At 40.2% G+C, this 144,179-nt stretch overlaps 2 long non-coding RNA genes across 11 annotated transcripts; one reads left to right on the top strand and one right to left on the bottom strand.

Annotated features, from left to right (window-relative positions):
- Positions 1–62,774: 62,774 nt before the first annotated feature.
- On the top strand, positions 62,775–99,890 carry LOC140603888 (uncharacterized). Its single transcript, XR_012006890.1, has 3 exons — positions 62,775–62,945; positions 88,286–88,435; positions 99,341–99,890. It is a non-coding gene; the product is annotated as an uncharacterized lncRNA (long non-coding RNA).
- On the bottom strand, positions 93,947–122,148 carry LOC140603887 (uncharacterized). Of its 10 annotated transcripts, XR_012006883.1 has the most exons (8): positions 122,065–122,148; positions 119,070–119,259; positions 118,808–118,978; positions 113,230–113,433; positions 111,343–111,490; positions 106,759–106,813; positions 105,799–105,894; positions 104,300–104,400 (listed from the first exon to the last, which is right to left on the bottom strand). It is a non-coding gene; the product is annotated as an uncharacterized lncRNA (long non-coding RNA). The 10 variants fall into 10 exon arrangements; XR_012006884.1 differs by lacking the exons at positions 104,300–104,400; positions 105,799–105,894 and adding an exon at positions 93,947–94,315; XR_012006885.1 differs by lacking the exons at positions 111,343–111,490; positions 113,230–113,433.
- Positions 122,149–144,179: the final 22,031 nt, after the last annotated feature.

Raw genomic sequence — 144,179 nt, 5'->3', positions numbered from 1 at the left:
ACAATTTTATTGCAAACTTTTGTTGTTCTATCTAAACTCCTCAGAATATCCAAATTACACTTCCTGCTTTCCTTGGCAAAGTCTACTTATAACTGAGTTGTTCCTAGAGTGTTGAGTATCTCATTCAAGGTCTGTTAAACACTGCAAACTGTAATTCTGATTTTATGGGTAGTTATTATAGGAAATCCCTAGGACTTTTCCTTTTAGAATAAATCAATAATGACCTTATGCTAGTTTGCGGTTTGGTTCTTTCTCTTGCGTGTTTTAAGTATATGAGAAATCCTGTAAACGCATGTCTGAAATGGTCAGTATGGGGTCTACTAGGGAAAATTTAGATAAATGCCTTGGCTCCAGAGATTGGTAGTCACTGGCTCTACTATATTAGCTGAGCTCCCGACAGAGCAAGATGTGTGTTGAGGCCACAGCAAGGCCAGAGGCTGGCTGTGAACAAGTAAGGATAAAGGGAAAAAGAGACGGAGGGCTAATCTTCAAATCCCAGGTGCTTGCAACTTTCTGAGGGGCATGCCAGGCAACACAGGACGTTCATCAGGAGACTGAATTAAGCAGATTCTGCTTTGTCTAGGCTGGGGCACATAGAAGGTAGGAGTCCCCTTGTTGCCTGCATGTGGACAACTGCAAGCAGGCTCAACCTAGCTCCATCTTGACTCCATCCTTGACTCCATCCAAGTGTAAGGGATGTCTGGAAAAGCAAAGAGCAACTCAGGAACATCTTTTTGCATCAGCCTCCTAGAGTTTCTAAAGATAATAATTCCACACCAAAAAATCAAATAGTAAGTTTTTGTTTGTTTTTGTTTTGTTTTTGTTTTGAGAAGACCCACTTTCCCAGACTGGATGCTAAAATCTTCAAACTGTGTGGGGTACCTGAGTGGTGCAGTTGGTTAAGTGATGGACTCCTGGTTTTGGCTCAAGTCCTAATTTCAGAGTCCTGGGACTGACTCCTGCGTCAGACGCTGGGCTCAGCACAGAGTCTGCTTGAGATTCTCTCTCCCTCTGCCCCTCTCACTCATGTGCTCTCTCTCTCTCTAAAATAAATAAATAAATAAATAAATAAATAAATAAATAAATAAATAAATAAATATTTTTTAGAAATGAAATCTTTGAACTCTATCCTTCAACCTGCCGGCGGTGTAGACAGGCTTGTCCTAGCCTTATAATTATTAAAACTCTCATCCTTGGGGGACCAAGTGAAAGGCCTCCTAGCCACTGCTCAATCCTCCATGAAGGCCATGTGTGCCCCAGGAATATACAAATATATGCAATTTTGTGTGTATGTATGTAGAAAAATGTCTGGGCAGATAATTGAGTGTTTATATTTATGGATGGAATGCCTCCATATGCCATGTATCTGGATGAATTTGTGTGTGAGGAATTCTTTTCCCTGAAATAGCATTTTTACAGCCTTCTGATTTCATCCATCTCTAAAAATAACATGGTCAGCACCTAGGTTGAGTAACAACAAGATAGAGGTAATATCATGCAATAATAGATCCATCAGCTCCCAGATGGTATCACCTGTAATCTTAGAGAACTTCCTTCCATGACTCCTCTTATGGTTTTGGGTTGTAAACCCTTTTGTTCTTATTAAATAAAAGATCCAGTCATTAATAGTATAAATGCCAAGAATTAATTAGACCTTGGTTACCAGAAGGTGGAAAGGGGACTAAGAGAGTTGGAGTGAGTAGGTTAGGACCCATTTAATAGAGGAAGAGCTCTCTATTGCCAAGGCCTTGTTATAAGTTCCCATCTTCTTGAGTCTACATGGATTCAGTGACCATCAAGCTGGCCCCATTCTTGCACTAGCTGAATTCCCTCCAGGTCCTTCCCATTGTGTTTTGAAAGTGACCTTCCATGATGCAAATCTGCTTATTGTGCTACTTTGAAAGTCTCTCAATCACTTTTAGGGAGAAAATTCAGCTCCTTATCTTAACACAAAAGCACTTGGATCCAATTCAGAGCACTTCACTTCAGAAAGGGTTTTGACAAAAGTGCGTCCAGAGGACAGTGATAAGGTTGATAGAGGATCTGGAAATCCTGACAGGATACCTGTCATAAGGAACTTAGGGTCTGTATATTGGATGAGAGAACATTACAGTAAAAACCTTTGAACACAGGGAGAGGGAATGTGCTAGAACCAGTTAAGTAGAGGATACAGGATACAGGTGCTTACTCAAACCCAAGAAGAAGCAAGTTCTGTGATTCTGATGGATATGTCATCATCTGCTTTCATTTTAGTTTGCACATCTGTACAGCAAGGTAGTGGCCATCTCTGCCTGGCAGGGCTGTCATGAGGTTCAAGTTGGCACAATTCCTGGGCCAGTAGTTAGCAATTGATAAAAGCTGTTTATATGATTACTACTTCCATTATTTCCAACAAGACCATTTAAAAAATGTAATTAACCACCTTGTAAGGTAGTGAGTTGCCTGTTGTGAAAAAATAAATCCTTTTTGGGTGTCCTGGTATTTTTATAAAAAACCCTCATCTACTGATGCATATGTGATGTAAAGAGAGCATGATTTACTTCCTCTAGAAGAATTTTCCTCCCCCTTACAATGAGGATGAGCTCTGTAGCCAGTTCTCTGGTTTACTGCTGGGGTGGCAGCGGGTTATATAGTTAGGATTCTTATTAGGTATACAGAGTAAGCCCCGAGGTGCCAGAAAGACTGGGATGCTATCTTCCCAGCTTCCGTCTAAGAAACTTGTTTAGGTCTTAAATGACAGAGACCCCCTGGTTTACCTGGTCGTTGGAAAAATAGATTCAAATTCCAAAATGATTGCATAGAGTAAGAGCCCAGGGTTCTTTCCATTTCCTGAATGGGGCAACAGGGTTTTGTTGTTGCTTCTGTCCTTTCTAGAAGACAACTATCTCTCTCCTGTGAAGTAAGGGGGAAATGCATTGTTCTTCACCTCTACCTGAGGAGTATCCAGCCACTATTGTGGAAGACATTTCCACATGGCTTTCATCCCCTTGTCTCAAGTATAAGGTTTGGGAGGAGGGGGCCAATGTGCTTATAATTTATTGTAAAGTGATTAATAAGAAATCTATCTGTGATCCAGAACACCTTGTATGTACATGCAGGATAAAATTAACAAAGAATATTTTAAAAGCTTGCTTATGTGACCATTGAAGAAAAAGATCAACTGTTACTAATCATGGAGATGTAGAAAAGACTCATTAACTTAACAGAAGTATGGACTTAGCAGAGCCATGTGTGGACTTGTGCTATGTTCAGTTTCTACAGACATCATCTTCTGGAGGGAAGGGGAATTTTATTCCCGGTGCAGTGAGGTTATTAGTTAATGTCATAATGTGGCAAAATATATAAGACTGGCAGAGGATTATAAAGAATAATATGTGGCTCTGGCTCTTGGTCTGGACATCGTATTTTTATTAATGTGAGCTGTGATTCTTTATAACATTTTGGAGACCACATCACACCCTCTGGCTATTCTGATTATGTGAAGGTCTCAGTGGAGCAAGCAGAGCAGGAATTTGGGCCAGTGAAAGATTTTGGAAATAATATACTGGTAAAGCTGGCTTTCTGTGTTGTGTATAGTACGTGAAAACTCATTTCCATCTCAAGGACTTTCACATTGCTGGTTTTTCCATTTGGAATATTTTTTTTTCTCTCTGATATTTGTGGTCTTCTTATTACTCACATCTTATCCTCACATTGTTTTCTTTAGGAGGTTTTTCTTTTGGTCCTAACTAAAATATCGCTAGTACTCTAAAATATCCAGAGACCATTTATCAGGACCCAAATTTATATCTATCTGCATCTATACACCACTATCCATCCATCCATCATCATCATCCATCCATCTGTCATTTGCTGTCTTCCTACTAGATGTCAGGCTGTTTGACATCAGAGATTCTGTCTTGTCTTCGAGTTTATGCCCACAACAAGAACAGTGCCTGGGGAAGTGTGGGGACCTAGTAGCTATTTGAGGATGAATGCACAAGTTTTTTATCTTGTGAACAAGCCCTCAACTTTTTTTAAAAGATTTTATTTATTTATTCATGAGAGACACAGAGAGAGAGGCAGAGACACAGGCAGAGGGAGAAGCAGGCTCCATGCAGGGAGCCTGATGTGGGACTTGATCCCAGGACTCCAAGATCACACTCCAGGCTAGAGGCAGGCACTAAATCGCTGAGCCACCCAGGGATCCCCAACAAGCCCTCAACTTAAAAGATTTTGCAAACTTCTGTGTGCCATTATGCTGTAATTGCTTAAATAATGATCTCTCTACTTTCCACTGCAAGGGAGATATTTAATGGAGTCATGAAGAATCTACTATACCCTCTGTTTTCTGATTGTGTCCTGTTTGGAAAGTGACACTTCTGTCTAAATAACTTTAAAAGCCACACTCTATAAATCCCAGTGTAAGAGAATACCATTGAAATTAATATTTACTCTTACCTCTACCAGTATTGGACCATTATCTATCCCTCCCTTCCTCCCATTGAAACTGAACATGTAATCTTGTTTCTACCTATGGATGGCCCCTTGTTTGCTCTGTGGCTTTCAGTTCCTCTTATCTCAGTGGCTTAGCTTCTGGAATTATCTCTTCTTTTTTGAATAATTCATCTTTTTCTTCCCCTTGGGTCAGCTTGCAAACATGCAAACATTATATTCTGTCTGTTAGCATGTGATAGCTGTTGTTCTTTCTCTCCTTCTATTTCCTTTGTGCAAAGACTCCCAGAGAAGTCATCCGCTGTCCTATTTGCGCTTACCTTCTGCACACTCCCTCTTTGACCCTTCCCAGGTAGATTTTAAGCCACCCTTATTAGGAATACCATCATATATGTTTTGCAAAACCTAGTCAAAATTTGAACTTCTCATTTTAATTAAATTCTAGGAAGCATTTTATACAAATAATGGCCAGTTCTCCATAAAATTTTGTCTTCTTTTGTCTGGGATGCTCTCAATATCTTCTTATAACTCCCTGGTGATTTCTTCTCAGTCACATTAACTAATTATCTTCCATAACCCAAGCTATAAATATTTTTTAATTTAGGATTTTAAAGCCAGCCAGATTAAAAATATAGCATAATCATCAAAAAAGATAGAGGCAGGAGACAGAGGACTCAAGGCAATGAGTAGAGAAACAAAACAAATTAATTCTCAGAATGATATTGAAAAAGAAAATCCCTTAATTATAACTGCAAAACAGATTTCAAGATCAACTGGTCTAGACAGGTTAGAAGACTCTGGAAATTATGTTTTGAGGGGGGTAGGAATTAAACCTTAAATTATTAGACAGTTTAGACAGATGAGAAGTAGTTCAGAGGGATGTTTTATGAATTTTCAGAAGCTGTAGAAGGATTTAGATGTCAGATAAATCAAGATAAAAAAGTAATTATTATCTTTACAGATAATGCAAAAGTTGTACAAAAATAGGAATTTAGCAATAGTACCCTACCTGACTCAGCAGAGCATATTTTCATAGTCAGAATACTGAAGTCAGGGGTGCCTGTGTGGCACAGTCTGCTAAGTGTCTGATTCTTGGTTTTGGTTCAGGTCATGATCTCAGGATTGTGAGATGGAGCCCTGTATCGGGCTGCCTGCTTAGTGAGAGAGATTCTCTCTCTCTTTCTCTCTCTCTACCCCTTCACATGCATATACTTTCTCTCTGTCTCTCTCACTGAAATAAATAAAATAATTAATTAATTAGTTATTTAATTATTATTATTATTTTTTTAAAGAATACTGAAGTCAGCAAGCATGCATTTAAGGCTGCTGAAATATGTTTATATTGGAGTCCTGGGAGTGGGCAAGAAGTGGTAGAAATGAACCAGGGTTCTAAAGTGGTAGATAATAGACAAATTGAAGCAGGAATAAGAGGCTAGTGTAGGAAAAGTACTAAGGGCAGAGGGGAGTTAGCTGCTGGGAGGAGGAGGGAGAGCAGAGAAGAGGCACCATTTCTTGAATATGTTGTGTTTTCAGCTCTTAGCACTAATGGCATATTTATTATCACATTTAATAGTTTGGCAATAAATAAAAATTAAATGGTAAATTGAATAAATCCAGCTATTATCTCACCCCAATCAAGCCCATAATTTTCCTTCCTTCTGGGTCCCACATTTGTTTTCTCTTTGTTTCAAGTACTGTGAATACCTCCCAGGCAAAGGGTGCCATCAGCCTATGGAGGGGGGCGAGGGCAGGGGCAGGTCAGAGGGGGCAGTGGCAGAAAGATGTTCCTCATTCAGGTGGATTATTCCATCACTTTCATCACCAGAGTTGCATCCCGAGATCCTAAAAGGCCTACAGAGCAGGGATCTCTTGAGGTTCTTCCACTCTGTTCTTAACACATCTGTATGTCTTACAGAGAAGGCTATGGCCAGGGACCCTTATGGCAGCTATGGTCTTGGCATCCTTTTTTGGAGAAAATTGGGAGTGAAGTCAGCCTTAAAGAATAGGCTACTAGAGCCCACAGATCTCAGTATTCCCCCTTTCTTGGAAATTTCACATTGCATACAGGAGTAGTAATTGACTACATTTTTAAACTCCAGATACTATCATACTAATCATTTATTAAATGATTCAGTGAGTGAATTAGTGAATAGAATAACCAAGTAATGCCTGAATGAAATAATTTCCCCACCACAGGAGTGAAACATGATTTGCTACTTCCTTCAGGTGGACTCCAAACTGGTGAGCCAGCACATCCTTCCCTAACCACATCTTGATGCCAGAGGTCTGACTAAGCAGAAAGCAAATAGTCCATCCAGATGCCAAATTATGCCTGAGGAGGATGGAGGCTTTTGCTTAATTTAGTTTCTAAGTGAAGCTGCCATCCAAAATCTCATCACTATGAAGAAAATCTAATGGGTCAAACACTGAAGTATCCAATTCATAGACACAGTGAGGTAATCCATACCACCCATCACCCTGTGCATTTCTGAGATGTCTGTCCCTGCAGTTCTTGATGAGAAATTATAGATCCTTGTCTTGGAGGGAGGGAGCTTATGAACCCTTGTTTTTTCAAGTTGCAGTGTCCAGTTGGAAGAGAAATTCAGGAAGAGAGAGTTATATATATCTTTTGTTTTATTTAACTAAGCTGTCATGCAATGGGGAGCAACTGGGAGTGATGGACAAAGTACAGGACATGGAGTCGTAAGGGATGATTTCCAATTCGGTGTTTTTGTTACCTCTGTAAGTTTCTGTTTCCAAATCTATAAAAAGATGAGGATAATCCTTGCCTCAAAGACTGATTGTGAAGGTTATTGAGGCATGCAATCTCTGGATGATCAATTCAGTGACTATTTTTATGTACCAGGCACTGGACCACTTATTGCAGTGACCTGGTGCTCATCAGAGGACCTGGGGAGGTCAGGACCTATCACAAGTCTGAGGTACACCATGGAGTTGCCCATCAGCATTAGTTTGGTGGGAGTGTCGGGGAGGGACAAGAAATGAATCTTTCTAGGCACAGAGATGCCTTTTCCAGGAGTATCCTGTTAGAAGAGAATTATTACTTTATTTCTCTACTTTGTGATTCAGAATCCCCATAGATTGAAGGGAAATGTTTCTGATTTATGGGGAGTCAAGTAGAAAGAGGAGGGAGAGACAGAGACAGGGAGAAAGGGAGCTGAGCTGGGATGATGAGGCCAGGGCTCTAAATTTAATCTATCTTCATTTATAAATCAATCTGGGAAGGAAGTCATAGCGATAACAGAAAAGTAAGGGAACACATGAGATGTTGTGAATGAAAATGTTCAGTCCTGTATTTGCCTTGACTAAATATGGCAAAGAATCTGCTGTCTTCCCAGCACTGACTGAATACGTCTGCTCCTTTGACCTACTGTCTCCCACGCTGCTGGATCTTTAGGCAGAAATGCCCTGGAGCTTGCTTGCACTCTAAAATTTCTCCACCCTGGCCTCTGCCTTTTCATCCTTCCCTGTATGCAGAGGAGTGGCCATCAGGTGGCTTCTCTAATAACATATTTGCATTTCAAATTGACCTTCAAAGCTTTATCCACTAAATAACTATTGGAAGGAATCTCAGCCATTAGTGGAAAAAAGCTGAGGCTGAGGGCTACAGGTTTTATCCAGTTGAGCATTCCCCAAAGGTGAAGTTACACAAATTGGTCAGTAGTTTACTGAGCCAGTGTGTAATTAGAGTTAATTTCATGAACCTTAAAGTTTGCCAAATATTGTGTGTATAATTTTGTGTACTCTTCCCAGGGGTCCTATGAGAAGGGTTGTTGTAGCACAGTGGGCAGTCAGTTTTGTTCAAACTTAGGCACTGCAGTCAGAATACCTGGGCCCCAATTCCAGTTCCCTTATGCTCCGTGTTCCAGCCCCCGAGCCTCTCTCATCTGAGCCTGAGTATCCTCTTGTCAAAAATGGGGTTACCCACATGAACCTCACAGGCTTTACTAAAGAATTAAATGCAGTAATGTACAAAAGCACTCAGCATAGTGCGTGGAATATGGTAAGTGCTCAATGATGAAAACTATTTTGTATTTATTGTTACTCAAGTTTTCATGGAATTGCTCTTAGCCCTGAGCCAGAGGGGTCTCTACTCTGTGCCTATGCTTTAGAGCCCCCTCCCACATTACAATCTTCAAAAGTAATAAATATATTACAAGAACACATGGGTACATTTATCGGGGAGCTGGCACTCAGCAGTAACACCTGCTACATAACCCATAGCCTTAAATATCTGTTCTTGTAACTGTCATGATTCAGGTCCCAAAGAAAAATGGCATCAAATCTCTTGCTTCCAAAGACTGCATCCAGGTGCCCTGGAGGTCTGTGGATGGTGTCAGGGAAATAAAGAGAATGGACATTAGGGAGGATTAAGCAGCAGGAACACTTCAGTAAACTATAGTATCAGATGTAAGAGATTCTTCTGTATGAAATCACCACTTCCCGGAAGTGCCGTGGACCCAGTTCCTTCTCCTATTCCTGCTTTGATGTGGTTCTAGAAAACTCATAAGTTGCTACTCGCAGCAGAGGACAATTTTATAACATTCATTTGCTTGCATGTTATAAAATGAATGCAAAATGAATGTTATAAAATTAGACACAGACATGTGTAGACCCGAGACATAGATTGTGGTGTTGATTCTCTTCTTTGCTGGGCATTGAACATTATTAATGGATTAGTTTATTTATTTATTAATTTAATTTATTTTTTTAAGTTTGTATTTATTTATTCATGAGAAACACTCAGAGAGAGGCTAAAACATAGGTAGAGGGTGAAGCAGGCTGCCCATGGAGAGCCTGATTCAGGACTGGATCCCAGGACCCTGGGATCACACCCTGAGCCAAAGGAAGATGCTCAACCAATGGGCCACTCAGGCACCCCTATTACTGGATTTTTTTTTAAAGCAACAAACAAACATTAACTGACCTGTAAGTACTTTTTTGAAAAACTCAACTTTGATTGTTTCTGTATAAAATAGTATGTTTGTTCTTTTTCTCCTTTCCCATTACTTCCCCTAGTCCTAAAGCTATTAGCTGGGGCTAAGCATGGAAAGCATCCCTGGCAGACAGGGTTGGGGAAGTAACCCAAAACAAAGTGTTAGAGCTGGTGCAGTGTGAGAAAGGCATCACACGGGGCATCTTGGAGCTGGGTTTCCAAGTCCAAGTGGGATGAGGAGGACATCCACAAAGCAGGACTTCCCAGTATGGAGTGTTGGAGCTTAATCCAGGAAAGCAGGGCATCTGCATAGCCGAGCTGTTTAATATGGGGTGCTCGAACTCGGTGGGAGTGTGGAGAGTGCTATGGGAGTGTGTGGTCTGGCACAGAGTGTCAGAGAAAGTGGGCTGAGGAGGGCATCTCTGTGAAGGTGGGGGATGCCATGGGATGTAGAGGACAATTAGGGTGGGAAAGTCTTTCACGTGGGAACTCTGCCCAATTAGTGATATAAGAGCACAAGTCAGGTGAGGAGGGCTTTTGTTTGGGGTTATAACCCCAAAGGGACACCACCATCAACATGACGTGTTGGAAGAGAGCAGGGGCCTGAGATAGTTTCCATTGGCCAAACTGGGACAATTAACCATCAAAATAAGTAACAACAATCCTAGATAATAGATACCCTACTGTATAGAATAGGAAGCCATAGGTCCATACCTTTGGAAATAAGTAAATGAATACAATTGCAGTTTGGTGAAGAAGGGGGTTTGAACATAGTAGTAATGCACGTTTCCACAAAATATTTATTAACTAGGAGAAATGTGTAACTGTGCAGTGCGGAAGCCTGCCAGATGCCATGCTAATCAAGTGATCAGTGTGAAAGCCTTCTGTAACGGAAGTGCCCAAAATCAAAAGCCATCTGATGGGCCACACAGAGCACTACCTGGCTTCACTTCATTGTCTCCAGAAAATGATATGTAAACTGAATCTGTGCACAAGAAAACCGCAAACAGCAAAATATTCTTCTTAATAACTGATTTATAATCTTCAAAAACGTCAGCCATAAAAGTCAAAGAAAGACCGAGCAACTGTTTCAGATGGGAGGAAGCTGGAGACATGACAAGTAAATGGAATCTGTGATTCTTAACTAGAAATGTTTACTCTAAAGGGCATTATTGGGAGGCTTGGCAAACATCAACAGGGTCTGAAGATTAGATGTGGCAATGAGATGTATAATGGGCCAGTGTTAATTTTCTGATTTTGACCTTTGTGTTGTAGGTATGCAAGAGAATGTCCTCCTTTGTAGAAAATGCATCCTAAGGAGTTTGGAATGAGGAGACATTAGGTTTAAGAAAATGAACATTATGTGTACTGCACTTGCAACTGTCATGTACACTTGATATTGCTTTGAAACTTAAAAACACATTAAAAGTATAACATTTTATTTTTATCTGGTATAATTTGCATTTTGCTTGTAATATTAGTCGATAATCTTGAAGATTTTTAAAACATATTATGAAAAATTACATTTCAAATTCTTCTATTTAACTTAATTTTAATGCAAATATGTTCAAATCTATACTCTTTCAAGGTAATTACACTTTTCTTGATACATAATTAATGAGGAGCACCAGTTTGGATCCTGATAAAAACAGAAAAAAACAAGTGTTCTGAGAAAAAAAAAAAAGATGCTTATAAAAAAATAAAATCCTCAGAGAAATCTCGTTACATGTTTAAGAAATTCAGAACAATGAAAATGAGCAGACTTACTATTAAGTATGAGCCACATTATACCCACCTACAGGATATTACAGATTCTTAATGAAGATTTAATTACTGATTAAAGCCATGAGACTGTAAAAGAGAATTATTCCTATCGTAAGTCTGGCTTTCCTATTATGAGATGCAGAAAATTATGCTCAGATTGGACAAGAAAAATAAAACAACTTGAAATTTTCTATTTTAATGGATGATGGGTCTGGAAAACAGTTGCCACATGCTTCTAACAGTATAGGGACGCTTCTACAAAAACACAATCTGACTCTGATTTAAATGAGTGATAGAAATTTTCCATTTGATGATCATGCCCAAAAGTCTAGTGTTTACTTTTTATAAAAGAAACATTTTTTTTTTCAAATGTAGAAAGGGAGTGGCTTTCATTCAGTAAGTTTAAAGAAAACATATTTTTGTTAGCACTCTTACATGTTTCACATAAATCTTCAAGGTCAACTTTCATTAATCAGACGTAGTAACTGGAAATTCTTAGGTATTTGTATGGAATAAAGTAATGATGTGATTGTTGGAATAGAAAAACAACTGACAAATAAATAGCAAACAATAGTATTCAACCAAGACAAGTAAACACTGATACAGAACATGGAATAATTCAAAGGATCATAGTCTCTCCTGAAGCACAATGAGGCTTTGGATGGCACTGACAGCCCAGAATCCACAGAAAACAGTGTGAATATCTAGGTTCAGTGGAACTGATTTTGAAATCCACTATCAATGGCCACATCTATGAATGGAGGCCAATGAAAGAAGGAAGGAAGGAAGGAGGGAAAAAGGAGGGAAGGAGGAAGGGAGGGAGGGAAGACAGAAGAAAAACAGGCAAGCCATGAAAGACCTGGCTTCTTTTTTTGTCCTGTAAAAATATATTCCAAATGTCTCTGGTGCTGGAGAGCTTCCCCTGAACTCTGCATCCTCAGATAAGGGGACTTGCTCAGTTCTCTGCTCCTAAGGGTTACATAAGCCCCCCAAACCATTATCCTGCCTCATCTATGCATTGTTTTTAGGCTTTACAGAACTGTACTCCACAGGGTGGCACTGTTTATTGAATGATTGTATGAAGGAATCCTTAGGCTACCAGATTTCCTCCAAATTCATACAACAAAACTTATTTCTTCCTATTCCTTTAACTTTGCATTCTCTTCTGTCTCCCTCCCTACTCCCCTCACCCCTTTTCTTTCTCTTTTCCTTTCTTTCCCCTCCTTCTCTCTCTATATTTCTCTTTCTCCTCCCTTCCTACCCCAAAGGTATAATAATAAAATGAGGCAATGTGTCAAAATGATTTTACGTAATGGGTTCTGATTGCTTTACCCCAAGGGCTGCCTGCCCATTAGGTGTGATTCATCAACAGAGTATGACTGCCAGAAGAATGTAGCTGCTGCCAAAACACTCTTCAGCTGAGCTGAACCACAAGCAAACAACCAGAAGTCTGCAATGCTCATTTGCATCGTAAAGAGCTATGTTGGGGTGAGTGGAAAAATGCATCTATTAGAGAAAGTTACCAGGAGGCCTCCAGTCATGCAGACACTGGCCCAGTTTTGACACAGCAAGGAAATGGGATTAAATACTCTATGGGGCCCTTGTGATAACTGGGAGCTGGATTCCCCTCTGTCAACTCAGTGTACCCCCCCCCCAGTGTCCTGGGGAGCCCTTATCATGGAAGGACATTCAATTCATGAGGGCAGGGAGTAGAGATTGATACCAGAACAGGTATCTTCTACAAAGCCAATCATTGGACTATTTTAAGAAGATGCATTTTCTTTTAACTTTTGAAATTTTCTATTCTTTTTTTGGGGAGGGGATTAAGAAGATGAATTTTTAATATAAAGACCAGCTGTGCAATAGTTTTGCATGGGACAAGGAGCCTGAGATGGGTTCTTCATGCAAGAGAAAACAAAAAAAAAGAAGAAGGAACATCTTTTAAAAGTTATCTTCCATGGCAAAAAGTATCATGGGTGTCATTGGAGCCATTTGAAATAATGTTGTGGATTGAATTGTGTCCCACCCTCCAAAAAACATGTGTTGAAATCCTAACCTCGGGCACCTGTGGATGTGACTTTATTTGGAAGTCAAGTCTTTGCTGACAAGTCAAGAAAAGCCATACTCGGTTGCAGGGGTGGAGCTAATACAATGACTGGTGTTCTTATAAGAGGAAACATGGACACACGGAAACTGAGGCAAAGACCAGACTGAAGAACTCACAGCCCAAGAAACAGCAAAGATCACCAGAAACCATCAGAAAAAAATTCCACCTCAGAGCCTCTAGTAGAAACCAGCCTGGTTGCCACCCTCATGTCTGACTTCTGGCCTCCAGAGCTTTGAAAGAATAAAAGTGTGTCAGTTAAGGTCACCAGATTGTGGTTATTTGTTATGGCAGCCTTAGAAAATGAATACAGATGAGTAGCTTTGGACACTCAGCTTAATTCAATAAATGATTTTTGGAGGGTATATAGTTTCACAAAATTATGAATATATTCAAATAAGCTTGAGAACAGCCTTCTTGTTTGTCTGGTACCAACACCTTTGTTTGATACTACATTTGAATCAGAGTTCTGGAGAGATCATATTCACTTAACATCCATGTTTTGCATGTGTTTGCTGGGCACTTATTCTGTGTCAGACCCTTGCTATGAGCAGGGGAGGCAGCAATGAAAATTTCATCATACGGAGAATGTCATACTCAGGGGAAACAAGTGGTGGTGGTGGTGGGGGATGTGGAAATACATAGCAGTGCTTGTATTCCAGGAGGGCCTACCTGAAAAACTCACTTCTGCAACTCAGTGTGACTTTTAGGATCCAGACCAGAGCTCAGTGATGTCCAGCTGGATGCAGATGCTCATGCTCCAGGGAGGATCACTGAGTAATGGGTCCCCTGAGGCACAGATTTCTGCCCATGTGCCATATTCCCAAGGAGAGCAAGCTACTTTGGTTCTAGTCCCTCTGTCTTGCTGTTTGCAAGTGAATGACTGAATCCCTGGCCCAAGTCTCAGCCTGTTGACTGGGGCCATATTGCTCTTGGGTAGATTTCCTGGTTTTATTTCTGCCTGGACAGCACTGGACTATAGCTCTTAGGTGCCTCCCACTGTGGTCCACCCAGTTGATCAAAAGCCATTGCCTTCAAAGCCATTATCCCCATAGTATGGATATGTGTGTGTGGGGGGGGGGGGGGTGGGTGGGTGGGGCAGGATGGAGTTGAGACTGCTGCCTTTTGAGGCTTTATGCCCCACTGTGCCCAGGTATAGCCCTATCCATTTACCATCTACCTTGGCTTCTGCCTCTGTCCTACATAGGATGGTGTTTTGATTGCTCAACCATCATGCTTCAAATCACAGCATAAAAAATAATAGGTCTAACCCGGAACTCCTGGTTTCCTTAGTCTCCCAATTTGTTTTTACCCTAGTATTCTCCAACTCAGGAAATGGATCTTTCCATTTGATTACTTAAGTAAGAAATATTCAAATTATCCTCGATTTCTCCCACTCTCCCCCACATTTGATGCCTTAAAAAATATTGTTAATTTCATCTCAAAAATACATTTCAAATTCATCCTCTCCTCTCCATCTTACTTACCAAAGTCCTAGTATAAGCTATCCTGTTGTTTTTCATGGATTATTGTCATTAGTCATTCTTCACACTCCCTGCTTGACTGTCTCTGATATTTTACGACATGGAAGTCAGAAATGTTTTTTTATTAAAAAAACAAGTCAAATTAGATTCATCTTATATAAAACACTCTGTTGACTCCTTGCTACCATCCATGTGATCTTGGGCCAATTATTCCATGCCACCATGCCTCATTTTGTGTATTTCTGAAAAGAATGCAATGGTAGTATTCCTCCCATTGGATATTTGTGACAAACAACTTAACAAACACAAATGCCTCAGGCACAAAGTAAATGCTCAATAAATTTTATCTTTAAAATTTATTTTTATCAACATTATTGTCAGTACTACTCATTATTTAGAATAAAATTCAAGCCTAGAATTGTGGCCCTCTATAACCTACCTGTTTCTGTCCTGGTATCTTGTGCACTCTGTCACTAAATCCAACCATCGGCAGTCCTTTAATCTTGTTTTTACCCCAGGATCTTTGCATGCACTGCTCCTTCTACCTGCTAGCCTTTTCTCTCAATTTTTCTCATGGCTGACATTTCCATCTCAGAGATCATGGGTCAGATATAGCCACTCTCAGAAACATCTCCAAACCTTCCATTGTACTCTACCTTAGCTCTAGCTGTTTTCTTCATAGAAAAATTAGAATTATAATTATAGCTCTTTACCTGTTTGTTGTTGGTCACGATGCTTCTTATCATCCCCGTAAGGTCAGGGATCATGTTTATCTCATCAATGTTACATCTCTAGCACCTAACTTGACTTCCAAGAGTTACACAATACTTGATACTTATGGAATGTCCTCAATCTACCTTCCCAACAATCCCCACTTCACTTCCCACAGGCAATGCTGTATTCTTTAGCCATGTGATTTTTCTCCCCAGTTCCTTAATTTACCCTCCTTTTTTGCTCCATGCTGTTTCTTCTGCAAAGGATTCCTTTCCATTCATCCATACCTCTACTCCCATCCTCTGACCCCAAGGTCAATCAATCCTCAGTCCTGTTGCCCTCACTATATTTTGTCTCCATTGTGCCATTTATCCCGCATCAATATTTCCCACTTATAAATCTTTCTTTTTCCTGTTAATATCTAAGACAAGCATTAGTCATTGTGTAGAACATATAAAAAGATTGCTTAAGGAAGTTTTGTTAGGATTATATCACCTTTGAATAAAGAGAGAATGAGGGTAACTTTATTCTCAAAATATCAAAAACAACTTTATTCTCAAAATCTCAAAAGCACTTCTAACAGTGTCTGACACCAAAGATATTCAATAAATATTTGGTGAGTGAATAAATGAATGCATAAATATTGAAAATCTTTACTTATGAAATGTATGTCAGTCAGAGTCCTGGCAAGAAACAGATGTCACCCTCAATCAAGTTAATTGAGGAAAGTTTAAGAAAAAGGTCCTTGACAAAGGTGTGGGTCAAGGTTAGAGAAAATCAACACAGGTTAGTTGTGGGAGTGTCACATCAGAATCTCTTACCTCTCTTAAACCCAAAAAGGCCAGGGGAAAGTCACAAGAACCTGTAAGAGAGGCATGCCTGATAGGAGCTTTGCCTAAGGCAGGGACACAACCCGAAGATAGCAAGATACTGGCCAATAGGATCCAACAGTACATTAAAAAAATTATTCACCATGACCAAGTAGGATTTATCCCTGGGACACAAGGCTGGTTCAACACCCGTAAAACAATCAATGTGATTCATCATATCAGCAAGAGAAAAACCAAGAACCATATGATCCTCTCATTGGATGCAGAGAAAGCATTTGACAAAATACAGCATCCATTCCTGATCAAAACTCTTCAGAGTGTAGGGATAGAGGGAACATTCCTCGACATCTTAAAAGCCATCTATGAAAAGCCCACAGCAAATATCATTCTCAATGGGGAAGCACTGGGAGCCTTTCCCCTAAGATCAGGAACAAGACAGGGATGTCCACTCTCACCACTGCTGTTCAACATAGTACTGGAAGTCCTAGCCTCAGCAATCAGACAACAAAAAGACATTAAAGGCATTCAAATTGGCAAAGAAGAAGTCAAACTCTCCCTCTCCGCCGATAGCTTCTGAAGGAGAGAACGGGTGTCCACCCCTCCCTCTTTGACACTTGGATTTTACTTTGCTGTTTCTGAATGACATAGCAAGAGAGCCCATGACTGTGTTCCTAAAGTCACTCAGGAAACAGGACAGAGTGTGGATCTGGAAGGGCAGATGGGAAATATGGGAGAGAATACAAGGGAGCAAAACAGTAACACCATGAAACATAAAGCACCGTTTTCTGGTCCCTACACGTAATGTCAATACCAGCAAATAGCAACAAAAACTAGTCAGTGCCTGTTACTCTCATTTCAGAGATGAGACAACTGAGACTTTTAAAACTTCAGAAACTGGCTCAACGTTTCAGGCAGAGTTAGTAAGTCTGAGTCTGGACATCACACAGATAATTCTTAGTTCTGCTCATCAATAGATGGTTTCGGTTTGTTTTTTAATTGTTGTTGTTTGTTTTTGAATGTTTATTCAACAAGAGAGGAGAGCTGACCCAATTTGCAGTAGACCCAGTTTTTAGACCCATGTCTCTAACCAATTAGTTGTAAGTCGATCGGGTGAGTCAGTGTCCAGTGTAGCAGGATGGCAGAGCTGAATCAAATATACATAAAAGTACAACTATCAAAATCAGGAAATTTAATAATTTAATATTGACATTGTGCTACTGTCTAACCCAAGATCCAGATTAAAAATTCATCAATTATCCTAATCATGTAATATATAGATTTTCATGTACACATAATTTTTTTCTAAATATTGGAAGGTCGGGGTGTCAGGGGGGCTCAGTGGTTAAGCATCTGTCTGCCTTTGGCTCAGCTCATGATCCTGGGGTCCTGGGATTGAGTTCCATAACAGAGTCTCCTCAGGGAGCCTGCTTCTCCCTCTGCCTATGTCTCTGCCTTTCTCTGTGTGTATTTCTCATGAATAAATAAATAAAATCTTTAAAAAAATAAATATTTGAAGTTAATTTGAAGACTGTTCCTTTATTACTAATTTATTCTCTATTTTTTAGGGGAGTAGGGCAGAGGGAAAGAAAGAGACACAATTTTAAGCAAGCTTCAGGCCCAGCCTGGAGCCCTAGTTGGGGCTCAATCTCACAATCCTGAGATCATCATGACATGAGTGGAAATCAAGAATTGGACACTTAACAGACTAGCCACCCAGATTTCCCTATTCTGTATTTTTAAAGAACAAGAGCCTTCTCTTTTTTGACCAAATTATGGTGATTAAAATCAGATAACTTTTTATTGATGTAATGCTATTATGAAATTTAACTTTTAGCTGTGCTTCCTGGTCCAGGATCCAATCCAGGACCACATGATGCATTTAGGTGTGAATTCCACTTCATCTTCTTTGATTTGGAACTATTCTTACCCTTTACTGTTCCTCTCTTGACCTTGATTTTTTTTTTAGAAGTTAATAGCAATGACTTTGTAGAATGCCCCTCAATTTTAGGTTTTTACTATTTCTGTATGATAGATTTGGTTTACGTAGATTGAGACAATATACAATGGACCAGGAGCTGCATGTCTCCCCCTTCCAGAGGCACATCATATAGGTCTCTCCAGCATCGGTGATGTAGAGTGGGTCCATTAGCTAAGGTGACACTTTCCAGCTTACTCCAATGTCAAGATCCTACTTCCCCTTTGTGATTAATGAGTTAAGTGCAGAGATATCTTGAGGTTATTGTGAATGCCTCATTGGTTAGCAACCCCATCTCTTAATTGGATAGTCCAATCACAAGATCAGAGATCATATCAGTTTTAAAAATTATATATTTAATGCTTATGGAAAAAGGAGGAAATAGAGGTAGGGAGGAGGGACGTTGATGGGCAATGCCAGAGTACTTGGAGATAGTCAACTCTGTGATGGCCACAAGGAGGTGTACATCCTGTTTAAGCAGACGCAGTGGGTTATGGCACAAGGTGTTGAAACCATCTGACGTTTGCTTTCCCATATACAGAGACCACTCTGGTGTAGACATAGAGGCACTGGCAGCCTGTTGAGCTTGTCTGATTGGTTCATATTTCAAAGACTGGAAGTCTGTTGTACACTTAGTGTCTGCCTCTGGCATTGTCCTATGTTGTCATATTTCCAGTCAGAAGTAGGCTCCGGTTCTATGCCCCTGGGATGCCAAGATCCCTCTGCTCTGCTGAGAGTTTACGAGTTGCTATAAGGAAATCCTTACATGGATTTCTGAAGCTTGTAGGAAGACTAAAACAACAGAGACAAAAGTTATTTTATTGGTAGGAACAGAGGTCCTTACAGGCTCCCTGCCAGCTATCTTAACTCCTTGTCATAGCACTTTCCAAAACACCAGACCACACCAGTCCCCATGACTGATAAGGCACATTTAGAAATATATAAGACCCTCATCCAAATATCTCAAGCAAAAGAGAATCTTAACAGTATGTAAGCATTCAGTCCATGTGTAAGGGAAGTATTCACCTTAAAAAATTATCCTCCAGTAATTAAGATCTACAATGTCAACATTCCTGTTCTCTATTTATAAATCTGTGAACAACAGTTGTTGGAAAGGAGTCTAATTTCAAGTATTGTCTTTCTGTCATTCAACCCATCCTCTTCACAAACACAGTCAGTAGTATTTAGAAAAATCTTGGAACAGGGCATACTATTTACAAAATAAGCCCTCCCCTGAAGCTTTGGGAGACTTCTATCATACAGATAGGCTCCTCCTGCTGGGGAACAGGACTCCAGTCACAAGAAGATCCCACAGAACAGATTCTGAGCCTTTTCTTGAAGCATTGTGTGCAAGAGATAGTAAGGTGGTAAATGTACTTTAAAATAGTACAAGTAGATATATAAATAATTATAAAGCAAAAGTAAAATTAATTATTAAGATTAAAGTTATTTCCAAACAAAACAAAACAGAAAGGCTTGCCATATGCTGCTTCAGGACACATGAGAACCCCACAGCCCAAGAGACTTTGTGAACACATTATGAATCAGAGAAACACCAGGAAAGCACATTATCGATTATGTAACATACTCTTAAAAATAATGTTGCTAACTCCTCTTCCAATCTTTCTCTCAATTTTGTTTTCTTTCTTCCTTTCTTCCCCCACCCCTCCACACCTCATTTATTTACCAAATATTTACTGAGCATCTGTTTGGTGCCAGGCACTATACTGAGTTTAGTGGATACAGGTTGGGTTCCCTGCTCTCACAGAGCACTTGATCCAGTGGACAGAGAAAGAAGAAATAAACAAATCAGAAAAACACATATACCACATATTTAGAGTCATAAGCTATTTTTTTCAACAGTAGTATACACAAGATGAAAAATTTTAACGACATGAGAAAGGGGCACCTGGATGATTCAGTGGTTGAGTGTCTGCCTTTGGCTCAGGTCGTGATCCCGGAGTCCTGGGATCGAGTCCCGCATCAGACTCCCACAGGGAACCTGCTTCCCCCTCTGCCTGTGTCTCTGCCCTTCTCCCTGTGTCTTTTATAAATAAATAAATAAATAAATAAATAAATAAATAAATAAATAAACAAACCAACCAACCAACCAACCAAGAACAAATCATGAGAAAGAGAATGATTTAAGATGTTTTGGGGCTGGGGTAAAGCCGTTAGGGAGAGTTTCTGAGGACATGACAATAGAGTAAGGATTTGAAGGTAAGAAGTACCTTAATAAAGACCTGGAGAAAGACCAGCCCTGCCAACTGGCAGAAGGAATGACAAACCAGGGATGGATGAGGAGCACATGGAGGAAGGCCAGTGTAGCTGAAGAGAATGAGGCATGGGGAGAGGGTGGAGGATGAGTCAGAGAGGTAGTGGGACACCACGAGAAGCCTGGAAGATCACTCGAGGAACACAGACAGCATTAGAAAAATAAGAGTAGTTTATTTAGTACATGTTTCATCATAATACAATATGTTATGATTTGGCTCAGAGATGTAAAGTGAATTTCTCAAACTCACATAGTACTGGTATTTACTCAACATCAAACTTGTGCTTTACCCCAGAAGGATGCTGCTCCTCAGGAAGCTGAATGACTAGGTCAAAAACACAAAGACTTTAGCAGAAAAAGCATCCTTAAGTTTGGTATTTGGGCTGTGCATCCCTTCTCTTTGTGTCTTTATACATCCTTGAAAAAGGTCATTTATTATCCCAGCTGACCAAGTGAAATTGTTTTTCTCTTTATAAGATTTTAGAAAGATAGCCAGAGGCACTTCAAAAATAAAGGCAAAAAAAAAAAATTTGAAAGGTCATGAAATCTATGAATAACCATTCTTCTGGGGAAAATATTCACTTGTTGCTAAGGATTGGATAACTTATGGCCAATTGGAAGAGTTCAACTCCAGTGGGAAAGCTCATGGACACTCCATGTTGGTGAGGCTGACCAGATTATGGGGAGGCACAGAGCAGAAACAAAGTTCTGGCAGTAGACCTACTGGTGTTGCTCATCTTCTGCACTTTTAAACATCACCGGGATGTATAGTCTTGCTCTTCTCCACAGGCTCTCAGCCTCCACTATGGCACCGATGAAAGGGTTTGCACTTATGGAGAGTTAGAAAATTCTAGAATACTAGCACTTGAAAGTACAACCTCTTTTTATGCAGAGGATGAGACAGATATCTAAAGAGATGAAGAGATTTGCCGAGGGCAACCACATACTCATGGACTTGGGACCAAGGCATGAGTTTCCAGAACTGAAGACCAGAGCCCTTTAAAGCCAGCTTATTGCAACAAAGGGAAAAGTAGTATAAAGTTTCATTGCATATATATATTTTTTAAATTCAGGGTATATAGTACTTGGTAGGAAAGGCTGGTTTAGAAGTAGTACGGAATGTGACACTAACTTTGTAAAATATGATAATATAAGCAGAACCCTTCTCTGCACAGAGAAGAGACAGAAAGACAGAGACCAGGTCACTACCTGTAGTTATTTTTATTCTCTAAGTGTAAAGGAAATTCTGTTTCCTTCTTTGTGCTTTTCTGATTTTCCCTAGATTTCTAAAAATTACATGTAATATTATTTGTGGTAGGAAAACAAAACCAAATAAATGAATAAATAGTTTTTGTTTAAAAAAAAAAAACCCAACTAACAGAGGACTGATGTAGTCTGTTCATACCAGCTTGTTTTTTCATACAACAAAGTAAAAATGCAAGAACTTCCGTATCATTGCTTATTATTTTCAAAATGGGATGCAACACAGTGCAAGCTATTTTGCCAGGAGCATCTTCTATTATGCACTAACATTTTGAATGAAAGCATTTTTAAATCATTTTTCCCCCAAACAGCTACTTTATATTCTCTATTTTTTTTCAATATTCTGGGAGATAAATGGCTGTAACTTTTTCTGAATTTGTGTCAAATTTTTTAGGTATACAGTTTATGGCCAGCACTACTACTAATTCTCAACAACTGCGGAGTCATTAAATGATGATGGATGTCTAACCAGGTCCTAGAACACAGTAGATGCTCAGAAAATACTCTTGAAAGGGAGGAAGGATGGGAGGGAAGGAAAGAGAGAGGAAAGAGAGAGGGTGAAAAAAGTGGTTGGACAGCAGGAGATATTGAGACATTTTGCAAAGGAATCACAGAAGCACCCAACAAACAAACAAATAGCAAAACCTAAAAACCAGAATTGTGCTTTGTGAGATTTGAGTTTGAGTCCTAGCTCTGACACAAACAAACAACACAATGATGGGAAATTCATTTAGTTTTATGAGTCTGTTTTCTCCTTAATAATGTGCAGATGATAATAGAAATAACAAATTTATAGATGCACTATGGTTATTACATGAGATAAACCATGAAAATGCTGATTTTATAAATTATGATATGTTACTGTTATAAAAGTCATTAATCAAAATCCCGTTATTGGTATTATCCCAGCCCAATGCCTAGCATATCATGGACATATACTCAATAGCTGTATGCCTAATAAATGATTGCGTGAACAAAAGCTAGAGAGATGAAATGCTTGGTTGAAATTATAAAAACAGAGACATTCAAATCAAAATCTCCTGGCTAGAGGTTCAATATTACCCTTCTGTGTTTGAAGTCTATGATCTATTTTTATATCTGGATCCTCTTCTATTTGAGTTGTTCTTCCATGCAAATGTTTAGTAGAGTCTGAAATTCAAATTTGAATATACAATTTTGATCTTTAATGCAGTCTTGATTAATCACAGTTCTTATTAATTTCAAATCAGGGAAGATCAAAGGATATTGTTCAATTAGGTTTGTTTTTCTACGCAATGCTAGCGATCTGGTGTTTTGTTAATGCAGATAATAAACCGTTATTAACATGACAGGCTTTCCTATAACCTATTGGCCTTATGCCAAATTTATTATTTCTTAATTTTTTGTATTTGTTGACTAGTTTTTATGGGCTATCACCAGGAAAAATGCTTTAAGAACATTTATCCATATTTCAAATAGTGTTAGGGTCTGAGGAAGAAAAACGGGAAGAAGGATATTTAACAGATTTCCATCCACTGAGAGAATTGACATGCAAGTAAACTTTTAATAAAGTGTTGTAGACGGTGTCACAGAAGTAATTATAGAGCAGGAATAGTAAGGACCATTGTATATTAGGCACCATGCCTGGAGATTTCTAGTGAAGGTTTCTTGCCTTTGATGGAAAGACAGACCAAGAAAAATTTCTGGGGTGATGTTTTCAAAGTTCCGTCTTACAGGATATGCAGGGGGGATGAGGTCAAGTAATGATGGAGAAATCATTCTATTTTCCTTTGGTTTTATTTTATTTCAAGTTATTTAACATATAGTGTATTATTATTTTAAAGTAGAATTTAGTGATGTATCAATTGCATTTAAACCCAGTGCTCATTCCATCAGGTATCCTCCTTAATGCCCATCACCCAGTTACCCCATCCCCCCACCTACTTCCCTTCCAGCGACCCTCATTTTGTTCCCTATAGTCAAGAGTCTCTTATGGTTTGTGATACCAAACTTGAACCCAAGCTCAGAGACAAGGAACTGCCGAAAGTCCAGTGGTTGGTGGTGGCAGGAGATTAAAGCATTAAAGATTAAAGACCAAAGTGGTAGAAGGGGTTAGAGACCAAATCAGGAAAATTCCTGTGTTCCATGAAGAGAAAACTGAATTTCCTTCCCAAGCAGAGAAATTTTGAAGGCATTTAAGCTGAGCATTGGACCATGTGATATGTTTGCAGATATGATGGACATAGCAAAATCTCCAATTTCATAGTTTTTTTCCAATTAGGTGTTATGCGTATATTCCCTCCAATTTCAAGAAGTATGAAAATTTTAGATATCAGCTAAGGTTTGAATTTTTCTAAATGGATCTACTGATAATTAGAAGGCAATACATAATTGTTGTAAGGGAGGATCAATGTAGTCAGATGCAGAGAACAAAAACTGGAATATTGACTGTAAAGCTTCTATATTCTGGACTTTGGGCTTCCAATGGTCTGGTTTACTGGCATAAACAATAGGCTCATAAAAATCTTTTTCTCCCCTGAATTTTCCCTTTTTCTTTTTTTCTCCTGGTGAAAGGATAAAAAAGTCACTGATGCTAATGCAGCAGCTGAAAATGTTTAAAACACAAGAGATTTAGATGTAGCATCAGGGATCTCCTCCCATCTCACTTACAGTGAGGAAGTGACAGAAAGTAAACAGATGGGGGGGACCAAGTGTATATTAGACTTGTCTTTGCTTTTTGAATAAAACTAAAATATATGGCAATTTCCATATGGAAGTCCCCCTATTGTGGCAAATATAGAATAGGAATGGTGGTGATTCTTATTTATTCTGGCATGTATGATCAAGAAAGACTGGATACAGCCCCGGGCATTTTCCATAGACTCAGAATGGGAGGGGAGAGAACCCACATGGTCCTAATGCTCAGAGATAGGGAGAGAGCATTGCTGAGCTCAAAATTAGTTAAGAGAGCTAACAGATAGGATGGGAAAATGTAAATTATCAGCATGAATATATGTGTCAGAGGAAGCAGGTAAACCATACCTCCAGGGTTCTGATGCAAGTACAGTCACGTCTTGGCAGGTGGAACTCCTCATCATAGACATACTTAAGGGCTTCTCCAAACATTAGAATCAACCACTGGGATCAGAAAGGGGCTATAGGTTGACAAAATTTTTACTTTATTCGATTGAATCTATGTGGAACTTCCAAGATAAAGTTCTCTGCTATAGGTGGAAAGAGGCTCAAGATAAAAATACAGGAAGACAAAGAAACTTCTAGAAAGACAAGGAAAATCTAACGATAGGATGACATTCAATAAATAAAGATTGAAGTATTTCTGAATCTACTTGGACCAGTTATAAAGCCACGTTCTCCAATGAGAATTTATTTGTAATAAAGTTGGTATGTTCATCTTTATCCATCTACTTTTTAATTTTTAGTTTCTCAATTGTTTTTGAACTTCCTCGCAAAACAGGATACTGCTAATTGCTCTTTCCAGCTCCTGTATCTAGTGATGGTAATGGAAAGTTACAAATAATTCAGTGGGAAGCAGGGCTTTAATGTTTTGATGGGTGAATACCCAGCAAATGTAGACCACTACAGAAGAGGTCAGCGTGGTCTGGGTGGAAGAGTGTGTGTAGGAAGAACACAGTACTTATACTTAGTCTTGGAAGATGAAGAGATGAGCCAGTCAACATGGAAAGAGAATTCCAGGGAAAGGTTCATGCTATCAAAGCAAGGAAGCTGAAAAAGCAGTCTCTTTTTCAAAACAGAGACTGTTTGTGAAACTCAGAGCCAATTTCAATGACCAGAGTGTGTAGCATTCAAGGAGAGACACAGCAAGTGAGATCACCAACATTCTTGTTAACCGTGCTCAATGGGTGGATAGATTAATCGCTACCAATTTATTTTTTTAAAGATTTTATTTATTTATTCATGAGAGACGCAGAGAGAGAGAGAGGCAGAGACACAGGTAGAGGGAGAAGCAGGCTCCATGCAGGGAGCCTGATGAGGGACCCGATCCCAGGACTCTGGGATCACGCCCTGAGCCAAAGGCAGCCACTCAACCACTGAGCCACCTGGGCATCGCAATAGCTACCAATAGCAAATGCAGGTGATTTTCATAATAGTTGTAAAGGCTTGGCCAGAGAAATACTCAAAACTGTAGCAACAGAAAATGATCTGTAGAGATGGCTTGTGACTGGTTTTATAGGGATAATCACAGTAAGTACTTTTAAAAAAATTTGTCTTAATACTAGCAAAGAAAGCCGTATAAATCAATAATGAGAACTAATATTAAATGGACTCTCTAAATGATCTAAATGAAGTATTCTTGCCCACAGCCACAACTGCGACAGATTTCTACAAAGACCTGACTCTAAGGTGCTCATGTACCGTCAGAAAACAGCGTAGCTAAATAGACATATTTCAGAGCATATTACAATAGCAAAGGGGAAAGTTACACCGAAGGGACAACTTGGTTGAGAATATACAATGAAAAATTATTTAAAATATCTATTTTCATCCTGAAAATGAGTGTTGTGGGAGTAGCTCTCTAGACAAGGGGCCAGTTAAGAGAGCTAAATCTTCCCACATTTTTTACAATTAATGGCATTACCATGTTTAGGTACCTGCCTCTCATGAAACTTTTCACACATATATTGGAGTCAGAAATGTTTAGTGCTGTATAGTTCATCACATGTATGATTTTTTAAAGAATCTGACATTCTTTATTTTTTGCTGAAACTCAGAACCATATTAATCAAGTTCTGGGTTGTGGCACTCCATTGGTTCAAGCATAGCCCTCTTTGCTGCTGTTCAATCTTCAGGCCTTCCTCCCTTTCTAAAATGATATAAGTTTATACTGTCATTTATTATATGATTATACATAATGTAGACACATATGTGATTTTTATAAATAAGAAAATGAACACCTCTATATCTGCCAATATATGGACCAAGTTCTAGAAGATATCCAATAACTTTGATCTCTCCTTAAGTGCCACCTTCATCTCATACACTACCTCCCCACTGGTGTAGATAAGATTATCAATTCAAATTAATGTTTATTTATTTGGCACTGACATTGAGCAATCCATTTACGATTTATTAATTTCACACATTTACAGAACACCTACTATATGCTGGCAGCCTGGTGGCAAAATCAGGCTTGGTTGTGACTTTTATCCGATTTATAGTCTAGCAACAACAAAACACTAAATGCATAACTACTGGAAAAATACTTGTGATCCCTGTCCTACCATGGTGTACAGTCCAGACACATCTAAAGTCTGATTAAAATGTTGCTTGTTATTTTCAAAACATCATAGTCATCTCTTTTTCTGTAGGTTTGTTTTTGTTTTGTTCTGTTGTGTTGTGTTTTTAATTCAAAGCACAGGATTCATGTTGGCATGGCCTGGCAAACAGTTTTGTTTGGGATCTGGACATGCTTGAATTCTGGTTCCACACTGATGAGTTTTTCAAACTGGGGCAAGTTTATTCACTTCTCCGTCTGTTTTTGTTTTCTTTTGAAAAAAATTCCTGCTTGCTAACTTTGGAAGGATGGATTGTTTTGTGAGCTATACTTAAATAGTTGTGCAAGTCTCTTGGAAAATGTAAAACAGCCACGCATGAGTATCATTTAATATATTTGGCATGCAGTTTTGTAAGACTCTTATCTTCTCTCATGCACTGATCATCTCAGGAAATTGTGACCTTCATTTCCAACAGGCATCCCCACATCTTTCTACCTTTTGTTTGCTGCTGGAATGTCCTTTCTTTTTGCCTCCTCCAGAGATCATATTCATCCTAAGGTTGTTTTCCAGAATCTGAAGCACTCAGATCCAGATTATACACAAGACATAAAAAGGCCTCTTTTTTTCTGTGAAACCTACCTTCCTCTTCCCCAACTCTTTCACTAGTCAAACTGAGGTAATAATTAGCTCAGTTAAATCACCTACAGCCTATTCCAGGGAGGATACATAATGCATAATAGAAGTGCCTCTAACTAAGTGACTTTAAGATATAGCTGCTAGGATGTGGGCATCAGTTCAGTTCAAAAACAAGTCTGAGAGTTCCAGCTGAAATCCAGTCCCATCCAGGTGAGATCAGATCAGATGAAGAAGGGTATGATAGAGATGTACCGTTTGCTCTAAAACCATGAGTTGAACAGTAGGAGCATAAATGATGTTGTGAGTGTCCACTGTAGATGATAAGATTCTATGCATTGCCAATAATCCAAACATATGTGCCTTATTTGTGTCCCTTAAAGAAAGCAGCACACAGTTCCAACAACTAATATTTTAATGTGCTTATGGTCAATTTCCTTACAAACTTCCGAAATTAGTTTTGAAGTGACTAATATTTGATATTTTTAAACTAGAATTAGTGCATAAGTAGAATTTCCTGAAGATTCTAATTTAGTATTCTAACCAAAAAATATGGTTGCCACGCAACACTTTGTCTGCAATATTGCAAAATTCCTACTGTGCATACGTAATCAGAGATAATTGGGATTCTCATAATTTTGTTCTGAAGTATGTCATCTGTACTGTCTTGGGTTGGTTGAGAATTTTGATTGCTGCTATTTTGGTCATCATTAATATATATGATGGATGGATTATACAGTTCAGTTTAATTTTGCTGATCATTTGGTTCTTGTATAATTACTGTGTTTTTAAGACTCTGATTCTTATTTGTTTTTTTTGTTTGTTTGTTTTGTTTTCCCAATGTCTTTATCATCAATGAATTACTTCTCTCTCTCTCTCTCTCTCTCTCTCTCTTTTTGCACATCAGAATTGGGAAAGAGTAGAAAAGATCTTCATGGTCATGGTCATGTAAGAGATTCTATGGCCCCTAATAGGTCCATAAGATCCCGTAGTGCCAAGATGCTCTGTTCTCAGGGATGCCGACTGCTTCTGAGGTGGGCACGTGAGGTCCCTACACGTGGAGCCACATATGATGTGATTATGAGCCTCTCTATATCTCAGTTTATAAACTGTAAACATCAAATGAGCATAAGACAGATCAGGGCCACCTTGGTCACCACATGGTAGCCAGACTCAAAGATGTTAAAGAAGTCAGAGAGAAAAGAATTCATGAGAACTTTTGGGCACTGCATCTAGTTATGAGCAGAGGAATTTCTACAGATACACTCATCATGGTGTTTATATTTATTTTTGCTTATTTGTTTTATACATTAGTTGAATTTCTGCTACTTGAAAGTAAAAGAGTCTCTATTAAATCTGATCTGTCTGGTTGCACAGTCCTTATCAGGGCAGAAATTCCACTCCGTATCCTCTCTGGCTTCACTGACTATAATGTAATGAAAGAGAAGTAAAGATCGTTGTCAATCACGAATAACCCTACTTTGGATTAGTATACCTCTTCATCCTCCTCATTGCTTTTGAGATGCCTTCTTTTCTTATTCCAAGTATGAAATTCCACTGTTAGTAGAACAGGTGACAGTTCTTAGAGATGCAAGTCTGGAGGGCCCAATGGAGACAGGTGGGTGGAGGGAAATGCAGTGGAGATGGTAAGAGAAGCAGAGCTACAGAGGAAAAAGTGAGACCTTCCAGAGGCCTGCCGCCATACCTGAACGTCACTCCTGAACCTCTGCCCCTCTGAGTAACAAGAGAAAAGTCTCCTTTTTGCCTATATTATTTTTTTTAAGATTTTATTTATTTATTCATGAGAGACAGAGAGAGGGAGGCAGAGACACAGGCAGAAGGAGAAGCAGGCTCCATGCCGGTACCTGACGTGGGACTTGATCCCAGGTCCCCAGGATCACGCCCTGGGCTAAAGGCGATGCAAAACTGCTGAGTCGCCCAGGCTGCCTCCCTATACTAGTTTGACTTGGTTGTGCATCATTTGTATCTAAAAAATAGCTGAAACTGATAGGAGTATTGCTTATGATATGAGGGGAACAGAAATGGCCCCCCAAAACATGCTACTTTGGCATATTGATTATTTTGAATTAAAGTTATTTAAGAAACAGCTGGTGCAAAGACACTCTGACCTCCTCTGGCCCCCTGAAAGTAGGAAATAAATCTCTCTTGTGAAAGGTCCTTTCTCTGTACGGGGGGTAGAAGTCTTCCTTACCACTAGACAGAGGGAGTTTACATAGCTGAGAAGGCAAATAAACTTGGTTACTTCTTCACTAATTTACTACCCTAAGCCTGAACACCTTCGTCTTATTTGTTTCTTTGTCTAACAACACTTGCTGCTTTGTCTAACCATATCTGCCTGCTTTGCTCACTTCTTTGAATCTCATAGTTTTATGGACCCTGATACATATGAAATTAAAATTAAAAATTTTCTCCTATTAGTCTGTCTTACATCAATCTAATTGCTAGGCCAGCCAAAGAACCCAGAAGGAAAGAAGAGAACATATTTCTTACACTGCAGTTCACATGGTAGAGACAACAAAAGCTGTTGGTGTTGACTTCGGGTTGCTCTATTACTCTATCAAACTTCTATCCACTTCTAAGGTTCTCCCCATACATTTGTTTGACTGTAATCCTGCCTCTGGCTGGTTGTAGACCACCCTGGTAGCAGGCTGATGAGTTTAGAGAATGGAGTATCCATTCCCCCACTGGGAGGGACCCGACAATCTGGCATCTTCATTCTAAGAACACATCACTTTGAGAAATAACTTGCTTATGATCATCTCTTAAAACTTTATTTTGGTGGTTTAGAATCATTCCTTTTTACAAGTTATTTATTTATTTACTTGAGAGAGAGTAGAGTGAGAGAGCACGAATGGGGATGAGGGGCAGTGGGAGAAGCAGACTCCCAGCAGGGAGCCCAAGACAGGACTCAATCCCAGGACCCTGGGATCATGACCTGAGCTGAAGGGAGTCACTTAACCAACTGAGCCACCCAGGCACCCTGAATCATTTTTTTTTTTAAAGGAGGCTAAACACAGAATAAACTACTCAAGACATTAAAAAAAAAAAAATCCATCAGGCTCAGGAAACATGTGTGAAGAATGTGATGATGTTCTGTAGCAATCCTAGCACATTATGGGCTTTCTCAACAAGAAGGCATCTGCTCAGCCATCCTTTCTGACCTCCACACCTGATGCTTTCTGCAGAAATTTCTCCACTGTGTTCCCAGAATGTGTTTTCCTTGCCTTTGTACGGTTGACACAAAATATGTCATTATTTCAGAAAGCAGTACATTCCCTTGTGAGACTTCTCAGATGCGTATATAACCTCCCCTTCTTTAGCCTACACTCACTGGCCCTGACTCTTCTGGGACCACAGAGAACAAGTCTACATGCTTCTCACCTTGAACTTCTCCATGTAGCAGAAGCCACTTTCTATGCTCAACCCCCTACCACCTGCCTACATGCTCCCATGATCTTATTTCATCCAATGTGGACTTTCCTTCATTATTCACTTTATCAATGGATCTCATATAAAGGCGACCAGTGAACACCAAAGTCCCAGGGATTTATAAACATAAACAGCACATGCATCCTCCCAGCATAACAAATCTGGTTCTTTGTCTGCTGATTTACCTGTATTTAAAAAAAATCCTTTGTGATTCTGATGAGCACTTTATTTAGAATGAACCACTGATTTGTATAACATACATTAGAGACACAGATATGCTTATTTTCCTCTGACCTTATTTATTTGGGTTGATGTGCCTGCCTGTTGATTATTGATGCCCAGACAAGGTGATTTCTCTTTCTCCTTATCTGTACTAGTGACTGAATCGCAAAGCTGTTGTGCAGATTGAGCACTTAAGATGGCACCTGGCATATGAGAAGCTTTCAATTAACACATCCTCTTACTCTCTAGCACTGAGTGATCATTGGGGATTCTTTCTGAAAAGAGAGCGTGTGTAAGACAGCTTTACCCTTGTATTTCTACTGATCGTCAAAGGGACCACATCCAAGGGCTCTCTGTTCCTTCTTCGGATGCCACATTTTTAACTATTTGAAGAAAGAAATCAATCCCCTCCTTTCCCCAAGACACTGCTGTTGTTTCAAAAAGGAAGTCAATCTGTGGGAACAAGGAGGGTAGAAGCATACATTTATTGAGCTCCTGCCATGTGTCAGATACTGTACCATTTTAAAAATCTTTCTAGTGTATTTATTTTTTCATTTAGTTCTCACCACAACCAAATGAAGTAACTGCTGCAACAGCTCAGAAAAAAAAAAAAAAAAAAAGACCCAAAGAGAAGTGAATGTGGAGGATATGGCTACAGGTCTGCCTGCCTCTACTGTCTCCGATCTTCCTTTCCCAAAGTGACAGCAATCTACAGGAGAGAAGCATCCTCATGGGCAGTGTCCCATTCATCACAGACACATGCACTGAGCGACAGCATGTGTGAGGCCATTTAAAAACTCATTTCAACCGAGGAGAAGCCTAATGGGTATGGAAGAGGTCAATTCAGGCGAACAGATGAGGCAAGCATTGCCTAGGATATTTTAAGATGATAATTAATCACCCTTAATATTGCAACCATCTAAATACTGCAGGCATTTGCTCTCAATCCTTATCTAATTCTGATTACTTCTCATAAAGAGATCCATTTTGAAAATGACCATTTTCTTAATGTAGTGGAAATACATTTTCAATTTTCTATCTGCGTAAAACATATCCCCAATGACTCTGAGATTTAACTTAGTAAGTTGCTGAATGGGGCAACAGTGATGAATGGGTTGAAAAACTAAAACGGTCCCCTTATCATCCCCTTCCTTTTGCTTTAATTACTAGAATTATTCATGAGATACCTGCACACATAAAAAAAAAATAAAATGTGCAAATTCACTCCAGGCCAGAAAGAAGTGAAGAAAGGTAAACATGGAATAGGACAGTGGCTTGAAAGCCTCTCCTATGCCCACAGATTCCACTGAGGCCCTAAAAGCAGCTCTGAGAGGCAGGAATGTGTGCTTCTAGTTGTCTGTCCTCAGAGCCTTTATCCACATCCTCTCCTGTCGAAACCCTACTAATCCTTCCATCCTCAGCTCCAACGCCGCCTCCTCCAAGAAGCTTGCTCAGATACTCAGCCTGATGTGGTCTCATGGCCTTCTAGAAGCACACACAGAATGCTTTGGACTGTGGTTGTCTGTGTTGCATTCTCTCCTTACTAGTTCTGCTCATAGGCATTATTGTTGTTCCTCTCCCTATGTTGTCCTTAGGATAATTCACTTTGGTCCCCCTCAGTCTAGGAAGGTAAAATTGCTCTTTCAGGCATAGTAGAATTGATTTATTTGTATCTGTCTTTCAAAGCCAGTCTGCAGATTGTTACACGATCAGTCCTCCTAAAACTCAAACCAAAGAGTCACCACACAAAACCCAGTAAGGTCAACAACAACAACAACCAATAAGCACATGTGATCAGAAATCTTCACTAGATGTCCAGGACAACAGAATCAAATGCCAATACAGGGGTCAGGAAGTAATTATTTGTGGCTCTGTGGGTCTTATGGTGTCAGTTACAAGGACTTGGTTCTGCTGCTGCAACATGACAGGGGCCAGCGGTCACCCATAATCAGTGGGTGTGGCTGGATTCCAACAAAACTTTCTTCACAAAAGCAGGGAGTGGATAGAATTTCACCCACAGACTGTAGTTTTAAAATACCTGCTTTTTGTTTAGTCCACTGAAGTTTAAGCATTTTGGAGCCATGGAGCTTTCTCTCCCAATAAAATCTTAAATGCTCTTCAGCACATCCACGGGATAAATGATGCATCCAATGAAGCATCCTTTTGTCAGTTTCAAGTTACCCATCTCCAAAATGCAGTCTTTCCTGTGCCTTCTCCTTGCAGAGCCAGCACCTTCCTCTTTACATGCAAAGAAGGCCATTTCTGAAAGTCTTTCCTGATTCTCTTCAATCCATTTAAGGGTGTTTTTTTCTTTCTCCTCTAGTGTCTCATTCTGACTTCTCCCAATTCTCAGCAAGCAGTTATGTGTACATTTCTCTCTATTCTGTTGCCTACCACCCAGTTTTAGCCTCCAGACGAGATGTCCATGACTACCTTTGGTAGACTATAGTATTTCTTAAATTCAAATTTAATTTCATTATTCCTCCTGTAACCATAGCTGAAGAATCCCTGCCGCCCTTTCACAAAAACGTGTGTATATATTACTTGGAGGGAAGAGAGAGTGTCCAACATATAGGGGCTAACTTTGGTCACTGGGCAGCCTCAGGAAAGTTCTTGAAGTTCTCATTTCTTTATGATGTTCCACCATATAAACAAGCACACCTAGTACACTGCAGGCACGGAGTAATATGTGCTCTATGAACCATTAAATGCTGCTTTTATTATAAGACTGCCAGGCATATGAAATGGAACCACTTACATAAAGCACTAGGCCTACAGGAAAGCAAATAATACATTAAAAAAAAAAACTAGTAGTTGTTATTAATCATGTGATCTTCCCACCTGCAATACGTCTTGCTGTCCTCTAACTATCAGATCACTTTGTGTCTTGGTGCTTATCACTTCATATTTGGCATTACAATTTTTGAATGAATAACTTCATGATCCCTCAAAGCTTGAAGGCACTTGAAAGTAGAATCTCTATGTTGACATCACCCAGCACAACCCTGGGCACAGATGGAGAGGTCAATAAATGTGTTTTGTAGGAATAGATCAGCCAGTGAACCTGTGATCACTTAAATCCATCAGGCAAGAGACTGTTAGGACTCCTTACTTGAGTGACTGGGGAGGGGAGCTTTTCAGGGCCTGAATGGAGCCTCTGAGCACAAGTGTGTGATGTCATATGTGTGGTTACTCCGGGGTGTGCACGCTATGGGGATGGAAACTCTGCAACTGGACAATTAGGTGAAGTTAGGCACCTGCAAATGCAAGCAGTTCAAAGGTGATTTCACATGTACCATCACACCTGGACTTAGGGGTGTGAAGAATACTCTTAGATTGTTGAATTAAGTAATCCTTGAAATATTAACTAGCACACAGGAGACCTTGAGTATTAGATAGATCCCTGGAATAGGAATTCCAACAACTGGACCCCGGTCAAATACTAACCAATGGTGTATCAAATTAATTGGATGATGTTGGATTAACTAAATATCAATTCAGCTATATTACTCACTGGCTGTTTGACTATATAACATTTGGTTACCACTCCAGCCTTAAGATTTATAACATGGGTCAAATATTACCTATTTTGTCCATTTGTTGAAACTGAAGAAAAAGGAAAGAACAAACACCAAACTCTAAAATCGCCTCAGTGTCTCACTAACACATCGATAATCTTGCTATTTCTCTCCCAACATTGCTTCTTTACCTGTTGGCACTCAGCTTAGCCCTCCTAAATTTAGAGGTCTGCAGATAGCTGTCATGGAGGGTTGATGATCCTGTACGATGGTCTACAATCATGTGGTGTATTAAAGACAAGTGTCATTATGAGAAATTTTCAGAAAAGAGCAAGGCCCCAGTTTAGCGGGCCAGAGATGGAAGATCATACGGGCTGGTGTGATATAGCCCCAGGTACCACAGCCCAGTAAGGAAGCAGAGGCCCAGAGAAATGACAAGCAACGTCATCTCAGTGCTGGGTGTGATGCCAGGTATGTAAGTTTTTTTTTTTTTTTTTTTTTTTTTTGTGTGTGTGTGTGTGTGTTTTAATGAATAGGAGAAAAATGGAAGAAATGAATAATTGAATCCCCCAAGAAATGAATAATTGAATCCCCCACACAAAGAGGAAATGCAAGAGCACAAGAATGAGTGTGGGCCTGCATTTTGCTGTAGACAGAATGTCAGTTTGGGAGTGAGGAGACTTGATAGGAATGTCCTTCTGCTACCATCAATCTGATCAAACTTGGCTGAGGAGAACCTCAGTGAATGTAACTAGAGAAATACACCAGGAAATATCTGCTACAGAGTTCGACCACAGTGAACCAAAACAAATTTTGACTAGATGCTGTGTAAAGCACAGTTTGTAAATTGTTAACTTCCTCAAATAGTAGGTTTTATTTGTAAATAACAGAGGAGAGAGTCCATTTCTACAACAGCATTCTCTAGATTCTTTTCTTCTTTTGACTATAACATTGAGTGTATCAGGAAGGAGACTTTGGATGAGGCTGAGTTGTGACAGCTGTCCTCAATGGCGAGAGTGTCCGGAGAGCTGGCCACTCTTGAGGGTTGGCACTGGGTTTATTTAACTATCATCTCAATGCTGGGCATGATGCCAGCACATACCAGGTGCTTTTTCTTCTTTTTTTAATGAATAAGGGAGAAAATGAATAATTAAATTCTCCTGCACGTAAAAGAAAATACAGGAGCAGAGGCATGAGTTTGGTCCTACACAAAGAAGTGCTCACTCTCTCTTACACCCTCAGACCTTCACATGTGCTGCGCTCAGATGGTCTGTGGAAGGAAGGGGCTTCAGACCACCTCAACCAGGCTGTCGGCATCCAAGGAAGACTTGGTTCCACATCCCAGATCAATGGGCCCTTCTCTGCTTTCCTCTCACAGAAAATGTCATGAGCCAAGCTCAGTCATTCAAAGCCCTCTGCTCTATTCACTCCTCACCTGCTCCATCTCTAGGCATTAGCCTTGAGCATCAGCTCTGAGAGCCACATCGAAGAGAGATTAATCTAATGAGACTGACAGGGAAAGAGAAGAGAATATGCAGATCTTGGAATAAAATACAGTGAGAAGCCTGTTCCTAGAAGGAGTAATGTATCTGAACACTTGATAGGTAGGTGCCTTTCTCTTCTGACAGAAGCAACCAATAGCCTTGCCAAAGAGGAAACCTCCCTCCAATGGTCTTGATACCAGGCTGGAACATGAGATGAGAAAGGGAGGATGGTTATCTGCCTTTTCCTGCCTTCATTTGTGAGCCCCTCTTCATTCCCCTTGATTCCCATGCCCTGTCTCTTCACTCTCCTGTGTGCACCTAGCCCTAGCCCAACAGCCTACACCTGCAACTGGCTCCTTTCTCTTCCTTCTACATCTCTTCTTCCTGGGCAATTCCATCCCTGAGATCCTCATATCTGTCACTGAGCCCAAATGACTCCTCCTCCTGAACTCCAGACATCTCCATGAAAGATAGGGGTGAAAGGAGAGGGTACCAAGTCCAGGAACTTAACAGTAACATACCCAAAAAGAGAAACCAGTGGAGCTTTAGCTGAAGATTGCTAACATTAAGTTGAAACCAGAGGGATGGGCAATAAGGTAAAGAGATGATATGCAGTGCAGGAAAGCAGAAGTGGTTTGGAATGTAGACCACAGATGTCAAGAGTGCACAGGGCCTTCCTCTTTCAAAAAATTCCCCTTCATGTCATGCATGCAAATTCTTCTGTTAATGAGCCTCTCAGTGCTTACTGCTTGGTAGATAGTGAGCTTCAGGAATCCGGGGACATTGTTAAGTAGTCATTTCTCATCTAAGTGGTCAGTACAATGCTAAACACATACAACGATTGATACACAGAATGTTTAAAACAAACATGCATTATCAAGCAATCACAAAGACAGTCATACAGCTTGGAAAATATCCCAGCTCTATTTTTTAGGTGCTCTGGTAGCACTTTGTATGAAAAAATCTTTTTGTCAAAAACACAGCAGTATTTTAGAGGAGGATCCGGTTAGCCTAGTTATTGTCAGCAACAAAACCTTCAGAATCTAGGGTTGACCCAGAACCTTTTGCCAAACCATGCCTCTGATGCCAAACCTAAAGGTGCTGATCAGAGAAGTGCTTCTAGATGCATATAACCTTTCTGTGGCATGTAGGGAATTGCTCTAGAATTTTTCAGCCAGTTCCTATATTTTGAATGTTATTAATGATACCAAGAGTCTATTTCTAGAATGTCTTATGTTATTTATAAAGTCTATAATTTCACCAATGACTACTTACATCTCCTTTTATTATGCTAATTGGCAAAACATCTGGTGTTGACCAGAGTTAAAGATAACTGAAACCCCTAGCTGTCATCTATGGAGTGTATATTTTTTATTAAGACAAGTAATAGCTTCTACAGTTTAAACTATCACCTACTAATATCATAACACCCATGCCAAATGATTCTAAAGATGACTGATATATCAATACCTCTTATCCTATCCTTTCTTGGGGCTTTTGGAACTCTTTCTTTGGGCACTTTATTTTTCTGTGCAGCTGACTAAAGATATATACATATGGTAGTCATCATTTTCATCTGTAAAGATTTTAAAATATAGATGTTCTGGATTTCCTCCCTAAGATGAGAAATAACAATGTAGACATTTAGAAGTATAGTACTGAGTTTTCTTTCCTAGGGCAGTGATGGGGGGAAAAAGATGCTAAAGGTTCTAGACCCAATCCCAATGTGTAGGGGAGGTAGGGGTGGGGCTCCTACAATTCAACTCCATCCTGACTGTCTATCTGGAGACAGCATCAGATCCCATGGTTAAGGGTCTGTCCTAAAGGACTGCTTCCTAGCCTCTTCAGGTATCATCAAAAGTCTAGGTTGTCACCTGTGTTTCTGACCAACTGGCTTTAGATTGGGGATTCCAGTAACCCTTTCTTGGATTTCATTAATTTGCTGCACTGCCTTATAGACAAACATTTTACTAACTAGATATTTGTTATAAATGATGTAATTGAGGAACAGACAGACCAAAGAGAGGCACAAGGCCAGGCATGGGGGAAAAAACCTCTGTCCTGACAGATAGGTATAAAAGTGATTGGTGCTTTGGAGTGGAAGAGAAGGATTCAGTTTAGTGGAAAAACTAGAACTTTTAGGTGACACTTGTCAGTGGGCACAGTGATGTGGACAAGAAGGCAGAGGGAGAAGAAATGCATCAAGGTAGTTAAGGAAGTCAGAAGGGGGTGTTTGTAACCTCACCTCCATTTGTATTAAGATGCATTCTGATGGAAACGTCAATTTTTAAAAAAAATATTTACTTATGTATTTTAGAGAGAGAGAGTGAGAGAAAGAGAGAGAGACAGTTCTAGTGGGGGGAGGGGCAGAGGGAGAGAATCTTAAGCAGGCTCCACTCACAGCATGGAGCCTGACGTGGGGCTGGATCTCATGACCCTGAGATCATGACCTGAGCCAAAATCAAGTCAGATGCTTAACCACCTGAGTCACCCAGATACCCCAGAAATATCAATTTTTAAGAAAATAAAAGTGGAGTTGCCCTGCTTACAATAGCAGTGGAGGTCCCAAGCTGTGCTTGTTTGACCCCTACCCCATAATTCCTTCCTTCTGCCCTAGGGATGGCTGAGGAGCCTCCAAGGCATCCCACAGCTCTTGAGAATCTCATTGTAAAGCCTTCACTTTAGAGTTAGTTGTATCAACAAGACGGTGCAGTTCCTTGAAAGCAAGAGAAGCCCATGTCACTGCCCAGAAGTCCTCCAGCCCAATGACTGCCTTTCTAACAAGGACAGAGAGCAGCAATATTGATCACAGTCAGCTGTGCTAACGATGTTTGAGCACCTACTGTATGCTCCAAACTGGCTAGACCTTGACACGTATTGTTCCATTTAATCCTTTCCACAGGCTTATAATAAAGACTTTGTTAGCATTTCCAGCATAGACACCCGAAAACAAGCTCAGAAAGAATTAGTCACTTGTTGGAGTTTGTACCCACGATGTGCCTGGAGCCATGGAGATGGCCACCAGTGCCTCCCTTTCTGGACAGTCTGCCTCTTACTCTCATGTGCAAGACTTCATCACTTAACTCCTTGCCAACCCCCTACCCACCCCAGGTCCCTGAGCTGTTGCTCACAAAGGTGGCCTGCACTAGGGTAGACAGCTAAGATGGGAAAGGCTAAATGTGTTCTTAACCTTTGCTGTTTGACCCTGGGAAAAGTACATAAGCTCTCTGAGTTCCCAACTTCATCTCTTTCTCAGGGTGATAACCCCCTCCAACTGACTGCTGGGAGCATTAAATGGGTGGCTCCTGCAGCTCACTGCAGCCTATCTCAGCAGATAAGAGACCCCCACCCTCTGCTTCTCTGCCTGGGTGCCTCTCTCCAGGCTCAGCCCATTAAAATGTGCTCAGCAAGCAGCTCATTTGGAGGCCGCCACCTCAAATCAGATAATAAGCTGCACAACACTGTCTCCATCACCACCTGTGCTTCGCGGAAATCACATTCCGTTCAATTAAGTTAAGTGGACTCTGAAGTAGAGTCACATGGTTCTGCCATTTGCCTGATTTGGACAGAAAGACAGGAGGGGGTGGGAGGATTGGTATGTGCATCCTGCCCTGCCAGTGTCCTGATACGAGGACATCAACAGGATGCCGTTTCAGAGAGGAGACAGTGCGCCCTCCTGCAGCCTTCACGTCCAAGGCCTTGTGCTCCTTCTAGGCACCAGCCCTGATTACAAACATTTGGAAAACTGGGGTTATGACAAGAGCCACCCAAGGTGACCCTGCGGGGCCACAGCATTCTGCAGGAGTGTCACTGTGTAAGGTTTCTCCTGGAAGGCAGGTCTGCCTGGGAAATCCCCCTGCAGCATCCAGGGCGGTCTGTGTTAGACGTCTTTGTCACCGAACATGGATTATGTCCTTTTGGGGGGGCATGGAACTCAGCTGCCCTGTGGAGACATAAACTGCTCCCCAGGACCTCCTCCAGCATTTGCACTGGACGATCTGAGGTTGCCATGCTCCTCTGGATATCAGTATTCTGTCTCACAAAATGGGCACCACGGTTGTAAATCTTCACCTTGCAGTAGGTGATGGTCAACTTACATAGCATGTGTTAAACCAGTTTGCAAACTGGGAAGCAGTCATGCATTCTTTTCTAAAATATGAGGCTTGAATCAGTAAAGAGTATATTCATGTCCCATTGCTGCTGTAGCAGATTGTCATCAACTGAGTGGCTCAAGGCAACATAGACTTATTATCTTAGAAGTTGGAAGGTCAGGAGTCGAAAATTGGTGAAGGTCACATTGGGCTATAACCAAGGTCACATAGGGCTATAATCACTTGCATTCCTTTCTGGAGGTGCTGGGGAATAATCTGTTTTATCACCTCTGTCAGCTTTTAGAAGCTGCCTGCATTCCTTGACTTCTAGCCTGATTCTTTGTCTTCAAAACCAGCAACACGCAGCCAATCCTTCTCATGCTGTCATCTCTCTGGTTCCCTATTGCCTGCTTTCCTCTCCCACTTAGAAGGAGACTTGGGATTACATTTGGCTACCCAGATGATCTCAAAGTCAGCTGATTGGTGACCTTAACCCATCTGCAATCTTTGCTTTGTAAATTAACATATTCATATGCTTTGGGAAGGAAAACACGTATGTCTTTTTATTTTTTTAATTTTTTTTAACACCTAGAACTTTATATTTTTTTCTATTTTCTATTCATTTTTTTTAATTTATTTTTTATTGGTGTTCAATTTACCAACATACAGAATAACCCCCAGTGCCCGTCACTCCCACCCCCCGCCCTCCTCCCCTTCTACACCCCTAGTTCGTTTCCCAGAGTTAGCAGTCTTTACGTTCTGTCTCCCTTTCTGATATTTCCCACACATTTCTTCTCCCTTCCCTTATATTCCCTTTCACTATTATTTATATTCCCCAAATGAATGAGAACATATAATGTTTGTCCTTCTCCGATTGACTTACTTCACTCAGCATAATACCCTCCAGTTCTATCCACGTTGAAGCAAATGGTGGGTATTTGTCATTTCTAATAGCTGAGGAATATTCCATTGTACATATGTCTTTATAGGGGGTCTTAGACTTCCCCTAACAAGGGGTTGCTGAGCTGGGGTGGATAAAAGAGGTGATAAACAATAGACAGAACTGCTTCAATTCTTAAGAAACTTACACTCAATTGAATCCTGGTTCACTATTTCTCACTGTGTGGCCTTGGGCAGGTGACTTAACCTCACTGGGCCTTTGGTGTCTCTCATCTGTTCAATGTGGGTAATATCAATAATGACTATTTCCTGGGATTGTGGCTGAGTTTAAATAAGTTAATGCACAGAGAGTGTTGAGTACTGAGAACAGTAGGCCCATAGTAGATAGTGGGTAGCCATCATTAATGTGATAGAAGGGATCTGCTGAATGAATGAATATAGAAAGAAACAAGAGGAGTCTTACCTGAGACAGACTCTGGATATCATATAAACAAATTTCAAACTACATTCTACTGGGGAACAAGAGGTAGAGTCTGTTTGGGCAGGATGTGGAAAGGAGTCTCTGAGAAGAGGATGTAGATGGGGCTTGCAATCCCTGTGCACACACTTCTGAGGATGTCATGAGCATTGTCTCAGGTAATCTACATGGTAACCCATCTGACCAATAAGAACCCTGAAGTTCAGAGGAGTTAAGGATGTCTGAAGTCATGAATCTGTACTGAATTCAAGCCTGCAACCCAGCTTTGTCAGAGTCAAGAGTTCCTGGCACCCAATCATTACTCTGGAGAAATTCAATAGGGTCACCATGCTAGTTAATTTTACAGGTTGACGTGGATAAGCTATGGTGTCTAGTCATGTGGTTAAACACAGGTCTGGATGTTGTTGTGAAGGTATTTTTTTGGATGCAATTGACCTTTACATCAATAGACTTTGAGTCTACTGTCTAAGTCAGGTTACCCTTCATCCACAATGTGGGTGGTCTTCATTTAATCCCTTGACAGCCTCAAGAGCAGAGGCCCAAATTTCCTGAAGAGGAATTCTCAAGAATAGACATAGACAACACAGACACCCTGCCTGAGTTTCCAAACTGTTGCCCTGTGAAATCTGGACTCAAGACCACGACATCACCACCTCCTTGGATCTCCAGGCTGCCAGATTTCAGACTTGTCAGCCCTCACATTGTTATCTTTGTCAGTTTCCCCTATTTTCTCTCTCTCTCTCTCTCTCTCTCTCTCTCACCATGGGCAGAGCAGTCATCATATTCTATGTATAAATATACCAAGGCAGAATCATATGATTCAGAGAAGCTTAAATAAGTGAAGGAGAATCCACCGCATTCGCATGGTTTGGTGTGAAGTGAATTGGACTATAGCGGAAATGCTGGCTGTTAACTAATGCTTTCAGTTGGTTAACATCCTCTGCCTTTGGGCAAACCACCCAGCCTCTGGAGGCCCCAGCACCACGCAATCCATTTACCCTAGCTCACTTTACAAAGCAATTGACCTGGCTGTTGAGAGACCGATCATGTTTGCTCTGGCAAGAAATAGCATACAAACTCAGGGTGCTTTAGGTTGTGGGGCTACCCTTGATGCAACAAAACTTTGTCAACAAAAGTGTCTGTGGATACTGAAGTTTGGTGCTGGAAGGTTATCAGTGATCCTCACCATCCCTATCCTTTCCATTATGAATATGAGCAACTGTGACCAGACCAGGGTCACCAAGAGTGGGGAGTGAGTCAGAGCAGATTCCGCTCACATTTCCAGTGCATGCCCTCAGGAGTTCAGCTGTGATAAATGATGCCCCTTCTCCCACCTGACAAGAAGAGTAACATTTTATGTCAGGGCTCAAGACTGGAAGTTTTCCAGAAAGGGCGATCAGGGGCCTTTTTAACAGAAGCAGGACATTCACAGGAAATGCCAAATGCTGACTAGTCTCCACGCAGAGCCCTGACCAGAGCCTTCCAAATGTCAGCAGCTCAGGGAAAGACAATATCCAGCTGTGTGAATTCAAGACCCACCTCCCCCAAATAGTAATTATGCAAAAGTATCTCTCAGTGAAAATGGAATGCAAAGCTGATTTTCTTTCTTTTTTTGTTGAATTCCTCTTTGCCACAGATGCTTACTGTGTTTTTCAGGGTCTGGCTCCTTGGACACTGTAGCATCAGGGTACTGGCCATTATAAGCCCCTGTGGATCTTTGGGCTCCAGTACAGTTTACAGGGTGCTGATGCTGGTTGGTTGGTTTAGGAACTGCTCCAGGATATGCCCAACTTTGGGACTTGATGGTAAGATACAGTTTCCCTCAGTCAGGCTTAGGAGAATCTAAGATGTCGATAGATGATTCAGATATGGAGACAGTGGTACAAGGGACATTCGGCTGTATCTGAGCTCCACTTCCCTTTGTTAGCTGCCTGGTCTGAGTTGGAGTTTCTCCTTTACATGAGAAGCCGACCTCTACTGCCAAGAGCTTCGTGCATATCTGTAGAATGCCCAGGGCACGTTCAGCATCCGTTAAGGACTTCTTAGCTGTGAAATTAACATTCCTCTCTACGATCTGTTTTGAAGTCCTCATGAGAGAGAGAAGTTCCTGAGACAAGTCCTGCTAGCTGACCAGGTTGGGTTGTCTGAACCTATTATCTTGCCTTATGGCAGGAGCATTTTGACCATTAAGACCCACAATATGGTAGGATCACGGTAGTAACATGACTAAGATCTACTGACAGTATGTCTCAGGTTACTTTGAAACACAAACATGCATCAGGTATGCAAGGGCCTATGTGATGTGTATTTAGTTACTGGTTAGTTTATATTCAACATAGGTAGTGACCATGTGCCATGGGGTTTTCCTCCCTTTCCTTCCTTCCTTCCTTCCTTCCTTCCTTCCTTCCTTCCTTCCTTCCTTCCTCCTTCCTTCCTTCTCTCTCTCTCTCTTCCTTCCTCCCTCCCTCCCTCCCTCCTCCTTTCCTTTCCTTTCCTTTCCTTTCCTTTCCTTTCCTTTCCTTTCCTTTCCTTTCCTTTCCTTTCCTTTCCTTTCCCTTCCCTTCCCTTCCCTTCCCTTCCCTTCCCTTCCCTTCCCTTCCCTTCCCTTCCCTTCCCTTCCTTTCCTTTCCTTTCCTTTCCTTTCCTTTCCTTTCCTTTCCTTTCCTTTTTTTCTTTCCTTACCTTCCCTTTTCTTTTTTCCTTTTTTGTATTTTGCTAAGCTGTTTCATATGTATAACACAGACTGAGAGACTCCTCCTGTTCCAGAAAAGTTTAGGTAAATGTGAGCAACTTACCTGTCAGGGCACCTTCATTTGGGATAAAAACAAAACAAAACAACAGCTGCTAAATGATCCTTCAGACACATAACCTCGAACCATAGTTGTCAGAAGAAAAAACTGGAAGGTTGATTTCTACTTTTTAAAAATGGTTTGAAGGAAACATTTTTTAAGGTTTTCTTTTTCAAGACAAATATGATCTGATTTGGGATCTTTGCTATAATTCCTCCAAAAATAGGCTGAGATAAAATATTGGAAGTAGTTTTTCCATGTCAAAATCAAGTGATTTAAAAAATAAATTAGTTGAAACCAATTTATACTAAATGCAAATATTAAATCTCCAAGATATGTCTCGTTCATTAGAAGTCAGATAATCAATGTGAAATGCTGCCTAATAAAGTGTTGGAGTTTCTTTCATTCATTAGCTGGATGACTTTGGGAAACTTGTTTAATCTTTCTGAGCCATTTTCTTTAACTGTGATATAAGGGTTGTTCACACCTCCCAGAGGGCTCTGTGAAGATTAAATACCACTCCTCATGTGACTGTGCTTGGTGCTGTGCCTGGAGTGCCATATGCCAGCCTGATAACCCCATGCCACTAGCTGTGCCTTCCTGATGTGGATCCTTGTGATGCAGCAATATCCCATGATCCTTTCTTCTAGATCCCAGTACCTCTTTCATCTCTGAAAGTTCATGATTTTAAGTCAGAGCAAGCCTGTGGACAATCAGAGGGTAGGTCTGGTGCACTGTCTATCGTGATGGGTGTGCATATCCATGCACTTCTAGAATAGTGTCCAATGGGACTTTCCTTTCTTCAATGATGTAAAGATTCTATGTCTGCACTATCCAGTTTGCTAGCAGCTGACCACATGTGGGTAGGATGACCAAAGGACTGAGTTTGAGATTTCATTTAATTGTAATTAATTCAATTATAAAAAAGACACAGTGTCTAGGGACTTCCTGTTGTATTACTCAACTGCAAAACCCGCCCCAGAGTCATCCTAGATCTGTATAATTCTCTTACAGCTGATCACTCCCTGATCTAACATTTTATTCTACAAAAGGGTCAGAATGATGACAAGCATATAGAAGACACCAACTTGATATTTATTAGGAAGAAGGAGATGAGGAAAGAGAATAGAAAAGCAATTTGAAAGGGTAATAATAGCCTTAATCTAGAGCTTTCTGAAGGGTTTATAGTGTTGATGATACAGATGCTGATCTTACTGATGTAGAGTTCCAGCCACTAACTCTCTGCTATTCCTGTTACCAGTATCATGTAAGTGTTTACTAATGTTTTTTATCCATCAGTCATTGCTTTAAGAATTCAATCATGTGTTACCACAAATTGCCTCTTCAATGGTGCTATCAGGTAGGTATTCTTTCTGTCTTGGCTTTTCAAGCATCTAAGAGGAGCACAGAGGTCCTGCCTCTCTCTGTCTGGCGTAGGCATCCATGGTCCATCAGTGACAGCTGTCCATTCTTTATCAGAAACAAGTTAAGGATGAAAATCTCCCTGCTTTCTGTGGTCACTAATTCTATGTTTGAGTGTCACTGGCAGGTTCCTTCTTTGTAGCAAAATATGCCTTCTTCTTATTCCATCCAGAATCTTGCCCTCAAAGCAAAGCAGAACATGGTAGACCTGAATGGAAAAGTCACCCAGTGGCTTGGGCAGATAAAAGACCACACTTTTGGAGCAGAGGTTAAGTTTTCATAGAATTGTGGACTCCAGCTTCATCATGGCCAGGGTGACAGGCCTTTTGAAGGTTTCCAAATGGTCCCCTGCCTCTAAATACTGTATTAAACCCCACAGGAGGCAGTGAGCGCCTAAACATTCCCAGGTCAGGAAGAGGGCAGCAAGTCCCTCCTCAAACTCCCCAATTTCTTTACATGTTGCCTTCTCTGAGCACTCCCTGTCCATCCCACCTCCACTGTCACTGCCCCGGCAGGGTGACTCCAACCATTTATTCATTTGCACTTCTTCCTTTGACTATTGTGTCCAGCACCATTAACTCTAGCACCTGGAATAGTGCATAGCTCAGAGCAAGTTCTACATATTTGTTAAATAAACAAGTCAAGAGCAATGGTTCTGCTTTGTAAATACTTGTCTGTAGGTCTGTCTCCCACCCAAGCATGAAAGCACCTGCATTCAGGGCTGTGGTGAATGGCTGGCTGGTAATGTATGTGCATGTGGGGGCGGGGAATGCAGACCTTCATGTATTCAGAGTGTGCTGAGCATGATGCTGGGCACTTTATTTGAGCAGTTCTCATTAATTTTTCCACAAACCTGTGGAGAGATATTTTAAAGGGAAGAACACCGTGACCCAGAGAGCTTTTATAGTTTGTCCACCTTAGTCACTGCACTTTGGGATAGCCATAGCAATAGGCAAATCTAGTTCTCAAAATCCTGCCTTGCCTCTGCTCCACATATATCCCCAAACCCACCCAAGCATTATCTTGTTTCTCTTTCTAACGTAAACTTATTTCTACTTACTTTTTCTACTTACTTTTAGTGTTTTCAGGTTGGGAAAATGTGTGATGTTCTGTATTTCTGTAGCTGGACATTTTAATTTCTTTTTTTTTTTTTGACATTTTAATTTCTTATCTCTTTTATCACTTACACAAAGCAGTTTATTTGCTCTCAGAAATCTACAAAGTGAGAGGAAGGACAAGTGGTTCATAGGGTGATTGAGGCCTTAGCACGTCTAGTTGGAGCAGTACCTATCATAGACAGTAAGGTTCAGAAAGAAGGAGGGAGGGAAAGAAGGAAGAAAAGCATATGTAGGTGAAAGACAGATTTTGGTGTGAGAAGATCTGGTCGCTCACAATGTGTGAGCTTGGAAGTGACCTCACTCTCTGGGCCACCTTTTCCTGCATCTGTGCAGTGGGGAGTACGACACTCATTTGTAAGACTTGTTTTTAGAATAATCTAAAATCAAGGATAACCATAGCTCAATCACTAGAAGGCACATTACAAGAGTTCCTGTGTTCCTCTTCACTCTGTAACATTTTGTCATTTGAAGGGGTTCTCCTTGGGTTGAATATTAAGTAATATCCACAGTGGGGTGGGAGCCACAGCACATTGAATCTGTCCATTACACTGATGCCCACTGAAGTCTCCAGGATGAAACAGTTGCAAATTATTACTCCAGATGCTCTGTTGGCTGGATTTGACCTGATAGGTAAGGACGGATAATGATGATGATATTTTTCTTAAAAAATAATAAAAGCAAGACATGTTTATGGTGGGAATTTGGAAAATAAAAATAGTAAGAATGCCAAGAAGATATCAACAATGGTTTCATGATTCAGAGAAGTCATCCTCACATTCCAGTGTGTTCCCTACAGATGCATTTTCTTTGCATCTCTATCTACCCGGACATACTAATCATGTATGACTGGTTGTACATCTAGATTTTAAGTTCCTTGAGGGCAAAGCTCTTCACAAAGAGTTTTGTTGTTTGACTTTATCTTTGATCCCTAAAGTAATGCCTGGCACATGAAGCAGGTTCTCAAAACATGAACATTTATTGGATGAATGGTGATTTACATGACTAGAATTGTATTTTCTATAAATCTGAACATTTTACACTTTCACTTTAGAGTGTTTTTATACAGCATTCAACATTCTTTGACACACTATGTAAATAAGTGCATAACACTAAACCTTTGGACCTGCTGTGGTGTATGCAACTGATTCTCAATGTAGAAGACTTTACATATCTTAAATATTTAAAAAATTACAAGTGATACTGTCATAAATATCTTCATACAGAAATATAGAGAGATAATTGAGGCACAGCGTTCAGGACCTTCGGAGACATAAAAATCATATTAGACTATTTCTTTCAGGATGACTCCTTAATATAGATACATCTCAGTTTGTTTTGAGGCTGTTGATGTACATTGTGAAATTGCATCTAGAAGGATTCGATATTTTCCAGTTCTACCAGTAGCATCTGAGAGTAGTCCTCTCAACCTTTGTTCATTACCAATATATATTTTCATTTTTGCTAGTTTGTGGTTGACACATGGTACCAAACTGTTATGTTAATAAGCATTTCAGTAAGGCAAGGCTATTTATTTTCGTTAAAATTATTCGATTGTGTCAAGATGCTTTGTGAAAAGGCAAGCCAGCACTGGCATCCAGAGCTTACATATGCCTTCAGAAGAAAGACTAACACAACTGGAAAGTAAAACAGTAAACCCTCAGGCTTGCAGTCACAGAGCCAAAGTGGCAGAGGATGTGTGGCCGTGAGGAGCAGAGAGTATTATTTATTAATAGCCCATAACACAGATAAACCAAATTAATCATCTCTGCTAAAAACACAAATTTCATTAGATATCTTTGATGTATAGTCAATACTAAGTAAATATTTGTTGGGTTAATTTAATAAATATGCTAGGTACTTGGACAAATAATATTTGTCTTATTTATCTCCTAGCTAAATTGAGGCTTCTTGTCGTGGTAGGTGCACTATAAGAGATACTTAGAATTCTAAGTCTTAGATGGTACTGTTAAAAAAAATAGTGCACCGTAATAAGAGGGATATGGCTAAGAATGCCTGAAAAAAACGCATGAAAGTTGGGCCTCCAAGCAGGGGGGTGTTTTACTAGGTAGTACAGAGTTTTTAAATAATGGACTTGTAAATGTTTGCTCAGTTTTTGCATAGCCAGTGCAAGCCATGCTTACCCATACATCGCCCCAGCCAACTAACCACACTGGGAAGGGCAGCTTTAAATAATAGAGCTAGACACTAGGATTTATGAAGCCAGTATTCTGTGGAATTGCATAAAATGCTTAAGCATACAATTTCCCAGATCCACTTTTGCATTTTGAATTCTGTTGTATTCCTATTGCTATTTTGTCAATAAAGTTTCTCCAGTGGATGCACTTTTATTTTCCCCAGGTCACTGCTCTATAACATTGAATAAAACCCGTGCCAGAATTAATCTCTGCGGAGCTTAATCTCGGCCGTTTGTGCTTTTAATTATTCCACTTGCCATTTTATTTTGCTGAGCCTACATGGTAGGAGAAAAGGAAAAAATTGATGAACAGCAGAATGAAGCATAAACTCATAGTCATATGTACACATTTTGCACAAGCTCCCATACAGATGTGCACAAAAGTCTCACATTATAGTTGATCTATATATCCAAATTATTCAGTCTCATGTTAGTCCTTCCTGGATTGGAAACTGGTGCAAACCTAACTGTGATTGAGAAAAATATGACCATCCTAAACCTTTCCAGACCCCTTCTTTCAGCACCTTCGTCTGTTCCACATGGCTACTTTTAATCTGTTCCATGCCATTTATATGTCCTAAATTATCTCTACTAGAAATACACCTCTTTCTCTCCCTGGCATCACATGCTTTTTCTACGAGTACCCTTAGAAAACTTGACCCTCCAAGTCTTAGAATGAGCTGTCAACATTCTCCATGACTCTTGCTCATTTCTCTGGATGGATATCAGTAACCTGAACCAGGGAGATGCAATTCAGTGATTGGACTGGAAAAATTTTGATTTTTCCTCAGAAATTCAGAACTGGGATATTAAAACAGATTTAATTAATCATAGGCTCCAGACTAGATGAAAAGATTCATGTAATTCAATGCTGCAGGCTAAATTGGGGTTTCCAAGATGGACTACATGCAAAAAAAAAAAAAAAAAAAAAGGAAATTTGTTTGCAGAGAGAAAAAATATATAGATGAGGAAAGATGCAAAATTAAGAGAGCATAAGTATACTGGTCTTCTGTTGTTGCTGTAACAAATTACCACACATTTAGCAGCTTAACAGAGCATAGCATTATTATCTCACGGTTCAGTCAGAAGTTGGACGTGGGTCTCACTAGGCTAAAATTAAGGTCTGTATTCCTTTCTGGAGGCTCTGGGGACCATCCACGTTCAAGCTCATTCAGGCTGTTGGCAGAATTTAGGTCCCTGAGAATGTAGGACTGACATCCCTGTGTACTTGCTGCCTATCAGCAGCAAGGAGAGGTCCCAGCTTCTCAAGGTCACCCAACTTCTCTGGCTTGTTGCCTTCTTCCTCCATCCCCGGAGGCAGCAATGGTGGTGATTCAAGTCCTTGTCACTGCAAATCTCACCTCACTGCCGCCTTGCTTCTCCTCTGTTTTCTCTTACTGCTGTATCTCTCTCATGCCAGCCCCCACATTCCCTGTTTTTGAGGTTTCATGCAATTAGATTGGCTTCACCAAATGATCCAGGGCCATCTTCTGGTCCCTGCCCTCAGTAATTGATGCAGAGTCCCTTTCCAGCAGGACTTAGGTGGGTGTTTGATTGAGTCACCAGGATTTGGGGTGCTGGAGGAACATGTGTAGAGCCTGCTGCCACAGGGAGAGACAGACAGAGGGTGGACGCAGGGAGCCAGATGCTTGGAGGAGTAGACTGCATACCTGATACCACTTGAACCTCTGGTTCAAATCCTTCCTGAGGCTTCAAACCATCTCTTTCCCTGAGTTTCCATGAGCTGTCCCTACATCCTTGCATCAGCACCCCTGTTTGCTTACCCTGGCTCAACAGGGTTCTGTTAACAAAAAGAAAAATAAACAATGCCCTCCATCTAAGACTTTTTGTCACAGTGAAAAGTTCTAGACATTAAATAACAATATAGTGTTTAAGAAAGTGTACGCAGGGTTCATTCTATACGGATTCAACCAAGCTTCCTATTCTCTACAAGTTTAAGTTCTCAGAGCCTCAGTTTTCTTATCTGCACAAGTGAGATTATGTAGAAGTTAACTCATTGACTGCTGGTAAGGATTAAGCAGAGAATGTGAGCAAAAATTATCTCTGCCAGCAACATATAATAAAAGCAGATGTGAAGAAGTGACCCATTCAAACTTTTATGTTCATTTTTAAGTTTTCTTCACCCTTAGTTAGTAAGGAATACAATAGGCAAACTCAGTTTCTCTAGATTCTCCAAATATGCACCAAAACTCTCATGTATTTTTTTTCTTTTTTTTCTCTGTCCTTTCAAAGCCATCCAGACTTCATCCAGATTTTACCCTTCTCCCCCCAGTAGTATTTACTGGGCTTGGGTCTACTAAGCAAAATGTGGCTTGTCTTACTATGCTGTGTGCCAGTCTCAGCCTATTGATAACCAGTGTTGTGGCTGGACCAGCCCTTTTTGTTTTGATTGTGATTGTAAGATATCACCAGTGATAACAGCCAAGAAACTTTAAAAAGACCCAGCAATTGTACTGCTGGGGATTTACCACAAAGATACAGATGCAGTGAAATGCCAGGACACCTGTACCCCGATGTTTCTAGCAGCAATGTCCACAATAGCCAAACTGTGGAAGGAGCCTCGGTGTCCATCAAAAGATGAATGGATAAAGATGATGTGGTCTATGTATGCAATGGAAAATTACTCAGCCATCAGAAACGACGAATACCCACCATTTGCTTTGACGTGGATAGAACTAGAGGGTATTATGCTGAGTGAGGTAAGTCAATTGGAGAAGGACAAACATTATATGATCTCATTCATTTGGGGAATATAAAAAATAGTGAAAGGGAAAAAGGGGAAAGGAGAGAAAATGAGTGGAAAATATCAGTGAGGGTGACAAAACATGAGAGACTCCTTTCTGGGAAACGAACAAGGGGTGGTGGAAGGGGAGGAGGGCAGTGGTTGTGGTGACTGGGTGATGGGCACTGAGGGGGCATTTGATGGGAAGAGCACTGGGTGTTATACTATATGTTGGCAAATTGAACTCCAATAAAAAATATACAATAAAAGGAAAAGAAAGAAAATAAAAGAGCAAAAACAAAAACAAAAAACGTTGTTACTTACAAGTCCTGAAAATTTCATAGCACACTTAGAGCCACACAGTGAGTTTAGAGAGAGAAAGAGAGTGGGAAAGCCTGAAGTTCTGTATTTATTGGGGTAGATGGTGGGGGCCTAGAGATTTATGGGCTCAATCTCTCTCTCTTTTTTTTTAAATTTATTCAGAGGCAGAGAGAGAGAGGCAGGCAGAGAGGCAGAGACACAAGCAGAGGGAGAAGCAGGCTCCATGCAGGGAGCCCAATGTGGGACTCCATCCCGGGTCTCCAGGATCACACCCCAGGCTGCAGGCGGCGCTAAACCGCTGCGCCACCGGGGCTGCCCTATGGGCTCAATCTCAATTGGTGAATTAAAAATAGGAGACTAGGAATTTAAAATATGAGAGTCTAAAGTGTGGGGAGAGAAAAGTACAAGTAGTCCAAAAGGTCAATTATCCAGATGAACTAAGGTATCTAAAACAAAGGGGCCTGGATGGGGAGGGGAGGATTGGCTCTTCATCTAGTCTTGTGGCTGGAAATGTATTTATTGGAGATAGCCATCTCTGCAGTGGGTGCCTTGGCAATCAAAGCTTAAGACATATACTTCCGTTATGAAAGAAAAAACAACTCTCAGAGCCTATACTACATTTTATAATCCTATTAACATTATGAGTAATACTTTTACTTTAAAGAAAACGGAGAATTATGAGTTTTGAGCACTAGGATCACATATTTTTTTTTCCTTAAAATATTCATTTGTTTAGTGTAGAGAGCAGCTTTGAGAATCCATACTAGATAGGAGCCAGGAGACCAGCTGGATAAACAGAGGGATGGAACAAATGTCTACAGGTGTGGACACGGATGGGGCAAGAGCCAGAAGTTCCTTTCTGATGGAGGCTATTTTGCCTGGGACGGCTGTGGCAAGGTTGTCAGGTGAAAATAAATGAAACATTTAAGGTGTCACCAGACTGCAGAGTTTGAAGTAGTCCTTGTGGGAACAGCAGGATGATTGGGAATCATATAAGAACTTATGGGCAGTGCTGAATCACAGACAGCATGGGATTTGCTGTGATAGAATCATAGTTAGCAAACTCTCAGGGCTGTAAGGATGAAATGGATGATGGTATTCAGAAAACTAAATGCAGTGATTTTAATAATAGTCATTAATAGTTAACAATGCCTGAGAGCCAGCTTAGTGCTGGTATTGGATAAATTCTCTTGTAAGTAATACCAGCCATCCAAAAGAATGAAATCTTGCCAACATGGATGGAACTAGAGGGTATTATGCTAAGTGAGATAAGTTAGAGAAAGACAAATACCATATGATTTCAACTCAAAATTTAAGAAAAAAACAGATGAGCATAGGGAAAGGGAAAGAAAAAAAAAAGTAAGATAAAAATTGAGAAGGAGGCAAACCATAAGAGATGCTGAACTCTAGGAAACACACTGATTGTCACTGGAGGGGAGGTGGGCAGGGGGATGGGGTAACTGGGGGATGTGCATGAAGGAGGGCATGTGATGTAATGAGCACTGGGTGGCCTAAGCACCTGATGAGCCACTAAATTCTACCTCTAAAAACAAACAAATAAAAGTAACACCACAAAGCAAGAAGGAAAGCCAATAGTCAACCTTTTAAACAAGTAAACAGAGAAACAGAGAGGTTAATGAACCAACCTCCAACCACATCAATGTAAATGGAGGATGCAGAATTTGAACACAGGTCACCTGAGGTCAGAACTGAAAATCTTAGTAGCTGTCTATCTGGGAGAAGGCCCGAGGGAGAAACATAGGCAGGGAGGGAGCTCTCCTAAGAGTAATTGCTCTAGCCTTTAATCTGTTATTTTTTTTTTTATTTTTTATTTATTTTATTTATTTATTTTTTTTTTGTGGTAAGAGGAAAGCAGAAGAGAAATAGAGTGGTGAGAAAACTCTTTGCCATGACCACCACTGGTATGTTTTATGAATACTTCTCTTTGATGGTATAGGTGGTTTCCACCTGGAGATGATTCAGTTCTCTCAGTGGAAAACTACATTCCTACACACACAGCTGTTGCAGTGAGCCTGCAGAGCTGATGGAGTGTTGCACATGGAACATTTTCTCATCGCCTGTGGTCTCACACCCGTCATTAAATTAAGACTTCCAAAAGAGAGAGGCTATCAAGTTTATACCAACAGATGAATTGAGATTGTACTTAGAGTTTACAAGAGCTAGGAAAGCTGGTTCAGAAGCTGGTTATATGTGTGTTCTTGTAACTGGAGCTAATAAAATTGACATAAATCAAGACTAATGGGTGTTCTCTAGTGAGCACTTCCACAGATTAAATTAATGCTTAAGCAATATTTATAGTCATTTATAAAAGCCTTTGAAGATGAAAACCATTCTAACTTTTAAGTTTTATTGTTATGTAAATGAGGAAGATCAATCTCTTACAAACTCTTTAAGATAACTTAAAAATGAAGAGGTGGCACAATTATTTTAAAATTCTTCAAATTGGATCAATGATATGATTCTCTTTATTGTGTTATTTCATGATGTTCGGGGTTTTTTCATCAAATATTTAAACTTCACGAAATGCAAACAAAATATTCCTTTTACTGTCCCATCCTTCTTTCTCTTTGTATGCATATATAGAGAGAAGAATATATAGATACCAATAATATGGATAAGTCAAGGAACACTTATTAACATAAATATCTTCTTATATATTTGATTCTTGTGTAGTTCATTTATCTACCTATTTGTCCAAATATCCAACTCCTACATTCCATTTCTTTTTTTTTAATAAATTAATTTTTTATTGGTGTTCAATTTACCAACATACAGAATAACACCGAGTGCTCATCCTGTCAAGCGTCCCCCTAGGTGCCCGTCACGTAGTCACCCCCACCCCCCGCCCTCCTCCCCTTCTACCACCTCTAGTTCATTTCCCAGAGTTAGGAGTCTTTATGTTCTGTCTCCCTTCTGATATTTCCCACACATTTCTTCTCCCTTCCCTTATATTCCCTTTCACTATTATTTATATTCCCCAAATAAATGAGAACATACACTGTTTGTCCTTCTCCGATTGACTTACTTCACTCAGCATAATACCCTCCAGTTCCATCCACGTCGAAGCAAATGGTGGGTATTTGTCGTTTCTCCTGGCTGAGGAATATTCCATTGTATACATAAACCACATCTCCTTTATCCATTCATCTTTCGATGGACACCGAGGCTCCTTCCACAGTTTGGCTATTGTGGACATTGCTGCTAGAAACATCGGGGTACAGGTGTCCCGGCGTTTCATTGCATCTGAATCTTTGGGGTAAATCCCCAGCACTGCAATTGCTGGGTCGTAGGGCAGGTCTATTTTTAACTCTTTGAGGAACCCCCACACAGTTTTCCAGAGTGGCTGCACCAGTTCACATTCCCACCAACAGTGTAAGAGTGTTCCCTTTTCTCCGCATCCTCTCCAACATTTGTTGTTTTCTGCCTTGTTAATTTTCCCCATTCTCAGTGGTGTGAGGTGGTATCTCGTTGTGGTTTTGATTTGTATTTCCCTGATGGCAAGTGATGCAGAGCATTTTCTCAAGTGCATGTTGGCCATGTCTATGTCTTCCTCTGTGAGATTTCTGTTCATAACTTTTGCCCATTTCATGATTGGATTGTTTGTTTCTTTGGTGTTGAGTTTAATAAGTTCTTTATAGATCTTGGAAACTAGCCCTTTATCTGATACGTCATTTGCAAATATCTTCTCCCATTCTGTAGGTTGTCTTTGAGTTTTGTTGACTGTGTCCTTTGCTGTGCAAAAGCTTCTCATCTTGATGAAGTCCCAATAGTTCATTTTTGCTTTTGTTTCTTTTGTCTTCGTGGATGTATCTTGCAAGAAGTTACTGTGGCCGAGTTCAAAAAGGATGTTGCCTGTGTTCTCCTCTAGGATTTTGATGGAATCTTGTCTCACATTTAGATCTTTCATCCATTTTGAGTTTATCTTTGTGTATGGTGCAAGGGAGTGGTCTAGTTGCATTCTTCTGGGTGTGGATATCCAATTTTCCCAGCACCATTTATTGAAGAGACTGTCTTTCTTCCAATGGATAGTCTTTCCTCCTTTATTGAATATTAGTTGACCATAAAGTTCAGGGTCCACTTCTGGGTTCTCTATTCTGTTCCATTGATCTATGTGTCTGTTTTTGTGCCAGTACCACACTGTCTTGATGACCACAGCTTTGTAGTACAACCTGAAAGCTGGCATTGTGATGCCCCCAGCTATGGTTTTCTTTTTTAAAATTCCCCTGGCTATTCGGGGTCTTTTCTGATTCCACACAAATCTTAAAATAATTTGTTCTAACTCTCTGAAGAAAGTCCATGGTATTTTGATAGGGATTGCATTAAATGTGTAAATTGACCTGGGTAACATTGACATTTTCACAATATTAATTCTGCCAATCCATGAGCATGGAATATTTTTCCATCTCTTTGTGTCTTCCTCAATTTCTTTCAGAAGTGTTCTATAGTTTTTAGGGTATAGGTCTTTTACCTCTTTGGATAGGTTTATTCCTAGGTATCTTATGCTTGTGGGTGCAATTGTAAATGGGATTGACTCCTTAATTTCTCTTTTTTCAGTCTCATTGTTAGTGTATATAAATGCCATTGATTTCTGGGCACGCTACCTGCCATGCTACCAAATTGCTGTATGAGTTCTAGCAATCTTGGGGTGGAGGCTTCTGGGTTTTCTTTTTTTTATTTTTTTATTTATTTATCATAGTCACAGAGAGAGAGAGAGGTGCAGAGACACAGGCAGAGGGAGAAGCAGGCTCCATGCACCGGGAGCCCGATGTGGGATTTGATCCTGGGTCTCCAGGATCGCGCCCTGGGCCAAAAGCAGGCGCCAAACCGCTGCACCACCCAGGGATCCCGCTTTTGGGTTTTCTATGTAGAGTATCATGTCATCGGCGAAGAGGGAGAGTTTGACTTCTTTGCCAATTTGAATCCCTTTAATGTCTTTTTGTTGTCTGATAGCTGAGGCTAGGACTTCCAATACTTTGTTGAATAGCAGTGGTGAGAGTGGACATCCCTGTGTTTTCCTGATCTTAGGAGAAAGGCTCCCAGTGCTTCCCCATTGAGAATGATATTTGCTGTGGGCTTTTCGTAGATGGCTTTTAAGTTGTCGAGGAAAGTTCCCTCTATCCCTACACTCTGAAGAGTTTTGATCAGGAATGGATGCTGTATTTTGTCAAATGCTTTCTCTGCATCTAATGAGAGGATCATATGGTTCTTGGTTTTTCTCTTGCTGATATGATGAATCACATTGATTGTTTTACGAGTGTTGAACCAGCCTTGTGTCCCGGGGATAAATCCTACTTGGTCATGGTGAATAATTTTCTTAATGTGTTGCTGGATCCTATTGGCTAGTATCTCGTTGAGAATTTTTGCATCCATGTTCATCAGGAATATTGGTCTGTAATTCTCCTTTTTGGTGGGGTCTGTGTCTGGTTTTGGAATTAAGGTGATGCTGGCCTCATAGAACGAATTTGGAAGTACTCCATCTCTTTCTATCTTTCCCAACAGCTTTAGTAGTATAGGTATGGTTTCTTCTTTAAACGTTTGATAGAATTCCCCTGGGAAGCCATCTGGCCCTGGACTCTTGTGTCTTGGGAGGTTTTTGATGACTGCTTCAATTTCCTCCCTGGTTATTGGCCTGTTCAGGTTTTCTATTTCTTCCTGTTCCAGTTTTGGTAGTTTGTGGCTTTCCAGGAATGCATCCATTTCTTCTAGATTGCCTAATTTATTGACATATAGCTGTTCATAATATGTTTTTAAAATCGTTTGTATTTCCTTGGTGTTGGTAGTGATCTCTCCTTTCTCATTCATGATTTTATTAATTTGAGTCTTCTCTCTCTTCTTTTTAATAAGGTTGGCTAATGGTTTATCTATCTTATTAATTCTTTCAAAGAACCAACTCCTGGTTCTGTCGATCTGTTCCACAGTTCTTCTGGTCTCGATTTTGTTGAGTTCTGCTCAAATTTTAATTAACTCTCTTCTTCTGCTGGGCGTAGGGTCCATCTGCTGTTTTTTTTCTCTAGCTCCTTTATGTGTCAAGTTAGCTTTTGTATTCTTTCTTTTGAGTTCTTTCCAGTTTTTGAATGGATGCTTGTATTGCGATGTATTTCCCCCTTAGGACTGCTTTTGCTGCATCCCAAAGATTTTGAACGGTTGTATCTTCATTCTCATTAGTTTCCATGAATCTTTTTAATTCTTCCTTAATTTCCTGGTTGACCCTTTCATCTTTTAGCAGGATGGTCCTTAACCTCCACGTGTTTGAGGTCCTTCCAAACTTCTTGTTGTGATTTAGTTCTAATTTCAAGGCATTATGGTCTGAGAATATGCAGGGGATGATCCCAATCTTTTGGTATCAGTTCAGACCCGATTTGTGACCCAGTATGTGGTCTATTCTGGAGAAAGTTCCATGTGCACTTGAGAAGAATGTGTATTCAGTTGAGTTTGGATGTAAAGTTCTGTAGATATCTGTGAAATCCATCTGGTCCAGTGTATCATTTAAAGCTCTCATTTCTTTGGAGATGTTGTGCTTAGAAGACCTATCGAGGGTAGAAAGAGCTAGATTGAAGTCACCAAGTATAAGTGTATTATTATCTAAGTATTTCTTCACTTTCATTATTAATTGGTTTAAATATTTGGCAGCTCCCACATTCGGGGCATATATATTGAGGATTGTTAAGTCCTCTTGTTGGATAGATCCTTTAAGTATGATATAGTGTCCCTCTTCATCTCTCACTACAGTCTTTGGGGTAAATTTTAGTTTATCTGATATAAGGATGGCTACCCCTGCTTTCTTTTGAGGACTGTTTGAATGGTAAATGGTTCTCCAATCTTTTATTTTCAGGCTGTAGGTGTCCTTCTGTCTAAAATGAATCTCTTGTAGACAGCAAATAGATGGGTCCTGCTTTTTTATCCAGTCTGAAACCCTGCGCCTTTTGATGGGGTCATTAAGCCCATTCACGTTCAGAGTTACTATTGAAAGATATGAGTTTAGTGTCATCATGATATCTATTCAGTCCTTGTTTTTGTGGATTGTTCCACTGAACTTCTTCTTAAAGGGGAATTTTAAGAGTCCCCCTTAAAATTTCTTGCAGAGCTGGTTTGGAGGTCACATATTCTTTCAGTTCCTGCCTGTCTTGGAAGCTCTTTATCTCTCCTTCCATTTTGAATGAGAGCCTTGCTGGATAAAGTATTCTTGGTTGCATGTTCTTCTCATTTAGGACCCTGAATATATCCTGCCAGCCCTTTCTGGCCTGCCAGGTCTCTGTGGAGAGGTCTGCTGTTACCCTAATATTCCTCCCCATAAAAGTCAGGGATTTCTTGTCTCTTGCTGCTAAGGATCTTCTCCTTATCTTTGGAATTTGCAAGCTTCACTATTAAATGTCGAGGTGTTGAATGGTTTTTATTGATTTTAGGGGGGGGATCTCTATATTTCCTGGATCTGAATGCCTGTTTCCCTTCCCAGATTAGGAAAGTTTTCAGCTAGGATTTGTTCAAATACATATTCTGGCCCTCTGGCCCTTTCAGCACCCTGGGGAACCCCAATTACACGTAGGTTTTTCTTCCTCAGGCCATCGTTTATTTCCCTTAATCTGTCTTCATGGTCTTTTAATTATCTGTCTCTTTTTTCCTCAGTTTCCCTCTTTGCCATCAACTTGTCTTCTATGTCACTCACTCGTTCTTCCATCTCATTAACCCTCGTCGTTAGGACTTCTAGTTTGGATTGCATCTCATTCAATTGATTTTTAATTTCTGCCTGATTGGATCTAAATTCTGCAGTCATGAAATCTCTTGAGTCCTTTATGCTTTTTTCTAGAGCCACCAGTAGCTGTATAATAGTGCTTCTGAATTGGCTTTCTGACATTGAATTGTAATCCAGATTTTGTAACTCTGTGGGAGAGAGGACTGTTTCTGATTCTTTCTTTTGAGGTGAGGTTTTCCTTCTAGTCATTTTGCTCAGTGCAGAGTGGCCAAAAACAAGTTGTATTGGGAAAAGGAGAAAAAGAGAGAGAAGGAAAGAAAAGAGAAAAAGAAAAAAGAAAAAAGGAAAAAAAAAAAAAAAAAGAAAAAGAAGAAAAAAAGAAAAAAAGAGATGAAAAAGGGAAAGAAAAATAAAGAAAGGGGGAAAAAAGTGTGGGGGAATCAATCAGAAATAAAAAAAAAAGAACATGGGGAGTATCTTCTGATTGTGTATACTTTAAGTCCCTTGACTTCCCCTGGAACTTGTCCGTCTAGCTGGTCTTCTGGGGGAGGGGCCTGTTGTGTTGAGTTTCAGGTGTTAGCACTTGGGGGAGCTGCTCTGCCCCCTGCCTGGTGCAGGGCTCAGTGGGGGTTGTTTATCCCTTGAGGCCCCAGGAGGAACAACCCCAGTGGCTGCGGCAGCCCTGGAGCCCTGGAGTCAGCTACTGCAGTAACTATGGAGCTCTCCCTCTGCAGGGGCCTGGATGCGCTGGGAGCGGGGCTGCTGTTCTGCTCAGCTCGGGGCAGGAGCGTCCTTGCTGTCCTTGGCCCTCCCGGCCTCTGCCTGTCCCAGGGGGAGGCCGGATCCTGGGGTGTGTCCCGGCGCCCTGGGCTCCCGGTCTGCGCTGTTGGATTCGTGCTCCCTGCCGCGCAGCCCCCTTGGCGGAGCCGCCACCCGAGCCCCTCCGAGCTGCTCCAGGTCCCGCCGTGCGCGCTGCAGCCCTTAGGGACCTCGGCGCACTCTCCTGGGCGCAGGTGTCTGTTAGTGTCCCAGGGAGCCCGAGGGCATCCCTGCCCTCCTGGGTCCTGCTCCAACTCCCTGCGAGCCCCTTTCTGCCAGGGAAGGTTGGTGCAGCTCCTGCTTCTCCGGGACGGGGCTCTCCTGTCCTGAGGACACTCGCCTCGGCCTCAGCCCGGCTCTTCGCGGGGCCCCTCCCCCTTGGAGGCCTCTCGTTTCTTTATTTCTTTTTCCCCGTCTTCCTACCTCGATAGAAGCGTGAACTCTTCTCACTGTAGCATTCCAGCTGGTCTCTCTTTAAATATCAGGCCGAATTCGTAGATTTTCAGAATGATTTGAAGGTTATCTAGGTAATTTGGTGGGGACAGGTGATTTGGGGACCCTACTCTTCCGCCATCCTGCCCCTCCTCCTCTACATTCCATTTCTTATCTAACTCCTAGTTAATCTGTCACATCCATTGCAGGAATCACTTTTCCAAGAAAATCTCTTGGATTCTTGTGAGGTGTGAAGAGGAAACCTATTTTTACATTAATATTCACATTTGTATTCAAAATGTTTATGTACCTGGGAAAATCCCCGGTATGCTGCCCCAGGCACAGCCCCCAGCAGTGTCTTGCACACAGCAGATGTTTGTAGTTTTTGTGCTATTACCAGGGCGCTGAAATTAACTGATAGAGTGGTCAACGAAGTGAGCCCACAAATGTCAAAATTATAATTAAAATCCCAGTGTTCTGTCTTTAAATCCTCTAGCATGAAGCAAAAATGTCAACTTTATTGCTCAGTGTACTTTATTAATTAGCTAGCAAATATTTATGTAATGTCTGCTGTGGATTTGGGTACTGTTCTTTGTGGGGAGAGTATGAAATAAGGTCACTAAGCTACTGCTCTTCATGGAGCTTAAATTCTCAACTCAACTAAGTTTGTTTTGGTGTGTTAATGGACAAGAAAGAATATTATGCATTTGAGAATGATTTTCAAAGTTGAAGAAAGAGGGAAGCCCGGGTGGCTCAGCGGTTTAGTGCCGCCTTCAGCCCAGGGAGTGATCCCGGAGACCCAGGATCGAGTCCCACGTCGGGCTCCCTGCATGGAGCCTGCTTCTCCCTCTGCCTGTGTCTTTGCCTCTCTCTCCCTCTCTGTGACTCTCATGAATAAATAAATAAAATCCAAAAACAAACAAACAAACAAAAACAAAGTTGAAGAAAGAAACAGAAGTTCCTGCTCAAAACTTACTTCCTACTCGGTAAATTTATACCATCAATTTCAGGTACAACCCATTCCATCCTACTATCTAAGAGATGCTTTTTAAAGCTCAAAGCAGTTCCTTCTTATAATTAGGAGCTTGTTTGTATTAAATATGGATTCCTTATGTCTTTTTAGGACCTACTTTTATGTTCCACTGCAAATGCTGTTTTTTTTTTTTTTTCCTCCAAAAGAATATTAGTTAATGAATGTCCTTTTAGGATTAGATTCTCTGGTTTAATCACAGACAATCCTTGACTTAATGATGGTTCAATTAGATTTTCATGCTTCACGATGCTACCCTAGTGATCTGCATTCAGTAGAATCCATACTAGAAATTTGGAACGTGGATCGTTTTACAGGGTAGGGATCCAGGGTGTGCTACTCTCACAATCCTCTCAGATGATGTCATAGGGTGGCAGCACTCAGTCAGCCAGCGATCACGAAGGGCAACAACTGACACACTGATGACCATTCTGTACCCATATAGACTTTCCATGTGTCACTTTCAGCACAGTATTCAATAAATTACATGAGGTAGTCAACACTTTATTGTAAAATACGCTTTGTGTTAGATGATGCTGCCCAACTTTAGGCTCAAGTAAGTGTTCTCAATGCATCTGAGGTAAGCTAATATAAGGTGTGATGATGTTCGGTAGGTTTGGTGTATTACATGCATTTTGACTTACAATATTTCCAATTTACCATCGGTTTATTGGGACAAAACTTCATCATAAGTCAAGGAAGATCTGTATTATTCTTCCAAGATCCTGGATCTGTAAATTAATCTATTTGTTTTTATTTTTTTATTATAGCATGATACTACTAAATTACTTAAACTCCATCAGATTATCAGGAGATAAATGTTAATAATACATTGATTGAGGGGCACCTGGGTTGCTCAGTTGGTTAAACATCTGCCTTCCAGCTCAGGTCATGATCTCAGGGTCCTGGGATCGAGCCCCACATTAGGCTCCATGCTCAGCAGGGAGTCAGCCTCTCCCTCCTGCTCTCCATCTGCCTCTCTCCCAGCTTGATCTCTTTCTGTCTCTCAAATAAATAAATAAAATCTTTAAAAATAATAATACATTGATATAGCCATATATTTTACAGAGCACTTTCACTTTCTTTATCTCACTTGATAGCATTGCTTGAAACTTATATTTTCATGGGTTGTAATTTAGACACTTTTAGAAATTCTATAAGTATGGGATCCCTGGGTGGCGCAGCGGTTTGGCGCCTGCCTTTGGCCCAGGGCGCGATCCTGGAGACCCAGGATCGAATCCCACTTCGGGCTCCCAGTGCATGGAGCCTGCTTCTCCCTCTGCCTGTGTCTCTGCCTCTCTCTCTCTCTCTGTGACTATCATAAATAAATTAAAAAAAAAAGAAATTCTATAAGTAAAATTAAAATCATTTAATACCAAGATATTCAAGAAAAGGGCTCATGTATACTATATAAATATAAAACACAAATCAGTGAAGAAAACAAAAATACAAAATTAATTCTACCAGATAGATAATTTATAAATTGGATTTGCACCCAATCAGAATGCTATTTGGAAAGATAGTCAAAACTTAACAACAATCAAAGGAAGTAAAATTTACAGCAATGGACATTTCAAAACCTAAAACTAACCTAATTCAAAAATTTGATTGTGCTATTAATTATTAATGAGTGTAATGTAACATCAAACAAATGTGCTGAATAAAAGCAAGGATGAATGACCCGAGAAAAATTGCCCTCAGGATTGTAACACTTGATAACAGAAGTGTGGCAAGAAGATGTGAAATAGGAAATGCAGTGTAAGATAATAATGGAAATATACATAACTTTTATCTATGTTTCTTCCAGTTTAACCTAAGGGAATATTATAGACGCATGAAACGGTGCATGTATTAACATGCTGGAGGGAAAGCAAAATTTTACTTCTGCCCTCTCAGTCTTTTTCTGCTATCCCAGAGAGTTCAAGGGACATGAGACATTTCTAGGAGTTGTGCATGGCACAGGAGTCCTCTTAAGGAATGAAGACCCAAAGAAATGGTGCAACTTATGGCTTTTCTATCAGGTTGAACAAAGGCCATTGTGAGAAATCAACTAACCTCTGTGGGGAGTCCTAAGGGAGATAAGAATTATTTCAACAAGGTCTGTTTGTAGAATTCTCTTGGTCTCAACTTCTCATCCTTGATGACAGAAGTGTGACTTTCCTTCTAGTGTAGGGAGAGTATCATTTATGAGCGTTTTCATCTCCTATTTCCTGGAAGAATAAGGAGATTAGAATGCTCTTTTCAGATCTGTTGTTTTTCAAGTGCCTTTAGCTCAAAATAGTCCATATGCAGACGTGGCATATTCTGGGATGACATATTCTGTTACCCTTCAATACTTACCACAGCACTATCTATACACAGGAAAAAGAAAACAGTGTGAGATTATAGTATTATATGGGTTGTTTTGATACATTATCCCAGTAAAATATTATAAAAACATTAGAAAATCATAATTACACAAGATAATGAAGGAATGCTATGAACAACTCCATGCCCACAAAATTGATGAATTAGACAAAATGAGCTAATACCTTGAAAGACATGAACTACCCAAACTTAAACAAAAAGAAAAACTTCTGAATCACCTGTGCCTATTAAATTGGACAAAGAATTAAAAAAATTTAAGGAAGAAATGATACCAGCTCTCATCAAACTATTCCAGAAAACAAAGGTAGAAGAAACACTTCTTAATTCATTTTATGTGAACGTAATTATCTGAATACTAAGTACTACAACCAGATAAGGACTTTACAAAGGAAGAAAATTATAGACCAATATCTCTCATGGATATAAATGAAAATATCCTCAACAAAATATTAGCAATATTGATCCAACAAAGTTTTAGGACTCACACCACCCTATTTCAAGAATTATTACAAATTCACAGTATTCAAGACAATGTAGTATTGGTAGAAGAATGGATGCATAGATCAATGGAACAAAATAAAGAACTCAGAAGTACATCTACTGAATATTAGTGATAACACAGCCCAAATATAGCCCACTAAAATTCAGCAAAGGCACAAAGGCAACTCGATGGAAAAGGATCGGCTCTTCAGCAAAGACACTAGACCAACTGGACACCCATTTACAAACAGAAAGAAAAAACAAACCAAGACCTTGCATCTTATGTAAGAGTTAACTTAAATGCATCTCAAAGATAAAATGAAACTATTCAGTGTGCCAACTTATATCTAGAGACTGCCATGACTGTGTAGACAGAACTACAGAAAGAATGGTGCTTAGCTAGGGATAATAGTTAACTATCCAGAATAATTGTTTTATTCTTTTCCAAATTTGTGCATCTTGCAGATTTTCTGTAATGAGTGTCTATTATTTTTATAAGGGGAGAATTACACGAGACCTTTAAAGGCATAGAGTAAAATCCATTAATTGAAACCAGAATGAAGACTGTTGACACAGACAGTTTACTGCTGCCTGAGGGAACAGAGGGTCAATGTCCTGTCAGCCCCGCTGGTGTGAGTCTTCATCTCTTCTATGGCTCTTTGGCAAGACATGGCTGCCAGAGGATGCCAGTGAACATGGTGCTCTGAGGAGCTGCACATCCTTCACTTTCATAAAAGCAATGATAAGATAAGGGGAAAAATAGTCAGAATTCACCTTTTTTTTTTGTACTTTGGAAATGAATCAAAGGCTTTCACCCCCGCCCCCCCAAGGACCCTCTGTTCCACAACATCAAAAAGGCTGGGTCTTGGAACGGTGAGCTTTGTGGCATCTTAACATACTTCAGTCCTATCTTGCATAATCTCATTCAGGACAGTCAGAAAGGTACCCTTGAATTCCTTGTGCTGTAGGGAGGACAACAGGCCTCACTCACAAAGAATGGCAGTTTATCATTTATTCTCAGGGTCTGGTGGCTCTTTGTTAGACTGGCTCCAATGAATTGTCATTATTTTGACTAACTTGATACTAGCTTCCTGCTCAAGGTTCTGGGAAGTGGAAGGGGACATTTGTGGAAGTGGAAGACACAGGCATTGTCTTGGCTGCCATTGCCTGGAGGACAAATCCCAGCTGCTGCAACAATGGAACTAAAATGCTTGGGAGGAAAGGCTAGGGAATTAGGTGTCTCTAAAGACTTTGAGAAACTCTACCATATTCCAGAAATCTAGGAAGTCAGCTCCTGCTCAGCAAAGACCTGAGAAGACCAGAGACTAAAATCTCCTGATAGTGTTGAGGCTCTGTGGAAGCTGAGCCTGATAGCTCAAGTGTTGCAGGAGGTTAGGGAGAGACCTCAGGTTGACTACAGAGTTGCTGTTGGCAATGGGAGTCTCCCCTGTCCTTGGAACATACACTCTGCCCCCATCCTATTCACACAGTGGGGGCCATTTCTAAGGGCGCAGCCCTGAGAGAGCCTCATGGAAGTGATTGTTTCCTCTGAGGCCTCTCTGTAATCTCAGAAGATCCCGTGGCCAGGAGGGATACACCTGGTCCTGCAGCTAAGACCAGCCTCCTAAGTAAGTCCCCCTGCTTCTCCCATCTATCTCCTCTCCTAGAGTGCCTGCCCTTTCCTTCTTCACTCCCTGTCCTCCCTGCACAGCACAGCTGGTTGGGATTTCCCAGAAAGCTACCAAGAATCCTTGGGACAACATTGGGCAGTCAGTTAGTGGTTGGGTCCTAGGACCTGGGCCCTGGGAAAGGGGCATCCTGGGGACCCCAGCTTGGTCACAGCTCTGTGGGAAGAGTGGTGGCTAGTGTGTTTGGCACTTGGGGACATAGAGCATGCCCTGGCAGCCCTGGGCCTAACAAGTTGCAAAGCAAGGGTGTGGCACATAGAGTGGGAGTGGGGGGGAGTGTTAGGGGGGTGGGAGGTAGAGGTAGGGGGCTGGGGTGAACCTGCTGTGGGGCAAGCTCATGGGCCACCAGCACCCAAGCAGAGGTTGGGACTGGGGGCTGGTGGGCATGTGGAGGAAGAGCCACTGCCCTGCTGGCTCCACGGCTGGCAGACCAGGCAGGAGAGAAGGACAGGCAGGTGGGGACCTTGGCTGCCCTTTGGCAAAACCAAGAGAGTGCAGGCTGCCTGGCTTATGGCCCAGACACTGTGACACGGTCTGATGGCAGTGCTATGGGGTGGAATCCCAGGGAAAGTAAGAGAAGAGGAGGAGGGCATACTGGGTTGGGGAATAAAGCGAGCAAAGCACCTCTACCACTGAACCTCTAATACAAAGGAAAGCAGCCAGTGGGATCGCCTCCCCACTTCTGGAAATGTTTATCATGAGAGAATCTACACCTGCTGAGCTAATTGATTAAACTGGCAAATTCAGGGATTATCCAGGCATGGTTGGCAGAGATGGGATTGGGGTGATGGCATTTTCCTGACTGGGCAGGAGGCAGAGAAAATGAGCGATGTCGCCCCACACCCTGCCCTTTGGCAGTGCCTGCAGGAAGCACAGTTTTAAAATAATCCACTGTCTTACTAAATGGATTATTCTAGCCTGTGGGGGAAGCTGAGGCCAATGAGGCAGACCTCCTTGAGCTCATGGAACCCTGGAAATCTAGAGAGGAGTTACAGCAAATCCTTAGCAATTTGGGAATAAGACAGGCCATCTATGCCCCTGTTTTTTAGGTCCCTGATTGGGCCACATTCACTTCAGGAATGAAAGCTAAGATGATCCTTTTTTGCCCCCAGTACCAGATATGGAACGTGAATAATTATGTTAAGCACAGTTGTCAGGCAAAACATTTATGATGTTGGGCAATCCACTGCTGATCTGGGGAAGCTGACAAATCCAAGGTATGAACTATGGGAAAGACCAGAGAGAGAGCTGGAGTTTGAAAACTTAAAAGGCTATTCCAATCTGTGGTAAAGAAGGTGGTAAAAGTGACCTGGAAGCAAATGCAGTTTGTTCTCACTGATGTGGGGAATCCCACTAGAAAAGTTAGACCAGCCACCCCATGCTGTGTATGTTGGTCAGCCTGTGGAGGGCCTTAAAGCCTGAGCAGGGTTCAGATCTGCCCCACATGCAAGTTTTTTTAATTTAAATTCTAGTTAGCTAACATATAGTGTAATATTGGTTTCAGGAGTAGAATTTAGTGATTCATCACTTACATACAACACCCAGTGCTCAACACAACAAGTGCCCTCCTTAATACCCATCACTCATGGAGCCCGTCCCCCCACCCATCTCCCTCCATCATCCCTCAGTTTGTTCTCTATCATTGAGTCTCTTATGATGTGTTTCCCTCTCTCCTTCTCTTTTTTCTTTCACACATTTCATCCGTTTTATATCCTAAATTCCACATACGAATGAAATCATATGGTATTTGTCTTTCTCTAACTTATTTCACTTAGCATAAAACACTCTAGCTCTAACCACGTCATTGCAAATGGCAAGATTTCATACTTTTTGATGGCTGAGCAATATTCATCAGTTGATGGACATTTGGACTCTTTTTATAGTTTGGCTATTGTTGATAATACTGCTAAAAACATTGAGGTGCATGTGCCCTTTGAATCTGTATATTTGTATCCTTTAAATACCTAGTAGTGCAATTGCTGGATTGTAGGGTAGTTCTCTTTGTAACTTTTTGAGAAAACTCCATACTATTTTCCAGAGTGGCTGCACCAGTTTGCATTCCCAAGTTATGGTCCCTTTGACACTGCAAATTGTGTACCCCCTCAACCCCAACCAAGAATGGGAGGATTTTATCCCCCCAATACCAGAGAGCATACTGGGCGATGATATCCTACAAGGTAAGACTTTGTAAGCCTCTATTGGTGAATTCTGTCTCTGGTTAGAGTAATCAGACCAATGCTGAGTGGGAATACCAATTGATAACAAAAATGTCTATAATTCCTACAAGGGGTGGTGACTTCTCAGTGGTACAAACTGCCTGGGAAACAGGGAATAAGAGGAACTATTCAAGAACTGCACCCAAGGGGTACTGCATACCATGTCATGGTGCTTTTAACAGTCCTATGTGAAGTAAAGAAAAGTAAACCTAAAAGATGTGTAGGATGCCATCAAATGTCAACACTCATGGAGTAAGTTCCAGAAGAGACAAAATGGATGAGAAAAAAAAATATTTGAAGATACAATTGGTAAACCTTCCTCAAATTAGATGAAAACATTAGTCTACTTATACAATAAGCTGAACAAATTCCAAGTAGGATAAATTTAAAGAGATTCACAGCAAACCACATAATAATTAAATTCCACATAATGAATGTAAAGACAAAGACCTTTGAAAACAGCAAGAAAGAAGCAACTCATAAGGAACAAGGAATCTTCAAAAAGATGAACAAGCAGGTTCTCATCAGAAATCACAAGGGCTGGAAGGGAGTTGGAAGACTTACTCAAATCGCTGAAAGAAAAATTGCTGACAGCCAAAGAATTCTGTATTTGGCAAAACTGTCTTCAAAATAGGAGAAATTCAGAAATTCTCAGAGAAAAAGTGAGATTTTGTTGCTATCAGATCTGCCCTACAACAAATGCTAGAGGGAGTTTTGCAGCCTGGAAAGAAAAGACACTAAGCAGTAACTCAAACCCACATGAAAAAAATAACAGTGAGAAATATAACTATGTAGGCAAATATTGAGGAAAAAACGATACAAATGTATTTTTTAAATCCTCTCAAAACTTCAAGATTTCAACTCTTTGTGCTCATTTTATTTCCAATTCATTACAAGTTCCAACTATTATGGATCCTCATGTTAATCCTAAAGAGCCCTCCTATGAATCCTGTGTTCCAGGTAATTTAAATGATCCATTTCCTTTATAAAAATTTGACAGTCGTGTTTCTCATTGTTCATGACTCTGCTATAGCTAGGGCGAATCTAATAGGCTCATTTGGGAAGTATTACTGCATTGTTAGCTCAAGGATAAAGCTGAGGTCCTTGGTACTTCCCAATTTTATCTGGATATTTAGGAATATCTCCAGTGGTTTTATGTGTGGATGTGATGCTAGAAAGTGGATTAGAAAATAAATACTTTAGGTGATTTTTTATTAAAGTATAATTGGCATGCAATATCCTGTTAGTTTCAGGTGTACATCAGAATGATTTCATATTTTATGTTATAAAATGATCCCTGTGATAAATCTACTTAACATCTGTCATCAGGGATGCCTGGGTGGCACAGTGGTTAAGCATCTGCCTTTGGCTTAGGGTGTGATCCCAGTCCCGGGATCGAGTCCCACATCGGGCTCCCTGTGAGGGTCCTGCTTCTCCCTCTGCCTGTGTCTTTGCCTCTCTTTGTGTGTCTCTCATGAATAAATAAATAAAATCTTTAAATAAATCTGTCATTGTATAAAGTTATTACAGTATCATTGACCATATATCCTACACTGTGCATTACATCATCATGACTTATTTATAATTGGAAATTTGTATCCCTTTATCCCCTTCACCTGTTTCACCCATCCCACAACCCTTCCACAACCTTCTGGTAAATGAGTTTATTTTCTGTATCTATATATCTGCTTCTGTTTTGTTTTTTCATTTGTCTTGTTTATTTAGATTCCACATATACGTGAAATCATACAATATTTGTCTTACTTTCTCTGACTTATTTCACTTAATATAGTAACCTCTAGGCCCATCCATGTTGTTGCAAATAGCAAGATTTCATTATTTTCATAGCTGAAAAATTTCCATTTATGTCTCTTCTTTATCCATTCATATATTGATGGACACTTAGGTTGTTTCCATATTTTGGCTATTATAAAAAGTTCTACAACAAAACAGGAATGCATATATCTCTTTGAATTTGTGCTTCCATTTTCTTTGGATAAATACTTAGAAGGAGAATTGCTGGATTTTATGGTATTCTATTTTTAAATTTTTTGAAGAACCTCCATACTAGCTGTACCAGTTTGCAATCCCACCACCAACAGTACACAAGGGTACATTTTTCCTCTCGTCCTCACCAACTATTATTTTTTTTGTCTTTTGGATAATAGTCAGTTTGACAGGTATAAGGTAACATCTCCTTGTAGTGTTGATTTATATTTCTCTGATGATTAGTGATGCTGAGCATTTTTTCAAGTGCCTGTTGATCATTTGTACATCTTTTTTGGAAAAATGTTTATTCAAGTTATCTGTCCATTTTTGTTTGTTTGTTTGGAGGGGGTGCAGAGGGAGAATCTTAAACAGACTCCACACCCAGCGTGGAGCCCACTGCATGGCTCAGTTTCACAACCCTGAGATCATGACCCTAGCTGAAATCAAGAGTCAGACACTTAACTAACTGAGCCACCAAGGCAATAGATAACTGGCTTTTGATTTGTGGTGCCAATTAGGTTTATACATAGTAACTTTTGCATACTGAAGTCTATATTAAGTTGATTATCACTTAAGTTTGAACCCACTCTTTACTCTTCTCCCTTCGATATTTTAAGTATATGTTTTTATACTTCAAATCCTTTTATTTTGTGCATCCTTTGACTGATTTTTACAGACACACTTGATTGTACTGCTTTTTACCTTCCTACTGTTTTTAATCCTTCTTATGGTCTTTCTTTCCATTCAAAAATCTCCCGTTAAGGGCAGCCCCCGTGGCACAGTGGTTTAATGCCTCCTGCAGCCCAGGGTGTGATCCTGGGGACCCGGGATCGAGTCCCATGTTGGGCTCCCTACGTGGAGCCTGCTTCTCCCTCTGCCTGTGTCTCTTCCTCTGTGTGTGTGTCTAGGAATAAATAATAAAATATTTTTTTAAAAAAATCCCCCTTTAAAATATCTTGTAGGGCTTGTTTAGTGGTCATGAATTACTTTAACTTATCTGGGAAACTGTGTCTCCTTGTAGCATGAATGATAGCCCTGCTAAGTGGAAATTTTTTGGTTGCAGACTTTTTTCTTTCAGGACTATGAACATATCATGCCACTCTCTTGTGGCCTGCAAAGTTTCTGCTGAAAAATCCACTGATAGCTTTAAAGGGTTTCCCTTGTATGTAACTGTTTTATTTTTCTGCTTTTCAAATTCTCTCTTTATCACCACTTTTTCCATTTTATTACTATGTGTCTAGGTGTGGAACAATTTGGGCTTGAGTTGGTATCTGCCAGAGATGCAGTAGCACCAAACTTCAAGAAGATTTCCCTATGTTGTTCCCTGGGAAGCTTTGGTTGGTAAATGGAGCCTGCAGGAAGGCCAGATGTCTGCCCCTCGTCCACTGCTGGGGCCCTAGTCAGATTTAGTGTCAAAACTTGGAGCACAGCTTTGAATAGGATCCAGCTAAGGTATATGAGAAGGGGCAGATCTGCAGGAGAACACTGGGGCAGGATGTGCAGTAGCAGTAAGGTTTGTACAGGTCTGCTCTTTGAGGAGACATAGATCCAAGGGCTGGCTCTAGGGGGTGTGTCCTCAGGGGAATATAAAGACATGTTGTTACTAAGTTAGGTGGTGAGTATTGGCACTGTGCTGGTTCCCACAGGTGTCCATGTATTTAGGCTGGTGGGGAGGGGAGGGGAAATGGTGTCTACCAGCTCTTTTTTTCTTAGAGAATTCTCCAAAATATTCCTGCCCCTCCAGCACAGGCTCTGAGATTATTAAATATATCTCCTTTCCATATGTCCCACGTGTTTTTCAAGCCGTTTTTCTCTGCTGTATCTCAGTAGGGCTGTTGGTTCTGTGTCTCTTTAATGGTGGGCCTCAGTTTCCTATCACCTTCCACCTTTCCCAGAGCTGAGCCTCCTGATTTTTATTTTTTTATTTATTTTTTATTTATTTTTTATTTTTTTATAATAGTCACAGAGAGAGAGAGAGAGAGAGAGAGGCAAAGACATAGGCAGAGGGAGAAGCAGGCTCCATGCACCGGGAGCCTGATGTGGGATTTGATCCTGGGTCGCCAGGATCGCACCCTGGGCCAAAGGCAGTCACCAAACCGCTGCGCCACCCAGGGATCCCTATTTTTATTTTTTAAAATTCCAGGTGGTAAGCCCTATTGATTGTGAGAACTCATGAAATTAGGTCCCTCTGGTTTTTAAACCTGAATGTTATAGGAATTTGTTTTCCCTATGCAGGTCTCCTTGTGCCTGGGGGGCCTGGTGTGGGATCGGTTTCTCTCCCTTCTTTGCAACTGTAGCATCTCTCCCTCCCATAGATGGTTGCACTGGTCAGTTTAGCTTCCTACCCTCTTCTATATGGATTTGTCTCTACATTTTACTCTGGAGAGTTTGTTCTTCCCGTCTTTGGGTCATTTTCTGGGTTGTTTATACTGATGTGGGTGTTATCTAGTTGTATCCATGAGATAAGGTGAGCTTAGGTGAGTGTAGATCTACTCTATCATCTTCCCCAGAGGTCTTCTCTGCCCATTTTTAAAATTAAGTTGTTTATTGTTTTGGTATTAAGCTGTGTAAGTTCTTTATATATGTAGGATATTAAACCTTTACCAGATGTATGATTTGCAATTATCTTCTGCCATTTAGTAGGTTTCCTTTTTATTTTGTTGATAGTTTCCTTCACTTTAAAAAAGGTTTTTAATGTAATATAAACCAACCTGTTTATTTTAGTTTTTGTTGCCCGTACCTGAAGAGCCCTGTCTGAAAAAAATGTCACTAAGATAGATGTCAAGGAGATAACTGCTTATGTTTTCTTCTAGGAATTTTATGATTTCAGATCTTACATTCAAGTCTTTGATCTATTTTGAATTTATTTTTGTATGAGGTGTAAAATAGTGGTTGAGTTTCCTTCTTTTACCTATTTTAGGTGAATTTTTAGTCAATCATTGAGAACTTCTTCTAATCCCTGCCACACTGACACATAAAATGTGCAGGCTAATAATTGGGAAATCTCCATTTACAGTAGGATATTGACAGGCTGGATTACAGGCTGAGAAAGGTTAATAGAGTGGAGTGTGTTTAGAAACTATCTCTCAATAGGAACAGAAGAGACTGATAACATGAATCTTAGAAAAGAAGTGATTAAAATAGTGCTTTTCAAAAATGCTTTTAAATTACTAGAAGACTTTGATTTTGTGACAATTAAAATCCTAAGTCACAAAGCTGATAAAAAGGAGAGCTGCTGTGGTTGAAACAAGGTCAAAACCTTGAGACCAGTCTCTGAAACTTAATTCAGCCCTTTTATCTTGGAATCCTTCCTGGAGTTACAGAAAAGCACTTTTCTAAGAAGATAGTCTAGGTGCTGTACTATGTGATACTTCAAATTTCATCATAAGGAATAAATAAAAATAAATTATATTGACATAAAAGAGAGCCTCAATATTATCTTTAATATGGGCAACTGGCTTATAATAGAACACATGGCTTTATGTCTGATGATTGTTTTGATAATAATAATTATTTTTACCAATTATTGGCTGATTACCATGGTTATGAATCAGGAGTTAAAACCAGAATTTTAACATTCCCACATACTAATTGTTTTACTTTGAGCAAATAACTTAAGCTATCTATGATTGAATTTCCTCATCTGTAAAATGGGCATATAATATGTCTTTCTCATAAGTTTTATGTTAAATGTTTAAATAATCTGTGATGCAGTTAGAATGGTGTCTGGTACCTAGGTGCTATTAATTATGTGCTTGATGTATATACATATATAACAAGTCAATGCCCAAACAAATCTATGAACAAAAATTTACAGATGTGTAAACATTAATTATTTATAAAATTAAAACAACAGAGGTTTAATGACAAAGGAGAGTTTGTTTAGAACATCCCTGTTTTAGCTAAGGAAGAGAAGTTCAACATTGTATCTGATAATGAATTCATGATTAAAAAAATATTTTTAATTTATTCATTTGAGAGAGAGACAGACAGACAGACAAAAGGGAGGAGAAGAGAGAAGGGGACAAGCAGACTCTGTGCTGAGCACAGAGCCTGATGTGGGGTCTAATCCAGGACCCAAAGGTCATGACCTGAGCCTGATCAAGACTGAGACACTTAACTGACTGAGCCAGCCAGGCACCCTGATTTTGTGATATTTTTAAAATCAACGTGCTGTATTCATCTCAATCACTTCAGAACAAATAAGCTCAAATGAACATCTAGCATTAGATTCCTGATATATCTGGATTTGTTTCTAATATACAAACTTCTAAGGGGATCTGTTGTGGTGAGTTCTGAATACTGGCACTAGCCCTAATATTAGGCTGATTGACAAAAAATGTGCAAGGGTCTGAGTAGAAAGGAGTAATTAAACTACCAAAACTAGAGAGGATGCAGAACAAACCAGAAGATGCTCCTGGGTCCATGGTAGCAGTCAGATAAATCATTTAAGTTATAGCAACAACCTGGTGTAATTAGTGAAATAGGAAGTGAGTTTAGGGTTGAAACACCTAGTGTCAGCTTTAGTGACTCTTCTGTCTTCCTTCTCCTGATGGTAACAGAGCCAGGGTGTGGCTGACAAGGCAATAAGCTGGGGGTCCTGGTAGACATTTTCCTGGGAGTCTGCTCAACCTAAATCTCATACTAACATGACAAGGAATTTGCAGTAAAGTTGAAATGATTCATCATTAATGGGTAAATTCCCCTGAGACATTGCAACTCGGGATGTTAATCCATTAGAAAGATTCCAGTATTCTCAAGGATGTTATTTCTTTTTCAGAGGCCATTTTGAAAAGTTTCTCTAAACAAATAATTTCTCTGTCATAGGACTTCTTTGCCTGCATCTTCTCCTCACATAAAATATTGATATAAAAGAGAGCAAAAATGCTAGGTATTATATTTTCTTCATAATATTTTTTTCTGCCGAATGGCTTCAGAGTAGGAATCTCTGATTGCACAGCTTCATTGTGGGAACTGGTACTTCCCCCTCTCCCCCAGCTGGGATGAAAAAGCAGAAAGTCCTTATACTAGGCTTCTAGGATCCTCCTGCTTTTGAGTGTCAGGACAAACTAGGCCATCTGGTTTTCACAGTACTGTCTTTCGTGCCTCCATTCAAACAGATGGATTCTTGGATTAATACAAGAAATGGACCAGCTGATGGCTCTATTTATCAAATATAAAGTGTAAAGGGTTGGAAATAAGTGTAACAGTATTTCTGACTCAATTATTATCACCTTCAAGAACATAAAAACTGTCAGATGGTTTAAAAGAAATAGAGAAGAACCTTAATTCTGTATCAAAAAGAATTACCCCTTTGAAGGGGTAAAACAATTATTCTGACTTCTTTTTAAAATGTTATGGTAAGAAGAATAAAAATGAGGTATTGATTAGCAAAAACGAAACAAAAGACACCATGTCTATAAAGGAGAATGTACCCAGGAGAATGGCAAAAGAGAAAGTGTTTATTCATTGATTTATTGCTTGATGGAATGATTAGTTAGTTCATATATTTGTTCTCTCAGCAAATGGATATTGAGTACGTAGCCCTGGGATTTCCCATAGTGCCTTTTTTTGCACTTGTCTCCTACCATTGATATTTGTGTTTCCTATGCTCTAACTGTACTGAACTAATTACAGTTCTTAGAAGTCACTGTGCCATGTTATGTTCCCAAATAGTTAAGTTTGTATTAATTTGAAATACTCACTTTCCTGCCAAGGACTTTCCTATCATTTTTAAAAGACCTTATTCAAATTTTACATCTGTGACATCACCTAAGACCTCTTAAGGCAGTTTGCATACCTGTTGCCATGTCCCTACAACCTACAACTTTGCAAATGCCATGATTCTAGAGAACTTAGGAGGAATGTCATGTGAGGTACCAAAGTGTGCCAACCTCATTCTCATACGTTGACATTTGAAGAAGAGAGAAAAATCCGTGGTGAAAAACTAATCCTGAAGAGGAAAAATGAGGAAATAGGAAATCACTTCAAAATTTCATTTAGTGTCCTCTGTGATTTGTAGGTGGAGATTGCCTCCATCAGAAAGAGAACTGGAATGCTCAATAGTACATGTGGTGAAAGTTTGGAGAAAAGGAACTGCTGAGTTAAGATGAACACTCTAGGACCTGGTAGGAGGGGACGCTGGTAGAAGGCAGAGCTGAGTGTGAAGCATGTGAGCTAATAAAGCTGCTAACTATCTGCATCATGAGCAGGTGATTCACAGCCACTCTACCTTTCAAGGCCATTAATGCCCCGTTTAGAATATCCAGGAGATGGATTACTGTACTAACTACTTTGCACACTGGATTTACAAGGAGGATTTACTGGAATATTTCCTCCTCCAATAAATCACAGTATGAATATTGATTGTGGTGCCCTCTACTTATCTAAAAGTTTTATGTGAATTATAAAAAAAAAAAGCAGCGACTCTTTCAGTGGAAGGATTTGAAGGGGACGGATCTTGTCGAGAAAACAAATCTATGGATGTGTTCTAAAATATGCCAGGCCAATGTTATACAGTGAGGGATGAGTATATAACACAGCACAGCCAATTGGGACCAATTTATTAGATGCTATACAAGTGCTAAACTGCCTTAAATCAATAGTTTGCAAGGCAGCAGAAGGTTGGGCGTAATAAGTCATCATCTTAATGAAATATAGATTATTCCAAAACTATTAAACAAGCAGTTGGTGTCAGGAAAATTGTTCACTTTTTCAGAGCTAAACAAAACCATCTATTTCAGAAGAGGGAAATCAATAGACGTCTGCAGGCTGGCATGGAGCTTGAATATATAAATAAACGTATAGCTCAAATTATTCATTGGCATCTAGTTAGATTATACTATCTTCATCATTACTTAATTTCTAAAAAAATAATTTTATTGAATTATACTGAATTAGAGAATAAAAGCAAATATTTCTCTTTCACTTCTGTTCATTTTCCTTCCCCTATTGTTTCTCCTCTCTTTGCTGCCATTTAGAGTATCTATTATCTGATAATAGATAATGTCCTGGGTGATTGGTGGGGGTTAATTTAGTTAGTGTTTAAAACAGTTTTGAGAAATAGGTATTACTACTTGGTGCCACTGTGTAGGTAATAGGTGTTCAGAATAATTTTTATAACTTCCCAATGTTGAACATTCAGTCATATAGAATTGAGCATGTAATGTAGGCATTTGAATGGACTCTGCTTTACATCTGGACACCTCGAGGACTTTCAAATCAATCTCTCCATATGGACACCAGATGGACACATGCTGCCCACATTCCCATTTGCAGACACCCACCTCATCTAGGTGGCTACAGGGCTCAGTCCTATCCCAAGACAATCATCTTCCAAACAGGCATTTTCCAAGATGGCCCATCATCAAAGTAACCTTGGGCCAAGGTCAATAATACAGAATCCCTAGATCATGCTGAAATTGCAAGTGAGATATCTAAGAGGAAATCTGGAAACTTTTCTTTCTCTCCATTAAGATTTCAAGTTTGGGAAACATCCCAATCACATATATTTTAAGCTCCTTGCTGAGATTCTTGGGTTCTGAAGTCTGCCATTAAAGTCCATATCCTCTAATAAAGGAATAAGGAAACACTGCAGTGTTTTCTCTGTTAATATGATCTTTCTTCCCTCTCCATTTCATTTTTTGTTTTCTTCCTCTACCATGTTCCATTAGCATCATCAGTATATCCCTGACCTTCATCTCTTATTATAGATATTTTAGTAGATTTTCATACATTCATTCACTTAGCATTCAATGAATGTTTATTGAATGCCTATGTGTGAAAGGAGTGGTGCTATTTAATGATCCTGACATTTTAACATAGACTTTAAGATGATGGCATGGGAGTATTCACTTATTTAAATTAGTGAAAGATCCAAGGCCACCTGGGTGGCTTAGTCTGTTAAGGGTCTGTCTTCAGCTCAGGTCATGATCTTGGGGTCCTTGTATGGAGCCCTGAGTTGGGCACCCTGCTTAGTGGGGAGTCTGCTTCTCCCTCTCCCCCTGACTCTCCTCTCGGCTTGTGCTCTTGCTCTCCCGCAAATAAATAAATAAATAAACATATAAATAAATAATCTTTAAAAAATGAATTAATTAATCAATTAAGGGGAAGATCCAGAACTTGATTTGTTATTATGATTGGGATTTTGCATCTTTCCAAGGGGTCTCCACGTGTGTCAGTTCACCTGAACCCTTAATAACTTCTAATATTGTCCTCTTAGGAGTGACTTCACTTATTCATTTATTTATTTTAATTATTTATTTTTATTTATTTATTTGACAGAGATAGAGAGCATAAGCAGGGTGAGCGGCAGAGGGAGAGGGAGAAGCAGGCTTCCAGGATGACCAGGAAGCCCAATAGGGCTTGATCCCATGACCCTGGGATCATGACCTCAACCAACTGAACCACACAAGCACCTCTATTATTTATTAAAAAACAACAACAACAACAACAACAAAACATTTTTAAGTGTCTTTTTTATACTAGTTTCCAGGGATAAAATGTTAAGTTTAAAAGAAACATAAACTCTAGCTTCCTGAAGTTTGGAGTGCTGGGGAAAGCAGTAACTGAAAAACAGCTATCCAAATAATATATGATTATAATTGATGATGAATGCTACAAAGATACAGAATGCTAAGAGAGAATGTAAGGTGAGGCAGGACCTTGTTGGGTTGGCACAATTTCCTTAAAGAAGTGATGCTGGAGGTGATTCTTGAGACCTGAAACCTGGATGAAATAGAGAATCTCACCAAGGACTCAGAGCAGCAGCAGCTTGTGCAAAGCCCCTGAGGCAGCAGGATGCATTGCATTTTGAAGGAAAATAAAATAGAGCTACTGTGGCTGAGCAGAAAGGGAGAAGGGGGAACATAGGGCTATAAAGGAAGAGAGTGCAAGTTATGCTAGAGTTTCCATGTTGTGTGAGCATTTTGGTGTTTACCCTTAGAGAAAGGGACATACAAGCATATTGAACAAGAGACTGATATAACCAGCCAAGTTGAAAGGTAGGAGGCTTGCTCTCCACTCTAAGACACCTCCTCCTCTAGGAGGAAATGTGACCTCTTGTAACCGTCAGAGTCCTGTCTGCTTGACTTCACACCCGCATCCACCTACTCACTGCTGGCCTCCACTGACATCACACTCATGGGTGGCATTACTGGGAAAAGTTCAAAAAAAGTATTAGCTCCATGCGCTGTTCTGTGAAACGTACACCCATATCTGGTGAGACCTACCAGGATATGGGCAGGTGGCTATCATCCAACACAATCATTAGAAGTTTTGACTTTGGAAGGAGGGTGATTGATTCCTTTTGGTCCCATCATAAACTAACCAGACTTGAAGTCATGTCAGGCTTATACTGAGAAAAGGTAGGAGGGAAATCATAAAAGCAGGCAAAGAGGCGAATCTTAACAGAATCATGGCAGATGTGTGCAGAGGAAATGTAGGACAAGCGTGATAGCATACACCAGAGGACCTGGTGGTGGAGGTGAGGCTGTGTCAGGGGAGATGGCTGCAAATTCATCTGAAGTGACTGTTAGAAACAAGGGTGGAGAGATTTGTTTGGCCTTCAAACAGAGCTTCCTCCAATCAGATAGCACAATTGGGAGGCTATCATAATGCAACTGGAGGTAATGCATGTGATTTGTAAATGCTGGGAATCACTGCTGCTCCCAGCAGCGCACGATGGATTGCATAATAATCTTGTACAAATCCACACCAAATGTTATAAAGTAGGAACTCCAAACGCATTCATCTTTCCTGGCAAACCGATGCTCAATTTTTTATTAAATAATGAGTGGTAAAATGCAATTTGCTTCTGTTTTTACTCTGAATACCAGAATGCTCTCAAATAAAGTTAATGCGTTTTAGTCATTTCCCATGTACTAGAGTTTTTGAATAATTGATTTCCTTGCCCCAGCTACCATTATTTAAACAATAGATTTTAGCCTTTATATTCTTCTCTTTTCCTTCAAAAATGCGTGCAATTTTTAATGCGTGCTATTCCAGATTCTGTTATGCATGATGGTGTAATGTGTACCAAAAAAAACCCCAAAAAACAAAACAAAACAAAACAAAAAACCAAACAATGAATGAGCTTCTATATATTTTTTTTTTATCTATCAATGCATTTGTCTGTATGTGTGTTGGATAGAATTTGTTAGAAATAAAGACCACATATTTAATGATCTAACTGGAGCCAATCTATGATGACTTGTTTTGAAACTGGGCTTTAATTTTTAGGGAAAGCTAGTATTCAGTCATGGTAACTTTTTAGCTGTGTGCCTTCAGGCAAGCTGCTTCACCTCTATGTGCTTTCAATCTCTTTGCAAACAGGGACAGCAGTAACTCTTGCTTTCACCACCGGGAGGATGAGCAATATGGTGATGCCCATGAGGCTGTCTGCAAGAGTTACTCCTTTTCCTTTTTAATAATTTCACCCATATGAAAGTGGTTAATGATTCTAACAAAGATAAAAGCTGGCAAGACTTAAATTTCATTCCTACCAAATGGTGCTGGTGAACATAGAGGAATAAAATGCTAATGAAATCTCCTCTAATTTCTCAAGGCTGCTAAATTCAGCTGGAAATAGCAAAGCACCAGGATTCTTCACAGACGCTTTCAATACTTCAGCTGGCACTCCTTTCTGGAAATACCACCCAACCCAGCTTCTGTATGATAGCTTCATGCTTAGGGCTCTGGGCCCAGCTGGATCTCTAAATACTGAGAAAGGAAGAATGCAATTGTTAGCATTCAGCATTCAGTGAATATCATAATCTTGAAAACTCCCTGCCTAGGAGGACTTACACTCTGGACAATAAATGTAGGAAGACATTTTGGCACTTAGAAAAAAATAGCCAAAAATAAATCTTTCCAAGCCCAGTTGGTTTAGAAAATGAAGTAAGCAAGGATTCGAGGAGATCCTTTTCCTTCTTTTCTGGGCGTGTTTTCATTATAATCCTTGTCATCATGAACACTGTTTCGGGAGGACCATCTGAATCTCTGTAAGTGAAAACAGTGTTCCTGGGCCCACACGTTGCTGTAAGGAAATGTAGAGGAACTGAATGTCAATATGCAGTTTTCAGATAATGAATTTATGCCCTGTCTTTGTGCACAGCATTCCCTCTACCGGAATATTTTTACCATCTGTCCTTCAAATCCCAGCTCATCTGTCACTTCTTCTAAGAGGTTACCCAGACCCCTTCTCTGTATGCAGGCCATTGATTCCTTGCCCGGGGTCACTTGACCCCCTACATTTGAACCATCACCCTCTGTGGAGTGCAGTGCTCAGTGATATGCTAGCATTGTGTCACTTAATCCTGAGAATTAGTGTGCTATTATCTCCGTGATGGAGGTGTTGAAACCCAAGTGACTTTGGGTTATTTGCTTAAGGTTATATACCCAGCCAATACCTGGATCTGAATTTGAATCCAGGTATAATTGGCCCCATTAATGGGGTCTCTAACCTACCCTACCTCACTAACTTTGATCAAAAGTCTTATCCCAATCTTGAAGGGGTGTAGAGATTACTCACACCTGCTATTCTCCATGGTATTTAGACCGACACAACGGTGGATCACATAAGAGCACTCCAGATGTAGATTCTTGACTTGCAGAAGGATGGGCCTGCATTCAGTTTCAAGTCCTGTCCCATGGCTTAGTAGCTTTAGCTAATTCAATTAAACTTTAAGCTGCAGTTTCCTGACGTGGAAAAAGAAAAACTTAATGCTTCACACACACAAATTATTACTTTATGATTTTGTGAAAGTTAATTGAGATACTGATATAAAGTGATTGATCTAGTACCTGTTCTACAGTGTTGGTACATGATAGCTATAAAGATAATAGGAGTCTTTATCATTATCATCTTAATTATATTTCAAAACTAGAAAGGAGAGTGAATTAAAAAAATATCTGAGCCCAGATATTTTGAAATGGTCTGGGCACTTAGATCCCCCTCTTCTTAAATGTTCTTCTCTGTAACATTCATATTAATGTACTCATTCATTCAACACATATTCTTAAATAGCTACTATATGTTGGGTGCTATCCTAGTGCTGGGCTTGTCATTCTTTAAGTTGTGGGTTAACTCATTCTACAGGGAAGCAGCTCCTGCTCACCTTATCTAAAATACCTCAGAGAATTCTCTACTCAGTTCTCTCCTTAGTCCGTTGTTTGCTTCCTTCATATGTACTTGTATTAAATTTGTTTTTCTGTTTACTTGTTTACTGTTCTTCCCCATGGAGAGCAGGAAACAGGACTTAGAGCACAGTGCTCAGTTCATTAGAGTTATCCAGTCGATATTAAAGAATGAATGGCATAAGCTAAAGAGAAATCTATAAACTGCCAAGTAAAAGGAGCCACATCAATTAACCCAAACTAGAAGGCGTACATGATATGTATATGAAGAGAGAGAAAGAGAAATATTACATAGATAAAAGCCAGGAAAATCAGGTAAAGGACAAATGAAGTAGAAAACTGAAAATATATAACAAATCTCCTACAAAATTCCTGAGGGAGTAAACAAAATACAGACCAGTTATTTCTAAATTATTTAGAAACAAAAATCAGACAAGGAAAGGAACATGAATTAATTGGTGACTGAGGGACACAAACAAGGTAGTATGGAGTAGAATAATCCCAACTTTATAAAATATTGCTCTCTTTCATCATACCCACACATGTGCCTCCATATTGGTGTGGACTTACTGAAAGGCGCTAACCATGCTGGCGCCTAGTGCTTCTGATGGTTACCTTCAGGTAGTGAGCCTGGCAGTGATATTTTGTTGCCTTTGTTCTTATGCATGTAAACTTTTTTATAATCATGCATCATTTTTATGAAACTTACTTTTCTTTAACATAAAAATAGACAATGACTAGATTCTAACAGTGATTGATTTTTGGAGATGTAGACAAGGACTAGTGTCATATTATTCTCTGTAATTTTACATGTATTTTTCAATTGAAATTGAATTTTTTTTCAATGAAAACTATAGAGCAAATGCTGAATGATCTGAGGCAATCATACAAAACAGTTCCTGTGGTCCTCTGGTGGTATTTATATGCCAGCACAGTGGGACAGTTTTGGGAAATGTGTAGGTCAAGTTTGAAGAATTGGAGCAAAGTTATACACCTTGTGCACTGATTCATTCGCGGGTTTATGACAGCATTATGAATGTATCTGTTTATATGTCTGTTCTACTAGAATATGAGGCCCTCAGGGCAGGATATTTGTCAAATAAGAAATAACTTTACTTTCTACAGAGGCTGACACATTATAAGTGCTTAGTAGCAGTTTCTTGAAAGAAAGTGCATTGACTTGGCTCTAACCAGCTGCGAAGGCTTAGCCTTGCCAGGGGACTTCACTTTGTCCCTCTTGAAAGGAACATTTCCTGTTATTTTCCCCATCAGCAATATAACGCAATCTGCCCTGTGCTGAGACTCAGGTCTTCAGATGATGAAAATCCTTAGACACTTGACTCAGGTAAGACACTTGGGTTTCCTCCAAATAGAAGCAGGGCTTCAGAAGCTCATCATATGCTCCATTTAATTACTTGCCAATTCACAGCGTTGAGTTTCTCATGGTGCTAATGGAGCCCCCAAGAAAGCTGAGAGAATGGCATAAAATGTGCTGGTATTTTAATGGGGTTGGGGGTGGTGAGTGTTAGATACAATTTAATCTATAGGAACTAATAGCTTTTGAAATAATGATGCCTCTTGACTATTGATTTGAAAGCTACTCAAAGTAATTGAACATTTATTCCAACTCAGAGAAGTGTTGCTTTTATTTTTGTGTTCTTGATTTAAGGCTGTAGCAATTGGTTCACACTTTGAGACACCATAGGGCATGCAATTATGGCTTAATTCAGTTACCATTAAAAAAATTTAAATACATGCAAGCTTAAAACGATGAACATGCATCATGCTGGAGGTATATGTATTTAAATTAAAATTACATATATCTTAAGGTATTGCTATATGTATTCACATATATGAATGTATTAAATATTTTAATTTTTAAAACTGAGAAAAATATAAATGAAAATTTTAATATTTTCTTCTGGCATCCAGCAGACCAATTTGGGCATCCATAGAGTGATAGTACTCTACAGTAGGGATTACTCACTCATGAATGGCTTGAATCATACTATCTGGGTTAATCCTGAGTCCCCCAGAATCAGCTGGTTCTGAGACACAGGGGAAATTTTGTCTTTTCTTTGCTTCATTTGTCCTTTATAAAATGGTCTTCCCTGGCAACCACAGGCAGGTGTCTCCCTGTCACTTCTCTCTACTATGAAATTTTGTACATGCCTCTATTCAGCCTCTTTTATATTTCCTTGTGGAGGCTGTCTATCTCCCACACAGAATTGCTCCGAGAGCTCCGTACTTTGCTTTTAACCCAGTCTGATGAGGCTCCAGGAAGTTCCAGGAAGGTCAAAAGAAGATGGCACTGTTTATTTTATTTGCTTTGTCTTGTGTTTCTTTTTATTCAAAAAATATTTGTTGAGTTCTTCCTATGTACAAATGACTGCCTTATAGGAAGTACTCAACAAATATTAGTTGCTATATTATGTATGATGGCCTCTTGATAGGAAGGTAACATCCTACAAACAGCAGTCTTTTGAGTGTGTTCTATGTGTATCCCATTGTTTTTGTTATTCTGCTGGCATCTAAGGATTAGTCCTTGCAAGGGTTCTAAAATGGAGACCATTCTGTTAAAATACCCATCTTAAGATTACTTATGTTTGAGTTAGGCATACATTGTCCTACATTTTCAAGTTTTCAATTAACAAGTGTACTAAATGGTGCCACAATATAATCTCCTAATATTTATTTGCTTTCTTCTTTGTAACATGACCCCTCAATTATCTTAGTAGTAGGACTCCTGCACATACTGCTAGAGGGACACACATTTTCTAACACAGCAAAACCCTACCTATACAGATGATTGCCAAAAGGTATACAAATTAAAAATCATACAATGAAAGAATAGGTTCTGAGGCTCTGTTCAAACAAAGACCATGCAAAGATACACAGAAGTGGTATGACTCATAGAATCTTGGGCAGCCCAGGTGGCTCAGCGGTTTAGTGCTGCCTTCGGCCCAGGGCCTGATCTGGAGACCTGGGATCGAGTCCCACGTGGGGCTCCTGCATGAGGCCAGCTTCTCCCTCTGCCTGTGTCTCTGCCTCTCTCTCTGTGTCTCTAATGAATAAATAGATGAAATTTAAAAAAAAAAATCTTAACATATTAAGATTCAAGGTGTGGTGGTTTTATTTTTTTTAATCTTTTATTTTTTAAAGATTTTATTTATTTATTCATGAGAGACACACACAGAGAAAAGCAGAGACACAGGCAGAGGGAGAAGCAGGCTCCAGGCAGGGAGCCCGATGTGGGACTTGATCCCAGGACCCCAGGATGACTCCCTGGACTCAAGGCAGGTGCTAAACCACTAAGCCACCCATGTGTCCTGGTGTGGTGGTTTTAAAATGCACCTCTAAATTCTCTGATGGTTTGCCTATAAAAAGTGAAGGGTATTTCCTTTACTCATGAATATGGGCTGGTCTTTGTGACTCTTAATAATGAATAAAATGGGCAAAAGCAATGCAGTGTGACTTCCAAGGCTAGATTAGAAAGGGGATATATTTTCTACTTGTCTCTCCCTGTCTTTCTTACTCTCCTTTGCCATGTGGTTTAGAGCTCCAAGCTGCCATGTTAAAAGGCCACCTGTCCTGAAACCACCATGCTAGAGAACCCACTTGAAGAGCCAGTCTGGAGGAGTCTCATCTCTTCTAGAGCTACTCCTGCCCAGCTGAAGCTTACCCCTGCCAATCCTTGTTTAAACTGTAGTTTCATGAGAGAAAATGAATGTCGCTATAGTTTTATGTGAGTAAATATCAAGGTGGCTTGTTATGCCAATAAATAGAAGGGATTTTCAGGGAAGCAGGGCAATATATGCTGAAAAGCACAAAGAATTTCAAAGTCCCATAATTAGGCTTTTTCCCCAAAATTGTTTGGCTCCACCTACCTTCTGGATTTTAGACATTGGCTCATTGGTGGACCCAGAAGTTCTGTCCCACCATCTTCTAGCTCTACTATCTTTTTCAGCATCCATTTTGGTAAGGATCGGGCTTCAGGAGGAGCTCCACTGTGCTGGAAAGAGCCACCGGTATCAGCTCCGGTGCCTGGTGTGATCTGATGGGATCTGTAGAATCTCTGGCTTCTTCTGGCAATAGGTCAGCCAGGAGAGAGTCCTAGTTTTCACAGGATTTAGTAGATATGAAAATTCAGAAGGAGGGATGTTAACCATACTAGCTAACATTATTTTTGCTGCTTGGCATGTATTAATTCATTCTCTGGTAATCTTAATTGAATTTCTTTTATTATTTTACTACTTGAAACATAGGGTTTATTATATGTGGGCTCTTCTCTGATCTATGAATTTTAGCTGTAAAGAAAAACGGTAGAGATATCTTAGGTGAGAGAAGAGATGAAAAAACCCCAAAGCATGGGTCCTCAAAATCTCCTTCTAAGGCTTGTGGGTAAATGTTTAATGTTAGAAAAACCCATAGGTTACATGAAGACTAAATGGTAGCCTACACATTTTTTCCTTGTTATGTGTCTACTGCTTTGTCATGAGGGGTGGAGTCATTGTGTGGGGAATGGTTGATCCTGGGGGTGTATTGTGACAAGTTCCATTGGAGAAAAGTAGAAATATTTTTATACTCTTTAATCAGAATCTTCCCCTTGTGACTGGTCTTGTTCTAGTGAAGCAACAGAAGGCTGCCATTAATAACAATTCTTTAAAAATATTTATGTGTCTTTGTCTGGTTGTTCTAATTAGTTTTTACACTATATAAAAGTTCAAAAAAGCCATAGCAGAGTGTGGGAGGGAGGGATTCCAGGATCTAATGGATGTTGTTCAGTAGCAGTGGGATACATTCAAAGCTTTGGATAAGTCTAGAAAGAGAAATAAATCTTTAAAGCAACCAAGAGTATGGCTTTGGGTGCTGAGGTTAAATGGAATCAAATTCATAGAGAGTCCATAAAATAGTGAGATTTTTACTTCATGTACATCTATGACAGCTTCCTCAAGTTCCAATTGGAATTTGGGCTTAAAACCTACCTAAAAATGAATCATCATTTGGGCTTTGACTTGCAGGTGTCTCAATGTGTTTGACTCACATGTGGAGCCAAGTTGGGCCAAAGAGCTGACTTAGGCAGCATGCTTAGGTCATTGGCTGCTGCATCGCACAAATGCACCATGCCACCATCAAGATAGGCAGCCAACTTCATGGAGCTCTTCTGAAATGTAAGTCATTGTACATAAACCTGCAGAAATTGCTTCTACCAGCAAACAGTGGTATAGCAGGAGGAAGATCAGGGGTTACTTAATGACCATCCTTACCTTCATTGGCATTCCAAACCGAAATTTGTTCCAAAAAGTAACCAGCAAATCAATACCAAACAACCAGCAAGCAACAAACATGGTAGTACTTTCCATCCAGTGGAGATCAGAAGCTCAAAGCTACAGGTGGCTGTTCCCCACACAGAGGCCAGACCCAGACTGGTTCTGACCAAGTAGCGGTGAGAGAAAGGATGAAGTGTTCAGAAAATGAGAGAAACCAACAGACAGCTGAGTGATTTGATTGCAGCTCAGGGGCAATATTCTTTATGTAATAATATTCTGGTCTGTTAAATTTAATAAATCTCCTTTTGATATAGTGCCAGGCACTTGCTGTGGTGAGAGAGCCAATCCACATGGCCTCAAAGGAAGAGTTTATCTTTGAAGAGGGTTCTCAAATGGCAAAGAACCTCGACACTCATGACTCCCACTAAATGGTCCATCAGATGCTTGTCCCACTTCAGTTGTTTTATTCTCTCCCAAACCAATTCAAGTCCCCTTCCTTCCAAGTACCACTCAGGGGTGCTAGCTCTGCATTTCGGAAAGCAAATATATGTATTTCCTCACCCCAAAGCCCTTCAATATTTCCATTTGTTTATATAATAGATTTATGGTGCATCTACCATTTGCAGGACACTTCGGGACTCTGGAGACTTAATAATTTAAAAGAAGATGGAAAGCTCTGCCCCCAGGGAGTGCATGGTCCAGTCAAAAATATAGTGCATGAAATTAGAAAAAAATATAATAGGATTCTCAGTTATGAAATAATGCATTATGGAATTATTATGTTAACAAGTAGTTTAACTTTTCTAAGTCAACAGTCTTCCATTCTTTAACCATCTCTATCTGAGGATTCTGAATATATGTATTGTGTATCTAATATATATATATATATATATATATATATATATATATGAGATAAAAAGAGCAAGTATATGTGAAAGCACCACAGTTGTATTGGTAACAACCACTCCTGTTTTTAGATGTACTCTAATAAGAGCCATGATGGAAATAGGAATGTTTCTTAGTGGGACTTCATAACAAGAGCACCCAGTTCATATTAAGGGTGGAAAGGGAAGGCTTCCTGGAAGAGGGGAATGGAGACTTAGTGTTAGGCACACAATTTCACTAACAATAGCAGTTGGGGTGTTAAGAAGGTATATGAAGCAGAAATAGTGCCTGTCACAGCCACTCTTCTACCTTTGGTGGAACTGCACAGACCATACAAAACTAACACTTATGTGCAATTTAAATAAAAAACAAAGACAAAACAAAAAAATGTGGGCCAGATCAAATCCAGGTGACACAGGGATCTGGCCCTGGAGAAGGAGGCCCAGAGGTTCAGAGGGAAGCCTGGGGGTGAGGAAGCTGGCAGGGCTCAGGACAGCCTGCTGTATCTCCACTAGAATTCAAGGGATGGGTTTTCACCCACACATGCTCTTCAGGGAGATCAGCCCCTCCCCTGGTACATGCGGACCCAGGAATACTTCTCTGATATGGTGAGTTTGGGCCCCGCTTCCCAAGTGATATGCCGTGACTATCCTCTAAGACTTGACTTTCCCTTTAGCTTAGAAGTTGGCAAAGTGGCTCCTTGGTTCCTTACCTACTAGTTTTTTTTCGGAAACTTGACTTTTGCTGTGTGAAAAGAAACATCAAAGACAGGTGGTGATATTCAACTCATTCAGTACCCTCTTCAATCCCTGCTGGCACTCAAGAAGCCTCATCTGTGAACTTGCAGTGAACACGGGCACACTTGATTTATGGATGCCTGCATCCTGAGGAAGACAGGAGTCCTTTGGTGAGTCCCTACCTCCTCTAAATGGGAGACGCTGGCACTGCATGACATGGGTGCTCAAGGAAGATGACACCTGCTCCCACTCCAAACTGTCCTTTTCTTCAACATTTGAATTCTCCATGACTTGGCTCTCTGCTATACTGAGAGCATCACAAAACATATTCTGGCACTTTCTCACCAGTGGCAATTTCGTTGGATGTCTTAAGCTAGGTCCCCAGCCCAGGCTGACTATAGAGGAAGACCAGCATTGGGAGGGAGCAGTGGCTCTCATACTATCCACCAAAGACTGCACATCTGTGCCCTCTCCATTTGGATATGATACTTCCTTGCTTCAGGAAATGATTTGATTCCCCGCAGCAAGCCCAGATCCTGGCTCCATGGCCAATGCCCGTCCCTGCCTACTTCCCATGAACTGTTTTGTCTGCAGGAAAGCCAGGTGCTTTGTCATTTCAGTTTTCTTAGCCGATCCTTCTTCCAGTCCATCTTTGCCTTTATTTGCAGATCACTGCTGGCTCTCACGGTGACTATGGCAGGGAAACGCCAGAGATATTCGCAGGCCCGACCTTGGGGTCCTAGACTAGTTTTGAGTTGCCATCCTAAGTTTCCAATAGTACATGAAAAGGACAAACTCAGAGGAAATGAGTACTTAATTCTCTTCCTGCTTTCAGTATTTGACACCCAAATCTCTCCGAAGATTATAGCCTGGTGAGCTACGCATGACCGCAAATGAACTTCCAGGACTTGTTCTGTTTCCTGATTCAAAGCCTCGAGAAAGACCACTCAGCCGATTTCACTGTATGTCACACCTGAAGAAATGATGAGAGTATGTCTCGCACACCTGTCTCTTGGTGCACTGTAGGTTTTAAAGGATGTGACATAGAGAAGAGAGGTTGGACACACTTTTTAGCACAGTCTGTAATGATCGTGACAAATGGCTGGCCTGATAGAGCAGCGGGAAGCCTTAGTTTGTACTGGCTAAGCTCATGTACTGCTGGCAGATGTAGAAGCTATACTATTTTGGTAGGGGTATCAGGCATAGGAAATTGAACACAAGGAAGAGCTCTTATGATAGGCAACTGACTCTCTATATGTTTATTTAAAAAAGTCCTCGGTTGCCTATTTCATGGAGGAGAAATAAGGTCAATGTTAAGATAGGTGTGCTCACATTTGTGTGCTGGGACAGTCTCTCAAAGTCATGGATTGATGATGACAATTGGGTTGGCATGCAGGCACATTGGGCATTGATCAAAAAGACATAGGAGAGGTAGAGATAAAACCTACATGAGGAGCAGCCCATGTTTGTCGGGAAAGTGAGCCTAACCATCTTTTCTAAGATGACAGAGCCAGGGAAGGATAAGAGAAAGGAGGGATACCTGAGGCTTCTATTTCCCTCTTAAGCTGTATTATGAAAGATTTAACACAGGAACGGAGAGATGGTCTGAGCATTGAGGAGTAAAATATTAAATATATCTCTTGTCCTGGATTCTTACCCCCAAATACATTAATCACTGACATAACTGTACCACTGCTCTAAGAAGACGGTGTCCCTGCCTCCTGGCTCAGGAATCCCTGGTGCTATTTCCTGCCACCCTGGAGCTGCCTCAGGTTGCCTTGGTAGCCTGGAAGCATATCTAGAGGAGGTGACATGTGTGCCTCTGGCAGGAACTAGCCTCACAATAGCCTCAGGCTTACAACTATCAGGACCCAGAAACAGGTTACTTAGAATCCAGTGGGGAAAAAGGATGAGGCTCTTCTTAGCAGTCAGGAAGATTAAGGCCAGTTTCTAACAAAAGACCACAAAAAACTCTGTTTACTTGGCATTATTTAAACTTTTCTAATCTCCCATAAGAATATCATTTTTTTTACTGTGGTTATGTTTGCAATCTGTTACAGACCTAGAGGAAGGATGGAAGGGGATGGTACATTCCTCTGTACCTGGGATGGCTTTCCATCTCTCCTCCCCTAATGATAATGGTGGCTGCCCTTTATGGAGCCATACCTTGCATATAGATTGCCGGTACTTCTCATAAAACCTTGCCAAGTATTGCCATCATGGAAATGAAGGAACTTCAGGTTAAATCCAATGATAAACACGTAAATGTTTACAAATGGCCATTGATTATTGAATCTATACCATTAATAATATATTGTGCTAGAAGCCTTGCATGCATTCTTAGTTTCTCCTTCACAGTTAACCTACAAAGTAGGTTCAATTACTTCTATTTTACAGGTGTCAAACAGAAATCCATAAAGGTAGAGTAACTAAGGTTTTATACAATTAGCAATTAAGTCCAGGATACAAATACATGTTCTTCTGGCTGCAAAATCCATTTTCTGACCATCGAGGCAATGCAATATTTAGAAAACATTCTACATAACTCCTGTCATTACTAAATAAATCTGATATTTCAGGCTTCTAATAACCGACTGAGTTCATATTAGTACTATAAATACTCTAGAGAAAAAGAGTACATTTGCTTAAATTCAAAATGATATATAAATTGATGCCCCAAATATTATTGGTAAAAATAATTTAGGGGCTTTTGAGGGGCACAGCCAATTAATTGTCTGACTCTTGGCTTTGGCTCAAGTCATGATCTTCCAGTCATGAGATCAAATCCCTCTTTGGGCTCCAAGCTCAACGAGGAATTGATAAAGTTTCATTAACCCTCTCCCTCTGTTCCTCCCCATGCATTCTCACTCGCACTATCTGTCTCTCTCTCTCGCTAAAATAAATAGATAATTCTTAAAAAAATCATCATAATAAGGTGAGACTAATTCATAATACTCTGTAGGTGGTTTGTTTGTTGTTAATACATGTATTTGTGTTAGTTGGAGTCCCCACAGGACACATGGAAAAGAGTGACTGAAGAAGGAGCCTTTCTAAGGCTGTGGCAAGGTTAAAGCCACCTAGTATGAAGCTTCCTTGGGCTAGGCTAGGCACAAGAAGCCAATGACCCCTGGGCTTGATGTTTCAAGAGGAGGGAGTAGTCACTCAAACAGTAGCTGTAGGACAAGGCCCCTCGACAAGAGCTGAGGCAGAAGCAGGGGAGTGTAGGCATTCACAACTCATGGAAAGAATCAGAAACATGAACATGGGGACCTCTATCTCCTGCCATACTCAGGGTTCCTCATTGTTCTCACCTTTCCACCCCCAAGAGATCGTAATGCAAATAAAGCTACTCAGGGCATAGGGAAGGGAGTAGGAGGGTATAAAATGGATCTAGGGGGATCAACACAGAATATTCAACACAATATCTACTTTCATGGTAGGTGGTTATAGCAGAGTAAAGGTTAGATATCCTTACTATTAACTCTAGAATCAGATTACATCTGCCTCAATCTGTTCACTGGTTGTAAACAGGAGACACTGACCTTAGCTCTGTTTTAGAAGAGATTCTCCCAGGATAGACCCTGAGTAAAGAATGTGGGTGCTGGTGATTTTTTATAAAAGAATTTCAGGTTGGGTTGTCAGATAAAATAGAGGATATGCAGTTAAGTTTGAATTTGAGACAAATAACAAAGAAGTTTTTGGTATAACTATATCTCAAATATCCTATCAGACATAGATATACAAAACACAAAACAAAACGAATTTTATTTTTCTAAGACAAGGAAAAAAAAAAACAATAAGGGGATAGTTGAAACATGGAGGGGCATGGGAAGGAATCCAACAAGGCCGCACTTCCCTAAGTCCTAGACTCAGCTTGGTCAGGAAGGGAGCTCTGGAGTATGGGTTATACCTCAGAATCAATCTCTCATCCTTGCAAAGGGACTGGGTCCCTGCTGTCTCACATCTCACCAGTTGGTCATGGAGAATGAGCTCTGCGTGTGGCGCAGGGCAGTGGAAGATGTACAGTTCCATTCTCAGGCATTCTGGATCTTCCTAACAGCTGCCAGTGTGGCTGTAGTGTCCAAAGCATTCCTCGGAACGTCACACAGGCAATCAGTTAGTGTTGGTCACACAGAAATTGAGGGATGAATACACGGATCTGGTAAAAGAAATAGGAAGGGAAATGGCTAGGGCCATACAGTGTCTACTACAATATCTTAAGCAAAATGCAAATTTGTTAAAATGTTTCAGGGAATGCATAGTAAGACCTGGAAATGGAGGCCACCACCAGTTGTTTCTAGAGGCTATGCTTTTGGAATGTTGGCCATCCCTTTGGAATGGCCTGGACTAGCTGCCTCTGCCACTGTGGCTCTTAACTTGCAGAACCAGGTGAGGGCTCTGACTGCCCCCCCTAAGCTGCAGTCTGCCCTCCTTCCCTCTGAATGACTGCCCTCAAAAAGAGCATCAGGTGCTAATATCAAGCGATGGCTAGGGACAGGCAGCCAAACAATGACAAATGCTGGAAATCCATTCACACACATGCGGCAAGTAGGCATCATTTATTTCACACTATAAGTGACAAAAATCAGAGAAAGGAATAAATAATTTGAGTTTTTTTAAAATGAAATTTTCATTGAGCACCTACCATGTATTTTTCAGAATTATCTATTTCTATCTTTGTGATTATTGTCCACAGAGCATTTCAGATGAAAATCGTATCACACTTCTGTTCAGTCTTCTCCAAAGTCTTCTCACACTTGGAACACATGATAAACTCTACACGCTCTTGTCGCACCTCTCCCACCCTTATTTCTATGACATCCTTGCTTGTTCGGCTGCAGGTGTCCTGACTTTTTACTCTTGTTTGAACCTAAAGACCATTCCCACTTTACTCCTTGATATTTTCTCTGCCTGAAACATTCTTCCCCGGAATATCTACACGATTGTTATTTTATTGCTTCATTTAGGTATCTGTTCATCTCTCATCTCCACAGAGGCATCCTTCCCTAATTTCTCATTATGCACATTTTGCAAGAGCAGCTTCTAGCCCCATCATCTCTATCCCTATATCTTGGTTTATTTTTTCTCACAATTAGTATCATGCAGACTATAACATATAGTTATTTGCTTATGCTCTATTTCATTCCCTATCTCAAATATATATATATATTTATATATATTTATAAATATTATAAAAATATTTATATATATAAAATATATAAAATATATAAAATATATTTATATTTATATATAATATATATTTACTATATATATATATATAGTAACATTTCCAAGAGGGCGGTTGCTTAGTTTGTTGTGTTCAGTGCTGGTCCCCAGGCCCTAAAACAGAGTCTGGCACATAGAGGATGTTTGAAGTGTTAGTAGAAATGAGGAAGAGAAGAAAGGAGGAAGGAAGGAAGGAAGGAAGGAAGGAAGGAAGGAAGGAAGGAAGGAAGGAAGGAAGGAAGGAAGGAAGGAAATTCAAGATCAACAGATGCAGAGAGTGCTAATCAAGAACCTTGCACACATCTTCCTGTTCTTTTCCCTTTTTTTTTTTTAGATTTTATTTATTTATTCATGAGACACACACAGAGAGAGAGAAAGAGAGAGAGAGAGAGAGAGAGAGAGAGAGAGGCAGAGACACAAGCAGAGGGAGAAGCAGGCTCCATGCAGGGAGCTTGACATGGGACTCCAGGATCACACCCTGGGCTGAAGGTGGCGTTAAACCGCCGAGCCACCCAGGCTGCCTTTCCTGTTCTTTTCTAAATGATTTCCTCACCTCCCTGCTTAAGCAAAAACGTGTCTGACTTCAGAAAAAGCTGCAGCCCTCAGAAGGGGAAGCGCCCCCTTACCTTATAGCCAAGTGTACATGGGCATGTCCGTGTTATGATTATTGCTCTCTCTGGAAACACCTACTCTAGATTTCTGGGGGTCATACCATCCAGGCAGGTCCACCCTTACCTCTGCTTTTGTACATGTGATCTTGAACCCTGAGCCTCTATTTCGGGTTCACGGTCTTTCTCCCCTTATAAGACCCTGTTTTTATTCCATCAGTAGCAGTTTCTTAACTCAGCAACACAGTGTCAGCAGATTCTCAAACTTAAGATTCCATGGACTGATGGTGCTTTAATAGAGCAAGAAATAGAAACCTTAATTAAAGAGAATGCAGATACTACATCTGATTTACTAAGCAGCCTGGGCCCTGTAGAGGCAATTGTGACTACCAGTAAGATGTGTTATGAGCCATATAATATTGGCATCAAAGAGCAGAAGTCTAAAAATTTGGGGAGCAGGTAAAACATTAGATACTTTTAAAGTATTATTATAATTCTTAGGATATTAAATAGGCTATGAAAACCACCATTCAGAGACGGTTTGCTACATTGGGATGTAATATTAAAGAAAGAACTTGGATGTGTATTGCATGCGCTGAAGAATATTTTTCTAATTTTTTTCCTGTGAAATTAGATTGCTGAAAGTCATGAAAATAAGTGAAAAGTTGAATGATGTGTCACTCCCTTTCCTGACCATTGGTTTGCAGCTGTGATCACGCTTGAGGGAGGCCAGGCCATTCTTTTAGAAATGAGGGCTGCTCATAGTGGCATACGATAGGATTGTTCTTTCCCATTCCTATTGAAACTAGACACTGTAACATGACTTGACCAAAAAGAATAAAAAAGGAGTTCTATGAGTCACTTCAACAATGATGCTCTGCAAGTCAGTGGATAATTTGCTTCCTTCCCTTCATCTTGTTTGCTTCTCATGTTTTTTAGATGGGGTCTCCATCTTCTTGGGTCATAGTGACAATAATAAGATAAAGCACCTGTTGACCATGGTGTAACTAAAAACTTGGCTTTCTTAAGTCACTTGTTTGGGGGTTGTTACTGCAGCACAAACCTGCTTATTCTGACAGCTACAGAAATTGGCAGCCAAAATTGGGAGAAAGAATCATGGCAAATACTATGTTTGTGGGAGTTTTAGCATAGAACGATGGGATGATAAATGTGGCTGTTAGACCATGATTGGGAGAAAGGGATCAAACCTAAACAACCAAGTCCAGGAAAGAAAATGCTATAAAAATAAAGAAAGCCTTGAGGCATGGGATCAAATCCAGGAATTGACACTTATTTATGAGAATATGGAAGGTAATGAAAACCAGATATCTGTTTTGGCAAGTTCATGGGATTGCTTGCAAAATTCTCCTGGGTTGGAGAATGCACTAGGCTGTTATCTGCCTTGGTTAGTCTCATATTAGGTAGGAAATAAAGCAAACAAGACAACAATAGAACAGTGATACTTAAATGCCTGTTGAGTGTTTTCTTTATTTCCAGTCCACAGGAGACCATAACTGCTAAGTGAAGTGACATGAATTTTAAATTATCAATTAGTCCTAGTGATCTGTATAGTGTAGGAATACTGCAGAGTCACACACAATAGTACTGGAGACACAGCATGATCCCACACCAGCCAAATAACACTGGAGACAGATGCACCAACATAGTGTTGGTAAAGACACTGCAGGTTCATTATGAGGATATAAATCTTGTACAGGAAAGCCATCATGGCATATTTTTAGAAAGCAGCACTTGATGGTAGTCAAGAGGATGACTTGGTGGAGGGAACAGATTGCTGAGTGGCTGAGTGTTGAACTACAACCCTACGACAGTCACTAAGCTGTTGAAATTCTTTGCTCTTTGGGTTCTTTTTCTTTAAGATTAGAAGAGTGCCCACCTGGAATATAGCATTTCCCAGTAAATGTTAACTATATGTACTGAAGTAAACTATTTTAAGGCCATGCATGGTAACAGGAACAGAAAACATGTTGGAGCCTGATCCATCTGTGGGAAGCACCAATGAGATAGTATCTATGCAGATAATAGAAGGAGGAAGTAATCAATACATTTGCTAGTTACTGTTTTTATAGATGGGAAGATTTCTGGTACTACGCCTACTGCCCCCATCTCAACAGCATGGCATCACTGGATGAGCAAACCTTCAGGCTCTTCTTGAAGAGCTCTGGAGTATGGATTATACCTCAGAATCAATCTCTCATCCTTGCAACGGGACTGGGTCCCTGCTCTCTCACATCTCACCAGTTGGTCATGGAGAATGAGCTCTGTGTGTGACGCAGGGCAGTGAGAGATGTACAGTTCCATTCTCAGGCATTCTGGATCTTCCTAACAGCTTCCAATGTGGCTCTAGTGTCCAAAGCATTCAAGGCTGCCATCTTGCACTCACCACCCACTTCTTCGCTCCTGCCCATTTCCCCCTGTAGTCCACTCCCAGGTTGTTTGGACAAGACTCAGGCTTCTGGCCCATCTGGACAATTTATGGTTGGAGCCATTGAACCAGTTCAGAATGCTCTCAAGCCATGGGGTTTGGAAGGCTTTTGCCATTTCCTCTTCTTCTTGAAAAAAAAATCATAATAATGATCCTTATTTTATGTATTACTTAGTTCTAAACAATTAATTGAAAAGAAGACTGACATTCAGTTTTAAAACATTATTAAATTTGATAAAAGCTTCCAGTAGAATCTGGACTAGACTCTGTACTCACTGAGCAGAAACCTCACATCTCCTAATCCAGACACTGCTTCACTGCTTTACACATTAAATCCAAATAAAAACTGCAAGTGGTCACCAAGGAGGACAGAGCTGTGCACAAACACACGTGCTTTTCTATGTCTTTGCAATCTCTGTGCCATCACTGTTCACCATGAATCTGCCGCTCTAACGTGAAGACATGTGGTGGGCACCACAAGGGATGGGACCGTGGACTGCTCCCAAAGCAGGCTCGGATGATTCGAAACTTCATCAACTTATTCTTGAAGCAAATCTGTGTGCTGAGCCCAGGTGCGTGTCAGAGTCTGGTTCAATAGCTGAGCATCCCGAGGACTGACCTTTATATAGAATTACGTGTTTATTTAAAGAGAAGTCATGAGAATCTGCTCATTCGAAGCAAATATACATGCATGAGAACATGTGTGATGTGTGGTCCTGTGTTGTGTGCTTGGGATTCTAGCAGGTGTAGCAGTTCTATAAAACTCAAATGAAGAGTTTTTGTTCATTTGTTTCAGGGAAGAATATCTCATCATTGATGTTGTTAAGAATTTCTGTTCATGTGATTCTAAGGCAGGCATTTGGTCAGCCTCATTGTGTTTTGTTTTTTTCCTACATTTTCCAAGACAATAAAGCTCCTTATGGCCTACCTTCAGGACAAGCACCCCAGAGCCCAGCATTCAGAGCCAGTGTGTCGAGTTTCCTTTCTGCAGGGCCCTGGCCCCCATCTCAACTTCTTGCTGCTGGATGAAGAACCATGTTCACCTCTCAATGAAGCGCGGGCCTGATGAAGATGGACAAATGCCCAGAGACTCCAAAAATCTCCCTAGAATATTTGCAGTGGTTTCTACCTGTGTGGCCAGTGCTATCCAGGTCACTGAGAAGGGGCAGAGGTCGGAGGCCATGCTTTTCCATGTTCCTCCTGTTCTATTTCTGGCTCCTCATGCTTCTGAAATCTGCCTGTTGTGCAGTTAAGGACACACAGTTAAGTCTTCATGCACCCAGTGGAGATCTGTGCTGATTCATGTGTGTGGAGTGCGTTGGGTAGGGGGGTGAGGTGGGGGTAGAGAGAGGATCCCAAAGCAGCAGAAACAGCCCTCAAACATGTACAGTGTCTTGAGCCTCTGTGACATCAGCATTATTGTACCACTCTTCCCCCAACCCGGTGTGGATAAAGCAGAGAGAAATCTATGAGATGCATACATGTGTGCATTTTCTATATCTATGTGTGCATAGACACATGCATACATAAGGACTTAATGTGTTTGCTTTCTCTCCAAACAACTGATTATATAAAAAAGAATGATAAGAAAAAATTACAGAGAAAACAATGAGTTTAATCATGGCTTTGTTGTCACACATGCACGAAGCACAGCAGCTGTCAGAACTGTGATAAGAAGGTGACTTTGCTACCAAGACAGAAGTGTTGTCCTCCTCCTCCTTCTTCACCCCATACCTACCTTTCTCTGGTTGTTATTCAGCTTCAAAACCCCCAAATTCCATGCATAATTGACTGCAGTTTTAGAGGTTTCAAAGAAAAGCCTTCTGGACAAAATTTTTCATTAATTTATTTTTAGCCAGAGAGAAACAGGTGATAACCTTTAAAAATAAGTAAATGGAACAACTGAAAAAAACACACACATGCAAGGGAAATGAATTATTTTCCTTTTGTTACCATTTTCCTGAAAGTTTAGCATTTTTTTCTGTGATTTTTTTTTTTTAGTCTTGTTAAACTTCCTGAAAAGACATTGTGCCATAAAATGCAAGAAGGGAATAAAGTCTCTCATTAGACTTGGCACCTGAGATAAGGTCTTAGGGGAGCTCAGGAGACAAAAGTACTGTCTACCTGAGACATGCTGTAAAAGACTAATAGTTTGAACCGTGGTTCAAAACATATCTTAGTAGAGACATTTTAATTAAATTCCTTAATATAACACTATCAAGAGCTAATATGTGCTGTGCCTCTTAAAACAAAATCAGACACATTTCCCATCCTAAGAGATCTTTTCATCTGGGAAAGCAGTAGGATGGGATGGATGGGTAGATGGTAGGAGGTTGAAGGATATTTACATGATTATTTCATTTAATTCTCACTGCATTCCCGTGATGGCCATGTCCTTGTTTTGTAGTTGGGAAACTGGTGTTCAGGAACATCAGTGAGGGAAGTAGGTGTAAACCACACAGCTGTTTGGTACCTCAGGTTGGATTCAACGAGCCATAAAAAGAGACACAAAAAATGTCGTGGGCTTCCAGAGGAAGGGCAGATACCATTTTCCTGTTGTGGGGATGGTAAGAATAGGAGCAATCCATGGAAGTTTGTTTAGATGGACCTCAAATACGGCAGTTTCTCAGGAAGCTGGGGAAGGGGTGTTTTGGGTGGGAAAGGTAGCATAAGGAGAACAGGGGAAGGAGGAGCATGGTGTCTGTGGAAGAAGTGACCTGAGAGCAGGGATGGGCTGTGTAGGGTCCATGGTGTGCAAGGGGATAGGAAGACCAGAGAATGGAGAAGTTGTTCTGGTTAAGATTATGTAGGACAAAAGTTACAGTCTGAAAAAGTTAGTTATTTCAGGTAATAACAAACCACTGGAGTTTATGAACTAAACAGTGGTGTGGTCAGTATTGGCTTGGAATATCAATCTGTCGCAATGCATAAAACGCTCTGATGTGAGAAATCCCTTAAACAGCTCCATGGGAAATATAGTGGAGATGGAATGCTCTGGAAGCAGAAGACATGGGTTGCATTCTTTCTCCGGGAAACAAAAATAACTGATGTTTGTTGAGTACTTATCATATTCTTGCTTTTAATAGTCCTTCCAAAATTTTCCAAATCCCGTGGAACTGTAATCCTAGGAAATGCCTTCTTCCTGTCTGTTGAGGACAAATATAAAGTAATTTGCTGAACACACAGTATTGGTTTTGCCATCAGAGCAGTGGAGGGTGACATGGTGCTTCAGCGGGAGGGGCTGGGTGTAGCAGAGGCTGCTGGCACTTCTCAATACCTGAGCTTACCCCTCCTTAGCACGTAGGGGAAATGATGTTTATCCACCCCTTGATGCTGACCTTGAAATGGGGTCAACTACTCGGTAAAGCAGCCGGCCAGGGTAACGTGAGAGTCATACCACAAGAACTGTTGAGCTTCTGTTTGCAAGGAAATGCATCACTGACCTCCACAGAAACACAAATAGATAAATAAAAATAAATAAAACAGTAAAACAAGCCCTGTCATATCAAACCACTGAGATCCACTGAGATTTTAATATGCTGGCAAACAGCTCCATGGTAGGCATTAGGATGGCCCTGTTGAGAATGATGGAGACACCGCATGCAGCAAGTGATAGTCCGTCCTAGTTAGAAGCCTGAATTCTGGATTAAAGCAGAGCTTTTCTTCTCAGCCCTAGGTCTGGAAACTGACAGCTATTAAGCTACTGCTATGTGTCAGGTGCTTTAAATGCTAAACATAATATTTGAAAGAGCAGATTATTAGATATTTTTGTTTAGATGGGGACAAAGGTTAAATATGTTTCCTGAGGACACAGAAATGGTAATGGGAGACACCAGGTTTCCATCCTCCAGTCCCAGGGATGTGTGAGCATTCTGTTTTTGGCTTTTGCAGGTGAAGTGTTAAGGTGATTATTGAAGTTTAAATCTCATTTCAAAAGAAGACCGATAACACATTTTTTTTTTTTAAACAAGGGCACAATCTCTTTATGTAAACTGTTTCCATGGGCTAAAGGAGTCAATCTAGAAAGTGCTTTAAAAAAAAAAATCTGTGATTTTTTTTTTGCCAACTTATTTCTAGATATCTTCCCCTTGTAGATATTTTAGTTTATGAATTAAGTTCCTGACAAATATTGTCATGATTCTTTACTCTTTGGTAATAGAGCAGGATTACACGTCCATACCCTGGAGGAGCCTGGTGGTGATAGAATATATTTTTCTTATCCCTTGACTTTGTGCTGAGCCACTAGCTCATGTGGCCAATGCCTGGTGCAGACACAAGGCATGTTAAAGCTTCACATGTGCCTATGTACTCACGCCAGCCTTTTCGTCCTCCTGTCATTACCGTGGAAAGATTATGTCACGTTTTGTCAGTGATCTTATAAGAACAAGACATATGGGCAGACCTGGACTCAGTTTACAGTGTGGACACATGTGAAACCCCAGCTGAGTCACCAACACTCAAGACAGGCTTCACCTTTATGGTGCTTAGCACCATATGCTATGGTGCTTAGCATCTCTTGGAAATAGCTAGCCAATGCAATAAGCTATCCCGCTCTGAGGTCTTTGCTATTGCAGGGATTGTATCTGTGCACTTCCCAAAATAGCATCTACTCGAAGCAGGGAACTTTTGTGTCTTCCTAAAATATTACCTCTTTCTTTTACCAATATTTACCCAGTGGCTGAAAGGTGTCACAGATCAGATTAGCTACAGTGGACACAAGGATGAATTAGCGTCTGTTTGATTTTCTAGAATCTTGTGATATAGTAAACCTTTATGTCAGCAGATCTGTATTAAGAAAGGTTTTCCCTTTCTCTGCCTTTGATACCAACTCTATTTACCAGAAGGGCCCAAACATGGTATTTTTAAAACTTAGCCAGCTTCTACTGGCCTGAATCCTCAGATTGCTATTATCATAACTTAAGACAGGACAAGGACACAGGTCTTGGTGAGGAGCCTTGGATCCTACCCCCACCCCAGAGCAGTGACAAAGCAGTGGGAATACTGGGAAAATGAGAACACAGAATCCGTGCACATCTAGCTCCGAGTGTGAAGAGCACAGTTGGGATTCAGGGGGGCATGATGCTTAGATCTTAATGTACCTCGAAATATATACCTACCAAATATATCCTCTTGGGGAAACTGCTTAATCAGAATCTCTTTGTTTCCACTTCTGAGTTGATATATTTAAGCTGCTACCTGGTTCCTACCACCAACTCTGCTCTCCCATAGCAGAGCAAGTTCGTATTCCATACTCCTGACGCTTTGCTCCAAGCTCAGCAAAAACCCACCAAATAATTAAGCAGCTCCATTAAGCCATTCACCTCATTGTGTTTTATTTTGATTAGTTTAAAAATCCAGCTCTTTCCTCCATGGGTGGGTGTGGTGGGGGAAATGATAGATAGATAGATAGATAGATAGATAGATAGATAGATAGATAGATACCTATAGAAATACATGTCTTTTGTTTTGTCTAAAAAAGAATAACGATGCTCTATTTCTGATTGTTTCACCACCAAGTAGCATTATGACTGTTTTGTGAAAGCTTGAAACAAATGGGTTTAAAATAAATGTAGGAGTGGGTCACACGGGTGGCTCAGCTAGCTGGTTGAGCATCTGACTCCTGATTTCAGCTCAGGTCGTGATCTCAGGGTCCTGAGATCGACCCCACATTAGGCTCCCCATTCAACAGGGAGTCTGCTGGAAGATTCCCTTTCCTTCTCCCTCTGCTTCTCCCCTGCACTCACACATGCTCCTGCATGCTCTCTCTCTCTCACTCTCAAATACATACATACATACATATATACATACATAAAATATTTAAGAAATAAATATAGGAATGAAAAAAAGAGGTTTGAAAGATGTATTAAATTTGAAGGGAAAACACATTTATTTCCGAAAGAAATTTTTATTTTTAAGTCCCGCTGCAGTTCATTTTCTGTCCAGAGCATTGCATGATGAGTAAAACTAATAGGGAAATGAGTAAGTAAGAAAGTAAATAAATAAACAGTGTTTTCAAACATAATTATGAAGTAAGACATTAATACTAAAATAAACTGGAACTAATATAAGCTGTGTTTCTCCTCTTCCCATTATGCCCTCAAACTAGAAACTAAATTACACTGTACTCTTTAATCTCTGGCACTGTCCAAATTGAGGGAAGCAATTTACAAAGGCTCATGCATAATTTATTAAAGGTTCCCTGTGTAGTGTATTTGCCCTAATTCAATAACATCACACTATTATAATTTGACTTTTAATATATTATGGTTATTTATTAAATTTTTAATTAGTCTCAGAATTGCTTTTAGCAGACTCTAAAATCCATTTTAATAACAGAACTGGACAAAATGAACTACTTTAAGTTTCTGAGTCTCTATGAAAATCTTTGGAAATTGCACTCCATGCACGAGTGTGAATGCGCGCACACACACACACACACACACACTCCTAAATGGCCATGGCCAAAGGTGGAAGGGAGGCTAGCATCCACAGGGAAGGCAGACTGATGCCAAATGGGTGGAAAGCTATAGCTAAGGTTCCATTCCAGGACCAGTTGTGCACTCACTATGAAATGCTCAGGCCTGCCTGGAACACATCGATATTCTTGGAGGAAAATTATTTTCTTTATTTTTCTTCTCCGCAAGTAAGTTTGAATTTCACAGCAGGAAGCAATACTACGCCAGAGCATTGTTTCATAAACATATAATATCAACAAATAGGATAGGTCCAAAGCATATCATGATGATACACATTAGAAGCTCTGCTTTATGAATTCAACATTTTCCTTCCTCACTTTGTATATCAGTGGTGTCAGGGTATAAACCACAGTGTGTTTGTTAGGAGCCTATGGAACACATAGAAGGAAGCTGGTACAGATTTCTTGAATGACTCTAGGAAAAATTCCTATGCTAAGTGCTTAGCAAAATTTTGAAAATGTATTATAGGTTTCATCTCAAAAAGTCTATTCCTTTAACTCTTCAAGAACACAGGGTCACTCACCGCTGATTATAAAATGAAATTCAAACTCCTTTTCAGCATAATATGGGTTCTATTTTCTTTCTTGCCACCTCCTGCCCACCCAAGTGATTATGTAACTGTGTGGATAAACTCCTCACCTGCCTTTCATGCTTCCTGAGTTTTTCTCAATTTTTCTGCCTAACAAATCGGGAAAACAAAGTTCTATGGAGCTGAACTGAAATTTGGACCACTGTTCAATTCCAAATTGACTCCAGAAATATACATGCATGGAAAAGATCCAGACCAATGTTATCGCAGGCTTAGAGAACTGAACTGGTATCAAAACTGGACACTTGACAAACAGATAACCCCTCCATTATAGGTATGTATGAATAAGCCCCACACCTGCAGAAGAAACTTTGGGACCTGAACTGAGATTTGAACTACCATAGATGGAAGATGAGACGGCCTCTGTGCTCTGAGCCTGTCTGGGTTGATTGCCTGCCAACACAAAAACAACATTTCCCATGGGATGACAACAGAAACCAGTATCCAAGTGACAAAAAATTCACAATGTCCACACTAGATTCCAATTTACTTAATATATAAAAAGAAAGAAAGAGAAAAAGAAAGAAGAAAGAAAGAAAGAAAGAAAGAAAGAAAGAAAGAAAGAAAAAATAACCAGTTTTCAAATGAAAAAAGCAACTGATAAATGCTAATCCCAATAGGATTCAGGTAATGAAATTATCAAAAACAACAAAGCACCCTCCAAAAAACCTTTAAGCTAATTATTAATAGCATGCTCCATGAGGTAGAGAGATACACACTCAAATTTAATGGAGAAAGGGAAGTTCTCAGGTCAGGAACAAAAACTATTTTTAAAGGAATCAAGTGAAAATATTGAGCTAAAAAAATACAGAATCTGAAATAAAATTTCCGTAGATGGGTTCAATAAGAGAATGGCTATAATAGAGGGAAAAGTCAGTGAAATTGAAGATAGAACAACAGGTGTATCAAACCATTTAGAGAAAAATATAGGACAAAAATAACAGGTGGAGGGGGACTTACGGGAGCTTTTCAAAATATGTCAATGAGATCATTGAAACAGAAGATAAATACATCAATGTTGAAAAAATTTGAAAAAAATTGTAGCTGAAAAAGTTCCAAATTTGCTGAAAGATTTAAACTTATAGTAAAATAAATAAATAAATAAAGAAAGAAAGAAAGAAAGAAAGAAAGAAAGAAAGCAGTAAACCTCAAACACAACACAATCAAAGTTAATCATGTTTAGACATATTCTATTAAAGTCCTAACCATTAACTATAAGGTCAATCTTGAAAGTAGCTAGAGTAAAGGATATATTACCGGAAGGAGACCTGGAGCTGAATGATTGTGAATTTCTCATCAGAAAGCATGGAGGCTAAAAAGATAGTGAAAAAAACACATATTGCCATTACTCAAAGGAAGCGATGTCATACCAAAATTCTGTATCAAGCAAAAATATTCTTCTAGACTGAAAGTAAGAAAAAAAAAGAAGTTTTCAGATAAAGGAAAACTAAAGAATATATCACCTACAAACCTTTTCAAAAAGAGATTCTAAAAGGAGTTCTTCAAGCTGAAGAGAAATAACCAAGGGTAACATAAGTCTTTGAGAATGGAAGAACAGGAGAAATGGGTAAACATCTGGGTAAATATAAAAAACTGCATGTCCCCTCTTACATTCTTTAAACTTATGTATGCATCTTAAAACAAATATTGTAACATTTTCAGGTGATTTTTTTAATGCCTGCAAGTATAACACATTTATGTGAAGGGGGTAAAAAGGTCCTATATCACTTCAAGTTTTCAACATTTTATTTCAATATTTTCTGTAAGTAGAATGTGAAAGGTTAAATATGCAAAGCATATAGTCTCTAGAGCAACCAATAAAAAATACAGAAATGACCAAAATATCAATAGAAAAATTGAAATGGAATACTAAAAATGATTCAAATAATCCAATGCAGGGAAGACAATGGGGAATAAAGAGAAAAACAAAACAAAACAAAACAGGGCAAAGTGAAAACAAATAATAAAATGACAGACTGAAATCCAAGCATATCAACATTTACACGGTATTTTAATTCTCTAAAAATTCTAAATATAATCCTAAATACAATGGAGAACAGAGGAGATCCTATTATAAGCTGCCTACAAGAGAGATTTTTATTACAAAGACACAGATACGTTGAAAGAAGATGTACAGAAAAAGGTACATCATGAGTAGTAAGCATAGAAGTACAGAGTGGCTGGCTATTTTAGTTATCAGGTAACATAGACACCGAGAAACTGTTTTCCGGAGATAAAGAGGTACATATCATGATGATAAAAGGAACAATTAATCAGAAATTTATATGCATTATAATTATCCATGCACCTAATAAAAAAGCCTCAAATTGGATAAAGCACACTTGATAGAATTAAAGGCAGACAGAGAAGGATCCCACAGTTACTGTAGTTGACCGTAATACCACTCTGTCAGTGATGGATATGGCAAGAACAAAAAATCAGTAGTAACATATAAAATCCAAGGAACACTATCCACTGCTTGAAATTTATGGATCACTACCTTCAACCCATATCAAATGCATACCTTTCTAACCAGCCCATGGCACATTTTCCAAGATGGTTGCATTCATGGGCCACAAAACAAGTATCGACATCTTTTTTAATCACACAAATATATTCTCATCACAATAGAGTTAATTTAGAAACTGGAAACAAGATATCTAGAGAATTCTCAAACATCTGGAAATTAAGCAGCACATCTATAAATAATTTATTGACTGAAAATAAAATCACAAAAGAGAATTGGAAAATGCTTTGAACTGAAGGACAATACACCTAACTTGGAGGAAACAGAGCTTTAAAATGCTTAAAAAGAGAAAATAATGACATAAAATCCCTAAGGATCTATGCTAGCAAAAGAAAAAAATAAATGAAATAAAACTGAGGCAGAAGACGAGAAATAATAAAAATAATAATTTGATGATATAGAGAACAAACAGGACCAACAGTCAACAGTAGCCTGGAAACATCAAGAATTACTAGACTAAGCTGACCACAGAAGGAGGAACACAGATCATCTATAGCAAGAGTCAGAAAGAAGCAATTACTACATGTTTTATGAATAGGAAAAGGGTAATAAGACAATATACCAACAATTTTATATCAGCACATCTGATGATTTAGATCATATGGACAAATTTCTTTAAAAAAATTGGCATAAGACATTTGCTCTCTTATTGAAGAAGTTGAATTTGTTAGCGAAACCTTCCTAAAATGACAACTCTAGACCAATTTTCTTTTTCTGGTAAGTACACCAGACAATCAAGGATAGAGAGATAATAGAGAAACAAAGAATTTACATGTGTATGAGGAGACTGGGTATGTTTTAAGATGTTTTGTGGATTGAAAGATCTATAACATTCCCAAAATTATTTTTCCAATATAATCCATATATCTTTGTAAAAATTCAGAGATTACAGAATTGAAAACTATGAAATGTGAAGGTGTACCATTTCTTTTCATTTTTTGACTATACCAATCCCCTTCCTCTCTATCTTCATTTTAAGACTTTTTTTTAATATTCCCTCAATAATTTCTCTACACTCCTATACACACATGCTTCTAAATAAGCCCATCCTAAAATCCTTCAAAATGCCATATATCTTGTATTTCTCAGGGGACACCTAGACTTGGTTGTTTCTGATAATGATAAATGTACCAAAAATGACTCATTTAAACTAATCAATTAGTGGCCTTGAATATTTCCACTCAAGTTCTGTCTATCCTTTACCACCTAACTCAGATAAGGAAGCATATAGGTGAACTTATGAATAAATCAGTGGCTTAATATCCTATTCAATCCAGACCCTAACTCATAATTTTGCCAGGGTTTCCTGGTACTTCTATCCCAACACAGTGGCCGGGTTAGCTATGAATCTTTTGTTGAAAATACTAGATATCTGGAAATAATTTATTTAAATAAAGCCAGCAGTTAGGCATTATGTGTCTTTCTCTCCTTGTATCTGTACCCATATTCAACCCTCTAGCTTATGAGCCCTTTTCTTTTATAAAAAAACAAACAAAATTCATATTCTAGTTTTGCTTTGTTTTAATTTTTGTTTCCTGGGGTTTTGTTGTATCTGAAAGTAACTTGCTGCTTTTCTGATATGTGGTAGAAACAAAGAAAATGTGGAATGAATTTGATTTTTTTTTAAAGATTTTATTTATTCATGAAAGACACACAGAGAGAAAGGCAGAGACATAGGCAGAGGGAGAAGCAGGCTCCATGCAGGGAGCCAAGGATCACACCCTGAGCCAGGGGCAGGTGCTCAACCGCTGAGTCACCCAGGTGTCCCTGAATTTGAAATTTAAAACAAGGGCCTTTTGGGATCCCTCCCTAGGTGGTTCAGTGGTTTGGTGCCTGCCTTCGGCTGGGGGTGTGATCCTGGAGACCTGGGGTGGAGTCCTGCACTGGGCTCCCTGCAGGGAGCCTGCTTCTCCCTCTGCCTGTGTCTGTGTCTCTGTGTGTGTGTGTGTCTCTCATGAATGAATAAATAAAATCTTAAAAAAAAAATAAAAATAAAATAAAACAAGGGCTAACTTTTAGGAAAGATACCTGCATTTCAGGTAAGCAGGGATGATTGAGAGCTGGTATCCTCTAGACATTTCAGTATGTTTCTTGAAAATTAAGCCCTCACTCTATTCCTTAATATACTCTTGTAAAGCAGATTTTCATAATATATTTGCAAAGCACCTTTAATGTCAAATGAGTTCCTGTACTCAACTTCATTATCATAAAAATGCCAGTTCTTCTGTAGTGAGGAAATCCAATTACTTATGACTAAGGTGTTTGGATGAAAATGACAAAACCAACAACTGTTAGTGGAAAAAAAGGCCAGCGTTCTCTATAATCTCACTGGGGTTCCAGTAAGGCTCTATGAATATGGAAACAGGGAACCAAAAGAGGAGGCTTTGCAAAGCTTAGACCACATTCAGTTCTTTCTTCAATTCAATTTTGTTGGCTTTCAAGAACAGTATCAGAGGGAGATTATTCCTCATTACATTTTCTTTTTCACTAATTTGTCAGATTTGAAGGAAATGAGGGAAATTCACAGAGACCAAGATGAACAGTCAGGAACAGAAGAGAACAGGTTTATATACTGTTTATTTATCAGAAGGGGCTTTAGTGAACAGAGCACAGGGTTTTAAAATGAGAAGCATTGTTATTGAATCAGGGCTTGACCACAGGGTGCATTCCTTGGGCAGCCTGCTTAGATGCTCTGACCCTCATATCCCATCCTTACAACGAGGGGGAACATGGCCACCTCAGGGTGACATTGTTAGGGCAATATAGTTGAATATGGTTGAAATTCATTATTATGTGCAAAGTTGCAACATAGAGTACATGCACATTGCAGGAGTTCATAGTCAGTTTCTGACATCAAACAGTATCTAATATTTAATAAAGTTGAGAGTGCTCTAGGTGAAGATCCTGGATCTGCGTTTGCTATCTCCTTGATCTAGGGCAACATACTTAATTATTCTTCATCTCAGTTTTCCATCCTGAAAACCAGAGATGATAAGTCTCACTTGCGAGGTTGTCAGGAGTCCAATGAGATGGGAATGACATGCGTGGTGCATGGTCAACGTCAACGTTGAGACCTTAACCCATTCCCTAGTTCCTCGAATGCTTTTCCTCATTTCTTCAGCCTGTGCAGAGAATGAGTGGAGGGTGATGATCACAGTAAAGGGTAAGTGCAGTGAGGAATAACCAGGAAGCTTTTCTTTTGAAGATAGATCTTATTACTGCAAATGTGAATGCCGACTCACTTTTTCTGAGGGGGTTCCTAATCCAAGTACCCCTTTTCCCAACCCAGATGAAATAACTCCGACAGCACTGACCTTCCTATGTTCTCATAACTCGAGGAACCGATTGCTCCCCAAATCTGGCTTTCTCTTTTTGAAATTATCCCTAGACAACCCTTAATGGTAATGGCTTCATCCAATAGGGAGCGTTGCAAGGATGTGATCCAGGAAGAACAGAGTCCTCCTAAGAAAATGACAGAGTTATTTATTTGTGAAAGTCCCTGGGGGAAATATGTCCCTGAACTCTGTCCCTGCAGCTGACACTAGGAAAAATGATTATCTGCTTTCCAGAGCTTTCTAAAACTAGCTTTACAGCTAAATGATTTTAAGATTCTGACAGCCTATAATTTTATGGCCCTTGGGTTCTAACTCTGTGATCATAAAGATTAAAATTTGTAAAGTGTGTTAATCTAAAATTTAACATGCTGAAGGTCTATGATTTCAGCTCTTCTTTGAATGTTTCCATAAAATACGTAGACTCTACATATTGCATCTGACTGGTCAGAGACCACTCTGGTCTTCCTAGCTAGTCTCTTTCTCTTCCACTCTAGACCCTAAAAATAATAAATCCCTCATACTTTCATGTAGCATCGAATGAATGAGTTGAACACCTATGCACCATGTTTTTTTTAATCATGCTGGTTATTAATCCCTTTAACCAAATCCAATTTTGATATGTAGTACAGCATAAGGGGGTAAATGCCTCATCCAGAAATAACTGGGCTTTTAAACTGATGCAAAGGCAATGCCTCCTTCATCAATAACTACTTCCATGCCCTCATTTTAAAAATCACAAATCTAGGATACCATCCTCTTGGAAGCCTGCCTAGATTAACCAGAGATAATTTCCAAACATATGAAATCTCAATTAAAATTTTTCCTGTAATAAAACCATAATATTCCATCTCTTTAACCTTTTTGAATACATGCTGTAGTCTTTAATTAGTCTGTTTAGATGCAGATTCCCTGTTGGCAAGATCACATCTGGAATATAAGTAATGGCCAGGGACAAGTGTGCAAAGTTGTGCACGCTCAGGGCTGCTTAGTCTGTCAGACTGTGCACAACTTGATGTAGTGACCACTAGGTGGGGGTGTTGCCTTGCATTCTAGGGCGAGGGCGGGGTCCATGCTCACCAGATCCACCATTGTTAGTGCAAAATCCATCGATAAAGCCCTTCCAAGTAAGTGCATTACTTCTTGTCCAAACAGGTGAATCAATCAGCAGTTTCCACTTTTATAAGGATGGCACATTTTTTTTTTTTAGGATGGCACATTTTTACAGAGGATTTTGGACACAGAAATACCAGTCCTTGCCACATGAAGTGTAGGGATATTCCCAAGGGAAACACATCCCCCCACACACACCTCCCCCAAAATCAGTAGTTCATTTTGATGTGAAATTTTAATCTATTTTGTGAAGGGTGGCATATGACACAAATGCCTTGGTGTTTAGATTGCCATTAACTTTTCCTCTCCTATTAAATAGGGTATTTGATAAGTCTGGGTTCTGGCTGTCTCTGTGTAAAGATGAGTTTGGTTTATATAAGGTGACAGGCATCTTCATTGAAGGTCATGCACTTCTTAGGTATAATCTGTGGACCTACAATCAAGTTCCAGGCTTTGCCTCTGGCCTCGTGTACCAGGAATTCTGAGATATGTGATGTGTGGAAATCTTGCTGGTAGGCCAAGATGGGTTTGTCTGGGTGTGATCCATCATAGGGAAGGAGATGTATGATGTTCACTGACATGTATGATCCCACACCACCCTAATGCAAGCCACATAAACTTTTCTAATAGTTGTATTTAAAAAAATGAAAGAAAAGGGTAAATTAAATTGAATTATGCATTCAGGTAACCCAGTGTATCTAATATGTCATTTCAACATGCAATCAACATAAAACATTTATTAATGAGATAGCTTACCTTCTGTTTCCTTTGTGCTAAATTGTAGAAATGAGTGTGTATTTTATACTTTTAGCCCATCTCAATCCAGTTACTATGCTCTTATAGGAAATACGTGATCCATATGTAGGATTTCATACTCCTTGCAGTTGCAAAAGTAGATCTACATACCCAAGTTGTTGCAAACATAAAGATTTTCCAGTAACTGATTGAGTACCAGATTCTCTAAATTTTAAAATAATTACAATGACATAAAACAAAACACTTCAGTCTTTCGAATGCACATGCCATATATCAAGCGCTCAATAACTATGAGAGGCTAAAATGTAAGGTATCATGCTACACTGAAAATGATCTCTGTGGATCTTGCTATGAAAAAAAAAAAAAAAAGAGGGCAGCCCAGGTGGCTCAGCAGTTTAGTGCCACCTTCACCCCAGGGCATGATCCTAGAGACCTGGGATCGAGTCCCACATCAGGCTCCCTGCATGGAGCCTGCTTCTCCCTCTGCCTCTGCCTGTGTCTCTGCCTCTTCCTCTCTGTGTGTCTCTCATGAATAAATAAATAAAATCTTAAAAAAAAAAAGAGAGAGAGAGACAATCACTGTATAACCCTCCAGGAATTTCCTGAGCTGAGAACAACTGTATCATTGGCGTAACTCATCTCTCCAACATGATCAGATATCTTTCCAACGCAGGACCCTACATTTATGAATGCTTTGTTTTTACTGAGTCTAGTACAGTATTTGTCAGAGTTTAGGAATTTGATAAATACTTGTTGATTTAAATTGAATAATGAGGGACTCCTGGGTGGCTCAGTGGTTGAGCATCTGCCTTTGGCTCAGGGTTTGAGAGGTCCTGGGATCCAGTCCCACAGCAGGTGCTCTGTGGGGACTCGATCCCATCACACGCTGAAAAGTCTCATCATGTGATGAACCTCAGCAGCCAGGAAGTGATGGCACGTATCACATATGATACTGCAGGAAGAACAGTGGCACAAAAGTAGCTTTGGGAGGGCCTGCATGGTCCCAACTCTGCCTCCTTGAGTTACCAGCACCCCCTATCTAATTGCTGTCCTAGCACTTGCACACACTGCTGCATTTTTCTGCAATCGTATGTCATCATTAACCATATGTCTTCTTTCCACCACTTTTTTCCTAGCAATTCACCATCATTAATTTTTAGTACTCTTTCCTGAGGACAGTTGGCTCCCATCCAAATGTAATGAGGTTGAGATTCGTAAAGTTCGATAATTGTCAGGGGCAGAGTATAAATGTGATAAAAGGCAAGTTTCCTTCTTTCTTTTTTTCTTTTCTTTTTTCTTTCTTTCTTTCTTTCTTTCTTTCTTTCTTTCTTTCTTTCTTTCTTTCTTCCTTTCTTCTTTCTTTTTGGTCTCTCAGTCAAATAGATTGACAATGGTCATCTCTGTGAGCTTCATTTGAGTTGGGATTATCAGGGTCATGAGGAAGATTTAGCTCAATACCAGGCAACTAGCAGTCATATTTGATGAATGTTGCAAACATATTAATAATAATTAATGAATTTCATCAATTTTTGTGGGTTAAATTATATCTACAAAGAGATGCATTATTCAATTTATTTATTTTTTTAAGATTTATTTATTTATTCATGAGAGACACAAAGAGGCAGAGACATAGGCAGAGGGAGAAGCAAGCTCCCTGCAGGGACCCCGATGTGGGACTCAATTCCAGGACCCTGGGATCATGCTCCGAGCCAAAGGCAGATGCTCAAACACTGAGCCTCCCACATATCCCTACAGAATGATTACTAACATTGAAGTAGCATTAGAGAATAGATTGCAGAAAAGCCTTGATCCTGCCCAAACCCACAGTCCATCCTGTCAGCAAGCTCCTGAAAGCAAATGCATAAAGCAGAAAGAATGACCAACATACATCAAAGAATATTTATTCTTAGCAGGTTTGGCAACAAAACTCTGAAACACAGGTTTGAGCCTCATTTTATTCTTCTTTATAATAGAGGGAACAAAAAGGTCAACTTCATTATTTTTATAAAGGGTTGAACACTTGTCAGTATCCTAGGACCTGAAAAATAGCAAGTTAGGGCTGCATGTTTGTTAATTGACTAAACTAGTGAATGTATAAACACTTTATGGGGCCACATGACAGTGCCTATAACTTCTATGCAGGTGTGTATATTTATTTTAATTTTTTAAAAATTTAAGATAATAGGAGATTTGCATACAGTCATAAGAAACAATCTAGAAAGATCCTGGATACCCTTCCCTCCGTTTTTCCCTAATTTTAACATCTCTGTCATGACTTTAAGAATCTATGTCTCCCCTACTCCTTTTTGTGTGAGGTGCTGAAGATAGTAGCAGCTGAAGTTCAGTGGAATTTGAAATGAAGTAGCATAAATCAGGATTCGGAGTGAAGATGTTGTTGGCATCTCTGTGACTGCCCCTCGCCAAGTGAGCAATGAAACTCCCAAAGAGAAGGATAAGTGTTTTCTTCAGACTGCCTTGTTTCTGCGCCACCTGCATGCGCTGCTTTAGCTGTCTGGGGGTTTAGAGCCAAGACTATAAACTGGGGTTTATAGACTTGGGTTGACCTGGTGCCCGGCTGGGGAGGAGCGTGGTTTTTCTGCCCTGGGGAGCCTGACCAAGTGTCACTCCTCTGGCAGTGTCAAAGGAGTGCAGTTCTCTCTCCCTGGGGAAGTCCAGCTTTGCAGTCACAGCTGGAAAACTGGTCGACCAGGTGGACCGGGCCTGCACCCAGGGAAGGCGGTGGGTGATCCTTGTGCTTTCATAGCCCTGCTACTGCTCTGCCAGGGAGGAGGCAGCAGGCACCCCAGAAGATAGTAGCAGGGGAGCCCAGTGTTTGGGTTGGTGAGTGAGAAACACATAGGGGTTCTGGTTCAGACTGTTGGTTTTAACCGAGATGCCAGTTGGAGTGCATTGAGTGGGCAACCAACTAAGCTCTCCAGTACCACGCAGGGCCCTCAGTTCTCTATCCAAGGCTTCCCTGAGGCATGTTTCAAACCTACACCCCACTCCCCAGTCCCAGAGCCTTCCTCATCTTTCTCAGGAAATAGAGAGCTCAGTTGAGGCTGCCTCTACATCCTACTGCTTCCTATTAATGCATATCTTCTGGTGGATTAGGACAATCCATGTCAGCCCCATCCAACTGTTGGTTGTGAGAGGCAGTTGTGTGCACTGTGGGATGTTTAGCAGCATCCTGGCCTCTCCTCACTAGATGCAGATAACATAGCTTTTGTTTTAAGATTTGATTTATTTATTCATGAAAGACAGAGAGAGAGGCAGACACAGGCAGAGGGAGAAGCAGGCTCCTCGCAGGGAGCCCGATGCAGGACTCGCTTCCAGGACCCCGGGATCACGCCCTGGGCTGGAGGCAGATGCTCAACTGCTGAGCCACCCAGGGGTCCCAACACAGCTCTGAGAACCAGGAGTGACTCCTGACCTGGCCCCACGTCCCCTGGGGAAGGGGAAGGGGTGGAAATCTCCCCTTGCTTGAGAAGTACTGCAAAAGACTTCTCTCTTTCATAACTGTCCTCTCTTGCTGTCTCAAGCATCTTATTGCATTACATATTTATGATTTGTTTTCCCATTCTACATCCTTATGTCCACTGCCTCCTTTCATGGTGTACACAAAGCCACACCTGTTACTCCTAGTGAAAAATAAATCAATAGCAAAACTATACAAAAGAAACCCAAATCAAATGGCCTTGACTTTGTGATCCCCCTAGCCACCGGACCATCTCTCTTGGATCCTTCTACTTCCAAGAAAGAGCTACGCTTAATGCCCATGTGTGCACCCTGTGTCCTGTCTATCCTGGTTTCTGATCCCACAACTCCTGGGATTATTTTGCCAACATTTCCAATAGCCTCCCCTTGCTAAATCCTGTGGAGACTTCTAATTTCTCAGGTTTTACAAAGCCTCTGCAAATTATACAACTTTTGACCAGTTCTCTACCCACACACATTTTATACAATTCCTTATTCCTTTAACTTCTAAGTTAATATATTTTCTGGCATTGAATCTTGTGCCAGGCTGGTGTATAATTCATTGGATCCTGTACATGCATCTAATTTCTCCCTCATTGTTGTTTTAAGTGATTGCTTCTTATGACAGCTGTTGGGGCTCTTCAGTGACCCCCTCATCTTTCTCAGGAAATAGAGGGCTCAGTTGTGCCTGTTCACTTGCACAGCATCCACCGAGTGTGGTGTCTAACATAGAGTCTGTAGTTGACATGATGGCCATTGACAGTCCACTCAGCTGTCTTCCCTCTGTTGATGGCACCCTTTCTGTCTTTTCCACTGGCTACTCTTCATCTTTACCACTACAACCTGGAAACATAGGTGTTTTTCTTTCATCCAAACATCTTCCTGTTCACTAACAACCTCCCAAGGTGAACACAACAAGTTCTGTAACTTCAACAGCCTTAAAATTGTATCAAAAACATCTCTGGTCAAGACGTCTGCCCTCGACTCCATGCTCATATTTTCAGAAGCTCTCTAGACAGATATCACCAAGACGTTACCAAGACACCTCAAGCAAAGAATGTACAAAACTGAACTAATTACATTCGAACCCTCAGTGCCTAACTCATGGAAGAAGAAAAATAAAGAGAAAAAAGAGAAAAATATATTTTAAAAGAAGAAAAGAAGGGGAAAAAAACCCCACATTTTCCCTGTATGTTCCTTTCCTACATCCTGTATCTGGAATCAATTTGACAAAACTAGCAAATGGTGTCTTTCCTATAGCTGCCTCCCTAAAATCCCCACAAATGTCACCAGATCTTTAACTCCTACCTTCTGTATCTCTTCTTAATTAGTAACCGCACTCCCTTTCCTCCATTCCTGTTGCTATTACCTAAACTCAAATATGTTTCATCTCCGTCTCAGTTCTCTTCCTGTTCTGATGTCCATGCTAGAACACAACAGTGTGCACATCAGTTGCTGAGCTACCTCTTTCCCCGCAAGAGAAATGCAATAAGCCTGTACCATACAGCTCAGCATCTTCCTCCACTCCCAAGCAGCTTTGTCCCTGCAGCTTCAGCCTCTCTCCTGATACACTCCAGACTACTTACTGAGGTACAGGGGAGCTGCTCCCCATGTCACCAGGCCTTGGCTCCATTCCCATATCTCATGCAGCCAGCAAGCCTTTACTCTACCTTTAAAAATAACTGGAGAATTGCATTCCACTGGAAAGTCTTTCTCAGGACACGTTCTTCACATTCTGACTCTTCCCCTGAGCTTCCAGAAAGCTCGCTATGTCCTAGCTATTTACATACATGGTGCCCTGTTTCCCACCAGCAACTCTGTCTTAATGGGGACCATAGGTTGTGCACATCTTTATCTACAGAGCTTAGCGAATATCCAGCACTTAGTAGATCAGTAAATGTTTATTGATGCAAGGAAACAAAATGATAACATTCTTGTTCCCCTTTTCCTTTCTTTGTGAACTAAGTAGTACTGTGTCTCCATTCTCAGTGGAATACATGGTGAATTTATACTAAAAGGTAACATTTAAATGAATATAATTAAGTCCACAGCTTAGAACAGTCATGTGGCTTGCCAGTCTTAGGAAAACAGAGAGAGTCACCTGCTAAAATTGAAATTTCCACTCTGAATGGCTCACTCAATGATGCTTAGGGTGTGCAGTTTGCAGACAGACTTGTGTACCAGTGCTGGATTTGGTTGGCTTCATATGACTTTTCTACATTTGCAAACTCCTGGTATTTGGGCTTGATATCACATACATAGTCCATGGATACTGCCATGAAGGATGAAAAAGAGATTTTTGCTACCTCTATAAATATTATTTCCACTTAAAATATTTGAATTAATGGGATTTCATAGCTCACCTCATTCCTTATGATACAGACTTCAGTGTCTTCAAATTGACTTCTAGTTCAAGGCTTATTTTATTATTTTATTACGACAAGGGCAAGCATTAAATCCTGCTTCTCCAAGCAGTTACATGTGCCTTGTCACAGAACATGTTCGACTCAGGTAGGCGTTATTGTCTCCATTTTCTGGGTAGAATGGCTGAGCCTGTTGAGATGGCAAATATAGGATTTGAAGTTAGGTCTCCCAGCTGTAAATATATAGCTCAGTTCTGTGCATCCAAACTTCTTCTCAAGTCAACAAATGCAAGTAAGGGGAACACTGGGCCAAAATTTCACCCAAATTCTGGGATGGGGTTAGAGAGAAGAAGGAAATGAAAAACAAGGACTTCTTTGAGGCAGAGTCCCCCTCAGATTAATTTCTAATAGAAACTGCTTACCAGGCAAAATCTCCAGTATGTTCAATTCTGTCGCCAGCTTCATGCTGCATTTAAGGTATTATTGAAAGAAACAGACAGTGACAAGTATGACATTGGGGATTCTCTGGGAGCAATTTATATGGCCAAAAGATGTAGTCGGTTTTCTTCGTCTGATGTGACTTTTGGCTTCCTTTTCCATCAAGATAAGATGATACACCTTAAATACATCAAGCTCGAGGGAACTCAAGGTTTCCACTTGCCTGTCCAGTATAGCAGTCGTTAATCATATCTGACTATTCACAATAAAATTTAAATGAATGGAAATGAAATAAAATTTAAAATTCTATCCCTCCATTGCACTATCCACATTTCAGTGGTTCCATAGCTAAGAGTCCCAAATGAACATCTCCATCATCACAGAAGATTCTATGGGGCAGTCCTATCAGACCCAATACCATTTGCTGCTCTCTGCAGAATCCAGGGTAAGGTACATACCAAGAATTCAGTTCCACGTTTATAAAAATTTCTTATTTGCCCTCCAAAACATACATGGGGAAAAAACTCTCACTAGCTTTGGAGATCTTGGGATTATAAATCTCATTTTATTTATGTTTTTGTTTGCTGAGACCTGAACAGGCATGATGATGTACAATAGCTATCCTATATAAGCTTGCTGAAAGAATAAACAAATGTATGAATTTATTTGTTTTTCCTTCAATGCTAGGATTTGTGATATTCCTGCAGTCAATTCTACTCATTTTCTAGAAAATATATTCAACTGCTCAGGAAAGTGACCAAAACGTATTGGATAGCCATTGCTTAACCACGCACTAGACTCATACATTTATTATTTAATCTTGTTTCCTACAGAGACACCTGGGTGGCTCAGTGGTTGAGCATCTGCCTTTGGCTCAGATCCTGATCCCAGGATCCTGGGATCAAGTCCCACATCGGGCTCCCCACAAGGAGCCTGCTTTTCCCTCTGCCTATGTCTCTGCCTCTATGTCTCTCATGAAGAAATAGATAATCTTGTTTCCAACAAGAAACTCACTGAAGAAAATATTACAATATGCAGATATTTGCCCAGAAATAACTGCAGAATTGGCTGCATCAGGATTCGCACTCAAGTCTATCAGGAGGCGAACCCATGTTTGCCCTACACCCCAGTCTTCTTGTGCGAGACAGCACCACATCTGGGGAAGGCTAAGAAAAATGAGTTCCTATTTAACATCATGGCTTAATTAAAATGTTTAACATTTATACTCTCCTTCCATTTCTGGAAATGAAGCCCTTCCTTGACTTTCAGGATATCACATTACCTCCCCATTCTTTGACTCTTCCAGTTGTTTCTTTCAAGTCCTCTTACATATCTAAGCATGTTGGCCCCCAAGGTGGAGAGAAGGTTAAGTCTTTGTATTCTTGGACATCGACAAAAATGTGAGTACATAGGGGGACTTTTCAAATATTGGCTGAATGTTAAAGAAAACTGAATGAAATAGTGGACAAGAAACACAAACACACAAAACTACAGGTTCAAGGTTACCCTAAATATAATTAATCCCTGCCTATCACCCTGATACTATCATATTCTTGATAGCAGTCACTTGGTCACTGGAAACTTCCAATGAGGGGGGAAAACTAATTGTCTCAATCAGCTTTTGCTTTTAGAAGAGGATTCCCTGTGATGAGAGCGACCCTCTCCCTCCAAATACTTGTGCACTCTACCTCCCTGTGCTCCCTTGGGTCTCACTCAAGGAGCCTGTCACCTTTTCCATGTGGTAGCTTTTCTGATGTAAGAAGGCACAAAGGTCACTTAACAACCTAAAATTGGCCTGGGACCACAGATATCAGGCTCCAGGTCACTTGAGTCCTCTCCTATAAGGTGAAAATAGGATTTCCTTGATGCCACCACACTGGCCTTTCCTTGCTTCATTACAATTCTTCTTTCAACTTTTGATAAGTGCCTGCAGACACAGTGCCACGCATCTTAACACATGCTCTCTCTTAGCTTAAATTCATAGAGGCATGCCATGTTTCAATACAAAGGACTGCAAACATTATGTATTTTACTCCTTCACACCTCCTTTCTTGTGTCCAGATGAACAAAGAGAAGTCCAAGAGGGTATAGTGACTCAGTCAATGTTACATAACTGGTGACTAATAAAGAGCCAGGATTGTTTTGTTTTGTTTTCTTCCTGGTGGAATGCTATCTTCTTGAGTAAGGATTTTTCTTTTTTAAAATAGGCCCCATGTCCAGTGTGGAGCCCAATGCAGGGCTTGAACTCAGGACACAAGATCTGAGCTGAGGTCAAGAGTCCAGCCCTTAACTGGCTGAGCCACCCAGGTACTCCTTCTTGAGTGTACTTCTTAATACAATTTATCTTTCACTTTTGGAAAGTATTATTCTACCTCAAAGACATGAGGAACGCTGATAGCCAACTGAAGAGTTTGAGAAGTAGCAATCATTTATCCCATTTGATCTAGCAAGTGACATAGTGAACTGCTATTTTCCCCATTGGCCAAAGATTACAAACTTTAAGAGTGGAAGGAAAGAATAGTAGACTGAGTTGAAATACTCTAGGTTGTCATCTTACCCTTGTCAAGAACTGTCAATTTCCATAACTGGTAAATGTGGTAATGATCTCTACCCCACAGTCACTTACCTCTGTGACTCTCTGTTTAAAACCCATTAACTCCAGGAAATTGTGACATCACACAGTGGTAACCATGTCCATTGTATTCAGCCCCATATTCTGGGGGACTTGTTCATGTGAACCAAACCCCATTTGTTGACTTTGCTGAGATGATGGATGGGAAAGTACAGTGAAGTATCTCAGAGCCATGTGCCCCAACTTAGGCTTTAAGGCCAGAATAAAATCTCCACTTGCCATGTCTCAGTTATTGATTACAGAGCATTTTGAGTACTCTAATGCTGTACAAAGCCCAAATTGTGTCTCAAGTGGACTTTTTCTTTGTTGTCACTCTCTTCCTGTGGTAATGCTCTCCTGCTATATTTTTGGCTCTGTCATTCCAGGACCCACAGACACCCTTAAGGAGCACTAACTATTCCTGGGTGACCAGTGGCAGGCACACTGTTTTAGAAATGAGTTGCATTTTTATCTTCTTTCATTCAATTATATACTTCTGTCTTCTTTCACTTTTGGCTGGATTGCTGTCCAAATTGATCAAGCCTTGGCCAAGAGGCCAGATTCTGGCACTAATATTTGGAATGTGTCCATTATGGAATTCCCTTAGCCCTTCAAGGAGATAAATACAAATTAGTCTAAATTAGGCTTAGAGGAAGTTCTGGAGTTTTCATCATCTATTTTTTTCCTAGCTTATTCCAGCTGCCATATACCATGGACACAGTAGACATTCATCTCAGCTCACGGTACTCATTTGTTTAACTAGAACTGGTTCTGCCTGTCAGCATCTAGACTTGAGGTAGAATCAGCTAAGTGTCAAGATGGTTAAATTTTCCCCAGTTTCCCAGGGCTTGCCAAACATGGTCTTTGCTTTTATTGTTGTACCTTCCAACCCATTCTCTACCTTGTAACCAGCACAATCTGTTAACAATATAAATCAGATTATGTCTTTCCTCTGTCTAAATACCCTTCAATAAATTCTCATTGCACTCATAATAAAGTTCAGATGCTTCTCCATGATGAATGAGGGCCCGTTTAAATTACACCCGCCTCCTCTTCAACTCCATCCCCATTTTGTCCTTGCTGCTTCCTCTCCTGGGATGCTGCTCTCACAGCTCAGCTCACTGTATTTCTGGTGCCGTTGTGGCCTTCCACACTTGGCATTAAAGTATTTATCTAAAACAGATCACTTAAGTATCATGCATCAGGACGTTCTGTTTGTTTTATAGTTTGCTTTCCAATTTGCATCTACTTAATTCATGTGTTTAGTAGTTACCTGTGTTCTGTCCTCTACTCTCTTGGCATGTAAACTCCATCCAGGCACCACTCTTTTTGAGCTTGTTTTCCATTATCACGTCAGCACCTCACGTGGGGCCCAAGCATGAAAGGCCACGAATAACTTATGATTGAAGATTTATTTGGGGTAATATCATTAGAAGAATTTTTATACTATTAAGAGCCATGTCTGTTACTTACCACATGCCTTTGCATCCAGTAACAGGTGTTTTCTAGTACCTAATCAAAGCATCTTTGATATAAATAAATCTTTGATGTCATTAAGATGATTTTATCACCAGAGGACCCGAGGATGACTAAATTCATCTCTGCCAATCACTTAGCTTTTCCCCAGAGGCCCCAAAACAGATGTATGTATAAGCCACATGGAAAGGAAAAGATGTAGCAATTGAATGCTTCCTGCCCTATTCATATAGTCCCAGGGTAACATTTGGTATTTGGGGCTATAGCACCTCATCCAGAATGTGGTCACTGTTCCTATTTTACTCATCTAAGCTTAAAAAATGTGCCATAGGAAGGGAGAGATGAATGAGAAAAAGGAGGAAGACCAAAAGACAGGGAAAGGTCGAGATGCCCCTGTCTCCCTATGCTACTGTGGTCCTGTTTCTTTCATATGGAAGAATGGGAGAAAAGAGAAACCATGACCAAACTCAGGACCTTTAAGTCACCATGATCCCATTCACCATTCACCATACAATGTAGTGACAGTGGCACAGACTCCTTTTTGCTATGCTCACAGGAAGGGGAAGCCAAAGTGCAAAGCATTAGGAACATCTGCTGTCTGCATGGTCCCTGCTGTCATGGTCTTGCACCCACATGTTTTCAGATGGTAAAGACTGCTAGATTGGGGAATGGGACATTTGGAAGGGGTGGAGGAGGAGGGCCTTTCCGACAATATGGCATTTGAACAGATACCTTGTGAAATGATGGAGGAAATTATATGAATGCTGGGGGGAAGAGAACTCTGGGCAGAAGGGCATTAAGTGCAAAGGCCCTAAGGATGAGTGTGCTTAGCACACTCTAGAAGAAGCAGGGAGGTCAGCACATTGCCAGAGCAGAAAAGAAGAGTCAGGCTGAGGTCAAATGACAACACCATAGATCCTACAATAATTTTAAAATTTGGAACACTTGGATTTTCTTTTGAATGAGATAGGAAGTGTTGAGCAGAAGAATCATCAATTGACTTAAACATCCAATTTTGATTTAAAAATGAGAGAATATGGGATGCCTGGGTGGCTCAATGGTTAAGCATCTGCCTTTGGCTCAGGACATGATCCTGGAGTCCCGGGATCAAGTCCCACATCGGGCTCCCTGCGTGGAGCCTGCTTCTCCCTCTGTCTGTGTCTCTGCCTCTCTGTCTGTGTCTCTCCTGAATAAATAAATAAAATCTTTAAAAAAAATAAATAATAACAAACCGTAAATGAGAGAATATGTGTCCAGGAAGTTGGATGAATAGACTGGGTTCACTCGGTGAGTAGGACAGGGCCAGCACTGGAATGCTGGTCTTCTGGAATGTCAGACAGCCCTATTTCAATAACCACATCACATGGAATACAGTAGATTGGACAGAGACAACACAGGTAACTGAGAGAAGATGAGTTCAAGCTTGGCAAGAAAGAGGAGCCACTGGTCACAACCGATCTCATGATGTCATATTAGTGGGTTTTAGAATTTTTTTTGTAAAAAAAAAAAAAAAAAAAAAGAATTTTTTTTGTATGCAATTTTGTGGTTATCCTGGTCCTTAGAGGATAAACTGTTGTAAGGAGTCTCCTCACGGCTATTTGGTGTGGTAGTGGGGGGGTGGTAAAGAAACACTTAACAGCTCCATCTATTATCTGACTTTCTTCAGACCTGAAACACACTGGTTTCCCTCTACCCTCAATGTTCTGGAAAGAGGGGCCAAGTTAGGACTGCCTACTTTGTCAATCAGGGTTGCAGGACCACTAGCATGTCCAAAATATTTGTCTTTGTTGTGAGTAGCTATTTCATGGCTTCACTAGCTGAAGATTTTATTTTACAGTCTTGAGAAGAGAAAATAAATAAGGAGACTAAAAGCAACCACGTCAGATACATCTTTCAAAGATCCTGCCAAGATCTGTCAACCTGAGCGTCTCTAAATAACCAGTGACAAATGTTGTGTTGACATATTTCTCCATTTCCCAGTGAATAATTAACAGCAAATGTCAGGGAAGGCTGGTGAAATAATTTCAAACAAATAAAAACCCACTTCCAACTCATTTCAAGCATCCATAACCCTCTCTGCGACAGACACAGTTAGGAAACAAAGCAAACTATTCCCCCAAATTATCAGAAAACTGGGAACCTTCTAAGCAGAATTCTTTCTTTCTTTCATGTCAAAGTGAAAACACGTGGAGAGCTAAAAGTGTGGAAAGCACTTGGAGACACCTAACGAAGGGAGTCTGTTATTTCCATGGCCGTGGAGGCAGTGTGGTGTTAAATGAGCAGAACCTCTTATGTCAAATAAATGCAAGTTCATATCTTGGTACCAACACCTTCTCCTTCTCGTACCATGATCTTAAGCTCCTGAATTCTTGTTTTAGACTTTTCATTCCTTAAACAGTAGTAATAACTTCCAGTTTGCAAGGTTGTTGGAAGTTTGAGGTAATACACTTACTTTATAAGGGTCACACCAGGTTTGATGGCACTGGCACTTGAGAGATCATCCATGAGTCCATGAGATTGATGAATGGATATGCTTTGTACCTCCCATAATGCCCTGCACATAGTAGACACCCACAGATTGTGCCCCCTCCACTTACTCTCCCATTGAATACCTCTTCTTTAATAACTGTCTTCATGTGTATTCACTCCCACAGTTGTGGGAATATTGAGGTAGGAACGACAAGTTAACAAAATTCTCTAGGTTTCTTCATGTATCAAGCTGAAATTGTATAATCTGCCACAAAGTTCTTTTGTGTATTATAGAACTGAAGTTAGAATACTATATTTATATGTTACATTAGCTGGATAAGAGAAGGCACTCAACACATAAAAATGAAATTTGAATAATCTGGGTTTTTTTTTTGTTTTGTTTTTTGGCCTTTTTTAAGATGATAGCCAAACTTAGACTTTGTTCTTCCTAATATTTAGAAGGAAAAATTCTTCTCTGAGTATAGCTAAGCACTTTTCATAGCAGAAACATTGAAAAAAAATACATCTCACCTTGGTAGAGATTAATTAATTTACATCTACTCTTCAATTACACAGTTTACACAAACTTTGTATCAAAAGAGAATTAGCAATGAAGACTGAAATGGGAATATCATGCTTATTTCCTGATGCGTACTCCATAATGATCTATGGCTATTTCTTGCCTTATAAGATTAAGAAACTCATATTTTTAATTAAAAAAGATGATTTTAAGTTTTATTTCCACTGCTGTCTTCCTGATGAAAGTGGAATAGTTTCTGCATCTAGATGAAATATCAGATTTTCTAGAGCAGTACTAATCAGTATGTTTGTCTATTTTTTTAATTTTATTTTTATTTGATATTATGAAAATATCATCTTAAAGTACTTTTTTGTATTTTCAATTTTGTTATATTTTTTACATACCTCTAAGATTAAAGTAGTACCGTTTTACAACAGAAGTCAGCAAACAATGGCTCACTGGTTAAATATGATCCACCACCTGTCTCCATATGGCCCTCAAACCTAAGAAAGGTTCTTAGCTTTAGAATTATTTAAGAAAAAAAAAAAGAAGAGCAATTTTTGTGACATATGAAAATTATAAAACATTCAAATTTCAGTGTCCCATAAGTAAAGTTTTGTGGGGACACAGTCAAGATCGTTTGTTTACTCCTTGCCCACACTGCTTTGATGCTACAGTAGCCAAGTTGAGTAGTTGTGTTAAAGATTGCAAGGCCTGCAAAGCCCTAAATATTTGCTATCTTGCCCTTTACAGGAAAAGTTTGCCAAATTCCACTTTGCAGTATATTAAGAGATTTCCATATATCCAAACATAAATTTTGAACCAATAGGACAGCAGAGACCCTGAGAACTTGTGCTTTATGCCTTTTAGGCATATCGCTAATCAGAGATGCAGCTTACATCAGAAAGTAAATCTTCTTGTGAAGGAATTTGGTGAATAAAGATGTAAAGAAGTGATGATATTATTATATTAAAAATGCTCCATAAATTGCATGAAGGATTTATGAAAATTCAAACTTGCTAACTATGAATTTTTCCATGAATGTCTAAAACTGCTGTGCTTCACAAAAAATATTCCTTCCCAATTGAAATCAAATTTGTTTTCTTTTTTTGTGGATTAAACATTTATGAGTTACATTTATTGGATCCTGAATAGAATTTTCATTTGCTGATACAAATACTTTGCTGGCCAAGGGCTCTGTCTGATTGATGCATGGTCTTCTTTCTTCTCCATCCAAATTTTTAGGTTTCCTATTTCCACCTTTTCTTTGTTGGCATCCAGGCAGTTTGATCTTCTCAGAAAAAAAAAATAATAAGTGGGAGCACAGGGGACACAAGCTTTTTGATTCAAAAAGCTGATGAAGTTTACAAAACTCTGACCTAAAATAAGATGGTCAGTGGATTTTAATCAGACTTTCTTTTTATTAGAAATCCAATTTTTTTTCTAATACAATTCAACCCTGAGACTGGAGTTATTTTTCTCAGTGATTTCACCAGCAAAAAATGGGGAAAATAGGTGTTCTGCTCTTTCTCTTTGTGGTATAATGGCTCAACAAAAAAACAGTCTATCTCGAAATTTAGTTAGTTGTACTGCTTTTCTTTCCAGTAGGCAAGAGAAGACCAGCTGTGAACATGAAAAGAGGTTAACTGTAGGCAAAGCAACCCAGTCGGATGGTCTGGAACATCCAGACAACTTTGCTGCTTATTTGGTCTGTGATTAAATCTGATTTATAGGGAAAGTTATAGCTCATCCAAGCAAAAGATTGACAGAGCTTTGGAAGCTGAGGTTATTACAGATAAACCATATTGGCCTATAAGCATGGGTTTGAGATTCAGATGAGTCTGAGTTGAAATACAGCTTTATCACATAAATGTTATATCTGTAAGAATATTTTTTGACTTTCTGAATCCCTTACCTAAAAATGATGATGATGATGATGATGATGATGATGGTGATGATAATGACAGTGTCCCTAGTTAGTTCCTTCTATGTAAAGTCCTTAGCATAGTTCCTGGTACACATAGGAATAATACCTGCCATTCAGAATAATAAATATGAAATAAGAACACCAACTACTATTGGTTTTATACCATCACATAGAGGGACATACTCTGACTGTAAGATGGAGTATTGGCATCTCAACTGGAATACCAAATAACAAAACCTACCTCATCTGTTAGTAGATATATTGGCAAATTACCAGAAGAAATCATTGAGGGTAAAATCCAACACAGCAAATTGGTCAAAATCCAGGCTCCATGGGGGTAGTTGGGACAAAGAGAGGGGGAGGCTCAGTTGTCAGTACTGGGGATCTGGTTTTTGTCAGATAAACATAGATGTCTAGATATGATATGGGCACCACCATCATGAAGGTAGAGATGCTTATTTACCAAGCTCCCCCAACTGGGTGGTTGAGAAGAATGAGTTCAAGTCCCAGAAAGAATCCAACAAAAATCCAACAAAAAAGTCAGCATGCATTGATAAGAAAACTCAGACTTCATTTTTCATCTACTTCCTTAAAATCTCAGAAAATATTGCTAATTACATTATATACATTATAAACATCTCCAAGCTGTACAAAGTGGCTGCAACATCGAAGATACATAGTAAGTGCCAGTTGAATTAATAAACATGTGAAATTTATATGGACCAAAGGGTATTGTTTCTGTATTGAGTATGTGTTGGTGAATAAGCTACCATACCTGAATTTAAGGAGCTCACAGTTTAGTGGTGTGAGGAGACATTTTAGTGAAAATTAACATACCTCTTTGATATAATTAATTTGAGGCCTACATTGTAGAATTTTTGAAGTGCCTTCAAACATATTCCCTCATTTGAATTTCAAAACAGCTATGTGAGAAAGACATTTTATTCCTAAGCTACAGTTCAGAAAACAAAAGTCCAAAGGAGTTATATCATTAACCTTAGACTGGATGTTTTTAGACAATGTAATGGTTAATTTTATATGTAAGCTAGACTGAACCATGGTGCCCAAATATGTGAGCAAACATTATTGAGGGCTTTTTGGTGGTGAGATTACAATTTAAATTGGTGGATTTCAAATAAAACAGATTGCCCCCATTTATATGGGTGGGCCTTATCTAATCAGTCGAAGACTTCACTAGCACAAAAGACTGATCTGAAGCAAGAGGGAATAATGTCAGCAGACAGGATTTAGACTTGAACTACAATTTCAACTCTTCCTTGGGTCTCCAGGCTGCCAGCTCACTCTGCAGATTTTGGACTTGCCAGTCTCCATACTTGCATGAGCCAATTCCTTAAAATCTCTCTTTCAACAGATAGATTTTTATATATGCATATATAAAAGATACAGGAGGATAAATGATAAATTCACTCCTACATGCAAACAATCCTGAGTTTGTAATCCCTAGAGAATCAAGATTCAAGTGGAGCCAGGGAGGAGATATTTGCAAGGAGATATTCAAAGGACATCTGGATATAGAGTCTATTATTATTTCTAGGATATAATGGATTGTTCTTGAGACTATGTTTCATCATGAGGCTGAGTCCCAAAGATAGGGTTGACTGACTTGGAACATAGTAACCAATGGCCACATGATTAACCAGTTGAGATTGGCATGTCACCAAGCTGCTGAGTGAGGGCTTTGGCAGCAGGAGTGGCTGTATCAAGATGGTTAAAGTTAGGCCCATAATATCCTCTCTGTTCTACATGGGTAGGTTCATTTAAGTTAACACAAGACCCAGCCAGCCCAGTAGGATCATCCCCTTGGGGGACAACTGACTCCCAAGGCAAGAGTCCTTGGAGCCACTGAAGGAGCCCCAATCACATTGACTAAGACAGAGGACAGAACTTCGGATCCAGTGAAGAATTTGAGTTCACTTTGTGATTCAAAGGAGAGACTAAATCATGTAATCAAGGACAGATTTAGGGTTTATAGAGGAGAATGGTGCTCTAGGGTATGTACATACCTACGATCTCACCATGAGCAAATTTAGTCTGAGACAGGCAAACAAAAACCAGGTCTTACACGAACACATTACAAGGATTAGTTTGAAAGGGTCACAGAACAGAGAAGACTGCATCTTAATGGATGAAGACTTTTATTCCTGGCAGCTTTATTGGACTCCAGCCATCTGAGGCCAGTTGCTGAAGCAGTGACCAGCCTAAAGAACTTCTGTACTATACACAGTAGCATCAATGCAATGGGAAATTGGAAACACAGCTTTGGATCATGCATGTACTGAATTTGGATAAAGGGACGTCAGATTTTACCATTATCAACTGATATTAGTCATTGAGACAGATTTTTTTCCTCTGGTCTCTTTTAAGACAGACAAATAAGAACACAGCCTGGAGAATCATAATCCTGGCTGACCTCACAATCAATACCTATCTGCAGTTGACAGAGCAATCTTCTGGAGATGAGAAATAATAATAAAAAAATCTTAAAATTTAAATTCCATTTGCTCAGTGCTATCCAGGTGTGGTTGTCATTTTGTTTCACTGGTCCAGAGATTTATCAAATCCTAATTTGGCACCATAACTTCTGTCATCCATCCTGCACATCCCTTCTCTGGGGAGACTGCAAATTCTTCCGAACTGGGTCTTCGTGCACCTGTAGAACTGCTAAGCTAGAAAGTAGCTATAAAACCCACTGTGTTTTAAACCTCTCGTTTTGAAGATATGAAAACCCAGGGAATTGCAAGGGTGAAGATGTCTATCATATGCAAATTTCCAAGTGCTCCGAAGTAAAATCAAAGGAAGAAAGACAGATGTGGTCCTGAGGTTAGGACACTTAGCCACATGCTAGCTTCTGAATGCTCTCAAAGCTCCTGCCAGATTTCTCCCACAAGTGGGGTAAAGAAACACAGATGTTGGTCAAGGCCAAGCTTCTGGGAAAATGGAGCTAGACAAAGCTAGATAAAATTTAAAATCACTTGCATTTTTATGGCAGATTATGTAGAATAATGGTGTTGCCTCCTTTTTTCCAAAAGGATGTGGCAATAAGGCTGGAGCCTCCTTCTGGCTGGGAGATGTAGCTTCTTCATCCTTGTAAGTCAAAGCAGGAACAGTTGGGCTTAGAGAGAGGGAAATGGGAATAAAGGTTGGCCTTTTTCTAGTTCAGGCCAAATATATCCCCATAGTTCATTCATAGTTCAGATGACCCCACTGAATTCACAATTGTACGCTATTGAACACTGAGTTGGAAATTACTTATTTTAAAGGGATTTTGTCTGGTCTAGCTGTCTCTAAGCACACATCTGTGTTAGCCAGGCTGGTGGTTGTGACCATGCTAAGTAGGTGGCAGGTTCACTACCAACAAACCCCTTCCTTTCAAGGTTCCGCCTGACCTTTGCTGACCTCCCTATGCCCCAGACACTTTAATCTCATCCCTGTCCTCTCCCCTAGCAAGATGCTAGATCTCCTCCACCCTTTAATAAATATTTGCATCTTCTCATCCTGGCTTATCATTTGGAGGGTAAAACATTATAATATTGTTGCTTATAGTACTGAATAAGTATTTGATCTTTGTTCCAGTTCCTGGCACAGAGTTCCTAAAACCCCTGGAATTTCCTAAGTATGGAAAGCAGTAAAGACATATTATGTTATGTTAATGAAGTGACTTTTGGAAGCACCTAAGGATGGAGAGCCGGTTGCCAGTGGAGTCAGTCCTGTGACTAGAGGGTTAGAACTTCCATCCCTTGACCTCCAGGAGGAGAGGAGCTGGGGATTGAGTTAAATCAACAATGGCCAACACCCCATGTATCTCTTCATCTGGCATTATTCATATCTTTTACTATCTTTTATAATAAATCGGGAATCTAGTGACTAAACAGGTTCCATGAGTCTTGTTAGTCACTCTAGCAAATTAACACAACCCAAGAAGGGGGTTATGGGAACTTCCAAACTATAGCCAGTTGGTCAAAAGCCCTGGAAGCAACCTGGTCTTGAAATTGGCATCTCAAGTGAGGGCAGTCTTATAGGACTCAGCCCTGAACCTGTGGAATCCGATGCATCTCTAGGTAGGCACTATCAGAATTGAGTTGAATTATAGTACACCCAGATGGTGTCAGAGAACTGCTTGGTAGTGTGGGAAACACACCTCTCCACCTCCAACATACACACACACACACACACACACACACATTGGAGATCAGATTCAGAATTTTTCATTCATGGAAACATGCATCCACATTATCGATATGATGGAAATCCCACATCATTTCTCATAGACCCTCATAGCTTTCTTGAGAATATGTCCCATATCAGACTAATAACAGTTCATGGCTCTCCACAGTAAGGAGAATTTAACATGAAGTTATATGAAGAGGTGTAAAGAACAAAATATAAGAAATCTTCAAATGATAAATTCCATCTGTACCTTTCTCCAAAATGAAGAATCAAGCAATCAAAGAAAATCCTTAGAAACCAAAAGTAAAGGAATACATTCAGTCTTTTGAATGGCTCTTCCCCAATCACAGACACAGAGGGCAAGTGAGTCTCCCTGGCTTTGACCTGGAATGTCCCTCGGAGGTGCAGTCACACATGGTAAGACGTGCATGCAATCTGCTTTCTCATGTATCCCAGAGCTTTGCTCACAGATTGTCACCATCTCTTGCATGCCCAGCTCTCCTTCTCGCAGCTCTGTTCTCTGCTCCATCAATTTCTTTGAAGGTGACATTGATAGCTTCATTTCAATATCCAGGAGACTTTTTACAAAGGGAAAAAATAATAACCAACTTCTATGTCTGTTTCCACGTGATTGCAATGCCTCCCTCTCATTTTTCTTCCTTATACTTTGCTCATTTTTGAAAATGTCTTGCAAGAGATTCAGCAACACATATCTTAAACTCAAGAAAACCAAACCAATGTTCTATTCTGACAATATGAATGAAACTAAGAAGCAGGAACAACCCACATGTACTCAGCAGTCCAGGAGGTAGGTTTGGGAACTATATATTTTTAAGCTCAGATGATGGAAAGGAAATAATCTTGGGAGAGAAAGAAATAAAACACTCACATGTGTGCATCATCTTTTCAATTGCTGAAACCCCAGTTACTCTCAATGTGGCCAGAAAAGTACCTTTAATCTGCCAGGCTGCACTTGTATTTGTTTCTTGTGGGAAATACTGAATGAAGAGATGGTGAAGAGTCTGTATCCTCTTAGATTCCTATCCCTGCTATGAACACAAACCCAGGGGTTATGCTATAAAAGACACAAGACCAAGCCTCTTTGGGATGTCCTTCAACAGAAGAAAGCGAAAAATTTTTCAGCTCACAATCTTTAAATAGTCAAATAAATATAATGTCTATGCTTAGAAATCTTAGATTTGTTCTTCACTTTGAAAGACATCATTCCATTCTTTTCTGGCTTACATCTTCCTCGTTGCTGCAAGGTCAGCCATCAGCATTACTGTTGCTCTAATAAATATAATGTGTTTTTTTCTCCAGCTGATTTAATGATTTTTCTTATTGTATATAATTTGGTAAGTTTGGATGTGCCTCAATAGGGTTTTTCTTGCTGTTTTCTTTTTAAGATGTGTGTATTGATTTTAGAGGTGAGGGGCAGCAGGAGAGGGAGAGAGAATCTTAAGCAGACTCCTCACTGAGTGAGGAGCCTGACACAGGGCTCAATCTCATGACCCTGAGATCATGACTTTGACTTGAGTCAAAACCAAGAGTCTGATGCTTAAACAACTGATCCACCCTGGGGCCCCTTCTTTATGTTTTTGAGCATGGAGTTTATCAAGCTTCTTAAATTTGTGGGTTGATATTTTTCATCACTTTTGAACATTCCTGGATATTATTTCTGCAAAGTTTACTTCTAACATATATTCCACATCAACATGAGAACTGTGTCCCACATGTCTCTTAAGCTCTTCTGTGTTCTTCCTTTTATTTTTTCCCCCTTTCTGTGTTTGCTTGGATAGTATCAATGAGTGGGAAATATCAGAAAGGGAGGCAGAACGTGAAAGACTCCTAACTCTGGGAAATGAATGGGTGGTGGAAGGGGAGGTGGGCGGGGGTGGGGGTGATTGGGTGACGGGCACTGAAGTGGGCACTTGATGGGATGAGCACTGGGTGTTATTCTATATGTTGGCAAATTGAACACCAATAAATATATATATATATATATATATATATATATATATATATATATGATTGTTTCAATTGATCTTTCTTTGTCTTTCCATTCAATGAGTTTTTTATTTTTGGTTTTGTAGTTTTGGGATCTAGAATACCTATTTGAATTTTCTCTTAAAATATTATTTGTCTGTTATTGTCTCATTTTTCAGAGCTGTTTTAAAATCCTTTTGTGCCATTCAGTGGGCCATAAGTGGATCTGCCTTTGTGTCCTTTTTTCCTTGGTTATCAGTTACATTTTTCTGCTTCCACACAAATATATATACATCTGGCATGGTATATACGAGAAACATATTGGTCAGAATTAATGTTATTTGCAGTCATAGTTTGCTCTCTTCCCAGATAAATTAGGGGCTGCTCAGGAACAGAGCTGAGTCAAGATTGATTCTCAATTTTCGGGAGTCTCAAGTGTGTGCCTCTTTTAACCCAGCCCCTTCTTCAAGCACCATCCACTCTGGGTTTTTGTTTGAGAGTACTGCCTGCCTCTATCTTAAATCCTAATAATTCTGTGGTTCAGAGATTTTGATTTCATCTTCTTATTCCTCTACTGCATGCAGGATCCAATTCTGACAAAGTTCCTCAGGGCAGGATCTGCATGAGCTTACTGTGGGTTCCTCCTTCTGGTGGGACATTATTCTCCTAGGTAATCTGTGATCTCACTCTGAATTCCCAGCCCAGGCCCAAGCTTGCTGGCAGCTGTAAAACATGATGAGGGTGTTTTGGCTCTGCTTGGTCAAGGTAGCAATTGCTGTCCTTAGGACCCCCACTGGCTGAGCTCTGTCATGCAGAGTCCCTTACCTCTGTAAGCCCAGAGTCAGAGTCAGCATGTGTCCCCATGAAAGAAAAGCACAGGAGGTCTTAGCTCTGGAATTTTAGTTCATACAGTCTATTTCCATAAGTATCCAATCATTATAAACATGCACATTTAATCATTTATCCGTCTTCCTATATATTTATCTCTGGTGGTTGCAGTGTGAGTGACAGCCAGCCACAGTTAGTCTACCCACTCAGAAATAGGGGTGTGGAAAGCTGGATCTGAATCCCAACTCATGCACTTGTCAGCACTGTGAACAATTCTGGACAAGCTCTTCTCTCTGAGTGTCAGTCTTTTCATACAGAAAGTGAGGCTGGTATTGCATAAAATGTGTGACCTCTGTCTAGAAGGTACACTATCATGTTTCATATTTCCAACCTACAAGTTTTCATCTTTCTCCCACAAGATTTTTGACCTTTTATTATTAATCCAACAATGACATGTGTTTAGGTTTGCTTTCTTTTGTAACAAATTCTCTTTGTGTCACCTGCTACATTGTGGTGAAAGATTGTGAGCTTCTGGGCATGATATTCATAGGGTGTAAAATATGAAACTGCGCCGAGGAGCAATGTTCTGGAGCACAAGCATCAAACCAACAGAGACTTGACTCATTCAAATGGAACAGCTGCCTGTAGACCATCCAAGGGGAAGTCAAGGTCAAAACAAACCAGAGAAATCATCACGTGTCATTCCCTAACAACACAAGCCTGGTGTCATTGTATAGATTGAGCATATAGCACATACTAATGGGGAGAGGCTGCATTTGAAGGGAAGGGAAAGGAGGATAGAGGAAGAGGGGCAAATAGTGAGGTGGTGTAACAAACAAATGAGCAGGAGAGGATAGGAGGCAAAGCCTGAAAGATAGGCTGGGACACAAGGACACCCATGGGAAAAGGCACAGAAAATCAAGGTCAATACATTTGCAGTGAGGGAGATAATCTGACAAGAGATGGACGGAGAAATAAGGAGACTGAGTGAAAAAGCTTATCAAGTTGTAAAAAGAACAGGAGAGCTGTGCTCTGAGAGAGGGGCAGGGAGAGACCAGGACTAACTGAACATAAAGAGTTTAGCAGGATAAGGGGACAGGAAACAAGGGGAGACAGTCTTGGAGAGCTAAGGTCTCTAGGAAGAGACTGAATGGAAGCCAAATGCAGATGCAGAGAGAACGGAGAGATGGCTGGAGAAAAGGCAGGTGAGAAGTGCAGGAAAACCCAGGAAAATACGGTGAAACATAACATTCAATTCAATTAAACAACTGCAGTGGGCTGCACACCTGGCAAACTTGAGCTGAAGTAATTCACCCCAAGAGTGTGCAATGGCATCTACTGTTTTCTCTCGATTTTCTAAAGGTTGAAACTATGCCCAAGGCCGTGGGGTTGGTGGTTAAGCTGGAAATCCATTCCAGGTTGGTGTGTCTCTAAAGATCATGTCTTTTCCACTCTGTCAAGCACAGTGATAGGAGCGGGCACAGTAAAAAGGGGATGGCTGTTCAAAGGGATGAAGGATGGAGACAGAGGGGCCTCTGATAGAGGGCTGTGGCCTCAAGGCTCTCTTTGTCAAGACCGCAAGTTGTCTTGCTCTAAAACAAATTAAGTTTGCCAGGTTGATTTACCCAGTGTGGGACTGTCTCTAAAGCAAATCACGATCTCCTGGTGTTACATCACCCTGATTTAGGAAGGTGGACAACCTAACTTACTCAAGCAAGTTGGAGATATAGTTTCTGTTTTCCAGTGGTAGCTTGATGTCAGAGAGAATCTGAGCCTTTCGAGGAGGCTGCCCTGGCTTCCTGGGCTGCCTCCTAGAGAAAGCCAGGCTGTTTGCCCCAGGGACGTGCATCTATCAAGAAAAAAACAGGGGAACATTACAAAACAGGATTGGAGCAAGTGCAGGTTAAGTGCATATCACAAACACATACAGGGGAAATCAGAGCCGCGCTGTGATCCAAGGGGCTCTGAAGAAGTGCTGTGTGCAGAATGGCCCTGTTGGAAAGGGATCTCAGAATAACCAGAGGTGCAAACAATCTTGTCTTTCCTGATCTCTAATTCTGGTCATCTCCATCCTTCTGCAGTTATCACCTAGGGACAGCCTTGTGCTCTTCTGTCTCATCACGCATGTGTCTCCTGGATGCATCCTCTTACAGGCTACTGCGCCACCCCATTCTGTGGCTTGTGAGCCATTTGCTGCCCACTTGCTAGCATGACTGTGAAGACTATTCACGATTAGCCTTGAAGAAGAAAAAAATCTACCTTGATCTCCAGTACCTTCCTTTGCTGCATTTTAAGCTTGAAATATGTTTTCATTTTCCCCCGGCCATGAACATGTCTTAGGATAGTTAACTTCACAGATAGGAGGGTTTTGCTGCAGCCTGGAGTTGTCTGGCACTGGGCTTTAGAGATGAACTTGAGTGAGGATAAGAGGCACTGCAGACTGGCCACAGGTAAGGGCTCCGGATAGTAAGCTGTTCTCTGCTAATCTGAAGTCCCTAACTCTCTAGGGGCAAGAAAGGCCAAGCATCTCCAGGGCTTCCTCTGTGGATGCATAGGTACCCTGGTCAAACCTTCACCTGCATGCAGACGTGGCACATGGCTCTTGGGCTCAGGGCCTGAAATACAAAGTGAAATGAACACAGAGCACATTCCAAGGTCTTGACTGTTGATAATCAGGTGTCATTTCCTTGCATGCACGACACATGCAATTAGAAAGCAGAGTACCAGACCACCTTCTGGATTTACCTCTGTGTCTCACTGTCTTGTGCATCCTCGGAGAAGTCCCTTCGATTCTCGAGGACTCAATCATTACATCTGGGAAAAATAAAAAGCTAAGTTAGAATGAGTCTTCAAAATTTCTTTCACACTTACCAGTGATCCTGTGATTTTTTTTCTAGCATAGAACGTAGCCCTATGAAAATATAATTCACTTTGTCACTAACTTGTCAGAACGCTATTGGATAAGTCAGTTATGTCCTTTCTCTAGGACTCAGTTGTCTCAGCTGGACTAAATTAGGTGCAAACTGGTAGCTCAGGGCCCCAAATCCTGTTGAATATATATGTATTTTATTTAGTCCTGTCACTATGTGTGTGTGTGTGTGTGTGTGTACGTGTGTGATGGCATTCAAATACCAAGTATTGTTAAACTATTTATAAATATTTATAAAAGTTGGGGATCCCTGGGTGGCTCAGTGGTTTAGTGCCATCTGCAGCCTGGGGCTTGATCCTGGAGACCCGGGATCGAGTCCCGCAGCAGGGTCCCTGCATGAAGCCTGCTTCTCCCTCTGCCTGTGTCTCTGCCTATCTCTCTCTCTGTCTCTCTCTCTCTCTCTTTCTCTCTGTCTCTCATGAATAAATAAATAAAATCTTTTAAAAATATAATTATAAAAGTTATCTGTAAAAGAGGATATCATGAGGAGTCAGTGGACCTGGTAACACTGGGTCAGCCGCCCCTCCTGGAGCATCAGATCCTGGATGCGAGCAGCTGCTTTCTTTTGACCTGGTTTGTGTTTTCCGGGCTGCCTCCTCCTTGTGATGCATTATTACTCATTAATATCATCTGCCCAGCCCCTAAAGCTTCTGAGTTTCTGCTTGTTGAGATAATTTCTAGGATCCTTTCAACTTTAAAATTGTGTGATTCCAAGCATAAGACGTGACCTCTGCTCTCCAGAATGTATTTTCAATCAATCAAGAAAATGATTGGGAATATAATGGGTCTAAGGATCATGGGGGGTGTTTTCCTGATTATCTGCCAAATTATTATTTTTCTCCTCTCTTTGTATTTTTTTTCATGAAGGCTGCCTGCATCAACTCCCCTTGACATTAATTCTATTGTTCGTGTGCATATGACAGGTACATAAAACTGACACTACAAAATCCTTACAAGGGATTTCTTTATCACAGCCAAAGTTAAGAGGTCTGCTAATTGTTAATGCTAATAAAAGTAACTGCTATTACTTGGCTTTTAAAATATAATTACATGACAGGAATGCTCTGCTTCATTTTCCTCACACAGCCCATGTAATCACCATGTAACAAAATTAGCGATGGAAGAGGCTTCAGTAAAAAGGCAGACTTATCCATTTAAGAGATGGGAAGTGTCCGAGATTAAAAAAAAAAAAAAAATCATTGCAAACTTTTTAGTGGATCCAGGAAGAAATTAAAGCACAGCCAGAGGGATTTTTTTTTTTTTTTAAGTATGAGTCAGATGAGGTAACTCCACCTTTGGAACCCTGCAAAGGTTTCCCATCTGTGATAATGTCACCTTGCCCCGTGCGACCTTCACAACCTCACGCCTTGCCCCATGTCTCAGGTTCTCAATGGCTTCCTCATCTCACATTGCCCCAGCCGCCTGGGCTTTGTTCCCCGTTTCCTTCCTTGAAGCTTCCAGGCATGCTTTTACACAGAATTTTCACATTTCACATTTCACATTTCCCTCTACCTGACACACTCCTCTTCTAGATATATATGCACTGGCCACTTCTTCACCTCCATCAGCTGTGAGCTCAGGAGGCCCCTGCTCCATGGGTCCTTTTCAGACCTCCTTAGGACGCTGAGACACCACCCTGCAGGTGCTCCTACGTCCTTTCCTGCTCTTGGCACACACCACTAGCTGGCACACTGGGCATCACACCATGTGTTTACTATCTGTCTTCATCCACAAACAGGTGCACCCCTGAAGACAACTGTTTTTGTCTGGTGTGTTCAATGATGCATCTCCAGGAACTAAGAATAGAGTCTGGTGTATTGTAAGCATTTACTAAGTATTGGTGGAATATCGAATAATTGTGCATTTATCTACACAAATGATTTGTGTAGATAAAAAAGATTCCAAAAAAGATTTGAAATGGCATCAAACATTAAGTCATGCATATGTCTTGTCAATGGTGAAGGATAAAAACTGGATTTGACCTTGAACTTGAGTGCAAAAACAATCTTATGGCATCTTCTTTAAGATTCACCTTATTTTAACACTTTAGGTCACTTCTCAGAAAGTGGAGGCCCACTGTGACCTGCTGGTCCCACCCAGAGAGCAACCTCCGTCTCTCCCACCACCCCTCCCGGTTCCTGAAGGGACGCTTGGAAGCTGGTGAGTCCCCATTTATCCCTCTGTCCCCTATCTGTGCACTGAGCCCCGTGGACTACATCGCGTGGCTCCTTTCCCCCTGATATTCAGGAGGGTCTTCAAAGGGGTACATCCAATGAGGAAAGAGCAGAGGGACTTCAGGCTGGCCCTCTGTGTCTACAGTCTGGTGGGCAGCTCCTTTACAAGACTTAGCTTCCATCCAGGCTCCTATAATGATCCTCCTCCCCTGTGGCCTTTCAGACTGAAGGGGGCAATGATTTTCTCTCGCCAGCACCTCAGCGTGACCTGCTCATTCCTTCATCCAGCCTCACCTCTTAAAGAGTCCCTAAGTATCTCCTCAGGAACCCCAGTGGAGTGTGCCTCCTATCTCTCCTGTCCATCTGCATCCTGTCTGTCTGCCAGTCTTTCCTCTTGTTTCCTGCCTAATCCAACACTTTCTTAAGGAGGAAGAGTCAAACTCAATGTGGACTGCCAGGGTTCACAATCCCACACACAAATCATTGGTCTTTCCCAACATGGAAGATTTCTCTTCGTTTGTCCAAAACATGTCTTGAATGCCTACTGTGTGCTAGATGTTAAGGCAAAAACCTTGCTATGAAAAATGCATGTTTTCTAGTGTGGACAGATACCACGGACATCACTGGTGTGGTTGTTAAGGGTGGAATATCACAGGAGTGTGGAAGCATTCTGTGAACCCCACCCCACACACCCACCCAGAAGAGGGTTTTCAATTTGCCATGGGCATGCCGCATACGATGGAAGATGGTCTTAGGTCTGACAGGTACCCTGGTCACCTCCAACCCCTTGTGTTCTGAGAAACACACAAAACAAAAGAAAAGACTTGAGGGATCCCTGGGTGGCGCAGTGGTTTGGCGCCTGTCTTTGGCCCAGGGCGCGATCCTGGAGACCCGGGATCGAATCCCACATCGGGCTCCCGGTGCATGGAGCCTGCTTCTCCCTCTGCCTGTGTCTCTGCCTCTCTCTCTCTCTCTCTCTCTCTCTCTCTCTGTGTGTGTGTGTGAGAGATCATAAATAAATAAATACAAATTTAAAAAAAAAGAAAGAAAATACTTGAGAATCTTTTGAGGACTTGTTAGAATGAAACTCATCTTTTCCATGAGTTGAAGAAAGGGAAAAAGATCATAATCTTCCCAACAGTGGCAGGTTAGTGTGGATGCTTCTACCTCAACCTTGTTTCTTTTATCAGGATTCACCTGTTACCATGAGATTGATAACATTTGTTAAATCATGTCTCTTGTTAACTCTGTGACCAGTAGTACCTAAGGACAAGGGATATCAAGGCTGCCTTTGCTTAAAAAAACTATAACAAATGCCTAGCATTTCTACCCTGGAACTCCGTGTAAGACACAGACAATCCTAGCCATCACTCTGAACACCCTCCTTCAGCTCTGCTCACAGACAAAGCCAGAAGGAACAATGACCCTGGCATCTGGGGCATGGCCTTCTTGATTTGATGTATCCCTTTGTCTCCACTACTTTCTGCCACTCAGTGTGCTGTGTAAATTCAAGCTTCTCCCACTGTCCTTACTTCATACCCTGCTTGATCCTGCCCACTTCCAAATCCAGCCTCATCTAATCCTAGCTCTCACTCAACAACCTGCATCAGAGTGACCCAGAACACTTGTCCCCCTGCAACATTTGAGCAAATATTTTCCATTTTGGGCCCCAGGAAGTGTTCACAAGTAAATTTTTGTCTGGGGTCTTATTTTCTGTGTTAATTAGTATAGTTGACATCGGTAGAGTAATTCAGGTGTTCAGTGTGGCAATATGGCTCTGTTCAGTGTCAGATGGCTATAAGCTTTGTTTTGAACAGTCAGTCATTTATTGGTAAGTGCATAGTTTCAGTGGCAACGATAAAACCACATGAACAGGAGACAATATCAGGTCAAACAAATAACGCTTTCTAATCATCACAAAATCTGTTGCCATTAGGAAATTCAAAGTTGCTCAGAAGCCACATCTTAAGAAGACAGGTTGTCTTATTAGTCTATATGGAATAGTTCCGTACTACCTGAACTCTGTAGAATCTTGTAGATCATCACCTTCTAACTAAACATGACCTGTTGGCACATAATCATGGCTTGTAAAGAAATCTGGAGGACTGTTGATGAGGATTTTGTCTCCTTGCAAACCAAGTATTCTTACACATATTAGATTTGGATTAGTAGAGCTTTCGGCAATCACAATGTCATCTATTTGGACACCGTGAAAATGTTGGTAAGATTTTCTGCAAAGAAAATGTCTCAATTTTGTATGGAAGGCTCCACTGATGGTCCAATACATAGGGGTACCACCAGTGTCTTCAGAAGCATAATGATATGCATAGCCATAACGAAAAATATAGATAAGTGGGAAGTTTTTTTTTTTTTTTCCCCAGAACACCATAAAGCAAGGTTCTATGTAGATTTTGTCACCACTGGCCATTGATATGTTCTATAATACTTTCAAATTTGAGGATGCTTTGAGACTTCCAGAGAACAAACAAAACAAAAATATCCAAAGCATGTCTCAAAGCCTATGTGGGTGACCTATAATTTCAGGATTCCTCTAGCTCCAAAGAACCCCACAAGACTCTAAGGACATATGCTTTTTAACTTAATGAATATTTCTTATATTTTTCCCTGCAATAATTTGTGTATTTTGCCTCTGTCCACTAGAGAGCTGCTATATTATACTCTCACTACATTGGATTCTGGAGATCTGTCATTGAGAAAACCCCATCCCCTCCCTGTCCACTGTCCATTAGCCTAGGGTAGGCAGAGGGAGTCAGGAGGAGGAGGAGCTAGAGGAGGAAGATGAGAAAACGCTCTTTAGTTCTGGAACCAGGAGACACATTATCTCTCTACCCCTGTAGAGTCTTGGCACCAATGAATGGCTGCCTTTGCTTTCATGAGTTTAAGTTAGAATTATCTCACTTGTTACCAAATTGTTCTGAATAGTACAGTAACAGGAGAGTATTTTTACTCACAGTGTAAGTTAATACCTACCTCTGGGATTATTGTTAGCATGAAAATTTAAAACAGATATCATGAAAGTGTTGGTGAAATATAAAGTCCTAGATAGCCATTACATGGAGTTTTTGTTGGTGTTAATTATGGCTTGGGACTGGCTGACTTAGCAGATGTGTAGATTCCATGTTAATTTAAATAAATAGGGCATCTGGCTAAACTTTTTCTGTATTATTTACCAAATAAAAGGACTAGGCAAGGAAGAAAAGCTTCCCAATCATCATCTTTGTCCTTTCGCTTAGAATCCTGATGCCCATGAACCGAGTTGTATGCCATCTGGCTTCTGGAATTGGGGGGAAAAAAGCTGATCTGTTCAGGATGAGATGTCCCTAAAGCCATGGTTCTTAGGACTGGTTGAGTATCATACTATATTTGTAACTAACAAAATAAATACATTCCTAATGATACTCCGTTTTTGTAGGTCTTGGGTGAGTGGGTCTGCCTTTAAGTTTCTGATTTATTCAGCAAGTATTTATGAGTGGTTCCCTATGTGTCTGACACTTACTAATGATGAGCAAGACAAAGCTCTGCCCCTACAGAGTACAGAATGCC

The sequence above is a fragment of the Canis lupus genome, chromosome 14 (assembly GCF_048164855.1).
Source record: "Canis lupus baileyi chromosome 14, mCanLup2.hap1, whole genome shotgun sequence".
In the NCBI taxonomy this organism is placed as follows: domain Eukaryota; kingdom Metazoa; phylum Chordata; class Mammalia; order Carnivora; family Canidae; genus Canis; species Canis lupus.
The sequence above is the reverse complement of the archived record's forward strand: the minus strand, read 5'-3'. Positions and strand labels throughout refer to the sequence as shown.